The sequence below is a fragment of the Miniopterus schreibersii genome, assembly GCF_964146895.1.
Source record: "Miniopterus schreibersii genome assembly, chromosome: 14".
Classification (NCBI taxonomy): Eukaryota; Metazoa; Chordata; class Mammalia; order Chiroptera; family Miniopteridae; genus Miniopterus; species Miniopterus schreibersii.
Window position 1 is genome coordinate 31546543 of NC_138114.1, and position 144179 is coordinate 31690721.

At 40.9% G+C, this 144179-nt stretch overlaps 2 protein-coding genes and 1 pseudogene across 10 annotated transcripts; 2 read left to right on the plus strand and 1 right to left on the minus strand.

Annotated features, from left to right (window-relative positions):
- Window positions 1–26461: 26461 nt before the first annotated feature.
- On the plus strand, window positions 26462–88218 carry PAPSS2 (3'-phosphoadenosine 5'-phosphosulfate synthase 2). 4 transcript variants are annotated; one of them, XM_081157989.1, is made up of 12 exons: window positions 26462–26664; window positions 60642–60759; window positions 64798–65033; window positions 65763–65901; window positions 66497–66615; window positions 66745–66858; window positions 68131–68242; window positions 76926–77131; window positions 82822–82957; window positions 83988–84256; window positions 85307–85536; window positions 86121–88218. In XM_081157989.1, the coding sequence occupies exons 1-12, from the start codon at window positions 26638–26640 to the stop codon at window positions 86260–86262; spliced, it is 1848 nt and encodes a 615-aa protein (XP_081014115.1). In that variant the 5' UTR covers window positions 26462–26637; the 3' UTR covers window positions 86263–88218. The 4 variants fall into 4 exon arrangements, with proteins under 4 accessions (XP_081014115.1, XP_081014116.1, XP_081014113.1 ...); XM_081157990.1 differs by having other exon boundaries at window positions 26487–26664; window positions 68131–68254; XM_081157987.1 differs by lacking the exon at window positions 26462–26664 and adding an exon at window positions 55839–56018 and having other exon boundaries at window positions 68131–68254.
- Window positions 88219–95360: 7142 nt separating this feature from the next.
- Window positions 95361–133460, minus strand: ATAD1 (ATPase family AAA domain containing 1). 5 transcript variants are annotated; one of them, XM_081159036.1, is made up of 11 exons: window positions 132481–132584; window positions 129551–129741; window positions 128662–128836; window positions 122873–122971; window positions 120352–120472; window positions 118331–118531; window positions 115183–115289; window positions 108989–109078; window positions 106189–106239; window positions 98291–98424; window positions 95361–96449 (listed from the first exon to the last, which is right to left on the minus strand). In XM_081159036.1, exons 3-11 carry the CDS (start codon window positions 128821–128823, stop codon window positions 96329–96331), a joined length of 1086 nt encoding a protein of 361 aa, XP_081015162.1. In that variant the 5' UTR covers window positions 128824–128836; window positions 129551–129741; window positions 132481–132584; the 3' UTR covers window positions 95361–96328. The 5 variants fall into 5 exon arrangements, with proteins under 5 accessions (XP_081015162.1, XP_081015159.1, XP_081015158.1 ...); XM_081159033.1 differs by lacking the exon at window positions 129551–129741 and having other exon boundaries at window positions 128662–128831; window positions 132579–133460; XM_081159032.1 differs by lacking the exon at window positions 129551–129741 and having other exon boundaries at window positions 132579–133460.
- On the plus strand, window positions 105613–106089 carry LOC308567445 (small ribosomal subunit protein eS12 pseudogene; annotated as a pseudogene). Its single transcript has one exon. The product of its transcript is annotated as a small ribosomal subunit protein eS12 pseudogene (transcript).
- Window positions 133461–144179: the final 10719 nt, after the last annotated feature.

Genomic DNA, 144179 nt, shown 5'->3' on the forward strand with positions numbered 1-144179 from the left:
GCCAGCACATTGCTCATGCATTTTCATTAAACTGATAGCAACCTGGCAACTGTACAGTCCAGGCCTGGCTAGACAGATCATTCAATTCTACTTTGTCACTTCCAAGGGAGTATCCTGCTCCGTCACAGACTCGGCGCTGTGAAGGAGTGTTTATAGAGTATTCTGGATAATGAGGTCAGGCAAACATTGAAGATCACAGACTACAGGGACACCACTGTCTTTTTCCAGGGCAGGCCGGGAAAAGAAATTGGATGCTGAGCCAGACAACGTCTGTGGTACCAGCTACATTGGTCAGGCATGCCAGCGTCAGGCTAGCAGTCAAGGGCAGGACTGAAGAAAGAACTGCAATGTTGTTCATGTCAAAGAATGTATTTTTAGTGCCCTGTATATAAGGTGTGACCCTCTTCTGTGGAGCAATGCAGAATGAAAATTTTCTTTGCACCGAGTTGCCACCACACAATGAAGAATTTAAGTGGTTAAAATTAACAAATCATCTATATAACTTCACAGAATTTTCCCACAGAGGCTCTCAGATGTGTTTTTATTTTATTCATAGATCAAATTACCTCAGTATGCTTAATATAAACTAAAACTCCTTATGTCAGTACCTCTTGCTGATTTTCTTATATCAGTTTCTCTGAGTTTTTCCCTGTCATTTAATAAGACATCAAAACAGTGGTCTCTAACCTTTGATGATTGTGTCCCATCAATAAAAACCCTTGTGCATTAATTGACACTTTGTGTAGGAATTACCTGCCTCTCTCGCCCAGGGCATTTCTCTTGCTTTCCCTGTGAACATATGAAATTCTCCAATATATGTGTATTTACATATTTAGAAATCATATCCCTGAACGGCTGCCTTAATAGTTTATGTATATGCCCTGCCAGCATGGCTCAGCGGTTGAGCATCAACCTAGGATCCAGGAGATCGAGGTTGGATTCCCGGTCAGGGCACGTGCCCGGGTTGCGGACTCGATCCCCAGTGGTGGGCGTGCAGGAGGCAGCCGGTCCATGACTCTCTCATTGATGTTTCTCTCTCTTTCTCCTTTCTTCTCTCTGAAATCAATAAAGATATATATATATATATATATATATATATATATATATATTTTTTTTTTTTTTTTTTTTAAATAGTTTATGTGAATAAAAACAGGCCAGGATTATATTTTAAAGGAGAAAATAAAGATGCAGTTATTTTAAAAGTACTTTTAAATTGTGTTTGATTTAGTTATAGCACAAAAACCAATGCTTTTAATAATTAGAACAATATGATTAAATATACTTCGTTTTTAAAAAACCACATGATGTGTGATCACGTGACACTGCAATACAAAATTTAGGACTAGTTCAGTTTATTACAATACTTGTCTTCTTTTAATCTTTTTAAAATTGAGATATACCTTACATACCGTAAAATTCACCCCTTTAAAGTATACAATTAAGGATTTTTTTTAGTATACACACAAAGTTGTGCAACCATCACCTCTATCTAACTTAAGAATATTTTCATCACCTCCAAAAGAAACCCCATACTTATAAGTAGTCACTCTCCATTCCCTCCTAACCCTAACCCCTGGCAACCACTAATCTGTTTTCTGTCTTTATGGATTTGTCTATTCTGGACATTTCACATAAATAGCATTTGCGCCTGGCTTTTCCCACTTAGCAAAATGTTTTCAAGATTCATGCACGTTGTAGCATGTATCCTTACTCCTCATCAGTCGATGAACATTTGGGTTGTTTCTACTTTTTGGCTATTATGAGTAATGTTGCTATGAATATTTGTGTACAAGTTTTTATGTGGATGTCTGTTTTCATTTCTCTTGGATATGTAACTAAGAGTGGAATTGCTGGGTCTAACTTTATATTTAACCATTTGAGGAAAGGCCAGACCGCTTTCCAAAGTGGCTATTTTATTTTATTTTATTTTACTTTTTTTAAATCCTCACCTGAGGATATGTATATAAAATATCTTTATTGATTTCAGAGAGAGGAAGGGAAAGGGAGAGAGAGAGTTGAAACATCAGTGATGAGAGAGTCATCATTGATCGGCTGAGGATCGAACCCAAAACCTGGGCCTGGGCCCTGACCAGGAATGGAACCATGATCTCCTGAAACCTAGGTCGATGCTCAACTGTTGAGCCATGCCTGGCCGGGCCCGAGGATATTTCTTTCATTGCTTTTTCAGAGACAGTGTAAGAGGGAGAGAGAGAGAGAAATATCAATGTGAGAGAGACACATCGATTTATTGCCTCCATCACGCCCCAACCAGGACGAGGGATTGAGCCTGCAACCAAGGTATGTGCCCTTGGCCAAAATCGAACCCGGGACCATTCAGTCTGCAGACTGACACTCTATCCACTGAGCCAAACTGGCTAGGGCCAAAGTGGCTATACTATTTTAAAATCCCGCCAGCAGTGATATGAGGGCTCCAATTTATCCATACCTTCACCAAAGATTGTTATAAATATTGGAGTGAGTGCTATCTCACTGAGGTTTCAACTTACATTTCTCTCTTCACTAATGTTGTTGAACATATTTTCACAAGCTTATGGGTCATTGCATATCTTCTTTGGAGAAATGGCTGTTCAAATGTTTTATCTATTTTTATACTGAGTTGCTTATCTTTTTATTGTTGCGTAATGAGTTTTTATATATTCTGGACATTAGACCCTTATCAGATGTATGTGATTTACTTTTTTTTTTAATCTGTGGGTTATCATTCCACTTTCTGATAGTGGACTTTACAAGACAAAAGATTTTATTTTGTGAAAGTCAATCTATCTATGATTATTTTTTGGTCGCTTTTGTTTTTTGTCCTATCTAAAAAACCATTGCCCAATCCAAGGTCATGAGGCTTTACAAGTATGTTTTCTGTTAAGAGTTTTATAGTTTTAGCTCTTTTATTTAGGTCTTTGATTCATTTTTAGTTCATTTTTTTATATGGTATGTGGTAGGAGTCAACTCATTCTTTAAGTGTGGATAGCCACTTGTCCCACCATTTTTACTGAAAATACTATTCTTGACCCTGTTGAATTGTCATGGCACCCTTGTCAAAAATCAACTGACCATAAAAGTATGACTTATTTTTGGACTTTCAATTTTATTCCATTGATCTACATGTCTCAATACTGAAAAGATAACTCACAAAGATTCTTAGATCAAATGGGAAAAAATACATCTTTGGCTCCTTTTACAAATCATTTTCTATCACATCCACCAATTGTGCAAATGTTTGGCTGAAGATCTAGCTGGTGACTTTCCATCTTTTCTGATTTCTAACTTGTTCTAGCAAACCAATAGTAAGGTGTTACATTCCCCCCCCACCGTTTAACACATAGATACAAAACTCACTAAAATTTTTCATTTAGAAGATTAAAAAAACAAATTCCTTTTCCATGTTTTCAAAAATGCAACCATGAGAGTTTTTAGAAGGTGTCATTATACTTTTGTAAGTTTAGCAACAAAAACTGTGGGACAATGAAAACATTTTCAAGGATGCAAGGATTCAAGTTTGTTAGCTTGTGGTCTAAAGAGGGCTTACTCTCCTTCTGTGAAACATGTACTAAAAAGTGTGAGAAGTGTCAGCTCTTCAATTTTATTGTTTTTTGCTTGTGTTCACATTAGTATCCTCTTCAATCCATAGATTCTTTGCAGTAAGTAATTTTAAGCTACATGTCCACTTAGAGCATCTTAGTTAAAACTACAAAATATAATAACAAACCTACAAAATATAATGGGGTTTTTAAAAATTTCATTAGGTTTTTTTTGTCTACCTTTATTATTTCCTTATTTCTACATTCTTAGAGATAATTCTGGTATTCTTTCTTGAACTTCCTAAGTTAGGTGTTATTAATTTTTAGCTTTTTCTCCCCTAATGTGTTTAAATTTACCTCTAAGAGCTGCTTTAGTTGCATCTACAAGTTTGGATAGTATTTTCATTATCATTGACTTTCCAGAATTTTTCAAGTTCCATATAATTTCTATGTTGATCCATAAGCTATATGTGATTTAAAAATTCCCAGTACATGGGCGTGTTTATTATTTGTTTTTGTTGATTTTTAGTCATGCACTGTTGCCAGAAAAAGTAGCGTGTATACTACTGATTCCTGAACTTCGCTGAGACATGTTCTGTAGCTAATGCTTGGTGGGTTTTGTAAATGTTTGCCCAGAGTTAACCAACCTGTAGAGTTGAGGTCACAGTCTCCACACTTCACAACATGTTCTTCCATAACATGTAGCTGATCCAGGTATAAAATTGGCCCTGGTGGTGAAATGTCTATGGGGCTCACTAAGAGTCAGTCTGTCCTGGGTGAGTACCTCACTTCTGAGAGATACCAACAATAAGGAATTTTCAGCCAACTGTAATATTAAAAGGAGCAATCCCCAAGATTGCCCTCACTTCTGACACCAACTTCAGAGCTTGTCCAAAACCACTCCGAGGTTATAATTTGCTTGAAGGACTCACAGAACTCACTGAAAGCTCTTGTACTCATGGTTATGATGTATTACAAGGAAAGGACACAGATTTAAATCAGCCAAAGGAGACCCGTAGAGGGCAGTGTTTGGGGGCGCCAAATACAAAGCTTCTATCATCTGCTGTGGAGTCAGGATGGATTATCATCCTGGCATCAGTGTGTGACAGTGTGCCCGGGATATCATCAGCCAGAGATGCTCATCTGAGCCTCAGGGTTCAGAGTTCTTTTAATTAATTAATTAATTAATTAATTTTTTATGTTTAAGGCGTACTACATGTGACTTAATAAGTGTTCAGTGTTTTTATTGGGGCTCCATTGTGTAGACATGATTGAGGGCTTGATTGATGGGCCACGTGTTGGAACTCAGTCTCCAGCTTGACCTGTACTGTGTCACCGGACATTCCCATTCTACAGGTTCTGTGAAGCAATTGAAGCGAAGCTTAGGAGTTAAGTCTCAGAATTTTCTCATTTCTGGAAACCTTTCTTGAGCCAACTGAATCCAGCCCAAGTTTTTCTGGCTCAGGTTTCATTCTCCCCAGAGGGTAAAAAGTCTCTTGAATTCTTAACTACCTCTCAGTTTGAAGGCAGATCTCTCTTTTGTGGGCCTGATCAATAATGAAACCAGATCTTTGTCAGGAAAGCCAGTCCCTGTCAAATTCTTCTTAGCTTCCCAGGAAACCTAAAATGATGCCTTCTCCTGTAACCCTTTCCCTGACCCTCCATTTGAACGAGTCCCTGCTCCCTTTAAGTTTCATCAAATTTTGTTGCTGGGTTAGGACACTCATCAAAGTCTGATTATTTCCTCCTGGTTATTTACTCTTTACTAAACTGGGTGCTCCTACTTTATTCATCTTCGTATCCCTACTACAGCCTAACCGAGAGCAGTAACTACTGTAGAGAATGAACTGGAACTTTGAAACACAGACTACTGGCAGGAATAAGAAAAAACCGGTTGGTACGAATTTCATATAGGCCCAGACATTGGCATTTCTACAAAAATTTGGACTAAAATAACACAGGGGGGGACATTTTTAAAAATGTGTTATACAATGTAAAGAAATATCTTGGAAAAGGCAGAAGATTATCCAAATTCTTGAGGCTCAACTCATAAACTCGGCAATCCGTATCTTTAAAATGTGTGTGTGTGTGTGTGTGTGTATTTGTGCAGCTAGAAAAAATACATAGACTCACTTAAACTTACTTTTCATTCTACAGAAGGAGACCGTTAGTTCTGCTATGTTTGTTAAAACATACTTGCCATATACGGTGAATCACTTCTTATAGATTAAAGGGTGATTTTTTTTTTAGTTGTTTAGGCATTTAGGAGATTCTGATCAAATAGTTAGTGCCTGACCACATGTTCAGTTTAAAATGTTATTGCTAACACATTTGATTCTTAAATCTGCACAAAACCAATGACAGGCTTTCACTCTCATGCAGTGCTCTCTAAAGGGAGTTAGGTGCCCGTGCTGCATCATGGGTAGAAACACTCCCTGGGAGCTCTTCTGTAATCTAAGTGTCTGACGTTAGGCTTTCCCTTGCGAAGGCATTCATTTCAAAGATATCCATCTCGAATAAAGAAATTGCCAGTGTTATGACACAGTTACTAGTATAGCAACCAGATAAGGAACCAGGTCACCCCAACCCATGCATGAAGTTCCCCTTTTAGAAAGTTCTGGGTAACCTAGATAACAGATGGCCTGAGTGACCCCACTTCTATGGTCCCACACCCTAATTCCCACTCTTATGCTTAAAATGTGCCAATAAAAAGTATATCCAAGCCAGGCCAGCATGGCTCAGCAGTTGAGCATCAACCTATGATCTTGGAGATCACGGTTCGATTCCCGGTCAGGGCACATGCCCAGGTTGCAGGCTCGATCCCCAGTGAGGGGCACACAGGAGGCAGCCAATCAATGACAATGCTCTCATCATTGGTGTTTCTATCTCTCTCTTTCCCTCTTCCTTCCTCTCTCTGAAGTCAATAAAGATATATTTAAGAAAAAAATAAAAATATAAAAATTGAAATTAAAACAGCAAGTGGAAGCATCAAACAGCAGAGTAGCCTTATTTGGTGCTGAAACAAAGACCAGCCCAATGAAAAGAGGCCACTTCTTCAGAGTTTGCTGCAGCCAGTCACCACCGCTTGAGTTTGGCAGAGACTCAACAGCAGGCAGGGAATGGATATGCTTTATGGTGACAGAAAGGGATGGATTCAGGCACCCTCTGATTAGAGGTTACTTATTGGCACGGAGAACCTGGAGGTGGGCTAACTAGAAGTGGTTGTTTTTATATGGCTGGTTTGGGGAGCTTGTTTGGCCTTCTCTGGTTGGTCCTCAGTTGGAAGCCAAAGTGAAAAAATAGGAAAGTTGGCAGTTACCAACCAGGTCTTGACTGCTCTGGATGGGTAGCTGAGAGGTTGTCATTCAGCTTCCTGGGCTTCTCATCTGGGCTAGAGTTGTGTTTGAACCTGACTAGCTCAGGGAGCCGTGTGGCAGGCCCGACAAGCTCAGTGAACAAAAATAACCACACAGAATGGTCTGATCACAAATTCCTCACTGGGCAGGTCATAGCAGGTACATGTCGCAGGCCTATAGCTTCCTTAGCAAAGGTCAACCTTTACCTTCATCGAGCCCTGTGCATTGTTCTTAGGCATCTAGGATAACACACATTTGAAATGTCATGGTACTTTTCTTTCTTAGACCTCTCTCAAAGGGCACCAGAGCAGGAGACCAGAGAACCCCTCCTACCATCTCTATGTGTTGTATATGATCATTATTGACCACCCTGCACCCATCAATGTAAAAGAAGTATGTGTTTTTCCATTTTGTGTTTTACTCAATCCTAGAGGTTATTGTATTGTATGTCAATTCTATCTTAATAAAGCCATTAAAAATTGTTTTTGCCCTGGCTGGTGTAGCTCAGTTTGTTGAGCGTTGACCCATGCGCCAAAAGGTTGCCAGTTCGAGTCCCGGTCAGGGCAACATACCCAGGTTGCGGTTCAATCCCAGGTCAGGGCAAAATGGGAGGCAACCCATCAATGTTTCTCACATCAATGTTTCTCCCTCTCTTCCCCCCCTTCCTCTCTTCCTCTCTCTCTAACGTCAATAAAAACATTTTTTAAAATCTTCTTTTTAATCTCTTTAATCTCTAGTCTGATGGTTGTAGGTCCAGTCTGGTGTGATCCCATGAAAGAACCCACACAGGAGCAATTCAGGCCACCATCCTGGAACTGGAGCCAGGCCACAACAGGCCCCTGGGGGGATCCCATAGATACTAGTCCCACAGCTCCTAGTGACATCTGGTTGACCCTGAAGGCATGAGGCAGAAGGTGAGAGAACATTTCACTGAGGAGAAAATAGATACTGGGCCAAGCGGGTCCCAATCCAGGTTCTAGACCAAAAGAGACTTAGAAAGTTCCAAAGAAGGTGATTTAAAATGTGGGGGCCTGAGGGGCAGGGCTGAGGTACAGGTCTCTTCTCCCCCAGCATTAGATCAAGTACCACCACCAAGAAAATGTTTCTTTCAAAAACACCTTTAGTGCTGCTCGAGCACAGTCCTCCCCTTGGAATGTCTGTGCCACAGAACCCTCATCTCCTCTAAGCCTTTGAGTTGTTAACTTGCACACAGCTCTCAAGCTTGCAGTTGCATACCCTAGGGCTGGTCACATCCGCAAATCCTCTTTCTAGATTCTTTTACGCATCCAACAGATCAGATTTCCCTAGAAGGTATTCTTCCTTGCCTGTGTTATTTCTATTTTCAGGAAGTGTTTTTACATCTGCGTTGTAAAACAGCAGCCGTGCCTCCTTTTCTATCAGCCCAAGGCAAACGTTACCTTCTCGACAAGCAGTTTGGTTGCCTTCCAACCTCCAAGGCTCTGCACATCAGTCTCTGTGGAAATATTTTCCCTTCCAGACAAGATTGTCTTCTTTAGCACAAGATGGATTTTGAGCTCCTTTGCACTAACTCAAACGGCCTCCCCCCTACTCTCCAGAGGTCCAGCTCTTCTAGCAAGGAGGTTGAGCACATTCCTTTCTGACCTGCCACACTCATCTTCTCCCACGCCCATCCTGGATTAATATTTCTCCTGCCTCCCTGCTTCCACGCCTTTGATCATGTTCTTGCCTGTACCTGGAATTTCCTCTTCATCCCTCCCCTTCCCCTTGTGTCATCTCAAAGAAAGAGGGGCATCAGTTTAATCACAAGGTGGAGTTAAAATACCACCTATTTGAAAGTGTGATTGTAGCCATTTGCCTTTCAGAAGCAGCTCAGAAAAGAAGGGCAAGTTACTCCAGGTGTCAGTCAAGATTTCCAGCTTTAATCAGTGCTTGCGCCTCAGGCTGGCAGATAGAAGTTGAATGGAACACAGCTTCTGCAACAGACCACCAGCGGAACTTGGTGGCAAGCTATTTTAAAAAAGGCGAAGATTATACATGGAAGGATGTGGGGGAAAGGAAGGAAAAAATACCACCTTTTTCAAGAAATGTGTTTTGAAAATTCCTGCAGGTAGAAACGGTGGGGCCACATTTTGCCTTCATGGGCCTTCTTCCATCAAAGTGGATTTTCACTGGCCCTAAAATTGTCTCTTTTTTTTCTAGTATGAGGGAAGGCAGTGAAACATTTCTTCAATCCTACATTTATTTATTTTTCTTCTGATTTTTGAAGAAATTAAAAGTTTGGTGCACATCTAATAGTATCCTGGGGTTCTAAGAACTATGTCTAATGGGTATTCAGCTCTGACACTGTATCTGGTATAGGGTTAAGAGCAGCAATCCTGGAGCCAGGCTGTCTGGGTTTGAATCCTGGCTTTGTCTTTCTCTAGCTGTGTCACCTCAGAGGAGTTATTTAATGTCTTTGTGACTCATTTTCCTCATCTGAAAAATAGGGATAATACCATCATATAGTTACTGGATTGTCGCTAAGGTTAAATGAGCTAATATGTGCTAAGACCAACGACTGATACATAGCTCTATATGTGTTAGCTATTATCATGATTAATTACTGTCAATAATAGGTGCATAACTAATATATTGACTGAAACTATGGATATTCTTCTTATACCACAATGTTACTTTCAGCAGCATCAAACCACCTTAAAAGAAGGGTGTTAAACCTGGACATAATTATTTCTGTTTTTGAAAAGAGGAAATGAAAATTAAACCTTCTGGGAGATGAGGCTAACTCTTGATAAATATATGAATGCATCTTTGCTACATATTATCAAAATCACGAACCCTGTTCAGCTGGAAGCCCAGCCTTCCACAGTGAAAAGAATCCTTTCTATGACACAGTTCCCCGGACACTTTCAGGAACACGGAGTTGAATCTTTCAAGCTACTAATTCCACCATTAATCAGAGCAAGTCGGAGAATGCTCATGCGCATACACTGAATAAAAGGTTGCCTCCCTGCAACTTCCTTCCACTGATCCTGCTTCTGCCTCTTTGAAGCAACTTAGAACGAGGCCTTTCTCTTTGAGACAGCAAGCTCCCAAGTATTTTTAGCTGGAGGGCAAGTATTCTTTTGTCTTCTGCAATCCAAGGCAGTATCCATTTTTTCATCCATGCTCTAGGGGCTATTATTTACAAACTGTTTGCCAACCTGATCTTTCTCCATAGGGCACAATCTAATGCCACTCTGGCTACTTGGCTCCCCACTGTGAACATGGCACCCCAGCTCTGCTCTCACCTGACAGGGAACCCTAAGGCTGTTACCTTCTATGTTCTGGATGCTTTTCTATATTCATAGAAATATATCTATATTAAATTGCTTGAAATATTTTGATAGTTGCATTACACTGTTGGTTTATATTAAATTAGTGATTAAACTCTCTAGGTCCTTTTTTTTTTTTTTAAACATATCTTTATTGATTTCAGAGAGAGGAAAGGAGGGGGAGAGAGAGAAACATCAATGATGAGAGAGTCATTGATCAGCTGCCTAGCCCGCAACCTGGGCATGAGCCCTGACACGTGAATCGAACCCCGATCGCCTGAATCCTAGGTCAATGCTCAACCGCTGAGCCACGCCCGGCCGGGCTCTAGGTTCTTTTTATATAAAAAAATGATCAACTCAGGTTTTCTCCATCCTTTACTTCTACAATCCATTTTATAACTACATAAACACACAATCCTATTGGTTCTGTCTCTGATGAACCCTGAATAATACAGTACCTCACTGCTCCTCCTACCCTTTGCTTTCCCGCCAGCGCCTGCCAAATGCAAGCAAGCTGGGGGAAAGCGAGCCCACGGGTGCTCTCCGCAGAGGTCAGCCTCCTGGGCACAGAGCAGGGGGCGGAGGGTGGATCTGGAAGGTCAATTCAAAACTATCCTACAGCAACGGGCACTTTCCCAAAGAGAGGAACTTTAAAGCACAAATCTAGCCATACTACTAATGGTCTCAGACCTTCCGCTGGCTCCCCATCACTGTTGGAGCACAGCTGCAGCTTTCGGCCCACACGCTGGCCACATCTTCGTAACCTCAGCCCTCCCTCTCACCAGCCTCGCCCCCTGCGCCTCCCCTGCCATCCGCTGTGTGTTTCCGAGCTAACTCCCTGAAGCACATGTGATTCCCTACCCCAGGAAGGCTTTCCGTGCTGCTGTGCCTGTGCGCGCACCTCTCCGTCGGCCCGGGCTGCCCTCTGTGCCCCCTGCGCTTCCAAAGCCTTGCTCATCCTGTCGGACCCAGGGCACAGGGCACACGCCTTATGAAGTCTATTCTATCTGCTCAGCCCCAGAGTCCCTCCAGCTTTCTTTTCTGTTACCTCCACGCGATCCGCAGAATTCAGTGGTTACACAGGATTAAGGTATCGATTACAGAGGTTTGCGGCCTTCGCGGCGCCGTCAGCGATGGGTATGATCCTTCAGATCCCAGCAGCCGCTCTACGGGAGCCTGGGGAGGTGGCGAGCACGTGAGACCCACGAAGGACGTTCCTGGGCTTCTCACTGAGATGCAGATGGGCTCTCTATTTAGGACAGTTTCAAATGACAGCTCCTGCTTTTTTTTGCTTTTTTTTGCTTTTTTTTTTTAAACCCATGCATTCTGAATGTACTCGCTTTCCTGTACATGAAACATTTTGAGACAGGCTAGGAAATGCAGCGCAGATTTATTTATTGGCAAGCCTCTGATGTCAGCTTCGTACCGACTCCACAGTGTGTCACGAAACGCACAGAGCGACATTCTTCAGCTGCGTCGGGCAGAGCGAAGTGCATGAAAAGCAATTTAACAGTCGGACAAGGCTCTCTTGGTTCAGCTCGTCCTGCGGTCCCAGCACCAAGTCAAGCTGTTCTAAAGCCCTTTTCAAGGCTGTTTTGTCAGCAGCACACTAGAGATTCATTTCATGGAGTTCTCTGTAAGGGAAGGACCGCACTTGTGTGTGTTGGGGGAGCGTGAGGGGAAACCATAAACATGTTTATGTAGTCCGAATGTTTTAGTACAACCTTTACTCATGTTTCCTTGAAATAAAGTATAATGTTCCATTTCAAGTCAGTTTCCAGAATTTCTCTAAACGTAACATGGAATTTCGCACTGTCTGTAAATACTGAAAGGCTGTTTTTCAAACTGGAGTTCATTGCAGTCGCCATCCCATCCACCAAGAGCCTTTTTTGATGGCTTTGGAAGGCAAGATCCCCAGTGGATTTCTGAAACCTGGGCTAGTACCAGACCTTATATATACTATGTTTTATCTTATACATACATATCTATGATAAAGTGTAATTTATGAATTAAGCACAGTAAGAGATTAAAAACAATAATAAAAAAGAACAAAATAAAATAAAAAAGAACAATTATAACAATACACTGTAATAAAGGTTATGTGAAGTGGTCTCTCAAAATATTTTATTGTATGGTGCTCACCCTTCCTCCTGCGGTGACCTGAGATGATACATTGTCTATGAGATGAGATGAAGTGAGACGAATGAGGTATTATTAAGTAAAATAGAAGTTACTTGAATACAAGCACTGTGATATCATGATAATCAGTTTGATAACAGAGACAGCGACTAGGTGACTAACAGGCAGGAAGCGTATACAGCGTGGATACACTGCCCAGAGGGTGTTTCAGGTCCCAGGCGAGATGGAGCAGGATGGCTTGAGATTTCATCACACTCCTCAGGACAGTGTGTAACTTAAAACATGAATAGTTTATTTCTGAAATTTTCCATTTAATATTTTTGCACTGCAGTGGACTGTGGGTAACTGAAACCACAGAAAGTAAAATTACAGAAAAAGGGGAACTACTGTGTAATAACATAATGAATGAGACCTACTCAATTAAACATGGTCCTGCTAGATTAATAAACTTGGTGCCATTTCACTTAAGTATAATGCATGAAAAATGCTATTCCACAAATATTTCCTTGGTGGTGTGCACGTGCAAGGCACAGAGCTGGCTGATGAGAGGAAGCCCAGGGAGGCATGTTTCTAGAGCTTCAGGAATTGGCATGTCATCCTCACACAGGGGCCACGCTAATCTTCTCTGTATCCTTCCAATTTTAGTGTATGTGCTGCCAGTGCAAGCACGAGACATGTTTCTGCCTTCAAGAAGCCCACAGAGGCATCCAGCGCCTCGCAGTCAACTATAACTTAAACCAGAGAGGTTTGCTGGGATAAGCTTGAAAAGCCCTGCAGAGGGGGTGGCATTTGAGCCTTGAGCAATGGTAGGGTTTCAAAATGTAGAGATGAAGGAGAATGTCATTCTTGAAAATGGTAGCAATGTGAGCGAAGGCACAGAGTGGGCCAGTGAATGGTGGCCACGTCTACAGCATTAGATGCACTAGGGCAGGTGACTAGGGGGAAATAAGGTTCAAAATATGGCTTGGGAGCCATATCTTAAGGGATTTGAATACCTCCATAAAGAATTGTGGTCAGGAGGCAGGAGGGAGGAATGAAAAGGTTTGGGCAAGGCCATGGCATGATTTGATTTGTGCTTGAGGTCAGTGACCCTGGGGCAGGCAGTGTAATGGATGGGTTTACAGAAGGAAAGGTTGAAGAGCTCTCTTCATGCTTATAATTTAGCATGATACATATTAACATGCCTGTCTTCTCTGACAGACTTCCTGTCTCAATGAAATTATTCCCTCCCCCCCTCATTACAAAGATAATCCTTACAATTATAATATATGTAGCTTCTTGTATGCAAATGACTTGAGATTTTTGCCCTTTCTAGCAAAGGTTAAGAGTATAATGTAAAAATATTTACCTATTTGGTTTAAAATTGAAATGTGAGCTTTTATTTTAAAATATGTGAACTCTTTGATCTAGCAATTTCATGGATGGGAATTTGTCCTAAGGAAGTAATCAGGATGGCCACAAAGATTTATCTTTAAGGAATTCATCTCTATATTGCATATAATAAAAAAATTGGAGCAACCTAAGCATCCAAGAGGAGATTGGGTCAATAAGTTATGCAGCTAATTTTCTTTCTTTCTTTTTTTTTTTAAATATGGAACGCTTCACGAATTTGCTTGTCATCCTTGCGCAGGGGCCATGCTAATCTTCTCTGTATCATTCCAATTTTAGTATATGTGCTGCCGAAGCGAGCACTAAATATTCTTGAAGAATGTCTAATAATATGGATAAATGTTACAAAGTAGAGTTCATTTTAAGAAGCATATTACAAAACAGTATGATTCCATTTTTGTAAAAAATAAAAAAAGTTAAGGGATTTATGGAGAAAGATTGGAAGGGTATTGACCAAAATTGTAACAGTGGGTATCTCCGGTTGACGAGTGAGCATTATGGGTGACTCATTTTGTTTTTCGGTCTTATATTTTCTAAGTTTTCTACAATGAATATATATAATCTTTGGTTATAAGGGGAAAATGCTATTTAAAAATTGCTTTCACACTAGAGGGGTAGAGTATAGTTCAGAACCATTCTTAGCTACTTTGCATCTCTTGGATGAGTCTGGGCTTCAAAGTCTCTGTTTGAATGAGAGGATTAGTTCAGAAAAACTCTCAGATTCTTTACAACTCTAAGATGTCTTACCACATCATCTGCGCCTTTCCTGTTCCCACCACACCAGGTACATGCCTTGTCATAGCAACCACCCTCAGGTAACTAATTCTCAGTTGTGTGTCTGCCTCTCCCCAGAGGACTGGAATGCCTTGGAGGAAGGAACGGTCTTTTATCTCCTTTATTTGTCAGGAACATTCGGGTTTCAAGTGACAAATATATTACTCAAACTGACTTAAACAAAAAAGCAAAATTATTATTAGTTCCTAGCACTTAAAAAGTCTAGGGGTATATCCATTTTCGATGTAGCTGGATCCAATCCTGAAATAATGGTACCCAGAATCTTCCGTCAGCTCTGCTTTTGTTTCTGTTGGTCTTCTCGTCAGGTTACAGACAGCTTCACATTCTCACAGCATCAGCCTCCACTGGAGAGAGATCTTCATCTTCTTGATAGTTCCATGGGAGTCCCTGATTGCTTTTCTTAAGTCTCATGCACAGCACTGTCACCAGGAACTTAGGATATACCAAGTACCCCTCCAGTGCCTGTGCTTGGTGGAGGTCCTGGGGGACAGGGTGCAGGGCTAGCCTCTCTGGAAGGAACCAAATGAAGCAAGAGTAGGGAATGAGTGGTTTCCCAAAGGAAAATCAAGATGTCAATCAAGATGTCATCAAGAAAGGGGGCAATGGATTCTGGGCAAGGGAAAATGACAGCTGTACCTCCATTCATACCTCTAGCACCTTGCACTGTGCCTGCCATCAACTGAGTAAGGACTCAGTAGAGCTTGTAGAATGAATGAAGGATCAACATAAACTGCCACTTTTTTGTCTCCCACAGAGAAACTTGAATCTCACCCAATTCCAATCACCCAGGTGTACTCCTGACTCCTGTTGTCTCTGACTGCATATTCTGGATCCCACAGCTTTTCAAATAGTTGGCTTAAGCTTAGCTACTCACAGACATTTGAAACTGTTTTTATGAAGTTATTTTCCACTTCAGCCTTTATTACACATTCATTTTCTTAGAGTCAAGTGCAAATTAATATAAAATGAGCATGGCCATTGTAGCTCTAAGTTCCAATCCAGGCACTGTCATGAACTGATTGATACTTTGTCTTTGAAACACTGTTGGAACATGTCTTTCACTAGTATGTAGGAAATAGTCCAACTCAAATATGGACTACTTTACTTAATGATTATAAAACTCTTTAGCCAGAAAAGAAAAGAAAAAACAAAGAGCAGTAGGAATTCTATGACCACTCTGCTTGAATACAAGTGAGATTCTGGTTTTGTTTGTTTGTTTTCCTGTTGTTTTCAGTTTCTTGGTGATTGGACTTTCATATTATTTTTTTATAAGTATGCATGTGTAAAAAAATATTCAAACAGTACAAAGGAACATGCAATGAAAAGCAAGTCTTCCTTCTCTCCCTGATTCCCCTTCAAGAGGCAACCACTGCTACTAGTTTTTTATGTATCTTTCCAGAGACACGCAATACAAATACAAGCCTATCTATATGTACTTATCTCCATGGCTCCTTTCCTTTTTTTACAAATGGTAAGACTGACTTTCTTGTTATTACCCTTGGTTTTTTCCCCACTTAATATGTCTCAGCGGGAGTTCCATATTAGAACAGATACGTCCACCTTGTTTTTTTAATGACTGCATAGTATTCCAATATAAGGATATATTGTAACTTTCTTAACCACTCCTTTACTGATGGGCATTTAAGTTTCACAGTTTTTTGCCTTACCAGAAAGGGATTTCTGCTTCAGCGGACACAAAGTGTTTGCCTTTGATTAAGAAGCATCACTGGGGAACATCTTGAAGAGTAAACAAAAATAAACATAACAAAAAATCTAAAGCCCTAGCACTGGCAGGGTACCACTTTGAGTGCCAGGCAAAGTTCTGAATGCCTTAGTTTCCCTAGGAAATGGTACCTCTGTCTTCACACTCTATTCCTACCTGCTCCTGTTGGATAAGGGGAGGGGTATAATATTCTGCCTCAAGTCATTACCAACCTTAAGTTATGGGACCTGCTGTTCCCCAGAGCAGACCTAACACTCTACATCCAACCAGACTGAACTGAACTGTGCTCCCAGGCACCCAGCCCACCTCTGACATGCCAGTTGTGATTTGTGTACGAAACGATAGGCCGGGTGGGGCAGACCTGGGCAGATTCCCAAAACAGTGGCTGTGGGAGAGTCATCAAAATGGCATCACTTCCAGGGTTCTGAACAGGGTTCTGAACTTCCAACACACTGTTGTTCTCTTGAGATGGGAAACTTGGGAGCTGCCACCTCAACTACAAAAAAATTTAGGGGGCTTTGGACGTGTCTGAGGGTCTTTTGCCTGAGGGCTTACTCAGCCCTCTGCTAGGTGGTTTAAACACTTCACAGTGAAATCACATCATACACACATTTACCTTGCAAGGATTCTGTCTTGTGTCCTTAGAAAAAAGAGAAAGAATTCAAATAATGCAGGGAATGTCCCGCTGGTCTACCCGATGAGCACATACACCCAGAAGTGCCAGAAGGCACAGTTGTGCCTGAAACTAGCAATGCATGTCCGCTGAAAAAGATTGTGAGTGACTGTAAGGGTTTGATCCAAAAAGTGAAACCATTGTTCCTGGTGGCAGGTATAAGAGTGGTGATAGAAGAGAGTGAGCAATTCATTAAGATAAATTAATGAAGAATTAAAGAGTCTAGTAAAATTATCTTCAGCATTGATCATAGCAAACCATGTACTGGAACTATACTTGGTTTTGTAACTGAAGGATTCTCAAGGCTACTGTTCACTAGATATGAATTGCACCTTAATGTGGTTGGACTTAAACCACAATAGATATCACCCCACTGTGTCTCATCTGAACTTTCCTGAGGCTCACAGAGTTAAAGAAGCATGCTAAAATTCACAACCCAATAAATGTCAGGGCCAGAATTCAAATCTGTGCTGCCTGCAAGGCCTGAAGATGTACTATCTGCTCTTTATTGCGCCCTCATTTATAATTCTATTGCCTATATAACTGGGAGAATTAGAATGGCTCTGGGGTGACTAACCAACTGGGCTTACCTCAGACTAAAGGGTTTCCCTGGACTCCTGCTTTTAAAATTAGGACTGTCCCAGGTAAATTGTGGTGGCTGGTGTGGGATCTGGAACCCAAACCAGCCACCACAATTGATGAGTCACATGATGTGACCATCCTATTTCACTGATCTATTTGGAATGCTTCCTCTGATATTCTCTGATTGGACCTTATTTTGAGTGATAGGCTCCAGAATAATGCCCTGAAGGTTAAATGGGGCTTTTGGATAAAGTAAGACTATTAGACCAAAGAGAAGTCTATTGGCAATGGACTTTGAGCTCTCTGTGTGAGTATTGAAGTTTCATGCTCCATTAAAATCAATACTTTGATAATGCAAGTAATCACTGACTGGTGTTTTCAAGATTTGCTAGAGATTGCACATGGTAACAAGGTGAACAAAGCCTGAAATAGAGCGATACTTTTCCTTATGAAAGGGGAAACTTAAGCAAGTAAGAAAAATGTGATGGATAGGAAGTTCTCCAAAGTACACAAATGGCCAATATGCACTAAAAAGACGTTCGACATCATCAGCCTTCAGGGAAATGCAAAGCAAATGCACAATGTGATACCACTTCACGCCCACTTTTTTCTTAATAAAAAAGCTGGACAATAACAAGTGTTGGCAAGGATGTGGAGAGATTGGAACCTTCATACATTGCTGGTGGGAATGTAAAGCAAGGCAGCCACTTCATAAAATGGTCTGGCAGTTCCTCAAGTTGTTAAACATGGAGTTAGCATAAGAAACAGCCTTTCCAGTTTTATATATACCCAAGAGAAATGGACACATATGTCTACACAAAAACTTGCACATGAATGATTGTAGCAACACTATTTGCAACAGTCAAAAGGTGGAAATAACCCAAATGTCCTCCAAAACTGGGTAAAGAAAATGTGGTATTTCTGTACAATAGAATACTATTGGCAATAAAGAGAAGGAAAGTACTGATGCATGCCACAACATGGATGAGCCTTGAAATACGCTGAGAGAAGCCAGACACAAAAGGCCACTTACTGTGTGATTCCATTCACATGAAATATCCAGAACAGGCAAATCTATAGAGACAGAAAGTAGACTGGTAGTTGCCAGGGGCTGGAGGGGGGGTGGGGAATTGTGGGGTGACAGCCAAATAGCGCGGGCTTTCTTTTGGGGGTAATGAAAATATTCTAAATTTGGTTTTGATGAAGGTTGTACAGTACAACTTTGTGAATATACTAAAGCCCACTGAACTGTACACTTTGAATGGGTGAATTTTATGGTATGTGGATTCTGTTTCGATACAGCCTTTTACTTAAAAAGGAGGAGTAGGAGGAGAGAGAAAGAAGAGATTGTTCTGCGCCTTGCTTTTTGTCTCAGGGCGCAGCCTAAACCACACTGCAGACCTCCCCACCCCACAAGGTTACATCAGAGGCAAGCTCAGCAAATCCCCATCTCACCAGCCCCTCCCCCCACGTCAACTAGGGAGGTAGGAGGATTTGACGTTTCTTTTTCTGTGGAGTAAACGTCAGTGACAGGATCACCTATCCTCCTATCACGGGCAATGGCGAGGTTGAAAAGGCCCTGTGCTGCTGAGCTTTCATCATTTTTCAGGAGTTTGGTTGGATCTTTAGGAATCGACTTAAAGAATTCTATCCCACTCAGTAAGAAGGAGAGTTTATTTATGATTTAAAAATAATGCTGAATCTATTTCCTATGCCCTAGGAGCTAGCAAGGAAAGAAGTCTGGTCAGTAAGACTCTGATGCTTGTTTCTTTACAGATTTCAAGCTCCTCCCATTGGACTCAACTGATACGGAGTTTCTGATTATTCAACCTGGGCAGGGCTCAAGATATAACTGCAAAAGCGTTATCTCCAATAAAGGGATTGCTAAGCAACTTGACATTATAAATACATTTCCATAGACTCATTAACCCTACTTAAGAGAACAAGTTGTTTTTAAAGTTCACCAGATGAACAGGTATGAACAAAGCTAGCAAATACACCTGCCCCTTCCCTAGCAAGGTCTTGTCTGGAAACAGAGCTCGTTCTTGTTCTTGGAAGTATTTGGGGCAAAATTATAAAACAATTTGTTTTAAAGCATTAAAATAAAAAATTGGTATAGTCTCCAGAACCATTTACATTCCTCTTTTCACTTATGCAGAATGACTTTTCTACTAAAAACTCCAGGTTAATGAACATTATTCTGTTCAATATGGTTTTTTGTTTGTTTTTTTAAATATTGCATGCACAGGCACAAGGGGTTACATACCTAGTTGTTATAAACATGGATTGTGGAATCAGACTCTCTGGGTTTGAATCCTGACTTAACCATTTACTTAGATACTTAACCTGTTTGTGCCTCATTTCTTCTTCTAGGTAATGAGCACACAATATTCACTGCTTTAGAGGTTGTTTTAAGGTTAAGTTGACATATGTAAGGCACTTAGAATAGTGTCAAGTGCTACGTGCATTAGCTTTATTGTCACGACTTAACCAACTGGGCACTGGGCCTAAAACAACAAATTAATCTTAACAACTCGCCCTCACTTTGTTGCACTACCTTGGGAATTTGTATTTGTAAAACAACTCAATCCTTAGGCCATGGATGGGTTCAGCAAATGCTTTCTTAGCCGAATTCTAATATGAAGAAAGGTATCCATGGCCAAGTAGATTAAGGAATGGAATGGATAATCAGGACTAAGTTTGAGGATAGTTTTTTAGGCAGGGAAAAGTTTACAGAATTCCCACAGATGATTTCCCCCCAAACTTACTTGGAAAGAGCATTATGTATTAGTTTAAGAGACCCTCATATCTCCATCATTTTTTGAGGAAGTTTGTATCTTGTGTGAATCTACTACTTATGTCAACATGGCCAGGCTTAGAATGTGACAAATTAAAATAATTGCTTCCTGATAGAATAGCTTTTAAAGGTTTTTCATACTGTATAATTTCACAACTCCTATTAGACACAAGTGCTTTTGTATGATGCAGGTACATACATGTTCAACTTATTGGCATTTTATTTTAGTTCTGCTAAAAAAAAATCCCCAACTTGGCTGACTCATTTTAATGGAAGCAGAATTTTCACATACCAACATGAACAGAGAGTAAGCAGTGAGCATGGATGGAAAGCATTTATAATTGATTTAGGTAGGAGTCCCGGGATCTCATTTTGTTAAAGCCCTCTTTGCACTTCACAGTGCAGTAATATTTCAGGAGGGAAGGAGTATTGTGGATATCACAGCTCCTACAAGTACTCTGGGCTGAAATGTCACAGCCCATGTTCACCACCATTTATTTGAAGAGCACGTTGGGGAGTAAGCCTGTCCTTCAGAAGCCAGGACAACCCTCCAAATTTTCAAATCCTTGAGGAAAAATATATTTTCTCAAAACACTCTAAATGTAGTGAGGCATACTTTTTTATGCCTCTAGCTAAAATGCCTGGAGGTATTTTTGCAGAATAGAACAACTCTATAGAAGTTATCACTAGCAATCTAGTTGACAACCTAATTAAATAATTGGATGTAAATTATTGTGATGTCAGATGGAGCATGAGCAAAACAAACAGATGTCATTTGTAATAAAAGAATGTAATAAAATAAAATAAAATGAGCAAAATTGAAGCACAGTTAAAAGCAGCAGAAATATTTCACAGGAAATATCATTCTCAAAGGAAGTATAGCTCTATAATAAACTGTTGTTTAATATAAACTGCAGTAAATACTATAGGCTACTATTGGCAACTCTGTAGCTAGCTGAAAGTTACTTTCATGATAAACTGAAAATTTCACCAACTTTCCATATTTTGGAGCATCTTTAAATGTGAAGGGAATTCAAGTCATTTCTATTTTATACCTTTAAAAGTGTGAAATAAGCCTAGAGGTTATAATAAAAATTTCCATCAATCTTGAAGTCTTGAACTATCATAAATGTAAAAGTAATTCTAAATTATCATGTTTGATACAATTAAGTTCAGTAGATTTATTGAGCATTGCTCAGTAACCATGTGGAAATTTCACACATATCCCCTCATGCAGTTTTCACAGTGGTCCAAAGGCTGGTTATTAAATAAGTCAGGCCTATTTTGGTCCCAATGGAGGTCACCCAACTCAAATTATCTTAGTCAAAATAAACAGGTGTATTAGTTGGAAGGCTATTGGGGTAACTCACAGGATCACAAGAAGAGTCTTGGGAAGCAGGGCAGTCTGGGAAACTTGAGGCAGAGACTGAGAATTTGACAACACTAGATCTCCTCCCCAACTCTTTGTCACTCTCTGAATCTTTTCCACATGGGAGGAGACGTAGCTACCCACATCCTTGGTTTTATAGGCAGTGCAGACACTTCCTAACTGAGAAGGGAAAGGCCTCCTTCCACAGCTCCAACAGAAAAATCCTGGAAAAGGACTTGAGTTGGTCCTAATTGCTAATAATTGCACTTCTTTTTAAACTAATACAAAGAGTAGACCAAAACTTTTGGCTGGACTCCACCCAAGAAGTGGGAAAAGAGCATAACTTGCGCCTGGGAGTGTGGGCTTTTCCTCTAGCCGCCCAAGCTCTGTGGCAGCCGTTTGCTGACAGGGTCAGTGTTGCTGTGCAGCCTGGCAGTCAGCAGCTTTTCTCTGCTCTACCTGGGTCTTCAGCGACAGGCTGGGGCAATTTCGGAAGGTGGCACAGGGAATGGCAGGTAGGAAGTGAATGCTTCATGTAGCCAAGAACAAGAGCCCAGACAGCCTGGCCCATCAGTATGGTGACAAATCACCGTTACCTAGCTTTCTTTGATCATTGAAACAGGTTAAATTATCACCATCCACTGGGCTCTCTTCATAGTCTAGCAGTCATTGCCCCTGTGTGTGTGTGTGTCCCTGTTCAAATCTCTCTTTATTCAGGCACTTATCACATTCCCTTGGAATTATCCGTGTACATATTCATCTGCTTCATCAGACCACAAACACCTCAGGATAGTGACTTCTCATCCTTGGACATGAGAAGTGTCCCATGACTAATGAACAAATGGAAGGCCAGCCATGTGGCTAATGCTCTTTGATGAGCATGAAGAAGAGAGCATGCAAAACCCGAAGCTCTCTGATTGTAGGTGATACGTCCTCTGACAACTTCTCCCACTATTACATCTCCTAAACTCAGCTATACAGATACTTGTTATTTTCTGAACATACCAGGTTATTTCATGCAGCTCTCTGCCCTTAGATTTTCGAATTCACATACACCCCTACTTTGGGGAGGGGAGGGCTGGCAAAACCAGCCCTTCTTTCGAGTCTCAGTTCATGAATCCTCCTCTTCCCTGAGAAAGTCTGACAGCTCCGTCAATCCCCCCTCCTTCCAAAACTTGAGAGATTATATTAATTGACTGAATGCCCCTCCTCTGTGCTCCCACAATATCGTTTCTTTTAACTGACCAATTTAATTTATGTTCTCAATTTCTTCTGGAAAAGATAATGACTGATGCCCACAGTAAGCTGAATGCTCTGACATTAGGATGCACTGGAGAGACAAACAAGATGATGTGTAGGTAGCAGCTGCACGCACTGCCTCCCGCAACCACATCAAAATGACAACTAAAATACAGAACCACCATCGCTCAGAGCCCCCTGAGATAGGGCTGCACAGAAGCCCTGCAACCAGGGAACTGAAGAAGCACCGAGACGGTAGGAGGGGCGGAGATGCGGGCGGATGGGGGGGGCCTGGATCTGGGAGACGCGGCCACAGGCCCACACCCGGTGCCGCGGTTGAAACCCGCACACCCATACCACAACAGAAACCCTTAGCCTCATATCAATGGTTAGTGAAGGGCATGTGTTTTAAGTAAAAATAAAATGTCATTTTTCCCTGACTATGTCATGCATGTACTGTATTAAATTGATTGGGGCCCTAGCAGGTTTTGCTCAGTGGTTAGAGCGTTGGCCTGAGGACTGAAGGGTCCGGGGTTCAATTCCGACCAAGGGCACATACCTCGCTTGGAAGCTCGATCCCTGGCCCTCTCTCACATCATCTCACATCGATGTTTCTCTCTCTCCCCCTTCCACTCTCTCTGAAAAGCAATGGAAAAAATATCCTTGGATGAAGAGTAAAAAAATTATAATAAAAATAAATAAAATTATTGGGGTGAGGGTGGGCGGACGAAGTCTGTCTCCTTCTCTAGACTGTGAGTTTCTTGAAGACAGGGACCACATATTGCTGGTCTTGGTAGTATCTGTGCCTGGGAAGAGTGAATCCTAGCTGACTTTCTCTAAGGGCTTTTTGATCCAAGGGAACAGATGAACTTATTTTTGTTCTGGAGTTTCAACCATTAGGTCTCCAAGCATCCCAGCCAGTAGGGGGCAATGTAGATGCATTTCTTTGGAATGGTCATCCAGGGGTGGTACCTCCAAGCTAGGTCCCCTAAAATGTGATGAGCCCCCACACCCAAAATGTGTTGGAGAACCTGTGGCATAAAGGTCTCACCAACACTGGCATTCTTTGTAGATGTGTTTCCCTTGCTTATTTGGGTGAGCTGACTAATACCATCTTTTGTAAACAAAAAAAGACGAAGTTATAATCACCACCTCATTAAGTAAATTATTAAGGCCCAGTCAGCTCCTGGAAGGAAGAAAATAGAAAGAAACCTTCATGCAAATGTTGTAAGTAGTCTCGCGGATTATGAGTTGGTACAATCAGTGCAGGCTGCAGTGTTTTACAGTGGAGTCTGGGAGGGAACACTACTGAGAACGTCATGCAGAGTGTGTCCATATGAAAGAATGAGCCTCAACCCCTCCTCCTTTCTTCTGAATGGGTCCTCTCCCACTTCTGATGTGCTGGAATCATAGACTCCAAAAATTAAGCTGCTAGCTGCGCATATCGTTTCAGAAGGGATGTCCTCTCCTAAGGCAGTGAGATGAAAAAGAATTCAGGATACTCCCCTTAAGAGAAAACCCCTGGGAAAGTAAGTTAAAAAGAATGATTATTTTGCTTTTCAGTGAGTCGCCATGCGGCATTACAACTAAACTGATGATGTGTGATGTTAAAGGATCTTAAACAACCCGCAGTTTGGGTCCAAGGGAGCTCGGGCCTCCTATTTCACAAGTCTTTGGAAGCAGTAAAAGAATATCTGTTCCAAAGTACTATTTGAGAATTAATCAAATCGAAAACAGGATAAACAGTCTAGTTTACAATTATCGTGGAGTCTCGAAATAGTTGACCTAGCGGCTATGATGCTGTGCACAGAGCATTTGGGAGTCAGTTGGCCTGGGTTTGAATCTCAACTCTGCCCAACTAGCGACAGGTTCAGATTACCCCCCTTCTCTCGACACCCCTTATTACATTGGCCATCTATAAAATACAGGGGAGTAGCCCTAGGGATTTGCCTTTAACTTCCTTCTGTTTCAAGAACATGAGTTTTTTAAAGGCAATATGAAGAAATACAATTATGCAAATTGCTATTTCTCCATCCGACTTAATTTACCTTTTCTCTTAGGGCAGGATCTGGCAGGGTCCAAGATATGACTGGAACTGATACAAAAGCTTTTTTCCAATGAAATTAGAACGGGATATTGCTGTCTAAATCACATAAATCCAAAAAGTACTAGTTTGTGTCCAACACAGAAACTCAAACCCAGTATTTGCCCTCTAGCTGCTCACAGTTGAAGGGAGTCGTGGCAGCTTACTCAGAATGAGTAAGAAAATAAATACACTGACATTTTAACACTGTAAAAACACGGAGGCTGCCTTTTAAGTTTTCGACTCCTGATTTACTTTTCTTTCCCACCTTTCCGTGGAGAAGGGCAGTCAGTGAGTCCTCAGATCTCCAGGTGCCTGTCTGGAAAGCTGGCGGTCTTCCAGAAATACAATTAGGTAGGAAAGAAAAGTTCCAGCCCTCACCCCTTTAGGGTGTAACTTCTCTGGCTCTTTCACAGAAGGAAAACCAAAGTTGCAACAGGCAGTGTGGCTCTTGGGTATCTTCATGGTTCTTTCCCCCATACTGTCCTATTCTGTTTGTGGCATGAGGCAAGGAGTTAAGGCACAAAGGGGTGTGAGGCCCCGCCATTGTCCTCAAGGTGCCTGGCACTCATCACAGCTGCTCTCCTCCTTACCTCAGCTCGTCCCAGGCATTCGGGTTCTTTGAGTTTCCTTGTGCTGCCCTCTGATAAAAACCTTGGAGGCCCGGGGTCCAGCCTGAAGCCTTCACCTTGGGCCCCCTTTTACGCTTTCCCGCAGGGCCCATCCCGGCTGCAGGACGCACAGAACTCTACAGGCCTGCTTAGGGGGTGGACTGAGGCCGGCCGCTGGGCCATACCACCGGACAGCCTCAGGGGCTGGCCTCGCTGCCCTTGGCTTTGCGAGGAGCAGCGCCTCAGGGGACCCTTGGCTAACACCGGGAAACGCCGTGAGCTCCGCGGGAGCGAGGGCATCGCGCGCTCAGCTCGGTGCGCGGCCCCCGCCACGCGGGCGGCGGCGCGGGCGCGATCCTATCACCGTCTGCGCCGGGGCTCGTGCAAAGCCCGGCAGCGAGGCTGGCAGCTGGCCTCGAGGCCCCTCACCCGGAATATCACCTCGAGGAAGTCTGAAAGCCTCAAAATGAAGAGACTGGGGGGCTGTGCCCGGTGCGGGGGCGCCCGAGGCGGAGGCGGAGCTCAGGGAGTGCAGCGAGGCTCGGCCCAGGCGCACGGTCGCCCTCAGCCCCGCAGCGCCCGCGAGCTGGGCGCCCGAGCCCGCGGAGGGTGTCAGCGCCCCCGTGCTGGGCAAACGAGCTCCGCGCCCCAGAGGCAGGACGGCTTCCCCCCGGCGGCGCGGGCGGCGGGGGGCGGGGGATGCTCCGGGGCCCGCCGCGAGCGCCACAGGCGAGGCCGAGGCTGACCCCGGGCCCCGCGCCGCGGGCCCGCCTCCCGCCGCCGGGGCCGCCGCTCCCGCGAGCAGGCGGCCGGCCGGACCCCGCCCAGGCGGCGGCCGGGTCCCCTGGGCTGGGCGCCGCTGGCGGGGCCGACGGGGCGGAGAGGAGCGCGGGAGGAGGAGTAGGAGGAGGGGGCTGGTCAAGGGAAGTGCGACGTGTCTGCGGAGCCTTTTTATACCTCCTTCCCCGGCGTCCCGCAGCCGCCGCCCGCGCGTCCCAGCGTCCGCTCCGGGAGCCGGCCCCGAGTCCCAGCGCGCCGGCGCCGCCGCCAGCATGTCGGGGGTCAAGAAGCAGAAGACGGTAGGCTTCCAGTCGCCTGCCTCTCCCCCTTCCCTCCAGCCCGCGGCGCCGCGCCTCCCGGGGCGCTTGGCTCCCACCCTGCCCGGGAGGGGGCGAGCGGCCGCGGCGCGGGGCCGGGGCGGGGGAGGGACGGCCGCGGGGCGAGGCTCGGCGGGACCCCGGGCAGCCCGCGCGCGCCCGCCCCCGCGCTCGCACCCGCGCCCGCCCGCGCCCCTCCGCCGCGCCCGCCCGCGCCCGCGCCCCGCCGCCGCGCGCCTCTGGGAACCTACGCGCCTTGGAGCGGTCGCGCCCGGCCAGACCCCCGAGCTTGCAGAGTAGGTCCGAACCTAGCGAAAGGAGAGAGACGAGAAATGTCCTTTCCTCCCCGCGAGCTTGCCCCGACCCGCCTTTTCTGCTGCGTGATACCCGAGCGGGTGGAGGGCTGAGCTGACTCCGGTTCTGCCAGGTCGGGTCTCTGGGCGAACGTCAGCGACAGGCATTGGAACTTCGTCCATTGACCTTCCTTGTCGTGGACTTGATGACGGACTTTCATAGAGGAAACTGCAATTATCTAGACTTACTGGAGGAAATTGCTTTTCTACACTGGCAGGCTTTAACCCTTAGCTAAATTCCGCTCCCTACTGGCATCTGGTGGCACCTCAAGTTCAGCCAGGGCGACTCCTCGCCTTGGAGTGAGATGAGGGGATTGTTTTGAGGAGGCTCAGTTTTATCCAGAATTAATCTGGGACATCCCTTTCATGGGGAACAGAGGGCTTGCCAAAGGCAAAAGTTCCTTTCCCACTCAGCGATAGGGGCTTCTATAAATTTCACATCCTTGAATATGACAGCAGTAACCACAGACTCTTAAGAGTTGGAAGGAGCCCTGTAGACGGTGCTTGGACCACACCAGAGGTGGTCTGCGAGCCTTGCTAAGGTCCCAACCAGCAGTCTGACTGCTGAACACTCCTCTTTGACTGCCACCCTGCGAGCCTCAGGTGATTATGGGGGCCACTCAATGGGCTGACTTCTTTTAAATAAACTTGTGCTTGGCACATAGTAGGCGCTCAATAAATATTTATTACTATAAGTAATATTAATGTATTATTAATGTAATACATTAGTAATGTATAATAATTTTATTACTATTATTATATAATGCTTATTACTGAAATATCTTTAAGGTGTATGTGTGGTGGATTGAGGGAGAGATGAAAAAACAAGAATTAGGGAAGGAAAGGAAAGGGGCCACTTGGTGCAGGGGCTAGAAGTGTGGGCTTGAGCAGCAAGGGAAAGGGAGTGGGGGCTCTGTGGTTTCAGGGGACCACACTGGACCAGCAAAGGAGGGTCCTGGAGGGAGGCGGCATCAATGTGAAAGGGAAGGATCGTCAGGATCTATGTGCCTTCTATAGGAATGATTTTAAAGTGGGGAGACTCTCAGTATTGTAATATATTTTAAAATATTAAGTGAGCCCGGCCGGGTGTGGCTCAGTGGTTGAGCATCGACCTAGGATCCAGGCGATCAGGGTTCGATTCCCGATCAGGGCACATGCCCGGGTTGCGGGCTGCAGCCGATCAATGACTCTCTCATCCTTGGTGTTTCTATCTCTCTCTCTCCCTCTCCTTTCCTCTCTCTGAAATCAATAAAGATATTTTTTTAAAAAAAAAATATTAAGTGAAAAATCACTTGCATTTTAGGCCTATTTAATTTGATTAATTTCTGTAAAATTCTAAATGGTATCTTCTAAACGACAAGCAACTGTGGCATTTAGTACCTTTTTATGTCAGTGGAGTTTTAAGGCTTCCTCCCTGCTTGCATCAGGAATTCTTTCCCAGTTCTGATGGGGGTGGGGAGCTTTTTCAAGCATTAGTAGTGAAGGGGCAGATGGTGTTTCCTCTTCATGCCTCTAATTAGCAAGAACCCGTGAAGTGGAGGGTTTGAGAAGACGGCTTTACAAGCTGATTGTGGGAGCTGCACAGTCCTTTCTCAGAGAGAAATTTGAGGGCCTTGGGAGTTTGGGTTTTGTAATCGCACATTTTGAACCTTCTAGTTTTTGTTTGGGGTGTTTGGGGCGTGTTCTTTTTAGGATTAAATGAACACCTGATCTAGCTGACAGGACTTCTGAACTTTTATTTAGCCCACAGTTATAATTCAGGCACCAGCACAGGTTCCCAAAAGGGTCAGATAGATACTGTTGGGTAAAGCAAGCAAGCTGTAAATGTATATGAAACCGCTGAAGCTTTAAATGTTAATTCAAAATGTATTTTGAAACCTTGCAGGCCAAAACAAAATCTGTCCACCTGTGTGACCTCTCAACTAATCAGTTATTTGACAAGTGAATCTTGCTGATCTAGGAGGCTACCCTAGAAGTGAGGAAGCATTGCATTTTCTTCATTGTCAACAGAGGATACACCGCAGTCATTGCAGTAACTTCAAATATTTGTTGAGTCCCTGCTGTGTGCCAGGCAGTATATTGGGGTGAATGCATCTTTCCCAGGATTTTTTGCCACATTGATGAATATAGCCTTTCAATCCAGACCACTGTAAGAAGAGTAAGTATGTAGTTTTGGTTTAAATAAGAGAAGGTAGGATGATTTTCTCACAAGCTTGAGAAAAAAAGAAAAGAAACGTTCTTTTTATAAGGGACGGTGGCACATTCACTCTGTGCTGGGCATCCTAAGCCTAGGACACCTACGTGTCACATCCCTCCCTACCACCCTTGAATTACCTCCAACACTGGCCACCCCCACACCTCTTGCACACACACGTAGATTAGGAGAAGGAAGGAGGCAGACTGCCTCCAGAGGACTGGAAAGAAAAGTCCTTTCTTCTCACATCATTTCCTGGATTAGCATTTGTCAAGGCTGACAGACAGTTATTATGTCCTGAAGACAACCAATCTAAAAATGTCAACTAAGGTATTAATATAGCTTTCAAAGGATCAAACAAGCCAATGGTTGGGAAGGAAGTGAAGGGGTATTGAAAGCAGAACACTCTTCATAAATGCAAGAGGTTGTCTACCTATTTGAAGATGCTGCCTAAGTCAAGACATGGATTTCATGACAAGGAACCATTGCAAGAAAGAAGAAACAGGTGCTTCCTAGAGGCCACACTGTACTGAGCCACACTGTATTTCATTTCATCCCCACAGCGGCCTTCACCCAGGAAGCTGAGCCTCATCTTTAGGGGAGGAGAAATGACAAAAGCAGGGCAGGATTTGAATTCAGGTCTGCCCAACTTTGAGCACAAAATGGGGGTAACAATGACTTACCCCTTACAATTATCGTGAGGACTGAATAACTCCTAAAAAGTGTCTTTGCACAGTTGCAGACCCAGAATAAGTAGCTATTATTATTATTACTATACCATAGTGTTGTGGTTTGGCAGACAAGAAGAAAGCACAAGTCATACCATCCTGAAGGCTAAGTAAATAACCGCCAGAATATTTATATAATATATAATAAGAGCAAATGCAGTAGTATAGAGATTGACTATTTGAATCCTTATTGTGAAAAGCTAGGCAGAAGCCAAAGGTTGGTAATTAGTGTAAACGCACCAGAGTAACCCAGATATTAGCAAGAGTTTGCCAACCATCCGTCACCAAGAAACGCAATCTTTGTATAAGTAAATTATGGACTCAATTCTTTCCACCCTTCCTGTGCCTTCAGCTGTTTCCAGATCTACCTTAAAATTAATGTCTAATTCATGCTATTCTTTTTCATCTGTTTGGAGTTTCACAAGGATAAATGTACTTAAGTCTGAGTTTTATGTCTCTGAGATAGTTTTCCCTGTCTTTCATCACTTTTCTTTGCATGCACGTGGCTCTGTGGTTTGTTCAGGGGATAATTAGGCTTAACTCAAACATGGAACCTTTAGGGACTGAGAGTCTGGGAAAGGAATCAATGATGTGAATCTCAGTCCTTGGAGATTATTGTTTATTTCAAAACCTATCACTAAATAGTAATGGGCACTCTTCAGTCCTTGTGTCTGGAAGTCTTAGGAAAACACAGAAACTAAAGGTAAATAAACATAAATATAATGGCAGTTCAACTAACCTTTCATCCCCTGGGTGATTTGTTCATATAACAGCCAAAATGGCATATATGCCCAGCAACCTGGCATAGGTCCTGGCACAGAGTAGGTGCTCAATAAATATTTGTTGCGTAAATGGCTACAGAATTCATTAGAGAATGAATTTGCTTTTAGGATCTAGAGTTTTCTTTGAATCCCACCCCCACTTCCACCCCTCATCTGTCTGCTCCTGTGGGCTTGCTCAGTTTTGCTGGGTATTTGTTATTACCACTGAAAAATTACTTTCATGGATTCTTTGAGGCTTAGGATGAATGTCCTCCCCTCCACCCAACACCCCCCTCCCCCCCAGAGGATTTGCTTTTGTTCCTGCCAGGTGCTTGGTGGCATTACTAGTCTGGAGCCACTTTAACCTAAATTTACCACTCTCAGTTTTTTAGACCACCCAGGTGATGTAGATTTGAGTTGCAATTTTGCACACAAGGGCCAGCCTGTGTATACAACTTCTCAGGGACCTCACCTCCCTACGTATACCTTTCAATGCCAAGGCAACTGTCCTTGCAGCCTCTCAGACCGGGCAGTGGTTTTATTCTGGTTCTCTTGTTGTTGGGGTGTGACTCTTAGGAGCCTCAGCTTAACATAAGGAAGGCCTTTTTATTCGCCCCACTTGGATTATGGGCTCTGATTTGTTTCAACTCCCAGGTGAGGCTGTCAAAATCATATCGGATCCACCCCTATCAGGACAAAAGTGCCTCCCTGCTCACCTCGTAGGCTCATGCTTTCCTGCAGAATTTGGCCTGACAGCTTCTTACTGTCTTGTCAGCTCTTTCATGTTTTTAACGAGATTATTTTATATTATAACCAGCCATTTGGTGTGTATAACCTAGGCCGTCATTGCTGGAAATAAAAATCTCTGCCTCTTCTCTATTCCTATGTACCACTAATGTTTCATATCATTCCTGTATCGTGCCTTTACGAGCAAGTAAACTTAGGTCATAGACAGTTACTTTAACCCTTTCCCCCTACAAAGCTGCTGAGGCCTGGGGTGAGGGGTGCTCGCTGTGTCCTGCGGCCTCTGCCGATGCCAGCATCCTTAGAGACTTCCGTCGTCCTGTCTCATCCTGTGTCACCCTCCGATTTCAGCATGTCTTCTTGCTTTTTCCCTGCTCTCTCTGGGGACCCCGAGGCCGCTGTGCTGCTCCAGCGCAACTTGGGGAGTTCAGTGAGGCTCGGTGCTTCCTCCATGCTCCCAGGATACTGCTGTCTGCTGTAGCCGGGCTGGGACTTCCAGGGGCTCTGCAAGCTGCAGAAGTCTAATGCCTCCTCTCCTCTGGGATCTATTTAAGATCCGAAGTACGCCCAGTGCCCCCCATTTTCAGAGCTCCCAAAGCTATCCAGCCCCTCTCTACCCAAGCCCGGCACCAGGCGCAGGAGCAATCCCCTTCTCAGACTCACACTGATGTCTAAACTCCCCTTGCTTCTCTTCAGATAAAGATTAAATAAAGCTTCTCATGAAGGTTAGTTGGTTGATCATAAATATGGAATTTATTAAAAATTTGGTCTTTATTCTTTCCTACCTTTTTGATCACCAAATAATTTTTTAATTTAGGATAAATTGGTGCACAAGATGGAAATATTTTTTTCTCTCTGCAAGAGCCACTGTATTAAAATTTGAAATATAACTTGCCTCTGATAGCACATGGTGTGTAAAATGACTTCCATCAGTTGGCTGGTGTGGTTTCCTTTAACATCTTATCAGCAACTCTTTCTGCATTTCAAATTTACTCCTGAATTTGATTTTGCTATAACTGGTACTGTGGAAACACAACTATCATAAACATGACAAGCTCAATCTGGTGAGCACCAAATATTAACTTTTGGCAATAAAAGTAAGCTTTTCTAAAACACATAAATATATCAAAAGCTACATCATTAAAGTTGATCATTTCTGTTCTAGGTTAACATTTGCTTTAAATATCTAGTTAACATCTGCTTTCTGTGTGTTGTTTAAAATATTGCTTTTTATCCACTAAGCTTTTTTTTTTTTTTTTTTTTTTTTTTAATATATCTTTATTGATTTCAGAGAAAGGAAGGGAGAGGGAGAGAACAAGATAGAAGCATCCATGATGAGTCATTGATCGGCTGCCTCCTGCACACCCCCTACCAAGGAATGAGCCCACAACTCAGGCATGTGCCCTGACTGGGAATTGAACCATGATCTCCTGGTTCATAGGTCAGTGCTCAACTGCTCAGCCATGTCAGCCAGGTTATCCACTAAGGTTTTTTTAAAAAAATTAAAGTTCTAATGGGCTTTATTGAATGATTCATGAATCAGGCAGTATTCCATCTATTAAATAGAAAGGTATTCCCCCACTAAGCTTCTTTCTACATCCATTCTAATATTACTACAATTACTTTTTTCTTTTTAACTTATGCCCCATATGTACTCTAAAAATCATTGGCAGACTTTACTGAGCAAGTCAGACTGCCTACAATAAAGTCTGAGATTTCTCCCCATTACCTCATTCATCTACACCTTTCCTCAATCATTACTTATGGATAATTCATGCCTTCCCAACTTCTAGCAAAATTGGCAACTCAAGGCATTGGGGATGACTTTTATTTGCATATTTTTTTCTGCTAAAAACCTGAATTAACTTTTGGGTCCTCTGCTGGTGGTCCCATTGTATATTATTTTGTTTTCCTAAAGTCTCTAAAATCCTTTCCCTTTTTAGTTCCTGTCAGATTTCACTTATGTTTGTTCACTCCACCTACTCGGCATCTATTTGTTAAATAACCCAACCAGGAACTGTGTTTGCCATAATTAACTAGAGCTACTAAAGCCTTGCATTCTTTAATTATAGTTTTTAGTTCTTTCAAACTCTATCTTTAAGTCTGTTCTAAACACAGCATTTACTTTGTCTAATTGCACCACCCCACCCCAAACCTTGATATTCTCTCAGCCTTCTGCCCAGTCAGTCTTGCAGAGGCCTTGGGCCCAAAGCAATAAAATCCCCAACTGACTTTTTATGCATTTTTAAGCTACTAAGTTAAAATTTTAAATTATTTAATTTTTATTTAGCCTGCTCCCCCTTTAAAAATTCATTTTTAGCATTCAGTTTCTGGGAGGAAAATTAAGAACTCATCTTCAAGCCCTTTATATTACAGTTGATACACAGCATTTAAGAGCTTTGCTAAAGCTCCCCGGCTATCTTTCTGGCCGGCTAGTTGGCGATGCTGCCCCTAAACTAGAGCGCTGATCCCCTAACTGCTCTCCCAGTGCTTTTCTCTTTCTCACATTCCCTTTGAAAGAGGCCCTACCCATGTTCCATACACTAAAAACAAAACAACAGAACTCCCCCCCCGCCCCCCCACACAAACACTTCCAGATTGAGTACTGAGTACAACCTTATTTAGCTTTAGTATTTTGTTTTGACCTTCTGGAGACAGAATATACAGGCCAACGAACAGTCCCCAGGCTCACTCATTCTTCCTCACGCCTTCTCAAACAGTTTCATCATTTTATCAAAAAAAATTTAAAAAAAGATGCCAGTGATTGCAGAGCGTGCAATGCAGATAAAACTATATTAGGCGAAAGTTAAAGCAAGTTCAGTTACACACTAAAGCCTCTCCATCCCTGGTGTAGGTCTCAGAACTTCCAGTTTATCTTTAAATCCATTCATTTCCATTGTTTCCTAAGTTCATAAAGTACCATAAAATCAATTACAATAACTATATGGTCTTGCCAGGTAAATTTACCCAAATTGCTGGGTCTCAATAGAAAGTCTTTTCCTAAATTATATGAGTAATTACTGATCTTGGCCCATTGAGTCACTAACACAACGTTTTGAGTAGTTACTAAAAAATAAAAAATAAATTTCCATTCCTCCATTGTGTTTAAATTAGCCACATGAATAAGACGAGATCTAATAAAACTTATACATCAATATTCCAATTAGGGAATTTGCATATGTATCAGGAGTTTCCGTTGTTAGAGAATGTTTTGTGAGAAAATGCCTACTCTGTTGCAACTTGTTTATGACCAGCACTGAGCGCTTATTATGTGGCAGGCACTGTTCCAGGGGTTACCTGGGTATACCCTCAGCTAGTCCTCACCATCTCCTGAAGCAAGTTTGTGAACTCAGAAGGGAACTCATTTAACCAAAATGTCTTTAGAGAGTGACCCACGGGAGAAGCTAAATCTTATCAGCTCCTCTGTGGCTAATAAGTTGTGGATTTCATACAGGGAATGAGATTTAATGCCAAGTAGCAAACACAGCTGGATTAGGTAACTAGTAAAGTATTACTGCTTCATTTGTAAAATATTTTGGCAGCTGCCTACTGCTAATATATCTCAAGATAATAATAATGAATTCTATTTAGAGACATTCCCCAGCACCTTTTAGAAAAAGAGTAAAAGGCATACACTAGCAAATGCATGTTACCCTCAGCATCACACACATTTCATTCCTTATGGTGACATAAAGTATGTAATTGGAAGATAAATTTTCTTTGTTCTCAGACGCAACAAGTATGGGTAATAGTTTTTATTGCTTAGCCGTACAACCATGTCAGTATTCAGCAACATAATTAGAATGATTTGTTTCCACTAAAGCTGCTAATACTTGAGCCAAGTTTTAACTGTGATTTGTAGATGATAAAAGGAAACCAGGCCACCAAGGTACTTTTCACACAATAAAAATTTGACCCAACCGGAGGTCAACTCTTAAGGATGTCGGCAACTAGATAATGCTTCCCTTTCAGTGGGGACCAATGAGGAGTGCCTGGAAATTGTGAGATTGCAAAAGGCACCTTCCATGGAGTTTGGAAGAAGCATTTCGGGAGTTGCCTCATTCTGCCATCGTAGGTCAGGAAGTCCACGCTTTCAGCAGCCCTGGGCCGTAGGCTCTGTGTTAGACGCCTCGAAGGCCTGGATTCCGATTCTGTGAACACTGTAAGAGGCTGGAGCCCGTGCTCACGTGAAGGAGTGTGGCATTGGGTGGGTGTAACTCTAAGACATGAGATTGAAATCCTTTACCGGCGAGGGGTTATGTTATTTAAATGAAGAGAGGAATGGTGACAATATATAAATTAAAGCACAGAATCCATGTCTTCACTGTGCAAGACACCTCGGAAACAAAATAATGCCTAAAGGATAGTTGTCTTGGTGCAGTTGGCCACATTTATTGAATGGGAAAATCTGGGTCATCCTAAATACCTGGTTTCTTCCATTTTCTTTTGTGTTTAGGCTGTTACTGAATAAGCCTTTTAAACATCACACTATGATATTCATTCTCGACGACATAAGTCTGCCTTGGTGATCAAGAATGTACTTTGTTGATCCAACTGGGTTCCCCTAAACGTGGCAAAGGAACAAGCATGTATTCAGGGACTTTCCATACAGTGTCTAATCTTGTCCTATGAAGTAGCTGCTGTTCTTATCTCCATCTTACAGTTGAGAACCGTAAGGCTTATTGAGGTTAAATAACTTGCCTTGGGATGCACAACCGTTAGTGGCAGAGTTGGAAGCAGCTGCCTCCTAACTATGAAGGCCATGCTTTCGATCATTCTTCCTTTTTTTCTAGATATAACTGTTCCGAAGACTGTCAGAGTGATTATTCTGATCACTTCAACACACATTTAAATTTTATCTTTGTGGATGCAGATTAATGCAGCGAAGAATCTTAAAGAGATGATGTAGTTGCTTTGAGAGTAATTTTCCTCAGCGGCTTTTTGGAATGTTGTGTAATCTTTAGAAGATGTGGATTTTAGCAAATGCCGTGAAAAGGCCATAAATGTTAGTTTGGAGGAGGCTCTGTGGCCAGTTTTAGGAACGGTAGTGTTTGGAATTGAACCCAACATTTCACCTTAATAGTACAAAGCTTCAGTGTTCTCGTGGGTGAATGCATACACTCAAGAATAAGTGTCCTTAGAAATAATTGCAGTGACTTACATGTAACTCTAGACGTTGCCTTGTTCATTATGCGAGCTCTGCACAGTCGAGCATTCATGAGTTACAAGTTCCCAAAGCCCCACAAGCTACAGGCCTGTTCTCTGGATGGACTAGAGGTTTCACTGGCATTTCCACAGCTCAGCACAGAATCTTAATCTTTCATGGTTCAAGAAGCCTGTGTCACATACAGCCTCATTTGTAGAACCAGTTGCAAATGTGTAAGAAAATACACAGAGGTAACAAAATACAGCCTCCCTTGGACCACGTACAGGGCTACCATTCAGAAGGGTAGCTGAGACCTATGTTGAACACTAGAATTATGTGGTTTAGAGCATCTTCTGAGTGTAGTTACACATTCTAGGAGACTCAATTTGATATGTGTTGTGTTTTCTTGAGGGTAATTGCCAGCTCCCCGAATTATAGTGGGGTTCCGCTAGGTACACACAGTACCTTTGTTTCATCATGCTCATCAAAGCGTGTTCATAAATTCTTCTTAATTACCTTAGTAGCTCCCCAATATAGGTAGTTATAAGTATTACAAACCAGAGATGAGGTCACTAAAATAAAGAGATGAGCCTGGACAGCATGGCTCAGTGGTTGAGCCCTGACCTATGAACCAGGAGGTCACAGTTTGATTCCCAGTCAGGGCACATGCCCGGGTTGTGGGCTCGATCCCCAGTAGGGGGCGTGCAGGAGTCAGCCGATCAATGATGTTTCTCTCTCTCTCCCTTCTTCTATCTGAAATCAATAAAAAAAATATTTTAAAAAGAGAAGTAAATTTTCTAGGGCCTTCTTGTGAGCTAATATAATAGTAGAGGTTTGCCCAAGTTTGCTCATTTAGTGATATAATACTTCATTTTGTCTCAGAAACTCAAGGACATCTGAATGATGTTTGGAATGAAGGGTTTCTTATTGGGATTATACCAAGTTAATTGTGTGCTGCAAAACACAATATGGCTTCATTTTCATTGGGAGAGCTAGTACTGTAAATGCTGTAACATGAATTAAGTGATTCAGTTAATTATACATATTTTTATGTGCTTCTAAAAATGAACACTTGAGCTTTGAAATGGAAAAAGCTATACTTTTAAATTTTTCTCTTTTTTTGTGAGTGTACATTTATTTTAATGAGGAGACTGGAAACTAAACTATTTCTTTGCTGCTGATTCAGCCTGATTACCTTCTTATTTTCATGGGACAAAAAATTCTGAAGCCAGGTCTGTCTTCATGATCTCATCCTGGCTAGCTTTGCATATAGTGCATTTTAAAAATGTCAAAGTAGGCCCTGGCTGGTGTGGCTCAGTTGGTTAGAGCCTTGTCTCATACACCAAAAGGTTGTGGGTTCGATCACCAGTCGGGACTCGTGTGGGAGGCAACCAATAGATGTTTCACTCTCACATCAATGTTTCTCTCTCTCCCTCTCCCTTCCTCTCCCTCTAAAATCAATAAAATCATGTCCTTGGGTGGGGATTTAAAAAAAAAGTTTCTCTTTAAAAAATGTAGAAATAGTCATTACCTTAAAAAGTTGATATAGACAGAGCTCAGTATCAAAACAATATCGGTGCTCCCTATTACTACAAAATTAAGGTAGTTGTTATAGTTGTCTACCTAAGTAGCTGCTGGGTCTTGTTATTTAATATATTGATAAAGAAGTGTATTTATTACTGTGCTTTACTTTTTAAAAACTATTTTATAACTGTAATTTGACTGTTTTTCTTTACTGTCCCTTGTGCTTTATTTTATGAATTTAAAAATTTTTTCTGAGAAGGGGTCCACAATCTACCAAAGAGTTTCTTGACTCAGAAAGGGTAAGAAACCTCTATGCGTGGATGCACCCACGCATGCACACACACAGTGTTTATATGTAGTTTCAGAGGATCCACAGATCCCCCTACAAGGTCCATGTCTAATATCTGCAGTTTAAGAACTCATGTCCTGTAGGTTAAAATTCAAGATAGCAGACCATATGAGGGAGGGTCTTTGTTTTGCTTTATTTTCTTAAGGCCCCTTTAAAATCAGTCACTTATAGGAATCAACCTACAATGCCTTCTCAGTTGTACTGTTGGTTCTGGCTGTCGTGAATTAGTATTTATCTCTTTCTTCCATAAAACAAGGAGTGTATATGTCCTCATAAAATAATTCTCTTGGCTTTTCTCACATCCACTCTTGATATTTTTTAGTGAGAAATGAAAAACTTCTGCTTTTACACTCTTTGATTTGTAGTTTGTGTTAGAGATTTGCATCTTTGAATTTTCAGAGCTTGATATGTATGTATTTTATAAATTTGGAATTGGATAAAGAGTATAAATGTCACCAGAGATTAATGACACTACCCATCATGTTGTTCTGTGCTGTGCACAGTTTTGTTGTTGTTTTTCTTAATTAAGGTATTTATTATTCATGTGTAAGGATGCCAAGGTTCATTCAAGAATGTCATTCTCTGCTAATATCTATGTGTTGTGAGTCCCTAGTTAGGATTCTCTTTACACCTGTGTGGGTTTTATGCTTTGTTGTTTTCCATACATCACACGCGTTCTGAATGCTTCCCTTAATTTACTGAGATCTCAGTGGGACCTTAGAGATTATCAAGCCTAATTTTTCTCAACCTTGCTAAGTTTCACAACACATTGATGCCTAGATCCCATTCCCGGAGAATCTGATTGAGGTGGTCTGAGCTGGATTCTTGAGAAGCTGGCTGAGAGGTGCTTCAGCTCAGCGTGGATTGAGAACCATGGCCTACCCTGAGTCTTTCACTGTACAGAATGTGGAGCGGTGTGATGTGCCCCAGGCTCCAGCTAGCTAGTAACAGGAGGGTTTTCTCTACTTCAGGATGCCGTTCGCCCTTTTCATACTTTGCCCCCCCTAAAATGTTAGGCTGTTTACCAGCTGATGCAGACTTCTGTGATGGCTGCATTCCTCTTGGAATATTTAAAATTAAATATTCCAGCTGGAATGTTTTAAAGCCTGCCATTCTTGTGCTGTTTTGCCATTACCTAATGAGCAGACAGCGTTCTGGAAAAATCTGGAGATCATTCTTTCTTAGGCAGCTGTTCTTGGCTGTGGTGACTGTTTATTCCTGGGAATTTGCCCTGCTCCCAGTTACAGTCAAGAGAGTAGCCTGATTTTTTTTAAGTAGCTTGTGATTCTTGATAATGTAAGTCTCCAGACCTCCCTACTGAATCTGGTTTGTCCCGATGGGAATGAATCTAAAAGGATCCAGGAGACCATGGTTCGATTCCCGGCAGGGGCACATGCTCGGGTTGCAGGCTCGATCCCCAGTCGGGAGCTCGCAGGAGGCAGCCGATCAATGACTCTCTCGTCATTGATGTTTCTATCTCTCTCTCTCCCCCTCCTTTCCTCTCTCTGAAATCAATAAAGATATATTTTAAAAATAAAATAAAATAAAATTACTTAAAATGAATCGAATTAAATAGTTGTGCCTTTTCTACCCACTCGAATAGATTTCTTGCCTTGGTTTATCTGATTATGGGTTTTGATGAACTTTGATCTTATTAGGTTTTAAAAATAATATGTCTTGTATTCACAGGGATTATTCATTATTAATGTAGTAAAGAAAAGAAAAGGAAGACCTAAAATGCAGATGTTTAGGCTTAAAAAGATTAGATGACTCACGATAATGACAGTTCTTAAATTAGCAGCAGGTTTTCTGGTTTACCATTGGTTTCTTTAGGACAGCAGCTTTCTTTTACTTTCTTTTTCCTTCTGTCTTATTTTGGAGCGAATTTGGTTACAGCTACTTTAAAAACTATGTGGCAGCACATATTAAATCTAAAATAAATTCAATTCTTTTCTTTTCCTATAATTCTCCTATATAGCTATCAGGATGGAAAATAAATTTCACCTACAGCAAGTCAGAATACCTTGGGACAGAAAATGTCAGCGAGAGAATGGCTTCGCGTCTAGTAACCAGGGTAGATAAGAAAAGGGAATTCTTGCCAAGCCCTCTCACCAGCGCTGTGCAGAACTAGCATAGAGAGCTGTTAAGTGAATTGCCTGCCCAAGGAAACTCTGTGCGCCTCTTCTAAGCCATTTTCGTTTTCTTAAGCAACATCATTTCAAAATCTTGTGGAGTAAAGTCCCTTTATCAAGTTACTGCTGAAGAGCGATCCCCTATCTCTTTATAGGATAACATTAACTGTGTAAGGTACATAGGGTGGGTAAGCATGTGGATTGTACTATGAACCACTCCATAGCTAAAGCCATGATCTGGGTCTGTACCTGCCAAAGGATGGAGATTAAAAAAATAATATGATACGGAACTGAGAAAACCATCTTTTAAAAAAAGCTATGCTTGGCCTTAGGAATAAAGATAGGCATTTTAGTGTATATTTTAATAATTAATTTTGAAAAGAAGAGGTTTGATGGAGCAAAGAGGTAAGCTGTAAAAAACACACCATATAATACAAGAATAAAACATGGATCTTTTATAATCTCAGAATCGGGAAGACCTTTCTAAGTGTCACACGAACTCAGATACCACACACACAAGAATACAGTTGAATATAAAAACACTTTTTAAATTACATGTAGAAATAGTCATTACCTTAAAACGTTGATATAGGCAGAGGCTGATATCACAACAATATCTGTGTTCTTTATTACTACAAAATTAAGGTAGTCATTATAGCTGTCTACCTAAGTAGCTGGATCTGATTATTTAATATATTAATAAAGAAGCATATTTATTACTGTGCTATAATTTTTAAAACTATTTTGATAACTGTAATTTGGTTGTTTTCCTTTACAGCCCTTTGTGCTTTATTTTATGCTAAGTTGGTTGGAGCATGAACTCATTGGTTATTAGATGTTTAGGCCTAGGGCTGAAGTCACCTAACTCCGCCTAGATCAGAGGTCATTATGGCCACAAACTCCATTCTTGCACAGGGTCCACTATCTACAAGGGCAAGTTATTGGTCAGGAGGAGCCTCAGGTGAGTGAGAACTTGAATGAGCCAGCACAATTCATTCTCTGCTTCTATAACCAACACCAGTAGTTGCCACCTTTGGGCACTCGTAATGCTCTCAGATTTGGGAACTAGACCCATATTTTCTTTCTCACTGGAGTGAGCCTTACTTTATTTGGCTTCATTTAGCTCAGTTTCACACTGAAATCAGTTTTAGGCCTGTGCTTGGCAAGTGTGAATTGAAAATGGGCTGGGGTGGGGGTTTTCTTGGCTTTGGCACCTGGATAACGAAGTTCCTCAGGAACAAGCCTTCATTCATCGTCGGAACACACTGGATTTCTGTCTTACAGTTCAGGGTGGGCCAGCAGGAGCCACGGTGGGTCTGTGGAGGGATGAATGAGCATCCTGTTCGCAAGGTGCTGAGCTGCTCCTGAATCACCTTGAATGCCCTCTTTTTGCAGCAGCAGAAATGGCCCATGTTTTAAAACTTTTTATTAAAGTATAATATATACATATAAAAAGATATAAACCTTACATGTACTGCCCAATGAATTTTCATAAGGTGAACACACTTGTGTAACCAGCACCCCAATTAAGAAACAGAATACCACCTGACTCCTAGAAGCCTCTCCCAGTCACTAACATTCTCTCCCAAGGTAACCATCTGGTCCGTTTTGCTTGGTTTTGAACTTTATATATAAACGGCACTGTATAGTCTATACTCTGCTGTCTGGCTTCTTTTGCCCTGAGTTGTGTTTGTGAGAGTCATCCGCATTGTCCATGGTGTTTGTGTTTGGTTAGCATTTGTTCCTTCTCATTGCCACCGAGCAGTGATTGTCAACCAGCAATCATTTGGCCCCTCGGGGGACATTTGGTAATGTCTCGAGACATTTACTGGTTGTCGCAAGGAGGTGGGGGGAAGGTTGCTGCTAACTATCCTACAGTGCACAGTACAGCCTCCCCCCCCACCCCCACCCCAAACAAGGCTCAGGTGGAGAAACCCTGCTGTATAGTAGTATTCCATTGTGTGAATATACCACAGTTTATTCACATATTTCTTAGAGCCTCAACTTCAGCCATAGTTTTGAAATTCTTGAAGCCATGCTTACCACAGTCTCATCAAAATAAAGAAACTACCGAACAGGGGATGTTCTTACATGTAAGGTAAATAAATGTTAGAGTTAAAATAAATTATTATGTATAGTTTTGGTCATCGACAAAAATTGTGTATTTTAGAACCGCTATAAGAATTTGAAGAGATTCTGAATGCCAATGAAATGGGCTAGCTCAAGGTTTTCTTCAAAGAATAAATACAAGAAGGATTATTCTTAAAAACAGCTTCATTGAAGTATAATTTGCATATCGTAAAATTTACCCATTTTAACTGTACAGTTCAAAGATTCCTAGTAAATTTAGAGTTGTGCAACTATCACCAAAATCTAATTTTAGAACATTTCCATCACACCAAAAAGATTCCTCGTACAGTCACTCCTATTCCTACCCTGAGTCCCAAGAAACCAGCAGTTCACTTTCTATCTCTAAATATTTTTCCTTTCTGGATGTTTCCTACAAATGGAATCACAAAACATGTGATCTTTTGTGTCTGGCTTGTTTCAGTTAGCATAATGTTTTCCAGGCTCATCCATGTTGTAGCAGGTATCGTGACTTCATTCTTAGGAAAGAGAAAAGACGAGAGAGTGACATAAGGAATGTTAGACTTACAGGGAAAGCAGACGTCTGGTATTTACCCATCCAGGCCCTCGAGCTTCTGAAGGCATTTTAGAACCAATAAGGCCAAGCTACAGGGCAGCAAGGCCCTGCCTTAAAGGGAGGGATAGTAGACCATTGTTTGGTTGCACTAAGAGAAGTCATTAAACGTGCGGCATGTTAGTAACCTTATGGTAAAATAAATAGTAACTCAGAAGGACAGACTGTTGCAAGAACAGAGCATGTGGGTCCAATGCATCTGTTATGAAAAGATGGTATAGAGAAAGGAGCACTGGGGCGAAATCGGGCCTTTTACCTAATAGGACTGTGAAGAGCAGATGCAAGAGCAGATGCAAGACCATAAGGCCTTCCAGGCGAGTGCCAGGACTTACTGCTCCTAAAAGGAAGAGCCTGGGGCTCTCCTAGGGAAGGACACCGAGAGCCACAGGAGCTACCCAGAGGCAGAACTGCCTCCACAGGAAGGGAGTTTGTGCCAAACTCCAGTGGAACGGGCTGTCCCCAAAGCAGCGAACCCCAGCCCCGACCGCCTTCCCCTTGCAGCGAGGATGTTCGAACCTGGGAACCTGTTCTTTAGCCAGGTGGGCTCATGGGGCTTCATGGAATGACCGTTTTCACTTTATTCGATCGGAATAATTACGTCGTAGGTGCAGGTGTGAGAGGCCGGGGAAGGTGGAGAGGCTCAAAGCACGCCAGACTCCTTTCTCCTTCCCTCCCTTCTCACTCCTTCCTTCCAAGGGATAGCTTTTTCTATAACAAAAACCCCCACGCCTTAACATAGTAACTAAATCTCCTTCTTTGCAACAGAAGAAACAAGATATGGGAATTTTCACATTACAAAAAGAGATCCTTTTCAAGGATTTGTTTATATAGTATTACATGTATCACGTACTATTCCCGATAGGGCAAAACGAAGCCGAACTGTTTAAACAACTAATGCAAGCAAATCTTCTATTATAATAAGCTTTTTTTTCTTTTTTTCATTTTACTGGAAAGAAAACTAAACTACCAGAAGGTCAAGCCCATGTCTTTGGCAACCCTTTTAGTGCTTCCCAAGCTTGTCTGGCCGATGCCCACTCTTCCCTCCCTCCCCCCCCCCCCCGCCCCCAGAAAACCATGTTATATCCCAGGACGGTCTGAAGAACACAGTTTGTGAAATGGCGATAGAGCCAAGTTTCATCCTTCACGGTTAGCTCCCTATCCCCATTATAGACTGGCCTCTCATACAAGTCAAACTGGGTATTTTAGATGAGAAATTCAGTGGCTCTTTATTCCCATTCAATGGACTATCAGGCTTTTATGTGCCCCCGGTGAGGTGGATTGGCTCCATTACTTATCATATACTATTATATAACGTCTGACACTACTCACCAGGCAGCATTGCTGCACCCGAATAAATTCTCTGTCGTGAAATCTTATCTTCAACATTCGAACTGACTAATCTTAGTTGAAGGAATATTTTTTGTTTTTAGTGTGTGTGCATTCAGACTTTATCTGACACTCTGGCTGCCATGAAACATGAAGTTATGCAAATAACAGGACAAAAATGAAGTGTGATATTGGAAAATCTAAAGGACATCCACGTTTTAAAAATGGTATTTTTATTGTGTCAATTCAAAGAAATTCAAGTTTCCATTTCCATCCAAGTTTAGCAAATGTCCTATGCAAGGAAGGAAGGAAGGAAGGAAGGAAGGAGGGAGGGAGGGAGGGAGGGAGGGAGGGAGGGAGGGAGGGAGGGAGGGAGGGAGGAAAGGAGGGAGGGAGAAAGAGTTGGGAGAAGGGAGGGGAAACCCGATAGTCATGTCCATAGATGAGCCCTGTTTGCTTAAGGTTTGCTGGGTTAGCTCTTCCTGCAGGTCTACAGAAGGGCAGAGCATACCCCTCTATCCCCTCTATCCCCCTCTCTCAGTCTCACTGGCACAAGTCAACACAGGGACAGCTTGTTAGGTAGGTACACAGGGTCCAGTTGGCATGGCCTTGAGGCTTATTTTTCTAGTTGAACCAAGAAGACCCCCCTCCCTTTTTGGGGGGCAGATTTAATAACTAACATTCAAACAAGACATTTTTATAATGCACACTCTGAGAGGATTTCCTAGGCCATAAAACCGCCTTAAGTCGGTGGGAGTTGTCCTCCATTCTTGAGTTAGAGCTTCAAGATTAAGTCTTAAGATGGAAGGCACGTGTGTGATAGTCACACAGAATATTTGTGGTTGAGAAAAGTTATGAAGCATGACATTTAAAAGATGTTTGAAAAAGAAAGAAAATACTCTGTAAAAACAGGCATGAAATGATAAAGAATAGTCCCACTACCAGTGTCAAGCCATCTGCATTAAATGAAGCTATTTCCAACAGTGTAGATACCGGAAGATACGCAGAACACCAAAGTGGGGCGGCTGCATTGCTCCCCCTTTAGTCTCCTCTGCAGAGGTAAATAAGGGGAACTGGGTGCTGTCGGAAAGAGGAGCACAGAGGAAGCCTGGTCAGACTGAGAGGTTCAGAGGTAGAGCTGAGCCAGTCCACTGTGCTAACGTCTCTCTTCTCCATCCAGGAACTCGGGACAGAAGGGAGGGGTGGTTTTAAGCCCTGAGGTGCAGTTTGTACTTTCCCCATAGGTCCTGGGGTCAGTGTAGAATATTTCAAGTCATGTGGCTTCTCACATGCAAAGTAGGCCCAGAACCATGTTAGTTCCACACCGTGGGCCTTGAGGGTGGCTTAGGGGATATCCCTACATTCACTCTGTTTCCATCACCTGACAAGAACCAAACTGAGCTCGGTGGTGTAAATTTGCATGAGTGTGCCAGGTTGCTCCATGACCGTCCTGCATAATTGGTCAGAAATAGTTTGTCTTCATATGGATTCATGAAGTTGTTTAAACACATGGTCCCAGAATCAGGCTCACTAATAGCTATTTTGAGTTTCTTCCACTTAATCAGAGGAAACATCTTGCATATACTACATAGTATAAAAAAAGGTAGAGAGTTGATATGCCGCCTGCACAGCCATTTTGCATCTATTTATAGTCACTTTGTATCAATACACGTTGACCTCAAAATGCAACAAAATTAGGAGTTGCATGGTGATTTTAGTGTATGATCAATGAGGATTGAAACCAGATAGTTAGGTTAATTCTGTTAAATAAATAAATAAATAAATCCTAGTCTTTCCCAGCAGAACCTAAGGTTTTTACTTGACCACATGGATAATTATTGTAGGCGTCTCCTGCTTGTATGAAAGCAGCCATGGGGTATGTGGTTAAATGCAGACCATGTTGTCATTCCAGCTGTAGTTCAAAGGTAAGCCATGTGTCCCAGGCTCTCCTCCCGGCCTCCTAATGCTTTGTGAAGTCCTCGGGAAGCAGGTCCAGTTCATGATGGCATGTCAAACGCACAGTCTGCTAACGCAGGATGTTCGCCCTGTCTTTGAACGCTCTAGATTATCTGCTTGCCTGTTTTTGAGTTTTAGATAAATGGAATCATACAGTATGTACGCTTTTCATGTCTGGCCCCTTTCTACGTTGTGTTTATAAGACTGATTCTTGTTGTATGTTGCGGTAACGTGTTCATTCTCATTGCTGCGTCATAGTCCATTGTATAAAGACACCGTGATTTATTTACTAGACTACTGTTGAATGGTGGTTGGATGTCTTTCAGTATTTGTAACAACCCCATGAGGTAGATGGTATTATTTTGTCCATTTTGCAGATGAGCAAACTGAGGTTTTGAGCAGCTTTAGAATTCATTTACCTCAAGTCGCGCAGGTCATTGTGGCCTAGCCTTGCTGTGAGCCCAGGTAGCCTGCCTTGAGAGCCCGTGCTCTCCGCCCTTACTCTGTTGGCCTCCATGCCTGACTGGGCTCTTTGCTGAAGCAGGTCTTTGATCTCTTTCTGTCTTTCTCCTATCCCTTTCAAAGATTCACTGTGAGGCTGTGGGAGCTGGACCGGAAGACAAGCATCTGTGTCGCCAGGCCATATATATGGACCTGTCCCTCCCCCTTGCTTTGTTCCTAGGTCAAGTTTACTGTGCTCAGAGTAAGGGCTCTGCCAGGTGGCCCCATTCGTTCACCTGACATGTCCCAACCCCCTGTAAGTCCTGTGTGTAGGCTTAAGCTGGGCTCCCCTTGCAAAGCAGGTCTAAAAGCTAAACTGGCTCTTGAGAGGGGACTTTAGTGCGTTTTTTTGTTAGTCTATCTTTGGCTTTAACTGCTTAGGCGCTACTTTTGTCACGTGGAATGTGGAGAAACCTGAGGACTCTGTGGGGTATTTTATCTTTATTTTTGTTTTTCTTATACCGAGGAACCCGTTTCCCTATATTTGAGCCTTCCCTGGCTGACTATAGGAAAAGAAATACCAACTCACTTTTTTTTTTTCTTAGAAATTGTGCAAGAATGCATTTTTCTGCCTGTTGCTTCCTGAAAGCCCTTCAAAGTAGAAGCTGCAGATTAGCAGGGAAAAGAGAAGTCGGTTTCCTCGCCTGTCAGCACCAGGCCGTGAGTGGGGGCAGCTCTGGGCTGCTCCGTGGAAGTGGAGGCGCGGAGGAGGCCCCCCTCCCCGCCTCCAAGGGGGAAATTCCGGTGCCTGGGGGAGTGCGCTCTCCTGCTCCTGCATGGTCCCCGACCCACCGTCTAAGAACAGTGCAGAAGTTTGGGGGATCTTTGCTGTGATGACAAGAGAGAGTATCGAGGAGGCTGCATCTCCTCTCAGAGGCCAGAGGCTCCCTCCCCAGGAAGGCAGATCCCACACTTTGTTTCCTGCTGCGGAAAATAAGAAGTCATACTGACAGTCTTCAAATCCAAATGGAAGATTTTTATTTTTTTTTTCAAATGACTAAGTTGGTTGTGTACCTATGGGCAGAGAGGTTAAAAACTTTTTTTTCCTAAAAGCATTTTAGAAAAGTTCATTGTGCAGGCTGTCCTCTGTAGAACCCCACCCTTTTCCCCAGACACTCCTTCCCACTGCCAGCCAGGACAGGCGCCGTTTTCCTACAAAAAGGCGATTTTACTCATTGGCCAATAGAGGGGAGGGTGCAGCTAGCCAGTTAGGAATGTCTGCATTCGGTCGTCGGTCGTCTTTGATTCCGAAATTGCCTTCTCTTCCCCTCAGTGTCTTCATATCATCCTCACGCCCCACCGCACACCCCTGCCCACCCCACACCCCGATTCTGTATTCCATCTCAGCCACCCAATAAACCTGCTCACCACTAATTTCAAGGTTACATGTGAAGGCTGCATTTTAAAAATATATATATCTTTATTGATTTCAGAGAGAGGAAGGGAGAGGGAGAGAAAGAGACATAGAAACGTCAATGATGAGAGAGTCACTGATCGGCTGCCTCCTGCATGCCCCCTATTGGGGATTGGGCCTGAAACCTGGGCATGTGCCCTGACCTGGAATCGAACTGCTATCTCCAGGATCACAGGTCGATAGATGCTCAACAGCTGAGCCACGCCGGCAGGGCACTGAATGTTCTTAATGTAGGGTATTAAAGACTTGTTGGAAGAGTTACCTAAACTTTGAAAAGTTATTATGTCTGAAATTTCAGAACTGGTTGTAAAACTTGAGTCTCTTGAGATGACACCTAAAGGCATTTCTTTGAAAACAATTTCTAAAGAGAGAATTTTATAAATGGAGTATAAAAAAAGAGTGAGTTGCAGAGATAAACATCTTTAGTGCTAAAATGACTTATTACATAATCAGTGCAAAGCCAGGCCTTGTTTTCTGAGAAGTAAACCCCTACTAGGGTGCCACATAAAACAAGATATCCAGTTAACTTTGAATTTCAGATAAACAACAAATTATCTTTTAGCATAAGTATATCCTAAATATTGCACGGACATACCCTATTATTATTTGTTGAATCTGGCAGCTTTAACAAGGTTTTCAATATGGTTTCAGACAATTTCAATGAATTAAAATTTTCTGAGTGCTTTGTGCATGATCGTTAGGCCTGGACGTGGCCTCGGGAGCCCCAGAGCAGGCCTGTGTGTTCTCTTTCACCATTGTACCCATAGCTCCTAGCACAGTGTCTGCGTATAGTTGGTATTCAATGAATATTTTTTGAAAAAAATCAAAAGAAAAAAAGAAGTATAGAATATGATGAATTTATGACACTTATAACCTAGGTGGGAACATAAGCTCACATATATAAAAAGATAATGTGACTAATACTCTTATTTTGGATTTTAATTGGTTAATTTACTTACTAGACTAACCCACTTAGGGATCAAACTCTAAATATATGAGAAAGTTTCCTCCCACTTCACAAAGAAGTCATGATTGAACAGGTAATGGAAAATTAGTCTTATCTAATTTACATTTGATGTCATCTTTTTTATTATCTGATTTAAAACTGCTCTCAGTGAGCAGTTTACAAAGTTCTTTGTGACCTTGGACAAAACAGTTAACATCTTCGAACCTCAGTTTTGCCGTCTGTGAAATGGACGTGATGAGACACGCCATGCTCTGCTGTGCTTTGTGAGGCCCACGCATGGCTTTAGTTGCTGTGACAGGTAAGCAATTGACCACCCAGCTACTTTCACATATGCTTTAGTCAATAGACACAACTGCGTGTTCTGCTCGTAGTGAGAGGGGCCAAGGGCTGTTTGTTCTGCGCTGAGCTAGAAATAGCCAGGAATAAGGAGGTTTCACAGCTGGAAGATAAAAATGAATGAGTTCCGAGGGAAATCATTAATTTCTTTCTATATTGCATGTTGCATGGCAGGGGAAGACTGCACAGAGGGAAGCACTAGGGCTGTCAATAATTTTTAACATCATTCATGCAATTATTACTATAGTTATTTTATTAGTAATAATATGTATTTTAATTATCATTAATAACAACCATCTTTCTTACTCTAGCTAATGAGGGCTTAATATTGGCCAGGCCCTGTGCTGTTTTATGTGCATTTTCTTATTTAATCCTCATAAGAGTTGAGTAAGGCAACAACTGTTATAAAAACCATTTTACAAATGAAGGAGCTGAGAGGCTAAATGATTCGCTTGAGGGCATGCGGGCAGCAGGTGGGCCAGCCAGGCTGCACAGCCAGTGTGAGCGGGAGCTCTTCCCATCCACATCACTGCAGGAGCCAGGGGGGAAGATTTAGGAGCATCTGTGGGTGTGTACACCCCTCTCCTGAAATCCTGAGAAGTAACTCCACGCACATACCCCCCCACTTTCCAGCCATGTAATTTCCATGGTCCACCCTAGGACAGTATGCAATTTTAGGATTACTTGATCAAAAAGCATTTACTCTTTTACCCTGCAGTGAACTTCGTCTAGTAGCTTCTCTTCCACGCTCCTGCTTCTGAAGCACAAAACAGCCCTATGAAGGCCTTTGCCCCCCTGAAGAGTTTCAGATCTCATTCCCCCCTGTCATTCTCCTCTATCCGGACCCCTCTCTGATTCCTGGGTGACGAAGTCCCAGCTGGGCCAAGCACGCAGCTCTGACCCGGAGAGCGCCAGGGAGCCGCAGCGTGCCTGTGCCTTGGGAGCTTTGGGAGAGGCTGAGGCCCGGGTGGCGCCCACAGTCTCGGGGGTGACTGAAGCCGGAGGGAGAGTCATCCGGAGGCTGCAGTCCACGGAAAATCAGGCAGCCTCCAGGGCATACGAGCAGAAGCAAGAAGGCACAGAGCTATTTCCATTGTTCCCCCTTCATCCGCGGCTTTGCTCTCCGTGGTGTCAGTTACCACAGTCTGAAAATGCTAAATGAAAAATTCCAGAAATAAAGAATTCACACAGTTTTAAGTTGCACACGGTTCTGAGCAGCACGTTGCAATCTCCCTCCGCCCTGCCCACGGGCCCGCGTCCAACCCCAGCAGGAGGGGCTGCTTGATTTTCCTCGGCAAACATGGAAGTGCTGCGCAAAACCCTCTGAATGTGCCACCCGGGGCTTTCCAGCAATTTACATGTTACTCAGATGCTTTGAAAAAAATTAAATGCTATAAAGTATTTTAATAAGCAGAGCCCTGCGGGACTGTTTAAAGATGACTTGGCTGTGCCGCCCCTTGTATTATTTGTTGTCATTTTTTCCACAGCATTCAAATCCTCGTCCGCGGCACAGCAGTCAGCCCGTGGTTTATTTTGTAGTGGTGACTTCCAGAAGCCAAATCGACTTAAATCATTTTCTTATTTACAGCTTCAGCCTATTCAATAAGTCCTTCTGTGGTAGAAATGGGTGAAAAATGATCTTTTTGGGTCTTAAAGAAATTTTACATCCATCCTAAAACTTTTTTCATGAAACCACGCTTTTCATTTATAAATTCCGTATTTGGGCCATCTCTGTGTTGCCCAGTAAGTGTTTTGACAAATGATTTAATTTGCTCTTTTCGGGAATTTGTCAACTCGTGTCTCAGTTCTCACAACGGGTATTTTATCACTGGCTATTCGATATGGTTATTTCCCTTGTTAGCTCAAGAGCAGTTTAACACAAAGCCTATCCCCATGAAGCGGGCAATCTGTGGGGAGGGATGGCTAACATAATAAGAAATAAACACATCTTATAATGAAAACTGTATTTGTGAAATTGGATTTAGCTCTCCCAGATAATCCAGAATGTCTCCTTACACAGAACACCCGAGAACCATATTCCCTTCAATGGAAACTCTTTTTTAAAAGTTTTAACCTCAGTGACACTTCTTCAGTGAAAACTTCCCTATCTACCAGTAACCACAGAGCCGGAGTTGAACCTTCAGCGTCCAGTGGGTAGTGATTGTGTTAAAGTTGAGTAAGGTGCCCTTCCTGCTGTTGGGCTGTTCACAGATTTTCCTAAGATTGTAGGGCACCTTTCTCTACAAGGTTCCCATGAGGTGACGCCAGCGGACTCAGACTCCAGCTCCCTAAGCAGAATTTGTGGGAGCGTGAGCAGAGGTTCCCATTTGTGATCTCTGCTTCCAAAAGCCACGATGGCTTCTCCACAGGCCATTTTCCTCTGCATGAAATAACTAAGTGCCTGAAGCAACCACCACCGTGATCAGCCGATGTGGGCTGGACTGTAAAGGTTATCTGCTAGAGTTCGCTGTCCATCATGATGTATTGTAGAGGAACTGGTTGTCTCGAAGATTGATTCTCAAGATACCAGGGTTAATGGTTTTTTAATTCGTTAGTGTCCCCTGGTTTTCCTGTTGGCTGTAACGCACCTCGTGAGTCGCTTGTGTTCACACATCTGTTACACTTTGACCATCAAACCATTTGGCTTCACTATTTTTTGGTTGAGAAATACTTCATGTTTAAAAATATATTTATTTCCAAGTTTATATAGAAAAATCAGAATATAGAGACAAGAAGAAGAATTGCCTAGAATTACCTAACCCGCAAGACGATTACTATTATTAGCATTTGGTCCTTTATTTTTCAGATTCTTTTTCTTTGTAGCCTTATACATGTAAATGCATATATTTTTAAAATGGAATTAACATTAATTTACTCTGTAACCTATTTCTCATTGGGGTATATATCACGATATAGTTTTAGGTCAATAAATATAGATGGGCATATTCATCATATGGGTGTGGCATAATCTATGTAGTTGATGGACATTTTGAGTGTTTCTGATTTCATTATTTTAAATAATATTACCATAAACATTTTTGGCTAATGATTCCTTTTCCTATATTTCAATACTGAGATGCTTTGAGAATTAGCCAGACTAGTAGGGAAAATCACAGTGAAGCATTGCATGTTCTCAACAAAACTTGAATAATTTTATTTCCATGGGGAAATGAGTTTTGGAATAAACTAAAATGGAAAAAAAATTTTAAAGGGATTTTTATATTAAAAATTTTTTAACATATTACAGAACAATAACTATCAGAACCATAGGTGTGTCTACATTAAAAGTAGAAAGCTTCTGTAGAAATACATAAGAATGCAGAAATTTAAACACATAAGAATTCAAGAAATAGATTCCAACTATTAAAAGAGTTTTAAAGTAGTAAGGAAATGAATTATAATATAATAAGGATATAACATATTGATCCATATAACCACATGACACATTATAAAAATATCAGATATAAGACAAAGTTAATAAAGTTTAATCATATAAAAACAGATAGAAGTCTGAAGAGCATATTTGGCCCAGCTATATTGAATGATCAAATGTGGAAACATCAAAGACAATGGGAACATTTTTATATATTCTGGAAATAACCTTTAATATTATATATATTGTATATATTTTTATATGATATATAATAAAATACATATCAAAAGGAAAGCAAGTGAACAATTAAAGTTAATAAAAATTTTACTATGCAAAATACAGAAAAAGAACCAAAATATATTTTAAAAAGTGGATGAGGTAAATAGAAAACAGAAAGAAAGAGAAAAAAAGTGGCTGGGATCATTGTCCAGGTTGCAGTTAATTAATATCAAAAGAGACAAACACAAGTTTATAAGTAACATTACCTGGAAAAATTCATATTCTTACTAGTAATTACCGAAGTACAAAGAAATCTAAGGGAAAAACCGTAAAGTTGCAAATACAACATATCAATTGGAATATTTAGAAATAGGTATATTGTGGTAGCCTGGTAACTTGGAAAATGAACTGGTGATACGTAATGAGATCTTTTAAATAGTTTTTAACTTTTAACACTCAATTATTTTACTTTGGGCTATACACCCAAGGAAATACTCTGACAGGAAATAAATATAAATAAAGATTGGCAATTGTAAAACATTTGAAGCTACTCATGTTAATGAAAATAGAGAATGATTTTTTTGTTTGCATTTTTATGTAGTATCAAAAGCCTTAATGTACATGGTTTCATTTAATCCACAATGAGGAAGCTGCAACACAGAAGTCACACGGCTGGGACTGGAAACTAGGAGGTGTGCCTGGGCAGGAGTAGGACTGGCTCCGTGTCCTGCATCTTCCAGGTGTGGGAATTCAGCCAGTAGTTTTTGGATCTGTAAATGGGTCACAATGCCCAGCCTCCTTAGCTCCCAGGTTTTGAGCAATAAGCAAGATAATGTATATGAAAGTGGAGCTTCTAGTAAGGGCCTGAGAGAGCAATTATTGAAGTTGCTGCTTTCTGAAAATGAATCTTTAAATGAATTTTCAAACTGAGCACTGAGGCCATGGAGGTTTGGAACACTTTTAATGAGCAAGAGAGCAATAAAACCATAGTTCAACAGCAGCAAGGGCCAAGTTCAAAGGGAACAGAGTGGAGTTATAATTAAGGAAATGGATTTGTTTGCCCTGCACAGGAGCCAGGAGAGTATAAATTCAAATCTATTTGCTTATTTTTTTATTGAAGAGATTATGCATACGTCAAAAAAACTTTTGAGCATTGGGAAACTCATAACCTGACATGTGGTTTCCAGCTTCCACATTCCTCCAGCATCCTCCCTTTCATAATACTACTCACTGTGACTTATGCTCTAATTGGCTCCGGAGATGCCCCACCCCGCCATGAAATCATCCGAAGTTTTTTTGCTGTGTCGCTTCTTTTCTTCCAGTCATGCAAAATCAAGGCCCCTCCCACCCCAGTTCCAGAAGCTCCTCCAGCACTCCCCTTTCTGCATCATTAAGGGGGGAGGGGTAGACCTGGCCGAGAGACACGCTGCAGCCTTGGGCTCTGTGCTGAGGTCCCAACTCTTACAGCTCTTGAGGCTGGCCTGGGGCAGAGGCTCCCCTGGAACTGGTAACTAAGGGTTATGATTGAAACAGCAGGAGAGCAGTTAGTCTGGGGTAGAATGGGGAGGCTTCCAACTGATGCCTCTCAGATGGCAGACATGCCGGCCAGGCCTTGGGTCAAGGGTAATGGCCATTGGAGCAGCAGCGGCATGTGTGTGTGTGACTCTTCACCCCGTACCAAGTGCTGTCCTATCATTGTCTGATCTGATCATGAGCCCCACCTCCCCAGACTTGCCTTAGCGCGCACCCAAATCCTTAAAACACTTCTAAGTCTGGGTGACTTGGACCTCAAACTACCATGATTTCTCTAGAGCAGATCAAATCCCACCTGGGCCTCATCAGATTCAACATCTTACAGTGTGTCTTATTTTTCCTTTGATACTTTATATAGAAAATCATTTTATTTCATCCTTACAGCAACCCTGTGAGGCAACTATTCTTAATCCTATTGATGTAAGAAACATCCAAACCTGTAAAAAAATTTTGAGTTTATTCAAGCCAAACTGACGATAATTATCAGCAAGCAAAATCTCAACGGATTGAGAAAATGCTCCAGAGAATGGCAGTTTTACAGCTTATTTAATACATTAAAATCAAAGGAAGAGACAAAAGGGGGTTGCATGAAATTCATTGGTGGTAGGTTAGGGAGGTGGGAGAAAGCAAAGCAGGCAAATCTCTGAGCTTCGATACAGAGTAAAAGAGACACAAACTTCTTTTACATTGGTGGGTGTAGAATAGTTAACAGTGAACACTTGCAGCACATGGAGACAATATTTAGGAAACAAGATTACAGTGAGGGGTTTGCTCTGGTGCAGTGAGTGTGCCCTGAGCAGTTGGGGGTGGATTACTCTTTGGTTTTTTTCCCGGTTAATCTTCACCCAAGGATATTTTTTCCATTAATTTTTAGTGAGAGTGGAAGGGTGGGAGGGTGGGGGAGAGAGAGAAACACATCGGTTGGTTGCCCTCCTGCACTTGCCCCAGTGGGGCTAGAAATTGAACCTGCAAACCAGGTACATGCCCTTGACTGGGAATTGAACCCACGATCCTTAGGTGCATGGGCCAACACTCTAACCATGGAGCAACACCGCCCGGGCTACTCTGACATTTCAAAGGTATGTCATCTTAGATACAAAAAGACATTAGACAGGCTTACTTACGGTAAAGGCTGACCTTTGTCAAGGAGGCTGTAGGCCTAGGATGTGACTACTTGCCGTGTCTCGCTTTTAGTTAGGAATTTTTATGTTCAGACCATCCTATGTGGTTACTTTGGGTCTCTGAGTTCGTAGGGCCCAACATGCAGGCCTCCCCTGAGCTTGTCCAGTTTAGTGAGTGGCCCATTTTTTGTCCACAGCCCCATTTTATGGAGCGGGAAACAGAGGTTCAGCAATGTTCAATATTTGCCCAAAGTCACAGAGCCAGTGACCTTGGGCAAGGCTGCAAAACAGGTTTTAAACTCAGGTTTGCTTGCCTACAAAACCCATGCTCATCCTGTGCATGCTGAAGGGAGTTTTCCTGGGCCAGTGAGCTGGAAGAGGGCAGGGATTTTTGCAAAATTGTTCTTAGGGACCCAGAATGGAAGTGTACCACCAACTGTGTGGTTTCCAGGCTACTTCCTGCTAAGTGACGGTGTTAGATGAGGTGCCAGGGATGTCTGTGTGCTGTTTCTACACCCAGGGAGGCAAGGATTTTTTCTTTATCATGTGTTTTGTTTTCCATAGAGAGAATCCTTTCTCTGACAGCCACTTTCCTTCCAAAGCTTAGAACACCATGTGCTCTTTAGAAGGAACTAAAGGCTTCAACAAGGAAGAGATGAGTTTTCAGCAGCCCGGTCGGTGCCTTTGCAGTTCACATGTCATTCAAAACATCTGCTTCTATTTTATTTGTTTGCCTTTGGAAGAAAATCAAGGCTAAATTTGAGATAAATAAGAAGCAAAATATCTTCCTAAATCAAAAAAGCCCAGTACTTGGCCATCTGAAAAAACTTTGTTTAAATATTGATGTGGCCACAGAAAATCTGTACAGACACCCAGGATTAAGATTCAGCTAATAGCCCTGGCCAGGTGACTCAGTGGGTTGGAGTGTTGGCCTATATACCAAAGGTTTTGGGTTTGATTTCCAGTCAGAGCACATACCCGATCAGTTTCTCTGTCACATCGCTGTTTCTCTCTCTCCCTTCCTCTCCCTTTAAAAATCAATAAAAACATATCTTCGGGTGAAGATAAAATAAAAGATTCATTATTTTATTAAAGGCTTGTTAAAAGAGTCAGCTAATAATCCCCAAAAGTTCAGAGATTACCTGTTAAATACTTTTAGAGTAGTTCCTTCTGGTAGTTTCTGAACTGTTTTTGAACACCAAGCACTTATTGGGGAGGCAATTTAACAAGATCATAACAAATTTTCCCCAGAAGACTAAGAAAGCCTGGAGTTTATTCTGGATCTCTCCCTAGAAACAGCCAAGAGAGAAGGAAGGGAGGAGAGAAACATCTCTGTGGATAGATTGAGCTCTGGTGGGCATTCATGGGCACAGGTGGGCGGCAGCCCCTTAAGTCAGATATGCTCTGACTGGGATCAGAGCCCTTTTCCATAAAGGCAACGGCGTTGAACAATATAATTCCACCATCTGAATCTTATTATTTTCTGGTTTGCTTACTTTTTAAAATGGCTCTTTTTGTGCATGTGGCAAAATTTACATACAATAAAATGTCCACCTTGAGTGTACATTCAGTGAGTTCCAGCAGGAGTGCAAACACTTGTGTACCTCAGACCCTTCTCAAGACATACAACAGTGTCACCCCAAAGCAACTGCTGTTCTGACTTAGCACATTAGTTTTCCCTATTTGAGGACTTCATATAAATGGAATCACATGTAGGTTTTTGTGTGTAAGACTTCTTTGACTCATCATGATGATGTTTTCATCTATTATCCATGTTGCATGTATCAGTAGTCCATTCCTTTCTATTGCTGAAAGTGTTCCATTGTGTAAGTGTTCTATAGGTAAGGGTTTTTATAAGTTTGGGGGTGTTTTTGGTGTGGATTTTGCTATCTATTTTCCTATTGATGGACACTTGGTTATTTCCAGTTTTTGTCCCAATAAAGTTGCTAAGAATATTCTTGTACAAGTCCTTTTGTGGATGCATGTTTTCATTCCTCTTGAGTAAATATCTATGAATGCAATTACTGAATCACAGGGCTGGTAAATGTTTCATTTTATAAGAAACCGCCAGGCTTTTTTCTGAGACCATCGGGCCATTTTACACCCCCACTGTCAACATATGAGAATGCTTGCTGCCATTAGATGTTATCGGTCTTATCTCATTTGGGTTTTAATTTGCATGTCTTTCATGATGAATAGCACCGAGTGCTTCTTCATGTGCTTACTGTGTATCTTCCTTTGTGAAGTGATTGTTCAAATCTTTTAAGTTGAGTTGCAGGTGTTATTTATATAACTCCATATAGTATACAGATACATGTACGAGACCCTCCCCCTCCTCTAGGGAATGAGGCCCCAGTTACCTGATCTTTTTGGCTGTGATTGCCCCCCAAAATGATGCCAGGGACTCTGCTTTGTTGAGTACAGTGCTATATTCCCACTGCCTGTGATGGCCCCCGGGACATAGTAGTGGGTGTTAAACAAAAACCTTCGAGGCTGAAAGCCTTTCAGAACGAAAGGGTTTATTGAGCTGTATGCTAGCCAGAACTAGGACTCGGTCCTGGGACATACTGTCTAAACCACGAGTAGCAGGGCTAGATGGAGAAGACACTTCCCCTGTCCTGGAGCTGACAGGCCCTTTTATGCAATGGGTTTGAGTAAGAGAGATGTAAATTGTTTTGAGAATTTACATTGGCTCTGGGAGGGTGGGAAAAGGTGAAGTGGGAGCAGTTCTAGGACAGGTGCATAATCCCTAAGGAAGAAACAGTTCCTACTTCGGGATTGGCTGGGGCAATAGTCTGGAAAGTTCATACATAAACAGGATGTGGTGGCATCTGGTGGTTAGCCCTTTTTTTTTTTTTTTAAAGATAGCATCCTGGAAGTTGATTCCAAATTTCAACATATATTCGGGAATGTGAGCAATCTTTTGTTGGTTTTGGCCTGTGGCTTTTAACTGATTAATCTTTCAAGTCTTCCTCCTATCCTCTGGCCTGCTATAATTTAATTTAGGACATCTCAGAATTTTTTCTTGTTACAGCTCATTGACATAAACATCCACTGAAAGAATCAGTGCATGAACAGGTGAACTGACTTTTGGGCCTGATATCCAGGCTCAATGTTCTTGAATTTAATGGCAGTGATTAACAAGGAAATACATAGAGGAAAATACTTTAATGTTACCCTTGAGCTATAAAGTACACTTGGCACAAAAGACTCAGATACCTTCAGGGGATTTGCTCACCAGGGGAAATACTGCTGGATATCTCATGGACTAGCCTAATTTGTCCCCACTTATGAACCCACGAGTGAAAGCCACCACTGCTGTCAAACTTGCTGCATTCTGCAACTATATCCCACCTCTTCCAAGTCTTGGGTCCTCACCAGGCTTGCTGGATGAAGATCAGAGCATCTAGCTTGGGATGGTTTTAGACAACCCAGCTGATCTGAGCTTTCAACATCTTCCTCTTGGCTCCCTCTGACACAGCCCATTCCCTGCCTGTTGGGCCCCTTTGCTGGGGGCCCTGTGCCTCCCTGGCAGGCCTGCCCCCACTGGTTGCGTTGCCTCTCTGAGCGTCCAAGGGCCAGCAAGGGGGCTCCTTCCCCCTTAGTCTTGAAGTGATTTTCCTGGTCCTAATCCAGCTGGCTCCAGCCTTTCCTGTTGGGGGTATATACCAAACAATCAGCAGCAGCATCTACATGTATAGAGAATTCTGCCATTTACAGAGCATGTCCATATCCTTTATGTCATATAGCCTCCAAAGTCCTACTCATATCCCCCTTTGTTTGTTTTTTCCCAAAGGAAGTGGCATAAAGAGGTGAATAATTTGCTCCAGAATCTAAAAGTTGCCCTTAATGTGGCCTGGAGTTTTCTAAGACTCTGGGCCTTGCTCAAAGAATATTGGTGCTTTCTTAGTTCTGATGGGTTTACATGTGTGGTGTTGAAAAGACTCCATAGATTTTAATAGTTCAGCAACTTAGATTATATGTCATAAGAAATTCAGTTACCACAGCAAAAACACATGTGAATAGTTCCCAACCTTTTTATTTAACCGCCATTATGGGTTCCCTCTACCCTGCCCTCCTTGGGTCACATGTCATTAAGAGATTTTTTCCACCAAAAAATAAACTTCTTTTTTTTTAAAATCCTCACTGGAGAATATGGTTTTCATTGCTTCTAGAGAGAGAGGAAGGGAGGGAGAGAGAAACATCAATGTGAGAAAGAAACATCTCTCAGCTGCCTCACCCACCTGCCCTCACCAGGAATTGAACCTGAGACCTTTTGGTGCGCAGGACGACACTCCAACCACAGAGCCACACTGGCCAGGGCAAAAACTGCCCACTTAAAAATGTTGTGGAACCAGAACTTTTACATTGTATCAGTAATTATTCAAATTATACTTTCAAAGAGTCTGGTGTTCTAAAGGCTGTGTGTGTAGCAGAATTAATTAGTGTACTCTGTATGCCAATTATAAAAGAGGAGTTTCTGTTGGGGAAGACAATGTCATCTGTTACTTTATTATATTTATACATATTATGTTTATTATCTTATTAACTATTACACTTGACCTTGTCTTTTTTTTGTAGGAGTACCAGCAGAAATCCACTAATGTCATCTATCAGGCCCACCACGTGAGCAGGAATAAGAGAGGGCAGGTGGTTGGAACAAGGGGCGGGTTCCGAGGATGTACCGTGTGGCTAACAGGTATGCCATGTTGATATATTTTATTCAAAAATCCATGTGTGACACACTGTGTTAAGGACATCGGTGTCACCTAATTCTGTGTTTATTTTAACACTAAAAGGAAGCTAACAGATGCCTGGGTGTTAGTCCTCACTCCACCCTCAGAGAGAATTAAGACTTTGATCACGCCGTGGAATGTTGCGAGTTCTCAGTTTTCTCCTCTTTGTCAGGAAAAGACGGGACAAGTCGGTGATGACATCGCCTTTCAGCCTAAGGAATTCCATAATTCTCAATTTCGTGCCTAAACACATTGAGTGGCAGTTATGAATGTGGCTTTTCTAACTTGACATCAAGCCTTTGGCATCAAGCAGGCATTTCTGATGTTTAGAGAGGTTCTTTTTTGTTCTCTGATATTTTAGCATTCTAAGAGGCTATTTTACTTAGTGTAAAAAAGTTAAACTTTGTGCCAGAAGGAAAACTAGTGATTTCTATTTAGCTGAGGCTTGCCCTTGTATATAGAAATAACTTACTCGCACTGAGGTAATCAAAAGAACCTCCCTTTTCTTGTGTCTTTATAGCCACAAAATGTCAAAGCTAAGGGTTAGTGACAGAACTGGAGCTGGTCCTGGGCTGTTACCTTATACTCTGAGTATAGCATAGAGGAGGTTGATTCCTGGGAAAAGTCTGACATAGCCTAGACTTGAAAGGAAAACCAAGTTCATTTTACAGACATAATATTTCAAAAAGAGACAACCCCAGATAAAAAGATATGTTTACCCAGGTTCGGAAATCAACTTATGTGTTACTGTCTGTTCACAGTAGTCTTGCCTGGAGGTAACTCTAATGAATGTGGCAGACAGGTACCTGCCAGGCCTCTTTTCTTGATATCCTGAGTCTCTCCCATTGTGGTCTAAATCAGCTTCATTCTTTTTCAAGTGTCTTTTCTAGCGACTGTGGCACTTGCTTTTGGTTTCCTGGTTTTAGTCATCCGTGGTCCAACAACTTTTTCCAGTTTCCAGGGTGAGGACAAGCAGTGGGCAAGGAGCCTGCTGTATTCCAAAAGGCGGCAGTCACCCGTCTTGATTCCTGAAATGTTTCCCCCACCTGCCTCTGAGTGACATGATGGGCCGCCGTAGAGAAAACGCCGCTGTGTCCCTGTTGTTTCTTTCTTGTTACATGCTTGTCTTCACGAGGTGTTTGCCTTCGTGGATTTGCCCAGCTTTTAAATTGGGACATCCATACAGGGTCCATTTTTTTCTAATGTGGAACACCCTTGAAAAATGAAAAAGAACTGCAGGAAGAGGGGACAACATTTATTTTTTATTCTCATACTGCAGAGGTAGGATATTGACCAGGCCGACCCGAAGAAACCAAGTTCATCTAATCCAGACACTTGGCTTTGAGCCCCAGCTCCGCGTATAGTAACTATGTGACTTTGGACAAACCAGTTAACCTCTCTAAGGAATAAACATAGTACCTGCCTCATGGAGGTGTAGGTAGAACTAAATGAAATAAAGTAGGTATGCACTTAGCAGTGCCTAGTCCATGGTAAAGCTCTCAATAGTGTTACTCCAGTGTTACTCCAGTATATTAAAATAAATATGGCAACAACCTAGTTTAATGCAGTTACTGTGCTCCAACAAAACCCTTGGTGGATGCAAGAGGAAAATCAATGGAAAAAAATTAATCCTGACATAAGCATAATACATTATGCATGATAATCTTCAGAATTTGAAAGCATGCAAAGGCAATCATCTGAAAAGCAGTGACTGATTTACAGGGTGACTTCAGCTCCCTGTAGTTGTGTAAAAATGTTTAGGAAGTACAGGAGTGTAAAAACAGAACAACTTCTCTCTCTTTTTAATTTCTGAAGAAAATAAATAATTTCATGTAATGTCTCAATAACCACTCCTTGGAAAATTTCATAGTAATATAATAGTAATAAAAAAAATGATAGCCCTGGCTGGTATGGCTCAGTTAGTTGGGCGTGGTCCCATGCACTGAAAGGTTGCTGGTTTGATTCCCAGTCAGGGCACATGCCCGGGTTGCAGGCTTAGTACCGGTGGGAGGCGTGTAGGAGGCAGCAGATTGATGTTTCTCCCTCACATCAATATTTCTCTCTCTCCCTCACTCTCTCTTCCTCTCTCTCTAAAAATCAATTTTTAAAAATTTATTTAAAAAATAATGATAGCTAAAAAAAAAGTTAATGGTATTGACCTAACATGTTACCTTTTCTTGTAAAGTGTCAAATTCACATTCAAATTATTCAGTTCTTTTCCTAGGCCTGATCCATTTTTGAGCCCTGATTTGAAATGCAGAATGGTAGTTGAGCAGCCGATTCTGAAAGTCAAATACAAAGTTAATTTCACTTTAGAGTAGGAATTTAGAGTAAGTCCTATCAACTCGATAAACCTGGTGATGATATGAAAAGACTCATTTAGCAAGACCAATGCTGGTTCCACAGGAAAAAACATGGTTCTTTGAAATAGGCTACAGGAAGAAACTACTTTCTGATATAAATTGTGATATGGCTCTACAATAAGAATGGCAAAGACAAGATACTTTACTTGAATGAATGACCTAATCTTATAGAAATGAGAGTGATACCACTTACCTGATGTATAAATATCCAGATTCTATAATAAATTCAGTTGTTAAAAAAGATGCAGTTACTGTGATTTAGCTCTTAGTTTCCTGAGAACTGAAACAAAATCAAAGGAAATTTCTATTATTTCTCTCATTTTCTGATGGAAGAGAAGATCCCAGAGATTCAGGAGTTCCATTCCCCTACCCCACATCCAGACAGACATTCTCATAGACAGTGAGCTACATGATAGACAAAGTCACCTAATAGACAGTGTCGTCAGCAGTGATTTGTAGAGATTGCCAACACATTCTTCAGGGAGCCACTTCTTCTAATAATCCTGACTCAAGGCCAGGGGCATGACTTTGAAGTATAACTAAAAAATGGAAAATATTTGTTTACCTTTCATATATCACCTTTCTTTCCAAGTCTCCTTTTCTCTCTGTCCTTTGTCCCTGCTTTTCTTGGACTTTTGTCTTTACCCCCTTTCCACCCGCTGTCTTCTCTGTAGTGACCTTGTGACCTCTTTCCTTTGCCCCTAACTTTCCCTCTTCCATGCCCGGGTGGTGACAGTGGCTTGGCACGATGGGGTATTCTTCAGGTTCTGAGATCCTCAGGACGACCGAATGTTTAGAGTGCTACTTGCCAGGGCACTTTAGATTGTGAACTCTTAAATGATTTTGGAAGGTTGCATTTCTTTCCCTTTCTCCGTATGTTCTCCTTCGTATAGAAATTATAAAGTGTGTTCCTACTCATTGTGCTTTGAAATCGTGGTAAAAGGTGGTTTCTCATGTAAGACTGTTCTCATGTAAGACTCCAAACAGCTAAGAGAGTAGGACAGCTCTCAGCACAGCCACAGCCTAGCTCAGGATGCTTCTCTGCCTTCATGTGTCAAAGAGTCATTTGGGGGAAATTTTGAAAATAAAGGGCAGTCTGTGGGCTCTGTTGTCAGTTGGCTGTTTAGTGGTATCCACAAGGGAGGTGGCCTCCCAGACTCCAAGGGCTGACTGTCCCCTCCACTCCAGCTGATTATTGTCACAAGAGGATCTGAGGACTCTCTCACCAGATATTCTGGGTTGGTTTTTTTTCAAGAGAAGCCAAAATCTGGATTTTTATGTGCAACGTTCTGATGTTTAAAACACTCCGCAGGCAAAACAGAACATAGCAAGAGCCAAATGTAGCCCCACAAGGTCTCCCCATTCATGAACCTCCCTGGCTTTGAAAGGCTATAGTCCTAATATAGGACAACTAGTTATCTCAAGATTTGAAAGAAATGCAAGTACTTGACTTGTTGCAAACTATGCTTTTTCTAGATTTTAAGGATTTTGATTTGAGGTCAATCAAATGATTGTAATAAGGATGTGATTACACTTTAATTAGGTAAAAATTAAGATCAGGTCATGATTAGGATCAGGTTGCAGTTTGTCATAAACAATCAGGGACAATGCCTGTCTTGTCTTGCCTGTTCTGAACAGGTCTCTCCGGTGCTGGGAAAACCACCATCAGTTTTGCTCTGGAGGAATACCTCGTCTCCCACGCCATCCCTTGCTACTCCCTAGATGGGGACAATGTCCGTCATGGCCTTAACAAAAACCTTGGATTCTCTCCCGGAGACAGAGAAGAAAATATCCGCCGTATCGCCGAGGTGGCCAAGCTGTTTGCGGACGCCGGCCTGGTCTGCATCACCAGCTTCATTTCTCCTTTCGCGAAGGTAAACCGATTTGGCTCCGCACTGGGCTCCCTCCCCTGCCAGGACAGGTAGTGGGGGCGGTGCACAGAGGAACTGCACTTCCAGGTTCCCCCACTGTTCCTTCCTGTCCGCACTTGCTCCCTCCTTTCCTCTGTTTAAAGTGGGTCTGTAAAGAGTTCCTTCATTCCCAGGTGCCAGGGCGCCTGACCACATACGCCCTGCCATGTTCACAATCGCAAGGTACCCTTGGCCGGAGCTGAAAGGAAGAAAAAGTTAACGAAGACAAACCCTAAAGCTCTATGCTTTCATTTCTCCAAAATCGCCAAATGCTTAGCTCACTTACCGAAAATAGCAGCTCACTCCCCAAGCCTCAGGGTCTGTGTGTTTCACGCTGCAGTCACCAAGGGGGAGTGTCACTCTTCTGGTTTAAAAGAGAATTTCTGTGAGCTTCCAATAAGACGTTCTGTACTTGGAACATGTCCTTTGAGTGAAATGCTCCCGTGTCGCCAGCCTTGAACTTTAGCAGGGATTCTTTCCCAAGGTTTTCTCTGAAAGTCCTGGAGAGAGCTGTGTTTACCAGATGAAACTTCTGGACTTTCTCTGAAGCTGAAGCTCCCTCCCACCTCTGCAGAGCATAGAGCCCACTGTTTTCTTCAGGCTGGGGGACACCAGAGCACACGATGTTTTGTGATGAACAATTTCATGGGGAAACCTTTCCTTACTTTCCTAAGTGAAAAATTTCCCCCCCAGGATCGTGAGAATGCCCGCAAAATCCATGAATCGGCTGGACTGCCCTTCTTTGAAATATTTATAGATGCGCCTCTAAACATTTGCGAAAGCCGGGATGTAAAAGGCCTCTACAAACGAGCCCGAGCTGGGGAGATCAAAGGTAGGAGAACCAGCTCAGCGGCACCTTTGTTGCTTATGTCTGTCACCCATCCTTCCCGGTCAGTCCCTAGAAACCTGTTGGAAGTTTCAAAAGCTGTTTTCCAAACTTGCATGTAGCATACACAACCCATAATATCCCACCATTATATCTTCAAAATGTCCACAGGCATATTAAAATGTGGGTTCATGTTTTTCAAGAACTGTCGTCAGCGATGAGCAATGAAGTTCAGGGAACTAAAGTGGATGAGTCTGTGAGCGTGTGTGTGTGTGTGTGTGTGTGTGTGTGTGTGTGTGTGTGTGTGTGTGTGTGGGAGGAGTGTGTCTGAGTCTTCCGTCTTCTTGTCCTCTTTTTATATTCTAATCAGCTACAGGGGGCTTGGGCTTGGCTAGCCAGATTTTGTGGATGATTTGTGACTTTCTCTATTGAAAATACAGCTGTATGTTTTTTCATATACGGCTAGATGTCAAGGATGGCTGGTTGACCTCCGTTATAATCTGAGTTCTCAGTTTAACACATTATTGCAACATGCGTTATGACTTGATGAAAAAGGTGGCTCTGTTGGGGCGAATGTGATGTCCTCCCTTCTGCCTCACAGGATTCACAGGCATTGATTCTGATTATGAGAAGCCCGAAACGCCCGAGCTGGTGCTGAAAACCAACTTGTCCTCCGTGAGCGACTGTGTCCAGCAGGTGGTAGAACTTCTGCAAGAGCAGGTGGGTGGACTGGTTGTCGTTTCTTTTTATTTATTTTAATTTCATAAGATCATGAAAAATCATCTACGTATGGAAGCATTCTCTTTTTAGTTTTCATTCCAAGTTGTTCCCAATTCTGCTTCATTTCAGAACATTGTTCCCCATTCTGTAATCAAAGGCATCCATGAGCTCTTTGTGCCTGAAAACAAACTGAGCCAAGTCCGAGCTGAGGCTGAAGCTCTCCCTTCACTGTCAATCACCAAGGTAAGAGGGTGCAGACTGGCCAAGGGGAATTAGGTTTAATATCAGTCATTATAATCCATTTACAATTGCTCTTAATAATATGGGCAGAATGAATAAGGGAAATGCAATGTTCATAAAGGAAAACACTTCATTTTGTTAATTTGTAGAAAAAATTTGTATTCATTTCAGAGAGAGGAAGGGAGAAGGAGGGAGAGAGAAATATCTATGATGAGAGAGAATCATCAATCGGCTGCCTCCTGCACGCCCCCTACTGGGGATCAAGCCCACAACACAGGCATGTGCCCTGACTGGGAATCGAACCGTGACCTCCAGGTTCATGGGTCGCTGCTCAACCACCGAGCCACACCGGTGGGGCTGTCAATTTTTTTTTTTACCCTCTTCTCCAATCAAATCTGTCGCCAAGAGTTGACACAGGACAGCTGATCACTGCGAAGTAGAGAGGCAGACCAGGAAGGTAACTTCTGTATTTCCATAGGGCAGCTTCACTTGTCTTCATACCTTCGGTTATGCCAAAGTGCAGGCATTAGGCAATAATTGTTGGCAGCTGCTGGAAGATTGCTTGTTCAGAATACAAGTGCTTCTTGGGCAATCAAGAAAGAATTGGGAGAAAACAAAAAGCAACCTTGAACTAAAGTGATATGAATGCCCTGATCTTTTTCTACTCTGCAAATTCTCCTCTTTCCTCATCGGGGAGCATCCGGCCTGAGGAGAGGCGGAGAGGGAGGCTAGGCCTGAAACCACATGTGTGCTTGGACTACACATCGGCGGCGGCGTTGGTGAAATAGGCCCCCAAAGGGCAATGGGAAGAGGTGGAAGTTCCTGCATGAGCCCCTGGGCTGGAGCTTGAAGGGCTTTCAGGATCATGCTAAGAATTTTGGAATGTTATCTTAGAGTCAATGGTTTGCCCAATTCAGTCAACTAAATAGTGAGTTTGGTGAAAAAATATAGCCAAACCAGAATTTTTTTTTGGAGGGGGGGAAGAATGAACAGTGACTGTTCAACACAGTTGCATACCGTAAGGATAGATACAGCCTAAAGCGTTCAACTAAATCATCTCAATTTGAAATCTTTTCACCACACCCCGGTAGGAGGGTTCTAGACTCAAACTTATCTGGCCCCAGACCATGGGTTGGCGTAACATATGGGAACACTAAAGACATTAAAGGCTCTGCCTTCATCCTTCTGTCAACTGAATAAGAAAGGCCTGCCCTGGGCCAGATGGCTGAGCCCCAGAGCTTATGGAAGCGTTCACCTGCTTATCCTGTTTTGCAGCTGGATCTTCAGTGGGTCCAAGTTTTGAGTGAAGGCTGGGCCACTCCCCTCAAAGGTTTTATGCGCGAGAAGGAATACTTGCAGGTTTTGCACTTCGGCACCCTGCTGGATGGTATGGCTTTTTGTTTCTTACTCTTTATTATTATTATCATTACTATTAGTTGTTGTTCTTGTTGTTCTTTGGCCGATTCACTTAAATTCCCCAAATCATAATAGTTTCTGTTGTTTTTCTTCTTGATCAGTGTATTTAATACAACAGCTGAAGGACCGATATTAGGGGAAAGGGACTTGCTCTGGACTAAGAAATCCTAGCGTTCATGACCTACTGCTGCCACATACCCTTGTGACTTTGGAAAAGTAATTTAACTTGTTGAGACTTTAGGCATCCTCATTACCCTCCATTATATAAGAAAAGGTTGATTCACCAAATAGATTTCTAGATTCTGTACAATTCTGACCATTAATTTTGCTCACTTTCTCCCTTTTCTGTCAACTTTCCATCTCCAAGTGGTTCCTAGAGCTTTTTCAGAACTCGGTGCCAAGACTCTGAACTTCCCTTTCTTGCCACTCTTTATTATTAAAGAGAAAACTTTCTCAGACTCTTCACAGGAGCAAGGAAAGCTAACTCTTGGTTTGTAAATCTTTTCTGAAAATATTTAGATCACTTATGGTGCGTCTAGTCCTATGATGTATAAGCTTCCATCTTAAAGATCTTTCTGGTTATCCTCAAAGGATTATTGATTGTTCAAAACCAAGGAACTGAAGGCTTTCTTGCACACAGAGCCACGGGATGGTTACATCTATTTCACCTCCACCTGCCCTTTGTTGGCCCAGATATTCAGAAGGCAGCAGACAGTCAGAAGCATTGTTGCCAGATACTAGGACCATCTGGGCAACCAGGATGAAGTCAGCACACATTGTTGACCTACAGGGACCACTCATCCTCCAGGTTGCTCAGTCCAGCATCATTGCAGCAGTTGCTTTCCTTGATGGATGCTAAAGTGTGAATCAATATTCATGCTTATACATGAAATATACTAGGATGGCATCATTTACTAAACTCTAACAAGAGAGCACTGAGGCAGTTTTCTGGGCATAAGCTGATGGCTTGTACCGATCTGGTCAAGGTCGGAAGCATGTGTTATTCAGGAAACTTCCGGACTCTTCTATGATCATTTCCTTCCTCAAACTGCCCGAGCTAATCAAGAGGGACTTGTCTGTTTCGAGGCTCTGGAGAAAGGCTGATAAGTGGGAGGGGTGGTGGTAGAGTCACCCTGAATTTGTAATACTGAGTTTGGCTCAAATCTTTTAGGAAGAAAAATCAAATCAGATGTCATTTCTTGGGAAAGATGTTCATGTTCTAGGCTTGTGACTCTGCCTGGGGACTGGGGCGTAAAGCCAGAATCAGAGCTCAGAAAGGACTGGTCAACACGGGCCCTCTCCCCTCGTTCCTCTCATCAGCTATTCCATTATCAGTTGTGGCTGATAATGCCCCCAAACCCGAGACTTCATTTCTCAGATTAAATAACGTTCCAAAACACATGATTTACTATATCTTGCCTTAAAAATAATAATGCATATCTATACAACACTTCACTGTTTGCAAAGCATTTCTCAGGCATTATTTCATGTGGTCCTCACGAAAGCTCTGGAAGACAGGCAACTATTTTCATCCCACTTTACAGATGAGGAGACTGACCTCAGGTTAAGTAGTTGGCTGATGTTCATACCATTGGTAAGTGAGGGGCCCAAGACAAGAGACCAGAATCTCCTGGCTGCTGGCCCAGTGCTCTTTCCATACCCAGATGCTCTCCTGATGTCCTTCCCTATAGAAGTTAATAGCTCAGGATGTTTGTACAGCAAACATTTACAGGCTGACATTTACCTCAATGTCTTCATTTCAACACTTGCTGAGCACAGGCTACGTCGAGTAAATGTCACTGGACTCAGCAGCCACCCACGAACAAGAGGTTGACCGTGAGCATACAAACCTGAGCTGTGGCCAAAAGAAAAGTGAGCCACCTTGAAAGTGAGGACTTTATTACAGACTCAGCACTGTAACCTTTAACTAATATTTGTTCTTTAAAGAAAAATACCAGGGTGATGGGTGTGGTTGCAAAGGTCAGTGTTAATGGAAACCAGGGGTTCTTAACTTGGGGTCTAGGACTTCATGGTGTGGGGACAAAAGAGTCCTAAAGCAAGCAAAATTGTGTGTGTTTTAAGAAGGGGAGAAGTGGGAATTTTTTCCTGGCTTCCCAGATTTTGATGGATTCTGAAAGGAGTTTATGATCCAAAAAGATGAAGAACAGCTAATGCAGAAAGTCCATCTGGATAATTTAAGCCAAGTCTCCCTCCCTCTAACACCATTTCAGTTCCATTTATGGTGCTCTTCCCTTTGCACAGCACTCTGCCTTTCTTTTTCTCATTTGGTTCTTACTGCCATGAGGCGAGGCGGGTGAAGCACTCCTTAGTGCTCTCACTTCCCATGTAATCCAGGTGCCTATCCCTCCCCTCCCCCAAGCCCACCCATCTGGGGATACAGATGAGGTCACTTTCTCGTTAATACTTGAATCCCACTAGTTCCCAACCCTTACCTGCTCATAGAGAAATCCCAGTTCTTTCCAAAGCCTACCCTCAAGTGTTTGTGGGAATTCTCAAGGGTGTTTCCGGTGCTCCAGAGTCAGGCCTACAGCCATAAGCCACTTGCATGTGCATCTGTGCCTCTCTGCGCCCACAAAGGTGCAGATTCTGCCCAGTCACTGCAGCCAATGCTGTCCTTGTGCCCAGAGGGCTGCCACAGTTCACGTACTCTTTCCCAGGTGGGAAGGAGAATGTTCCCTTTCTCTGTGTTCACCTCAGTTGAGGATGCTCTAGTAGGTTGCTTGAGTCCCACAGGGTTAGAGAATCGAGTGAAACAACTCTGGTGATAGGTACACATTCTCCTGCGGCTGCCAGTGAGGTTCTGTTGGGGCGGGGGAGTGGGTAAGACCACAATCCTTACCCCTTCCAACCTGTAGGGCCTGTTTCTGGGACTCTCTGCAAGACTTTTTTGCCCTGTGGGAATTCTCCGCTGGCTCCACCATCTACCTCTGCAGCCCAAGTCCGCTGGGCATGCCTGTGTAACTCCGGGTGTAGTCAGGGTTCAAAATGCCTCACGCTCTTCAGGAGCTTCCTCAACGCCTATGGAAATCAATTAATAAAAATTGATACCAGGGATATAATATGCTGCCCACTTGTACTAAAGTAGAGATAGACTATTATAGTGGGTAAGAGTGTGAGCTGTGGAGCCAAACTGGGTTCATATGCCAGTGATTTGCTTTAAACCTGGGCAAGTTACTTAAACCCCCTAGGCCTCAGCTTCCTCATCTGTAAAACGGATATTAATAACAGTACCTACCTCACTGGGATGTTGAAAGGTTAAAGGAATGTCTGGTCTAATAGTGAATGTTTTTATATATTAACAAACCCCCCTAGCATGCAAGTAAAGGAACTTGAACTCTTAAAGAGACCAAGGCTTATCTCTAGGCACATCAATTTGGAAGTAGCACAAAAAAAGTTCATCAGCTATCCAGCAGACATTGACTGAGTGCTCTCACATGCCAGGGTTTGCTCTGGCTGCTGGAGACAGAGTGCTAATGAAGATAGGTGTGAGCTTGCCTGGACAGTACAATTCATTGTCTGAACCTGGTCCAGTAGGTCCTTCCCACCGCATGAGTGGTTGTCAAACATTTTTTTTAAAGCCAGAGAACTGTATTTCAGTGAAATCTGAGGCAGTCTATACAAGAGACGAAATTAGAGCTGCTCCTGTGGGAGGGGTAGACTCAGCCACCCTTCCACCTGGACGGCATCCCTGGGGGCGTCTGCGGGAAGCCAGTTGAAACCCTGCCCTGCACCATATGGTGACAGTCTCATGGCAGAGCCTGCCTTAATGGCTTCTGGACTGAGTAGGCAGAATTAAATTCCAAAAAGTGGTTATTTATATGTTAGAAGGTTGGGCAAGATATCATTCATATGGATATCGTTTAATTTTAACCAATTCAAGAAAGTTTGAATCACCACCGTCAAAAACTTGAAATAATTTCTATAGACAAAGAATTTCAAATTTCTTAATTGCCTATAGTTTATAGGCAATATTTCTTTTATTCTGACCTTATCTCTTAAAAATATTTTGTTGGTTTTAATTTTCTCAAAGGGTCACATTTTCCCCTAAATTAAAAAAAGATTAGCTCAGTCTAATATGAGTTACTCCCTATAGTACTCAGAGATCTACTTTCATGTCAATGTATTATGTCATTTTATTTTTCACTGGATATATAGTTTTGGGGTTGTCACAGAGCCTCCAATCATAAATGTCACATCCAAATTTATAAATGGCACTACAAGTTTGTGTTCTTGTCTGGTGGCCCCAGGTAGGGTCAAATCATAGCAGCCTTGTGAGACTTGATCATTTAAAAGTTAGTCTTCCGTGGCTCTGAGTTCCCAAGGCAGGGCTTGAGGGCTTTCCTTCTATACTGTCAGCATTTATTCAGCACTTAATGTGGTCTGACCGTGGCCTTTAACATAGGACATCACACTTAATCTAGATAACACCACTGTGAAGATGTGCATATGAGGAAATAAATATTGGAAAAATTAATTCAACCGAAGTCTCAATTCAAATCTGGGTTATCCTGGCCCTAGCATTTGTGCTTGTTCTACAGAGCATATTTTCACGTCCTCTAAACATCTACGATTCTAGGATGTTCTAGAGCAGTTTACTTCTGTACCTGCTTCCAAAGCCCAGTCTGGAACCGTATGTAGTAGTTATACCATCACATATTTGCAAGAGATAGCTTCTTTCTGAAGTTGGAGGAGCCATTGACATATGTTAAAATTACTTTTAAAACAGATAATCATCTGAAATAATGCTTTTGGATTGTATTGAATAATATCCAGTACAAATCTGTTTTCACCAGGTTTTTGCTATCACATATTCTCTATTTTCTAAAAGTAGGAGTAGCAAAATATATTTGTATGTTGTGTGTGTGAAGTTTTATAATAGGAATTTGTTCCTCAGTATAAAATTATTGCTTTAAGATGACTTTGGTGGAGAGCTGAAAACATTTTCTTTAATTGTGTTTGCATTTTTCTAGGCATGGCCCTTTCTGGTATGTACTTTAACTTTCCAAGTAGTTAAATTATTATTTGTAGATACATTATAATGATTAGAAATGGTTGAGAACCTAACTGAAAAAATTAAAATGAACCAGTTGGAATTGCTAACAGTTCATGATCCAACCAGTTATAATAGCATAATATGCAACATCCTTCTGTTGACTGGAGTTTAAATAACAGGAAATTTCTGGATCAGATGCAGCTGTTGTTTATAATGTTGTATTTGGCTGACAAAAGTAAACGCATTTCTAAATTGCTGCACATTTTGTTCCTGAGCTTTTAAAAGTTTGTGATCCTTTCCACTAGTTACTTTTATTGAATGTTGGTCCTCATGTAGTTTCACAAATCTGAAAATTTTTCTATTGCATTTATAAAACGTTTTTAATTGCTGAAGGATAAATCAATTTTAGATGCAATTTAAAGTGGGTGCACCTGGTTGGATTGTGAGTGATCATACCTCATTTGTTTGTGATGTGTGATTATGCATGAGTTTAATGGTGAGCTATGATGATTGGCGGTTACAGACCTGGGAATAAACACGTGCCTGTTATGACTATAAAACTCTGCACTGTACCAGAATGAAAAGGTAAAATTATGATATGGAAAAAGGCTGAAAGCCTGAGTCAATGTTTGAAGCTATGAAGAATATTTCAGCACAGAGTGTAATTGTTGAATAAATTTTTGTATTAGATAAGTGAATAGAGCCCAGCTGGTGTGACTCAGTGGTTGAGCGTCGACCTATGATCCAGGAGATCCTGATTCGATTCCTGGTCAGGGCACATGCCCCGGTTGCGGGCTCAATCCCCAGAGAGGGGTGTGCAGGAGGCAGCTCATCAATGACTCATCATTGATGTTTCTATCTCTCTCTCCCTCTCCCTCCCTCTCTCTGAAATCAATAAAAACATTAAATCTGCTTATACCTGTGTGGAGTTGTAGCTACAGGTATATGAGATCAGTTAACATTACTTGGTGCAACTTCTTTCCATGACATCCCACAGATCAGCCTCTCATCTTTACACTCTTGTCAGCAAGGGCTGATTCCTCGGTCTGGATTTTCACTCAAGGCTGAAATAAAGGTGGGTCGGAGGCTACACTGGGCAGGAACCTAGTCGATCGAAGGAGGCGATTGCAACAGGAAAGTGGAGTATTCCTTGGATTTCAACCTAGAATAATTGAGGAAAGACACCACTATAAGCACGTTGCAACCAGAGCTAGGCTTCCTCCAGCATCCTGCCCATCTTTTGCTTTGCATTTTGTTTTACATTATTTTGGTCGAGTCACTCTTTAAGCAGCGTGGTCAGTGATGCACGATCCACAGAAAGCGTATCTAACTAGATCATCACTATCCTTGAAAGTGTTATTGTTAACCTCTCTCGTTTTCTCAATTAGACTATGCAATGGTTTTAATTATCTTTCACCGTAAACCTCCGCTGATACAGTGCTTTACAACATGCCTCCTCCCAGCAACCCGGGGAAATACATAATTATTTATTGTCCCACTTTTCAAGTGAGGAAATTGAGCACAGAAGGTGAATGACACAGGTGGTAAATGGGAGAACGCCTGACTGAATTTAGTGTTTTCTGTGCAGGGCTTGGCCTACTTTTATTGCCTCTCAACTTTGAAACAGAGGAGTTATTTGAATGACAAAACCCATTACTTTCTCTGCACAGTATCTTCCTTTGGGTTTATAAGGGTTCGCAGAGCAGGTTACAGGATTTTATGATAGGGTCTCTTTTTTGCTGGCAGTTGCTGTCTATAACCTGTGACATTCTTTACATCCTAGTAACTACTGGAGAGAATTTAATAGGTGTAAATTGAGCTGCCTGGAGACTTTGGTTTCATAGCTACTAGAGAGAGTGTTTGCTCCCCTCCCCCCCCAAAAAAACCCAGAACTCAGATCTCAGATCTTTAACTCTATTGGAGGCATTCTAAATGTTGAATTTGGAAAGTTAGGTTTAAAAGGTTTCATTAATCTATGGTACATTTCCTCAAATCCATAAGTAACTGCATTTGTTTTCTCTGGAGTTCAGTGTTTATCTACCTTCCTTTCATTTCCTTCTGAGTCTTGAACTTTGGAACTCCCCACAGCTCTCCCTAATGTTCTTTCGCGCCTCCATTCTCTTACCTATAAGGTCAAAGGAGAGACTCACACGTTTGTTAGAATGTTAGGGCACCATTACAAAAGGAGCAAAACAGTTGTGTAATTTCTTTTACATTAATTATCTGACTTCATTAAAACAGATATTTCCAGGGTCCCAAATTGTATCCTTTTAAGCTCCAAACTGAAAAACAACTACACTTTTTAACTGTTTTATCTAGAAACGTTAAAAAAAAATGTTCTTCTGAAAAAACAAACAACTTCTTCACATAAAAAAAAAAAGAACGTGGCCCTCGCCGGTGAGGCTCAGTTGGTTGCGGGGCATCTGATGCACCGAGAGGTCGCTGGTTTGATTCCCAGTCGGAGCACCTGCCTGGGGTTGTGGGCTCGATCCCCAGTAGGGGCATGAAGGAGGCAGCCGTTTCTCTCTCATCGATGTTTCTGTCTCTCTCTCCCTCTCCTTCCCTCTCTAAGAAAATCAGTAAAAAATAAAAATTAAATTAAAAGAATGTATTAAACATAAGGAAACTTAAAAATGACTCCACCATCATTATGCCAGTTACTAAGCTGAGCTCTAATGTAATGGTGCCCTGGGACTTGAGAGACCAGTAGGATTGTTGGCCTCACATTAAAGGACCCCCATGACTCTGTATTTTTACTTTCTCTATTAATGCCGTTTTTCCAGAGAAACAGGAGAGAGAAAGAGAGAGAGATTTATTTTGAGGAATCAATTTAGTCAATTGTGGAGGCTTGGCAAGTCCAAAATATTCAGGGTAGGCTGGCAGGCAGTAGACCCAGTGAAGAGTTACAGTTCAAGTCTAAAGGCACTGTGATTTTATTATAGAATTATACACCTGAAACCTATATAATTTTATTAGCCTATGTCACCCCAATAAATTCAATTAAAAAAATAAAGGCAGTGTGTTGGCAGAATTTCCTCTTCTTCCTAGGAGGTCAGACTTTCTATTAAAGCCTTCAACTGATTGGACGAGGCCCACTACATTATGGAGGGTAATCTGCTCCACTCAAACTGACTTAAATGTTAATCTCATCTAAAAATACCTTTAGAGAAATGTTTGAAATGTAGAATAACAAATATCTGGGCACTGTGGCCTAGCCAAGTTGACACATAAAATTAACCACCACCATTTCTATCTCTGTTTTTGTTTTGTTTTGTTTTTTAAATATATCTTTATTGATTTTAGGGAGAGGAAAAGAGAGGGAGAGAGAGAGATAGAGATAGAAACATCAATGATGAGAGAGTCATTGATCGAGTCTGCAACCCGGGTATGTGCCCTGACCAGGAATCGAACCCCAATTCCCTTTATTTTGTGTAACTGGGGTTTTAAAGACTTTAAACTTCCTAGTGTGTTGAGGTCATATACTATAGAGAAACTGGTGCACCTAACACAACCATGTTGGATTTAGGTCTTAGTGACTATTGCAGGAAATGTTTGGAAGGGACATTGTGCCCATCTGAGCCATCCTTACAAGACGGCACCCTGTATCCCATGTTCACGCACCCTATGGCTCTTTCCTCAGATGGAGTGATCAACCTGAGCATTCCCATTGTGCTTCCTGTCTCTGCGGACGATAAGGTGCGGCTGGAAGGGTGCAGCGAGTTTGTCCTGACACACGGTGGAAGGAAAGTGGCTATCTTACAAGACCCTGAATTTTATGAACATAGAAAAGAGGAGCGTTGCTCCCGTGTGTGGGGGACAACGTGTGCAAAACATCCCCATATCAAAGTAAGTTGCCAAGCCTTTGGAAAGGTTTGCCTGATCTCTTTCAACTTAGGACAAAAATAGTTCTTTTTAAGTCCTTAGAAAAACTGTGGTTAGGTGGAAGAATGCATTTCCAAGGGAAGTTTTGCAGGCTTTGCCTTAGAGATCTTTTTAGAGAGGGTCAAAGAAATGTCTTTATTTTGAGGGCTGGTCTAAATGATCTCTTGTATCCTTGGCTCCTATGATGTCTGGGTCCCTCAGCTAAATGGGAAACAACGGGGCAGGTTAGATAATTTAGTCTAACATCCTCTAGCTCTGCACAGAACCACAGCCAGACCTTGCAGACCTGTCCATCTTGAAAATTCACAAGGAAAGTCAATTTCTTCATATAGAATGGGTCCAACCAACAGCTGGAAAGAGACTCAGAGTTCATGTTCTGTGGCCACGGCGGGGTCAGTGACATCCTTTCAGTAAACAAAAATCAGGGCAGATATTGGCAGAGTTTCTGGAGGGAGGGAACCTCATTTTCATCAGTGGATGTTTTTTAGATAGAAAAATGTATTCATCTGATTAGGATCATTTCAAGTCTCTCTTGCCTAAAAGCAAAACAGACTTAAACCTCCTCAGATTCCCTCACAACTTCTGTTTGATGGGGTGGGAGTGAAGGGTATTATGGAATTGCTGGAGGTGGTTCATTCTCCATAAAGAAAACTATGGGAAATTGAATGCAAAAACCATTCCTCATCCAAGATTAAAGCATTAGAGTTGACATTTTAAAAGACATATACTGCTAATTTGACTTGTCAAATTCCCTAGCTGGGGTAACTAATTTTCAGAAAGTTCACAGGAATAGAGAGCAATCTGAGGCCCCAGGAGACTCTTAAAAGCACATCTTCTCTCTGGGCCTCAGTTTCTCCATTTATAAAAGGAGTCCAGACTCAAAATAACCCTAAGACCTCTTTCAGTCCTGAGACCCTGCAAAATGGATGTTAAAATAAACCTGTTCTAATCTGTTAGGCAAACTTATGTTTTATTTTATTTTATTTTCCCTCAGTTGTGAAATGTTACAAGATAGGAAGGGCTTTTTCAAGGCCGCTGGCGGCAGCCTCTGATACAAAAGGTCGGTTGGCCGCAAAGCAGCTTTTCGTTTGTTGGACCCAGCTCTCCACCCTGCAGATAAACATTTGTATTCTTTTTTCTTTCTTTTTTAAGTAGTTGTATTGGCTTTTACTCTTTTTTTTAAAAAAAAATGTTTTTTATTGATTTGAGACAGAGAGGAAGGGAGCAGGAGAGAGAAACATCGATGTGAAAGAGAGACATCAATTGGTTGCCTCCTGCATGCACCCTGACCGGGAGTCCAACCCAAAACCTGAGCATGTGCCCTGACCAGGAATCCTTTCGGTGCACAGGGCAATGCTCAACCAACTGAGCCACACTGAGCCACACCAGCCGGTGCAAGCGTCTTTAATCTTAACGCACATCCAGCTCAAAGCCATCTGAACAGTTTCTCTCCCAGAGACTGGCAGACTGTCCTGAAAATTGCTAGACATCGACTGAGAGCTCTTTAAGGAATTGTGTTCTGGGCCTTAATTATGCCTGTTTTATTCCTTTCCTGATAGTAATCATATAGGTTTGTGATCTCATCTTCACTCAGTGTCCTAAGGAATAGTTGCCTGTCATCATGCCAGCTCAGATATTTCCACCCTTTGGGCCTGACACCCACATCCACATGATTAGCACTAAAAGGGGAACCCCCCCCACAAAAAACTCACAAACACACACACCAACCAACCAAACAAACAAACGAACAAAACCTAAGGAAGCTCCTAATCAATTATTTCTTTTCATCTTGTCTTGCAACACGTGTTGGCAGTTGGAGCTCAGAATTTCTTAGAAGCCAGGGAGAGTGTTGATGTGACTGTGGCCTTGACAGTACAGTCAGTGACCCTGTACCATTAGGTTATTAGAGGGACTCTGTAAACATTCCCAGTGAGCTAGCTAATGGTGAGAAATGGGCCATGGATAACCAGAGAGAGAAAGCCACTCACTCGCCCTGTATACACTATGCTTGGAGTGCTGAAGGTATATTACCATAGATTTCATTGGGAAAGAAACTCTTTGCATTGGTTTTTTTTTTTTTAGCACCTTGAAATTCATACTAATACTTAAACATGTTAAAAAAAAACACAAAAAAAAAAACCTCACACCCTCCAAAAATAATTTCTTCCAAAAGTAATCTTAGGCCTTCTTGTATTTCTGTGTGACACTGGAGTGATATATGCATGGAAAATGGTCAGCGTCACCAAGGAAATGCTCTGCCCCTATCACATTGCTCCTCATTGAAGTCATGTTGACCTTTCATTCAAGTCATTCCAACCCTCTCTCCCGAGTCACTAACATGGCACCATGTGACATGATGTCAGATGAAATCATGAGGAGGAGCAGGTGAACGTATAGAAACAATGCTTGGAGGAGCCCTGTTGCCTTTCATCCATGTCTCTGAAAGCTTTTCCAAACAGTAATTATTTCTCACAACGTTCTTGTGAAGTAGCCGAGAATCATTACTCCCATTTTACAGATGTGGAAACCAAGAGAACAGAGTAGGACTTCCCTTTAGCTCTGCAGTGAAGACCGTGTGGTCAATTCGAGCAACAGAATCCCCTGGGGAGCTTTAAAAATCACCCCTGACTGGATGCCACCCTTACGGATTTTAATTGCCTTGGGGTCAGTTCTGGGTGTTGGGACTTCAAAGTTCCCTGTGATTTTACTGCACCCTGAAGGTCGAGACCCACTGCATTAGATGTCTGGGAATTCTCTGTATGGCACACAGGGCTTCACACTGGGCCTCACCACCACCCCGCACGCCCTCTCCTCGGTCACCCCATCCTCTCCCTCGCTCTCGCACACGCTGGCCCTCGCCCTCGCCTCCTCGCCTCGCCTCTTATTCCTTTCCCCTTAGGAGGTTGGCCGTCCTCCCATGACCCCTGACCCTCACCGGGCGCCCCCTCGTTGCCCCCCCAGACTGCTTTGCCCGTGTGCTGGCCACACCTGGCCCACGGCATCGTTACCCCTTTACTCTTCTGTCGGTCCACAGGCGGCCACGCCATGACATCAAGGACCACATCTTTTTTATTTTGTTTTATTTTTGTTTAAAATATTACAGATGGCCCTTTTCCTCCCCACTGACCCGTTGCACCCCGCCGCCCGTGTCCCCGGGCTGTGCAGGGAAGGCCCGCATCCCGCGTCCTGCTCACCGTCAGGTCCCTGGAGCCAGCCCAGGGCCTGGCGCTGCCTGGCCGGGGCGTGAGCGGCGGTGCCTCTGAAGGCGACGCTGGGACAGTGGCATGGAGACCCTGGCGAGGGGCAGAGGGCACAGTGGAAGGGAGCCTGGTTTCGGGGAGTCGTAGGGTTGGGTCCCAGCTGACAGCCCTCTGCGCCTGAACTCTGCCGCGTCCCCCTGTGCCTTCTCGCCCGAAACCAGGGCGCCGAGCCCACCTGACTTACAGGCTCCGTGAGCTCCAGAACTCCGTGACTCCGGCCATGTCACAGAAGGGAATAGTATCTGCCACCTGTGTCACATGTCAGTTTCCCTTCTTCTCGATTCTACTCTCCGAGCCCCTTCATCATGATCTTATTTTCCCGAAAGCACCATTGCACCCCCCCTTCTGCCTCCTTTCTCTCCTCTCCTCGCTCCTCTTCATTCTGACCCCTGCACCTTCCTGTCCCCTGCTGCCCCCTCCTCCGGGTCCCGTTCCCCCTCCCTCTCCGGGTTGTTTCTTCCAGGTCTTCCTCTGCAGCGGATGGACCTGCACAACCTTCGCCCTAGCGTTGGGGGTCACCCTCCCCTTTCCGCGATTCCAAGCCCAATTCCCCTTTCACTGCCTCACCGGCCCCCTTAAAGCCTGTTCCTCTTTTCTCCCCGTGTGTGTGGCTCCTCGCCTGTCTTTGGTAGGAGGTGGGGGCTTCTAGGAAATGAGGCAGAGCCACAGTTTCGGATCACCTTGGGGAGAGAAATGCCCTTTGTCCCGCTCTATCCCAGCAAAACCAAAAACATAGTTCCTGCGTTCCTCTTCAGACAGGCACTTTTTAGGCTAGGTAGTGAATGAAATTGGTTCAAGGTTGCCCTACAGATAGAACCAGGATAGGGTGGACCCCTAATGTCCAGAATGAGTTACTACACTCGCAGGGATTTAGGGTCTTCAATCTTTCAAAAGTTTATCTATAGTCTAACTTAAGCAATGAGGAGAGAGAAAATGATGGGGTACAGGTATTTGAAAATATTCTTGTGATTTTTCTGAGCACGGAGTTTAGGGACCATGAAAACAGAACCAAATCCCTTGCACAATCACCCCCTCTCTACCCAGAGCTTCTCCGCCACAGCACTTGATATTCGGGCTACATATTGTGTGTTGAGGGGCTGTCCTGTGCAGTGTGGGATGTTGAGTAGCACCCTGGCCTCTACACACGAGATGCCAATAGAACACCTTCCCCACCCTAGTCGTGACAATCAAAATTGCCTTCAGATATTGTCAAATGCCACCAGGAGAGGCAAAATCACCCACTGCTGAGAACCATGGCTCTGTTCTAACCCCTGACCCTTCCCCCGTGGAATGGAAGTCATTGTAAACCCAGAATCTGGCCGTGACAGGGAGTGAGCCAGAGGTGCACCGTCCCCACCTTGGTGTCTTCTGACCAGGTATTTGTAATCAGTCAGCTCTCTCCGCCCTTCCCTTGCCCCCCTCTCCTCTGCTGGCATTTCAGATGGCCACGTTGACCTTGAGCAGTGCAAAAGGCAGTTAGGAATTTGATCAGAGGAAGGGTCGTGAGACCGTTATGTGACTGAGGAATAACATTTCTATGTCTGTCTCAGTGCTTGAGGACAGACACTCACTCTAAGTTGTCATTGGTTGTACTGCAAATACTTAAATTTATAGAAAAAACTAAGGTTGTTATGTTTTTCTTCTTTGTGAGTTTATTGAGGTATAATCGACATATGACATTGTGTAAAAACATGCTCAGGTGCCACAAAGTAGGTGGCGATGCCTCAGCCGTGCGTGTCGTCAGACTTGAGGGCTTTGTCCATCCTTGTTGAGGGGAGTGCTAACCTTCTCTCCTTTCATCCAGCACTGTCATGGTTTTCTTTTCAGTACTTTCACCATTCCTCACACCACTCTCACACCTAACGTTTGTGGGTCCCACAGTAGAAATACTAATGGAAGCCCACATACCATCTTTAAAAGTTACATATTCAACTAATAAATTTAAATAGAATATTTTCTTTCTACTTTGACAGCTATGCTCTGATAACAATGTGGAAGGCTGGGTTCAAATTCAGGCACCTTGGTTCTGCACCAGAATATGGTCATGTGGAGAGTGGGCTCCTGGCCTGCAGCCGACCCATCCATCTCTTTCTGTGCTTGCCCCTGTCCCATGTCCTAATGCCCCTCTGGGTCTATTTCATTTCTCAGTTTTAACTTCTAACATGGGAAATAATTATCAATATAACCCACATAAACAAAAGCCCTTGGGGGTTCCCAGTAATTTTTCGGAGTATAAAGGGGTTGAGAGACCAAAAGGCTTGATAAACACCATGCTAGAAATGCTGGAGCACTCAAGGCAGTTCAACAGCAACCCAAGACGGGTCCAAAAGGAAAAATTTTTTCAGATAAATAGAAATCAATACTCATTACTAATGCTAATAATTGTCTTTCTAGATGGTGATGGAAAGTGGGGACTGGCTGGTTGGCGGAGACCTCCAGGTGCTGGAGAGAGTAAAGTGGAACGATGGGCTGGACCAGTACCGCCTGACACCTCTGGAGCTCAAACAGAAATGTAAAGAGATGAATGCTGGTAGGTCGGCTGTTTCTGATGCATTTGTTACTCCTTACCACCCTCTGATTACAGAATTAAGGATGTCAGGAACAGCATGTTTATAGTTTTAAAAAGCTGGAAACATCTTCTATTGATATGTCTACTGATACAGAAAGTTTATAAAGTTGAAATACATCCATACACTGGAACACTTACTATCCAGCAGTTAAAAATATGCACTGACACAGAAAGATACCCACAGTATATTTATTAAGTGAAAAAGCAACTTGCAGAATCAGATAACATAACTTTGAAAAACAAAATAAAATATAATAATTGTTTTTAAAACCCAAAGCTATTTCGGTGTCTGGAAGCAGCAGTCTCTGGCAGCTGTGCACCCACCAGGCTGCCTGCTGGCGACAGCAGCTGCCTCTTGGCGGTGGAGTTGGACCAAGGGGAGGAGATTTTCACTTCACATATTTTGAAAAAGAGAGATAAGATGAGGGGTAATTTTTATATTCTATTTAGGACTTTTCTGTATTTCCCAGGTTTTCCACAATGGTTAAATATTATGTCATAACGAGAAAGAAAAATTAAGGCTCTCAGGTGTCCCTCACTCAGTGGAGTTAGTTTTGAAGATTTCCTTAAAGAGAAGGTGAACTATTTTATATCATTAGATTGTTGAGACCTTGCAGGGGCCCCATTATTATTCACCCCCTGGGGAAGGGAGACTGGAGCAGGGAATGAGAGGCCTGATGAATGCAGATGGGCACCTGTCTGAGCCTGGGTTTGCCGCAAAGGTCCTGGCAAGAAATGCTTTCATTTCTGCATGGGGCTCTCCCTGGGCTTCCCGCCTCTGCGTCCTGTCCCTGCAAAAGCAGCCTGACATTGGATGGTCCCTTTGGAACAACGCCCCTAGAGACCCATGTGGATTCTCCAGCTAATTATAGAAAACAAGTGGATGTAATGAATGCACTGAACAGGACCATGGCTGTGCCTTCCCTCTGTGTTCCCGCAGACAAGCCACACTGTGCTTTTCTTTGACCTTGGCCTTTGTTTTCCCGCCCAGACGCGGTGTTCGCCTTCCAGCTGCGCAACCCTGTGCACAACGGGCACGCTCTGCTGATGCAGGACACGCGCCGGCGGCTCCTGCAGAGGGGCTACAAGCACCCGGTGCTGCTGCTCCACCCCCTGGGCGGCTGGACCAAGGACGACGACGTGCCCCTGGACTGGCGGATGAAGCAGCACGCGGCGGTGCTGGAGGAGGGGGTGCTGGACCCCAAGTCAACCATCGTGGCTATCTTCCCCTCTCCCATGTTGTACGCGGGCCCCACAGAGGTGAGCGGGCCTCGGAAGCCAGGCTCACCCTTGACTTAGAACAGATGGGTCTCTGGGCTCCTTCTGCGCCACGAGCAGGTTCTGAACTCTCCTGGTCTTTCTTCTCTATCCAACTTAATGATGCTCCCATGCAGCGCTTATAAAAGTGCTAGAAACATCAGCTCAAACCGGGTATACGCCGTGGCCTTTGAGAATATGGAAGTGAGTGCATAAGCCAGGTGGGTAATGCAACGCCCCTGGGTCACAGGGCAAGTTGTGTCCCACCTGGTATTCAGTTTCCAAAGCTGCTCTTAAGTCATTGTCCCTGCCCCGAGCTACGTTAGAGGCTCATGGGAGAGCACGCCTTTAAAAGCTTAATGTCTCCCTCTCATCACACAGCGAGCCTGTGGGAGACCTTTGTCCCGCTTGCACCCCCAGTGTAGTGGATTTGAACAAGTTTGCAGGAAGTATGATGAATTGAAAGGGTCTCAACCCTTTGAAATGCCCCAAACTGAGTTTAACAAGTTAATCCTCTTCGACCAGATCAAAGTTCCAGGCTCCTAGCTCTCCTGTCCACCCTCTATATTTCTATCTGAGCTTTAAAGAGGACAATTCATTTTGAAATCCCATTGCTGTGTTGAACTAGAGTCAGTGTCTGCATACAAAAGGTAATTCGCTCATTCTTGGCAGTCAGATAAGAGATTCTGGAGTTTGTAATTTCCTTTAGACTGTGATTTATTCTGAAGAGAGAGGAACTGGGAGGTAAAATTCACACAGTTCTGTAAAACGGTGAGATCTGAGTGTTCCTGGTCTGCTCGCCTGTTTGGAGAGATTAGGAAATGCAACCTTAGGCTCTAAGGCAGGGGGTTCTTACCCTTAAAGCTCCTGTCCCACCCAAGTAACCAAGCCAATGAAGAAGAGAGCGTGGAGTCTTAGACACCTCACTGACTTTCTTGCAATTATTCGTTGGCCCACATTACTGAATTACTTAAAGCAGAATAAAGGTGTGTAAACAGGGACCACAGGATTGGCCAGTGATGACCAGCATGTCCCTCATGTGATGTTCCCTAGGTTCAGTGGCACTGCAGGTCCCGGATGATTGCGGGGGCCAATTTCTACATCGTGGGCCGGGACCCTGCAGGAATGCCCCACCCTGACACCAAGAAAGACCTGTATGAACCCACTCACGGGGGCAAGGTGCTGAGCATGGCCCCTGGCCTCACCTCTGTGGAAATCATTCCATTCCGAGTGGCTGCCTACAACAAAGCCAAAAAAGCCATGGACTTCTATGACCCAAAAAGGTAGGTGTTCAGAGGAAAATTCTTTAATCAACATCTGTACAGCTAGAATGTTGAAGCACAATTTTGGCCCTTTGGAAAACTCTCCAGGGCATCTCCACGTGCTCCTAACTGGACTGGGAGTACCTCGCAGGCCGACACCTGGTCTTATACATTCTGTGTTCCCTGAAGTTGAAGCACAGGCCCTTGAATATAGGAGGTGACCCATAAATGTTTCTTTTTGAACATACATTCCTTGAGCATGCAGAATGCCTGGCACATTGAGTGAAAGGTCAACACAGAAGAAGATTTTAATGAGCATTACTGCGCACTCACCATGCTCAGAGCTCACAGAAGCAGGCAGAGCGTCCTGAGTCACTTCCCAGGGAACAGAGTAGACACAGTAAACATTGAATGGATAGCTGGCATTATGTCCCCTTCTTCTGCCAAGTACCTTTATTGAACTAAAGATTTAGCAAATTGCCCTTTTAGAAGATGCAGCATTTTACAGAAGGAAAAAATGTCTCAGAACACATACGCTACCCCAAGAATCTTTAAGGAAGATGTTATTTACCTACGTGGAGTTCTTTGTTTCTACCCTGTGACAGGCACAACGAGTTTGATTTCATCTCAGGAACCCGCATGAGGAAGCTGGCCCGGGAAGGAGAGAACCCCCCGGATGGCTTCATGGCCCCCAAAGCATGGAAAGTCCTGACAGATTATTACAGGTCCCTGGAGAAGAGCAACTAAATGCCCTCAGCTCCAGTTTCTCTCTCACGTGCTACCTGATTCCCTTTTCTGTTTGCGTAATTAGATGCTTTGAATCCAATTGTTTCTCAATGACTGATTTTAGTGTTTTATAATGAGGTAAAAATTGTGTATAAAATTTAAAGCCAACTTCAATATATACAAAAAAAAGTCAAACTGAAGACCAAATCTTAGCAGGTAAAGGGAATACTGTCATCATTTTAGAATGAAATTAATTGCATTGTCTACTGCATCTGAGCAGGTAGGTCTTAGATTTCTTAAAGCTTTGACCACATGTCTAGTTTACTTGCCAAAAAGTAAAGCATATTTTCCAGCTTAACTTTCACCAACCTACACTCTCCCAATGTCACACACCAGAATAAAATAAATCAGAAAGGGCAGCTTCTTCTATACACCTGACAAAAAATAAATAAAATGCCTTACCCTGAATGGGGTGTGGCTCACATCAGGTTCTTCCTAATATTTCTCTTCATGCTCTATACAGCCCTACTGCCCAGTCTCCTAGATGCTGAAGTAGGACCTGGCTAGCGAATGTGTGAAAATGTGAATTTACTCTCAGAGATCTATACAACCTACTCCTGCCACTAAAATGATATTACCTAATAAGAGAAGTCTCAATGCACTTCTGTGACTAATATAACTCCAGTTAAACGATGTTGTCATTAAATAGCGTAGAGTGCTTTGATGAAAGACTTCTACCCAGGGCCGTCTGGCAATACTGTGGAAAGTTAGTTTTCCTCCTCTTGGCTGTAGTCATTGTGTCCTACAAAGAGGCTGTGCCTTTAGACTGCAGCAGCTGCAGCTACAACCGAAAACCATTCACACCATCAGACTGGTGAGCTGCTGGGACTGGAAGAGACCGCAGAAAGCATCGGCTCCAACCCTGTCGCCTGACAGGTGACCAAACTAAGATGAAGCATGAGCATATGCGTGGTGAGCTGCTGGGCATGGCAGTGAAAACACAAAATCGGCATAATTAGGAAGGACTGGTGGCACTGAACGAGCACCCAGGCCAGGTGACTCCCAGTGTGAGCTGGGTCTACGCCATGTGACACAGGAACTGGGCCTGATTCCCCTCAAATGTATATTGAAGCTCCTTGAATGGAGGGCACTTAACAAAGCAGTCTCCTTGGATGCTGAAAGGTCCAGTTTTTAAAACTCAGCTGATTGCCCAGCCGGGCATGGCTCAGCGGTTGAGCATCGACCAGGATCCAGGAGATCGTGGTTTGATTCCCCGTCAGGGCACATGCCCGGGTTGTGGGCTTGATCCCCAGTCGGGGGCGTGCAGGAGGCAGCCAGCCGATCAATGATGACTCTCTCATCATTGATGTTTCTCTCTCTCTCCCTCTCCCTTCCTCTAAAATCAATAAAGATATTTCAAAAATTTCTAAAACTCAGCTGATTTTTGCAGTTGAAAACAAACAAAAAACTTTTTCCAAAGATGTATTGCTGGTTCTGAGACACTCGACTTCTCTGATGGCTTTACTTCCTGGGAGGCAATCTTTTGGACTTTATGGGTAATTCCGTGTGCTAAGATATATATGAAGAAACAATACCTTTTGTACATTGGTCTCTCTGGAAGAGACAAACTGGAAAGAAAATACTGTGATTTTAAAATATTGTTTTTTTAAAAAAATGCTAATCTTAGCTCGTGAAAGTTCTTTTGAGAATAATGTACAATGGCCACAGCAAAGTGTAACTGTCTTTAATAATAGAGTGCCTATATTCATTAATCAGAGGTACTCACACTGCCTTTTTTAAAAACAGCGTATTTATTGAAAACATGAGACAGGATGTAGTGCCTTAACCCTGTATTTTGTGATTTTTAAATATATTTAAAACTGCTCTTCTGCTCTAGTATCACACAGTCCAAATGACTATTTGTATGTACAACTGATGCTTGTCCTGATTTTAATAAATTTCTCTAAATGAAGGCTGAACCTTGTCTGCTTGTGACACTGAGTGTGGGTTGACCACGTGACTGCTGAGGGCTGTGTGACTTCATATAATTGGAAAGAGTAGCAACTCCCTTTCAAACCATAATTACCGGGCCATTTGCCCTTATCCATATCATTTCAAGAACTGCTCTGGCTGTGAATGACAAGCCCTACAGTGGTATTTTCAGAGGGGACTGAGGTCTTTAGGGACCTCACCCCAGGATTTCATTGCCTGAAGATCTGATTTTTTGTTTTTATACCTTGTTCCCGTTTTCCAACGTGCCTGCGGGGTTGGAAGCAGCTGTGTTTCTTTTCCCAGTAACTCCCACACCTTTACTACCTTCAGCAATTGCTACTTTCAGTGGCCTTCAGGAAGGCCTGCATTTTGATTTTCTTCCTGCTTGAGTCCCCTGCCTCCTTTTTGTCCTGAAGGTTTAATGAAAATCACTGCTGCTGGTCCTCGCTCCAAATAAAACTGGTGTAGTGGCCAACTCAAAGCTCCCACGTGGTGCCCCTCCCTTTCTCCCAGGCTCCTTCCTCCCCCTCCTAGTGACTATTATTCGGACAATGAAGACATAAGTGGTGCTGAGGGAGTGTGCCAAACTGTACTGGGCGGGTGAAGAAATCTCGGAAAGGCATGTGTAAGTCATTCGGTCAGATATTGCCAGACTCATAACTATACCAACACTTGTATCAGGCCACAGGATTTCTTTCCAACCCATATTCCCTGCAAGAAACAAACCTTGGCTACTTGAGTACAGACACGTCCGTTTTTCCATCTTCCTCCTTTCTATTACCTTTTAGGTCGAGCCCCGGTAGGTAACCAGGAAATTAGATGGTCACCAGATCAATCAATTGTTCTTATGTCTAAAGGTCTGAAGGAATAATAGTGCAGCTTTTGCCTGAGGTTTTGAATGATACAGGTTCTAATATTTAAGCATATCCCCATTTCCAAAAATGGATCAATTATCAAGAATTGACTATATAACTATTGAAAGAGTAACCACTTATTTTTTCTTTCCCCTAGCATGAATTTAATTCTTTGGTCAATATTAACCATAATGTATTGGTCCACTCCTAATACACATTAACCACATAATGAAAGTGATATACAAGCCATTCACTAATAGACACTGCAAAGAACTACCTAATTTCTTTGCTTATAATTGTATTGAAAGTATTTCTAAAAATAAATGGGTCACTGGCTAGTTTGGACATTTTAGTTTGATACAGAAAAATCAAGACAAAATAAAAATAATGCTTTTCCATCTCCAGTCGGGGTGCATGCTCAGGGTGTGCGCAGGAGACAGCCAATCAATATCTCCCCCCCCCCCCCGCCCCGGTCGTCTCCCTTCCTCTCTCTCTAAAATCAATAAAAATATTTTAAAAATAATAATAGTTTTATTACCTTCAAATATATAAGCAACAAACTGGTGGACACAGCTCTTTCAATGTCATATATATATTTGCAATTGCTGGCATCAAAAATACTTCATTTGGTAAACTTAAATATGGTTGGTTGGTTTCAGAAGTTTAAACTTGCTCTGCACCTATTTTACTAAAATATGTGAAAGTTCTTGTAAACTGGTATATATTATAAGAACTTATGGGTGAAGATCTTGATTTATGCTTACTGCATAACCCTGCTTTCCATAAGTAGTTGAAAGGTCAAGTTCAGCTCAGCGAAAGTGGAAATAATAATAGACTGTTTTCGCGTAAACAAATCCAACACTGATGTGGTATTTTGAACTAGTCAAAAGAATGGCCTCCATAAGTGTGTTCACTAAGAACCTACATTCATGGAAGAAATTAATTCCATTAATCACTATGGAGGTTATTTCCCCTATCCTATCTTCAAATCATAAAAATAATTATATAAAGTACCATATCTTTGGATATTCAAGGTCAACAACCAAAGGAAAAAACTTACAGCTCCAACAGAGCCCAGGAAATGGAGTGTCTATGATTTGCCTACCCCATGGCGCGTTTTATAATTGGGCCTATTAAAACAAGTCCACTTACCAAGGCCGACACCCCTCAGTAGCTAAAAAAGCCACCCACTTTAGAAGTCCTGATGATCAGGTCAGTATTGTTAAGGGCCCTATATCTGTCTATCAATGTGGCCAGTGTGCTGTTTAGTGAAAAGCACATCTATTTCAATATTTCCATTGTATAGATAAGAAAATGGAGCTCAGAATCAGAGATGACTTGTGTAGGACATGATAACCTACAGCCAGATTCACCTCCTAGCTTCCATAACATTTTCATGGTTCTTAAAACAACCCCAGAAGGTACACATTATGATTCCTATTTACAGATAAGGGAACAGGTGCCCACAGAAGAAAAGAGATTTTGCCTAAGGCTACACTGCCATATGTAATAAAAGTTCCACAGCCGGGATCGAAACCTATAAAGCTGAAAATGAACTTTACACGACTTATAATAAATACCTGTACAATTCCTTCTGCTAGAATGTAGAAGGATGGGAAAGACCTTCACTCCCATAGTAACAAGAAAAATCCAGAAAAAATAAAATAATACTTTTTCTACGAGGCTAGCAAACAGTGGATGCAAGTAATTTTTTCCCAACTTTCTTTCAGGGAGAAATAAGCCCTTCAAAGTTGAGCAGGCAACCTTGGTACTTTTTCATATGAGGGCAGACTCCTGAGTCTGGACATAGTACTCAGAAGGGCAGGCCAGACTAGATGGAGACTTCGCAGGGGAGAATCCAGCCAACACTCAAGACAATAGTGATTGAAACCTGGAAACATTCAAAAACAACCTGCCAGGTTAGACAGTCCCCCTTCCCTGGATTTTGCAGAGAAAATGACAGAAGAGGCCTGGAAGTCTTGCGCATTCTTGTGGTGGCTGGATGCCAGAAACCCGTCAGAACTGAAACCAAAGAACCACAAACATATAAACCTGCAGCCCAAATCCCTTCCAGCTCAAACACTGCTAAGATCAAAGGCACCTGCGGGGGGTGGGGTGAGGGGGTGGAGTCAGCCCCGTCCGCGCAATCTTATTAAATAAAGCTACAGTCCAGAGCCAGCCTAACTGGACTCTAGAAGGAAGGGGGACAATCAGTCCTTCACCCTGCCTATCAGAGGGAAGAGCTTACTCGCCCTGTAAATAAAACAAAAACCAGTATTATGCTTCAGTCTCCACTGTCCTTTTTTATACCCACTACCTGGAACAATATATAGTACAAGTTAAAAAGTGATCACCTAGCTAGAGTTGGGCACACCATCAAGAGCTCATGGCACTGGATCGAGCAGACGCTGGCAGCCTGTCCACACACGGCTCATACTTCAGCACGCCCACTTGAGTTACAATACTGCCTTCATTTAGCATAAGCTAGGGCTTCATGTGACCAGCTGGCCATGTGTCATTTTTTTGTGCACCCAGCCACCTTTTCCCACAATACTGTTTCCTCTGGATGAAATACAGCTCTCCTTTTGCATTTAGTCTTGATGAGTCAGTAAATCCAGATATTTGCTCTCAAACCATTTAAGCCAAAGGAGTTCCTGGAAGATCATTCTCTCAAAAGCTCCAGGACTGCCAGGGGTGACTGCTGACCTGGGTTTGCACTCCCAGGACTTTGAATCCTGAATAATGGTTGGGAATTCATTTAATTCAATGGAGGAATAAAAGCAAGATTTTTATATAATACCTGATTTTTTAAAAAAACACCTTCTGGAACTTTCTGAGTTTCTATGCTAAGCCCAGTTCTTTAGCTTCCCTTTTATCTTATGAACTCCCTATATCCTTCAAGTAAATTCTTATTGCTTAAGTCAGCTAGAGTTGCCCTCTTGCAATAGAACCCTAAATGGTACCCAACACTATGGCCCAACAGACGATGCTTATCTCCCTCGGACATATCTGTGAAAGACTGACGCTGGATGATATATTATCATCCCGTGTCGGTATCTCGGTTATTCTTAGATTTTTGGAAGTTAGGGAGGCATATACCATTGTGTTCTATTTCAGTTCCAAGCTCTACATGCCGGCAATTATTTCAATATGTTTGGCTCGAGTTTTAAAGCTAAGCTGTCACGATTCACAAACCTGTCCTTGGTGTCCACATAGGCAATCACATCCACTGGAGTTGTATTTCAAAGCACAAAAGCTCACAACTAAAAATGTTCTCAAGCAGATTTATAACTATAAATATTAGACAATCACAAAAATATACTCCCAGTTCAGTGTTTTGGTAATGAGAACTTTACAAGCTGTTAAGTTACAATAGTGCAAATTTTACCAGTGTTACTGAGGATATTCTTTTTATACTTATTGCTAAATGGTTTCTTTTAGGTTTGATCTCATTTGCATCTGGTGTGCTATACATCCGCTCAATACAGATTCATGAACATGTCTTAGAATTTTCACCTGCAAGTGTAAGGAGAGCTTTAACTTTTGAGACAGTAAGGGAACTCTATCTTTGATGACTAAATCGACAGCAGATACAATAATGAAGTCCCTCTAGAAATTTGCGTCAGCTCTAAAGGAAATGATTCGATGGCTTTACTTGAGGCTTCTAGCTAGTGCTGAGGTTTTAGTCATGCAGGATATATGCTCAGCGTACCAGAATTCTATTCGATATCCTGATACTGACCTTAAGAGAAGCTAAAAAGAGAATTCTAAAATATACATCATTCATTTTCTTTATCCAAAAGAAAATTATAATATTTGTCCACAAACAACACAAATCCAGTAAAAAAAAAATTCTTATCAGTGGCAGAAGCTGCCATTTTTATACAGGCCCACTCAAGGCTGCAGACATCCCCATCTAACACCAAATCTAGTAGTATTTATAGCTACTAATGTTAGGCTATCATGGCCCATATAGAATACTTAGGTCATCCCAACCCAGCTCTTGATAGCATGGCAAATTCTGGGTCACCCTGCAAGTAGGGGTGAGGGTTGAATGAGATAGAAAGGAGAGAAGTCATAAAGGAGATGAATTGATTCAAATATTGCGGTACTAAACTCTCCTTTTTAAAAGGCCTGGGAAAAGTTTGAGACACACCAGACTCATCAGAAGTCCTCCGACAATGAGGCTTTTAGAGAAACATCACACAGGTGTTCCACTTCCATCCCAATCCTCTATTAGAGTATAGCTTTGGGGATAGTGGAAACGATTTAAGCATGGAGAATGCTCAAAATCTGAGCCTGGTCACCAGATACATGCACCAGTGTGTAACAGTAATACAGTAATGTGGTGGCTATCACATTACCTGTGCCAGGCACCTGTGCTGAGTGCCTTGCACGCATTATTTCACGATACAGCCCTATAAGGTGGGTGCCACTGTCACTGCAGTTTAGAAATGAGAAATGCAGGCTCAAAGAAGTTAGATAACCAGTCCAAGGACAGTTAATTAATGGGGAGCCTGGATTTAAACTTAGACACTCTAACTCTAGATCCAGTGCTCTTAACGATACCCAAAATGAAATACCTTAGAACCTGGACTCCAACTACACATGTCAAATGCATGCCTACATCAGAAAGATAGGTTATGTAACACTAAATGTTCTTTAGAAGTATAAAGTAGTTTCTTCAATTCCACTTCTGGGTATCTATCCAAATAAAACAAAAACACTAATTTGAAAAGATATCTGCACCCCTATGTTCACTGCAGCATTGTTCACAACAGCCAAGATATAGAAGCAACGTAAGCGTCTCCTGACTGATGGATAAAGATGTGGTACACACACACACGGAATTTCACTTGCCCATAAAAGAGAATGAAATCTTGGATGGGCCTAGAGCGTATTATGCAAAGTTCAAATAAGGCAGACAAAGGTTAAAAACCATACTATTTCACTTACACGCAGAATCTAAAAGACAAAACAAGTGAACAAACAAGAGAGAGATTGATGGATGTAGAGAACAAAACAATGTTTGCCAGAGGAGAGGGGGAGGAGGTGAAGGGGAATACGAGCCACAGACTTCCAGTTATAAGATAAATAAGTTAAGGAATGTAATGCACAGCACAAGGAAATGCAGACTATTGTAGTCACTTGTACGGGGACAGACGGTTACTGGATGTATCGTGATCAATTCATAAGGTTATATAAATGTTGTACACCTGAAATACTCATAATACTGCATCTCAACTATATTTTAATAAAAACAAATGAAAAGAAGGCCTTTCCCAACATTTATCACGTAGGGAAGATGCATATTCTGTCAGAAACAGTAAGAAAATAATAATGACAAAGTTTCCTCAACTGCACTCAGATGCCTCGATGAGCCATATGGGGTCGGGGTATTTCTCTAACTTCATGTGATGACTAAAACCATGATAAATTTGGTAACTTCTACTACTGGATATTCTGAATTTAAGAGAGGATAAAAAGGTAGGAGACATAAGAAAAAATGTATCAGTCCTTATTTTTTATCAATATGTCATCAGATTAAAATGATTACTAAAATTCATACTAAAACAAAAATAATGATTAGATACTGGTATGTATACTCTAAGTGTGAATGCCACACAGCAAGATAGAAACAGCCCAAGGGCAGGTTTTATAAACCAAAACCACCCCAGAAAATTTTACATAACTGAAAAAGACCAAGGCATAAGTAGAGAAAAATCAATTAAGAGGGACCTCTTTATTACACATTTATAAAATAATAGTATAATTATTAAAAATGGAGACTATATTTTTTTGGTATCTTGTGTTTTGCATTCAATGATCTTCACAATTTTTCAAAACTTGATTTTTGTTATCCAAAGTGTTCTCCCCCAACCTCTACCCCACCCACCAAAGCACAACTGAAGAACAAACTATTCAACAGGTTCTAGTGAGGGGCTTATTATCAAAGAATTAATCCAATAACTCACAAATAAAGATTGAGCATTTTCAGAGAAATACAAACAAAACAAAGACACAGAGAGCGTAATTTCATTTCCTGATGATTCAGGGGCACCTCAGTGTCATAGTGTGCCACGTTCCTCATGCTGTGTGTTTAAGTGACAATAAGAGAATTCTAGTTAGTGAAATTGCGGACAAAAGAAAGTTTCACCGACATGTAGTGCACACAGCATCAAGTGACTACAGATACAATGTAGGAATTTTGATGTGTATATTTGTACTACCTAGGGTACAATTGGTATTTTTAACACATTTAGTAACAGCTACTTGTTTTAAATTATCATTTTATTTTTGATGACCAAATTATATTTGACCGTAAATAAAGAACACATAACTTTAAAATAACATTAGAAAACCATGGTTACAACAGAACTATGTAACATTAAATGAAGAAAGGGAAAGTCACATACATGTATTGTATGGCACTGAGGTTTTTCAAAGCCACTCTTTCTAATGGCTTTCAATCACCTTTACATATATCAATTTTTAAATGTCTCTACTCAGTATGCTTGCGGAAGGGTGAAATCAGTGTTGATCACACAAGCGCATGGAAACCATTCAATGCTGATCTCTGAACAACTATTATTATTATCCTGACAACCATAATAATTGAGCCACAACGAAGTATTCAAATGAAGCTGACTTCAACTATTCAACTGCAGAGAACGCTCATCTTAAAAAAAAGCTGAAACAAGTGACAACTGGAAATGGCTGAATCACTGTACCTTTTAGACACAACCTTCAATCTTAGTTTCACTATACAGAGCATTTGGTACTTTTTGATTCAGTAGTTGGGGTAAAAAAAGTTTCTGTATTCAAACATATCTACAGAAGAATGTCAATATAAAATGTGTGAATATATACATTTAATACACACACACTCACATATCTAGACAGCAGCACTTAACCACATCCCCATTTCTCACTAATGACTCAGTGAATCACCTGTTACTTTAAGACCAGCTTAGATGCTAGAAGGCTGCAACATATGGCTAAAAAGGTCAAACACAAGCACCCACACGCAGGCTGGATTAAACTGTTCCTCCTCATGATTTCTGACAAGTGGTAATACCGTTTATATAACTATATCTCAATAACTTAGAATTCAGAGTATAAAACCAGTGTCATTCAACTCCCTCACTGTTTAAAGAACACTCTCCCTTCATTCTATTTCCCTAATGATAACAGAGCACACCAAACCAGGTTGCACTGACTGGTACACATGACCTTTACTCTTAATCTAAACAAACATGTGTTAAAACATTCTGAAATGCTGCATCCTTCGATTTCTTCATCTTTTCAATTGCCCGATGCAGGTCCTGTTGTTGCACAGGCCGAATTTCATCTTCGTCATGGCTAAAATGCAAACAAAACCAACGAATGTTCAAATAACTTTAGAATACATCTCCCTAAAATATTTTACCATGATTAAAAAATAAAATTCCTATCCAAGACCCCAAAGACAACCACAATTAACGCTTAATGTGAACTCTTCCAGGAATTATCTATACATATACAAATCTTAAGGAGATTTTTAAAAAGCACTGACTGCTAAGAGGTAGGAAGCTAAAAATGGTCGGCTATAAATATTAGAGCTGTGGTAACTAAAATCAGATACTGAAGTATCTAAGTACAGAATATCACCATATGGTGAAAATGTTACACAAAGGTGTGTCACTGTACCGAAGTGGAAATATTAATTCCAATCAAGGAGTCAAGTGTTTATTGCCATGAAACTGAAATTAAAATGTAGCTTTTCTCTATGTATACTTACGTATGTTTAGCTTTTGATGAACTGAAAATAAAATGATTTGCTATTAATAAAAACCAACTAATCTGAGTCCTCCCCACTTCAACAATAAGAAAAACGAAAGACTGTATATAATGTCTCCTTTGTAATTTATGGACACTTAGGAAAAACCACTTTGGGGAAAAGTTATGATAACCCAAGTCTATTGGTCAGATTTTTCACACTGAAATATAAAATTTTCAGGGCTTTCAGGACAGCAGAAAAACAGGATTTTCATTATTAATGTAATTTTATTTAAGCAAAATTTATTCGTAAGTTGTTTTGTTTTTCCCCTTCTTAATCTTATTTACAAGAATAAAAACCTTCAGAAGGTAGATTGGCTACAGAGGTCAAAAGTATTCCCAACTTTAGCACTAGAGTAGCTGGAGCAATCTGGCAATAAATAAATAAATGGAGATGCCCTCTGCAAGAAAGGGATCAAAGGAACACTAAAGAAAGGTCCAGAACTAGTGCATACCTAGCTAGCGGTAACAGGGCAGCTTTCGAGCAAACCTTTCTACACCAAGAGAAGCTTTTTTCCTATGGCAATGCACTATAATTAAACACAAGAGTACAACAGGTAAATCCAGGTCTCGGAGTGAAAGCTTCAGGGGGATGAGAGAGGGAGACTGAGAAACAAAGGGGCAAGAGATGGAGAACACATTCAACACAAGTCCTCAAAGTACACTAGTTTGCCAGGGTCACAGGATCCTTCGTTAAGGTTGCTAATCTGAACAGGGGTTTGGAAATACAGTGTCATACTGACTAGGGCAAGTAGGCTTTTGGAAAACTTCCCAAGGGGCATGGTTCACCAGGGAGGAGCGACTCCAGTTCAGTAGTATCTTTGTTGGAATAGTTAGTACAAAATTGATTCTCAAGTTCATCATACTCTGAAACTGGTTTCAACTGAAATTTGCTGCAGTAAAAATGGTTTATCTGTTTAGTAAATACATTATTAACAAGTTGCAATCTAGTCCACAGCAAGGCCCACCCATTTACATGTAAAATTCCTGGAAGACAAGGCACTCATTTCCATGTGAAATGAACTTGAGGAATTTAAGATGCAAAGCAACCCAGGAGTACTAGAGGACCTGGTCTTCCTAGTGGAGATGGGCAAACCCAAGTTTCTGTCTGCATTCTGTGCCAACTTCATGGATTTTCAGTATAAATTTAGTTTTTACTTCTACCTCTTCATTCTAGACCCTCCTCAAAACCCCTTCCCACTCCCAATTCATTTTCAGAACTCACCTTTAAAAAAAGACAAGAAATAAAGTTGGGGAGATTGTTAATTCCAATTTCCCTCATACTCTATAAGCAGAGTTGGTATTGTAAAGCAAACTAAAAGAAACTAACCTACAAGCTCTAAGAGGATTTGATAATATCAGAGCTCAGCTCTATACACACATACCTTTCCTCTGAGGCAGAACTGACATATTCCCTGACACAGAGGAGGGCAGCATCTCGACACATCTCTTTCAGGTCACTTCCCGAAAAACCATCAGTCTCCTGGGCAACTTCCAACAGGTCCACATGTCTATCCACCTTAGACAGAGATGTATAAAACACACTTAAAAAACAAACAAAATATACTGCAAAGGAGATATCCAAACACTCTTCTTAAAGAATGGTAAGCATATTGGAACAGCATAGAAGGAGAATCATTAGAGTATTTTCAGTTTCTAGAAGGTTTTTTTTGCCCGGCCAGGCATGGCTCAGCGGTTGAGCGTCGACCTGGGATCCAGGCAATTGGGGTTCGATTCCCGGTCAGGGCATATGCCCGGGTTGCAGGCTTGATCAATGCCTCTCTCATCATTGATGTTTCTGTCTCTCTCTCTCTCCCTCTCCTTTCCTCTCTCTGAAATCTATAAAGATATATTTTTAAAAAAGGTTTTTTTTAACCATAAAAGCTTAACATTTGAAATCTAATTTTTATTGTCATTATGACCAAAGAGTGGACTAAGTCTCAATAGATATATCATGGAGTGACAGTGAAGAAAACATTCAAACAATGTTGGATTCACTTCAGTACTCTTAGAAAGGTCCCGAGTTAACGCTTTTCTATAATATAGTCAACATACTTGGCAAACAGCCTACATTATTTAAGTCCAAGTCCATTACAAAAAGCATATTCCATTGAAACACTCTAACACCCATTTTAACTGTAATGCTTTGGTGTTCTACCTCAGCATTAATTCAGCACTTACTGTCTTGCTCTCGGCCTAAACTTATATAGTCAAGCCAAAGTGACTGTATGGGCACATAATAGACTTGGGTTAATACAACGTTACCAAACTTACCTATAGATGGAGAAAAATGGCAAGAAAAAAAATGTACCTATAATAATTACCATCGATTAAATGATTGTGTCATTCACTTTACATGTGTTATTCTCATTTAATCCTGTCAGGTAAGTATTCTCATTTTCATTTTCAGAAAACAGTGAGACCTGGAAAGGTTAAATAAATTGCCCAAGGTCACACCATTGGCAGAACCAGGATTTGAACACAATGTAGTAGATAGAGGTCTAGCTATATTTCCCCCCTAACCATCTGTCTTAACATTTACTTTCCCCCACTCATTTGAAATGCCACCCTTACTAGTTACTAAATTCACATTTGTTTTTGTGGAAGACCCAGTGTTTAAGTAAGAAGAGAAAATTTACACAAGGTCAAGAGACTTGGAGGTGAGAGGACATAGGGTCTACTGTCAGCTCTGCAACTGCGACCTCACCTGACAGTGTTCTGATTCCTAAAGGTGGGGTTAAGTAAAAAGAAATCACGTATTCTTTGATAAAAAGAAAAGTGAACTCAGAAGGTGGGTGTGAGGCAAACAGTAATGATAAGCAAAGAAAATAGTAAACGTATAGATAAATCTAAATAAGTTTTACTATATACACAGTAATAATAATAATTTGGGGTAGAGAAACCATGTAGAACTAAAATGCTAGACAATAAGAAAATGTAATCCACAGGGGGCAGCTACATTAGGCATTCTACAGTCTTAAATTATAGTACTGAAAAGAGGGCAGCCCTATTATTAACTTGGACTTTAAGTATGTATGTCAAAAATTTTTAAGGGTACCACTAAAAGAGAATGTGTAACTTCCGAAGCAGTAGAGAAAGGGGGAAAGAGGAATAAAGAATGTAAGAATACACTAAACACTAAAGAATACAGAGTGGAGAGAACGCAAAGAAAAAGCAGGATGCATGGAAAGAAGTAATGAATCTAAATTTATGAGTAATCAAATGCAAATAGCCTAAACTATGCTGGTGAAAGAAAAGATCAGACTATTAAAAAAACAAAATGTAGCTATCTGAGGTTTATAATAGCCACACCCTGTCAAAAGGGAAAACAGAACAGGCTTAGTGTTACATTTGAAGGAAAAAGGCCAAAGTTGAAAGTAAAAGACTGGAAAATGATATACGAGGCAAATATTAACCAAAAGAAAGCTAATACAGTTCTGTTTATGTCAAATTGATAACTATTTTTACTCAAAATGAATAATTTTTAATAGAAATCATTACACAGTGATGACATATAACAATTCTGCACTAGCACGCATAAATTTAGGTTAGTTTGTATAGGGGGGAAAACCCTATCTCTTTACTGTTGAGTCAAACATGATACTAGTAGCCCTAGCTGGTTTGGCTCAGTGGCTAGAGCATCCACTTGCAGACTGAAAGGTCCCGGGTTCGATTTTGACCAAGGGCACGTACCTCAGTTGCAGGCTTGATCCCCAGCCACAGTCGGAGGCAATCAGTCAATGTGTCTCTCTCACATCAGTTTCTCTCTCTCTCTCTCTCTCCCTTCCACTCTCTCTGAAAAGCAATGGAAAAGATATCCTCAGGTGAGAATTAAAAAAGCCAAAAAACATGATACTAGTATAAGGTCTATATTTTATTCATTCTAATTATTTTTATACTTAAAACTTTAAGTCAAAACCACTACACTATCTTTTTTAAATGAGCAAGTATGTTAAGGATCTATCAATACAGAATTGTGAAAGATCAGAAAACACTATCATTTCATAAGCTTCCTTCTTTTCTTCAGAGAATAAAAACTCACAAAATATAAAAAGTCTGTTAGTCTATTTGCATCAAAAATCCTAATTCTGCTCAGCAGTGTGTAAGCATAATGGTGCTCATTTTATTAAACAAATGTTTGTGCTATTGATTTGAGGCATCTTTTAACAAAATTAGATTAATTTCTTACGAATCCTATTGAAGTAACAATATGCCTCCAGCATATAAATGAGTTAGTGGGAAATCAGATGTCCCCATGTCAGCAGTTATCTAGAGAGCATTCATATTCTGCATCATAAAACTGATTAGAGACTAATCCTTTGTGTTTTCATGAATAAGAAACTGGATGCTAAAAATTCCCTGCACCCATGACAAATAAAATTCTAAAAGAATTCCCAAAGATATTACTGTTAAAAAAAAAGCAGAATACTGAAATCAAAGTTAAAATAAGACATAATGAATAGTTTCTTAAGTAAATGTGAAACTGAATGGCCTGTGTAAAGTATGATTGTCTTATGAGATAAAAGGCTTAAATCTCATCATTTATATACATCAACATGTAAATCATCTATATCTGCATTAGACCATATATACGTGGTTTGAAAAGGTTAACTTCCAGCCGTGCAATGCCATCTTTCATTTAAAAATTTTAAAATGAAATAGTATTAGGTAACTCGAAGTCTCTACAAAATTGTCAGCAAATACTTTCTAAGACCTGTTACATTTCTAGCCATATCATAGCCACCCTAATTCAAAAGAACTTGTGAAATGATTTTATCCCCTTTGTTTTCTTCTCTGCACTGTTCCTTAATACTTATCCTTGTTCAAGATTTACCAATTAAGTATGTTTTATCTGAACAACAGTACAACTACATAATGTCTTTTTTAAAGCAGTTACCAAATAGTTAATTAAAAGACAAAATGTAATTTGTTGATTTCTCATTCATCTAGGACAGGAGTTTCTTACCTAGAATACACGGAGGGTTTTAGAAATTTCCCTGAATTGTAAAAAACATTTCATGCTTTTTAAGGAAAGACTACATTAGCTTTTATCTCTTTATTTAAAGAGATATCTCTATGATTCTCAAAATAGTTAATAACAATGATCTAATCTCTGTAATTTGCTAGGTTCTTTAAACTTTTGCAAAATGGCATACAACATGCTACTCTGATATATTTTAAAGAAATAAATGAACAGGCACGGCCGGACGTGGCTCAGCGGTTGAGCGTAGACCTAGGATCCAGGAGATTGGATTCGATTCCCGGTCAGGGCACATGCCAGGGTTGTGGGCTTGATCAATGACTCTCTCACCATGGATGTTTCTATCTCTCTCTCTCCCTCTCCTTTCCTCTCTCTGAAATCAATAAAGACATATTAAAAAAAAAAAAAAAAGAAAAGAAAAAAATGAACAGACCACTACTAAAAGATACGAAAGAGGACATGAACCACCAAAAAGACATACATGCTTTTGAGTAGAATGATTCAACATCAAAAAGATCATAATTCTCTTGAATTATGATCTCCCCAAAACTTAGTGTTTGTTTTTCCTGGAATAAGACAAATTAATTCTAAAATTCACACAGAAAAATGGACAAAAATTATCAGGGAACTTTGGGCTGGGAGACAATACAGGATGTCTAACCCTACTTGCTAATAAAATTTGTAAAGCCTCAATATTTAAAAGATCATGGTGCTCGTGCATAAAGACACAAGAGATCAATGACCTGAATTCAGAATCTAGAAACACAGCCAATACATGAGAATTTAATATGTAATAAAGGTGGCACCTCTAATGAGGAAAAGATGGCCTATTCAATAAACAATGCTCAGACAACTGAGTATCCATCTAGAAAAAAAGCAAAGTTTTATTCATATCGCATATATCTAAATACCAAATATATTGCAAAGATTTAAACATAAAAATAAACCATAAAGGACATCCAGATATTGTTTCTTCTAATGAGAAAGTAAATTCTACTTAGAAGTAGTCCTGTTTCCCCTCCTGCCAACGTGAACCTGAATATCATCCAGTCTCTTGATCCTTTTTGATGAATTTTAGAGAAACAAGCAATTATTCCTTGTTAAATCAGCAAAATTCAGAATAAGGGAAAATCTGGACAAGCCCAACCTGCTTTTTTCCCCAACAAATAAATTGAAAGGGAGAGGGAAAGAAAAGAGAGATGAAGGAAGACTCCATAGCCTTCCTATAGATTAAGTCTCTATAGATAAAGAGAGATGTAAAAACTATCAAATAATAGCAAATTATGAACTTTATATGAGTCCCGAGTTAAATAAATACATAGTGTTTTTTTTTAAAAAAAACATTTAGGAGACAAGACATTTGAACAGACTGGATATTCAATGATAATAATGAAGTATTGTCATTTTTTTGTTAGGTATAATAATGGCACTGATGTTAGGTTAAAAGAAATTCTTTCTTTTAGAGATAAACTAAAATATTTAGATGAGCTATGATGGGAAAATACAGGAGGGTGGGGAGTAGGTATGTTATGTGTGGAACAAAATGAGCCATGGGCCTGACGATGATTTAAAGGAGACGAACTACAGGAATCTGACTGGAGCCCCCAATTTGGACAGCGAGTTCAAACAGTGAGTGTACGTAGGATGCTTAGGGTCGTGAAGAATATACCATGTCATTAAATGTACTTGGTTACAGAGTTTTGGGGGGAAAGGTAGCAAGAGTTGGAAAATTCCTTTATAAATATGGAGTGGAAAAGGCCTTTTTAATTTAGATTCAAAACCCAGAAGTCATAAAGGGAAAAAAGAAACCATCCCAGTAAAGTCAAAAGATAAACTAGGAAAAATATTTTCAAATCACCCTAGACAAAATCACCCTAATATAGTCAAGTTTCTACAAATCTATAAGAAAAAAAGAACTATGCAATAGAAAAATGAGCAAAGAATATGAATAGGTATTTCACACAAAAATTCAAGTGGCTCTTAAACATATAATGCTCACTTCATCCCGAAAGAACACAAACTAGCCCGAGTGGGCGTGGCTCAGTGGTTGAGCATAGACCTAGGATTCAGGAGATTGCAGTTTGATTCCCGGTCAGGGCACATGCTTGGGTTGTGGGCTTGGTCCCCAGTCGGGGGCATGCAGGAGGCGGCCAATCAATGACTCTCTCATAATTGATGTTTCTATCTCTCTCTGTCCCTCTCCTTTCCTCTCTTTGAAATCACTAAAGATATATTTTAAAAAAAAGAATACAAACTAAAACTATGATGAGGTACCATTTTCTACCTATCATGTTGCAGGAAGTTCCATAATGTTCATTTGGCAAGGCTATGGGGAAAGAGGAAATCTAATATTGCTGGTGTAAGAATAAACTGGGCATGAACAATTTGACAATAGCTACTAAAATTATAAATGTCTAGCAATTCTTCTTCTGGAAAATTCACTCTACTAATATTCCTGCACAAGTGTGAAATGCCATGTACAAGGTTATTCAAGGCAGCATGTTATATTAGTGAAAGGCTGGAATCAACCAGGCTGTCCTTCAATATGGCACTGCCTAAATAAACTATGGTATATCCATCCAATGGCATCCTATGCAGTGAAAAGAGAGAGAACAAAAGGAAAACTATGCTAATATGGAAAGATTTCAAAGGTAAGTGAAAAAAGCAATGCATAGAACAGTGTACACAAGGTTTATTAATATGGTTTATGTACAAAAGGGAAGAGAAACAACAGTATATTTTAGTTTACTTGTAGAGGCATGATGCCCTCAAAATGGATACAGAAGAAATACAGTATATGGGAGGGACTGAGACATTTTACTGTATACCATTTAATACATACATTTTAATTTTTGAAACACTGATGACATTACTATTTTTTTAAAAACCTTAAACACAAATACTATTAAAGACTGATTACCACATCTTTTAAAATCTAAATTCTAACTTCAAAAATATTGCAATTAAAAAACAAAACCCCACACTTCTGTACAAAAATAAACATATCTTATATAACTGGAAAGCAGTGAAGAGTGAGGATTTTAATCTGTAGATATGAAAACGGCTTTTAAAAAGCAGATTACCTTAATTAATTCAAGTATACCATAGTTACTGAGTTACATGATCAATCAAGTTTTATAGTAGCCCTAGCAGGTTTGGCTCAGTGGTTAGAGCACTGGGCTGCAGACTGAAAGGTCTTGGGTTCGATTCTGGTCAAGGGCATGTACATTGGTTGCAGGCTCCATCCCCGGCCCTGGTGGAGGCGAGTGTGAGAGGCAACCAGTCAATGTGTCTCTCTCACATCAATGTCTCTCTCTCCTTTTCACTCTCTCTGAAAAGCAATGGGAAAAAATATCCTCAGGTAAGGATTAAAAAAATAAATATATTAAAAGTTTTATAGTAATTTACTTCAAGTTCAAAGCCACATTATTCTCAGTTTTCTTTTTCTTTTTTTTTAAATGTTCAGTCTTTTTTTTTTTTTCCCCAAACATATCTTTATTGATTTCAGACAGAGGAAAGGAGAGGGAGAGAGAGAGATAGAAACATCAATGATGAGAGAGTCATTGATCTGCTGCAGCCCACAATCCAGGCATGTGCCCTGACTGGGAATCGAACCCTGATCGCCTGGATCCTAGGTTGATGCTCAACCGCTGAGCCACGCCCGGCCGGGCTCAGTTTTCTTTTTCATTTATCTCTAAAATAATTTCATGAGCTCTTTTTCCCTGCTGCCGCAGAGTTACGCGGAGGCGGAGGCCTGGGTGTGCTCAAGATTCAGCTCTGCACATACCCCACCACCATGGCCAAGGAAGGCATTGCTGCTGGAGGTGTAATGGACGTTAATACTGCTTTACAAGAGGTGCTAAAGACTGCTCTCATCCACGATGGCCTAGCGCGTGGAATTCACGAAGCTGCCAAGCGCCAAGCCCACCTTTGTGTGCTAGCATCCAACTGTGATGAGCCTGTGTATGTCAAGTTGGTGGAGGCCCTTTGTGCTGAACACCAAATCAACCTAATTAAGGTTGACGACAAGAAACTGGGGGAGTGGGTAGGCCTCTGTGAAATCGACAGAGAGGGAAAACCCCGTAAAGTGGTTGGCTGCAGTTGTGTGGTGGTTAAGGGCTATGGCAAAGAGTCTCAGGCAAAGGATGTCATCGAAGAGCACTTTAAGTGCAAAAAATGAATGAATGAACTTGGCTTTTTTGTTTCTCAAAATAAATAAATAAATAAATAAATATAGAAAAATAATTTCATGAACATAAACAATATTTATATGGCAGGAAAAAATAGTAATTTTCTACTTACATTTTCATTTTTCAAAATGAGTTTCAGGATTGCTTCTCTTTGTTTTAGAGCCTAAAACCAGGAAAATTTCCAGTTAGTTTAAAAAAAAAAGGATCAACTAGTTTTCCTAATATTTCTTCCTTGCCTGTAAAACACCTGACAATCCCTACAGGGAATGACAGAAACTCTGACTGACAGAGATCATGGAAACTACTGACTAAAGCAAGGCCTTGGTTGTCCTACTCAACTATGTCTTATTCTGAATCCCAATGCTTAGCAAAATGTCTGGGAGAAAACGTGCTCTTACATGTTTCTTGAGTGAGTAGATGAATACCTATGACTCCCAATGACTTGCCTCTATTGCGCTGCAACTCACCCTTTCTTCATTTAGAAAACTGAAAACACCGCTGCCATACAATTTTTACCAGTAATTGAAGAAATGGCAACAATACCCCCAGTTCCTCCATCTCAACATATGACTTGCATGCTCACTAACTTACATGAGTGAACTTCTATTTAGTGTTGGTAGTACATTTGTTCATATGCTTGTGTGCTTGTCCCAGTGACGCTTCTCACTATTACACCAGAGAACAGAGCTGGTACAAAAATGCCTTACCTATATAGTAAGTATAAATGCTTTCAAGAATCATTATGGCTGAACTCATCCCTATTCCTACAACCACTGGAAAAACGAATGTGATTACACAAATACCAAATCAAACGATCAGAAAAACAAAACCAAGCCCTGCCTTTTCTATACCTCCAGGATATTAAGTATGAAGGTTAATTTGGTATGTCAAGTGATCACCAAAAACTACTTTTTTATTTTAAAATAAACATTTAACTTGGAGAGGAGTTTTAAGGTAAGGTTAATCATACACTTCGACGTCATATAGTTAAGCAATAAAAAAATTACCCTATTCTCTAAAAACAGAATGAAAAGAGGGTTACAAAATCCCAGTTTCTACATTAACAATGTCTGAACTTACAACAAATTTGTTAAATCTATTACAGCTCATTTTGATAACTCACAAAATTAATATATTAAACAAACGATTGATGTTTCTCTCTCTTTCCCTTCCTCCCCTAGAAGATTAAAATCAAAAAAAACCTTTAAAAACAAACTTATAACTTTAGTAAAGTCTACTTTCCATGGTGTGTATCCTGTGTTCTATTCTAGTGTACTCTACTGTGTTTTCTATTGGACTACAAACACAGATTCTATCAATATAATCTTCGTCTTCAAACCACTGAGATAAATTAATTTTCCGTAAAAATGTTCTGATGTCTAGCTAACAAAATAAAATCAAAATTCTTCTGTGAAGCATACAAAGTTCACCTAAACCTGGGAGCAGTCTACCTGTCCATGATCTATTCTCCTTCATGCCCTAACTGAACTACACCAGAAGTCACAGCTAAATATGAGCTTCTACACTTTCTTGCCTTTGTTCATTTTGGCAGGAAAGCCTTTTCTTGTCTAACTTGCCTATTAATTTCCTACCTTCCTTCAATGCCCAGCTAGACTCTAATTTTTTTTTTTTAATTTTATTTATTTCTGAGAGGGAGAGGGAGAGGGACAGACAATGCTCTAAACAACTGAGCTACTAGGCCAGGGCTGGATTCTGTAAATCTCATCAAATCCTCAAATAGAATTATTATTTTCATTATCCTCTCAGGTTCTCACAGCTCTTTAAACATAACTGTGTAAAGTACACTGTCTTTGAGGACAGGGGCAATGTTCCATTCACCAGAGCCTTACGGGTGTTCTGACACATATTAATGCTCAATAAATATCAGCCATACAAAATAAATTGTATAGTCTTCTACATCAGATTAAAATATTCTCACTGATTTATCACGTACATTTTCTAATAGAGTGGGTACGTACATGAATACTCTCAGAGGAACCAGAGGTTATATCTATAGCAAAACAGGGTAATTTTATAGAGGTTACAACCAACAATCTTTAGGAAACGGGTTTAATGCCACAAACTGATCTAGTAAGTTGCAGAATATAAAGTGGGACAAAGAACTTTTAGCTAGAGATTATAAGTGAATTATTATTTACTTCAAAATTTGAATGGAATAACCTCAAAAGTTCCTCTACATAGCTATACATGTAACATGCTGAATGTATAGCACATATCTATTACTAAACCTGTTTTTCTTCCTTTCCTCTTCAATCTAAAGGAAGAGAAAATTCAAGTTCTGATAATTCTGTGCAAAAATTAGAGTATCAATAAATTACAATCATCTACTTGAGGGTACTTCTTTACTAACAAGAAAGCTAGAAAGAAGACAGTACTGGTTCAACACCATCCTCACATTCCCATTAAGTTAAAGTGTAGTATCTTAGCTGCTGGTTAATCATTAATCCCATCAAAGGACAGCATTGATTACAGCTGCCAATAATTAATCAAATAAGTCCCAGTTGTTTCTCCTGTCAGGCCTCCTGAACAGAACAATTCTTTAATCCCAAACCAAAACTGTAATTTAGATTTTCATATGTATCTTGCATAGATAACTTGCTACAGTCTAGAGAAAACCACTAAAGTGTCTAGGCAAACTTAAAGTTATTACATACTTTGAGGAGAAGCAAATAATATTGATCTCAGGAAAGAAAGAAATAAGAAAATAAGCAAGAGTAGAAAGAACAAAGAAGCAATGATGTGGATTCTTGCCCTAGTCCTTCCCTGCCCATCATAAATAAGTGCTATTTTTTTAAAAATCATTCCTTTCTTGAAATCACAGGTAAAGACCTTTAAAAGGTGAATATTTAACTTATATATACGAATATATAACATCAATCAAAACCACCTACAGGCTGGTTGATATGAAATCTTGTAGGCATTCTTCTCATTATAGCTGAGTCAAGATCCTGAGGACGATTAGTAGCTCCCATCACTATGACCTAAATATATAAAAAAAACAAAGGTATTAAAAACCACCAATAATATTCCTTTTAGGTTGTTATTTAAAAGGCTTAGACAATATAAAAAATTAAGTGGTGTTAAACTAAATCTTCTATAAGAAATCTGATATTAACCCAGTACGTACTACTTAAATATTTATAGATACAAATTGAAATTAATCTTAAATAAGTCAGGTGATAGCAAGGCTGGTAAGGTTTTTTTTTTAAAAAACTACTGTATTTTGCAAAACATTGTTACTCAATGGCTACATGTTAAATAACTGAAAGTCATTTATGTTATAGCTTGGGAGTATATACAAGGGGATAGTAATAATAATATTAAGAAGAGAATAATTTCCTCAAAGTCTGAGGATGCTGGTAAAAGTTAACAGATATGTACTTTTTCCTCTACATTTCACATCGTTATCTCATGGCATATATCAGCACTACAGGTGATACCTTTTCAATGCTAATAAAACCTCAAGCAATCCAACTTTAAACAAGGCCAACAAAATAAAAGTAAACATCAAAATTCTGGGTAGAATTTTTTTAAAATGCTGATGACCCTGCAAACCTCTGGGTCATTCTTTATAAAAGATGTAGAGATGAAAACTAACACAAATAAAGACAAAGATATACAAGTTAACTTCTGAAGGGCTTCATTATTAGTATGACTGTTGATATTTCTGTATAAGCCAATAACAGCACACATCTGCTATCCAAAATGAAATTTATTGGTATTCTAAGGGTAAGTTTTATTTCTTTAATATTATTTTATTTCAGCCTAAGAGGTTTTAGATTTCTGAAATAATCATAAGTCTAACTCCAGAACATGTTGAAAGATTCATTAAATTTTATATTCAACTTCTATTCTACATTTAATGATATTTAAGAGCCAAATTACTTTCAATTAACTGTGAGAGGTTGCCACCTAGAGGAAAAAATTTAAATACAAACTTGAGAAATGTTAGTTCTATAATGCAATTTTGCATTTCGATTAAGTGGTCTTAAAAAAAAATCAAAATATTAATGTCCTTACCTGTTTTCTTTACTATCTATAAAATTAATCAGAAATGAAATTTTCTACTAAAAAAGTCTTAAAGTGATCATAAAGTGATCAAATGAACTAACTGCATAAGATAAAGAAGGATGAATATAAGTAAGTACATTTCGAAATGCAGTATATTAAGTGTTAAAATGAGATTCAAAGTGATATGGAAGCATGTTGAAGACTAATCATATTAGGTAGCAGAGAATCACGAAAGGCCTTGTGGTTAAGGCAGTACCTGAAAAAACCTGTAAACAGATTGTATTTTGAAAAATATTCTAAGTAAATAGCCTAAAACAAAACAAAAAACCCCAGTATAGAAGATGGAATGCTCGAAATTAGGATCACGAAATCCAAATAAATCTAGCACAGCATGGTCCAAGGAATGCATAAAGGAGAACAACAATGTCCATGATGAAAAAGCAGGAGTGAATAAAACCACTTGTAGTTTCACTTCAAAGCAGCAAACTTTAAGAAGTGATTTTAAGGGGCAAAAACAGGCAGGTAACCTTTACACGCACCTTTATCTAACATAAATGAACTAAAATTCAAAATGGGAAGCAACAGTAATTTTTTAGTATTTAAGCAACAAAATTAATGCACCTTTAGGCATAAGTAAAAAATAATCAGATCTAGGAGGAAACAAGATGGTGGCGTAGGCAACAGCTGCACCCGCAGCCTCCCGCAACCACATCAAAATTACAACTAAAATACAGAACCACCATCACTCAGAGCCTCCTGAGATCTGGCTGAACAGAAGCCCTGCAACCAGGGAGCTGAAAGAGCACCGAGACCGGTAGGAGGGGCGGAGACGCAGGTGCCCGCGAGCCCGCGGCCCCAGGCCCACGCCCGGTGCTGCAGTTGAAACCAGGGAGGGAATCCCGGCAGTGGAGGTTTTCCAGAGGAGTGAGGGGTCCCAGCCCACAGCAGGCCCCCAGCCCAGGGCTCCAGGGCCAGGAAGAGACGTACCCACAACTCCGGGCTGTGAAACCAGCGGGGACTGTCTCTGAGGGTGGAGGAGGCTGCGGGAGCCCCAGCAGCTCCTCTTAAATGGCCCGCGCACGGACTCACTTGGATGCGCTCCCTCTGAGCCCAGCGCCACGCAGTGGCTTGAAAGGAACCTGGGACACTTGGGGAGGAACTAACCTGCCTGAAATCGGGGGGAGAGGTGGAGGGGCAGCTTCCTCCCAGGCAGAAGAGCTGGCAGAGGCCATGGCTCCTTTGGTGAGTCCTCCCTGCACCCAGCCGGCAGGCAGGCTCTGTATTTGAATCGCCAGCACCTGACTCACACCTTTGGCCCCACCCCTCCCCACCTGCAGCTCATCCAGGCCATTTCTACTGGCTCTATGCAAGTGGCCTCTTGAGCCTCATGCTTAGGACTTTCCTAAAATCTCTCAAACAAGCAGCAGCGGGCCCCATACGGCTTGATAAATGGCCTCAGGCCTGGCACTAGTGGCAACCTGCATTGGCTAATAGCTTGGCCTCTCGTAGACAACGCCAAGCCCAGCACAAGTAGCAGCCATCTATTGTTTGCTGTGTAGCTCATGCTGGGTGGCCCTGGGCAAGGCACTGGCACAGGCTGACTCTGCACCCCCTGGGAGGCCTCAGAGACAGTGCACCTGGTGGTCAGACTCGACCACGCTGGATTACAACCCCACCACATCCACAAGTAACACACTCAAGGGGCGCACTTGGTGAACACCAAAGCTCTACTGAAGTAAATCCTGCTCCATAGGGGTGTCTCCAGCAGCTCTCTGGCTGTAGTTGCAGCTGGTCCTCACAGCTGATTGGTCTGGGGGTCAGTTCCTCCCAACAGCAACCAAGGCTCAACTACAACAGGACAGCGCACACAGCCCACACATGGGAGCACCTAGAAGGCCCAGCTCACGTGACTGGGGAGGCTGAGCCACTGGACCCTACAGGACAGCTACTACACAAAGCCACTCTACAAATTCCAGGAGACATAGCAGCTCTACCTAATACACAGAAACAAACACTAGGAAGCAGCCAAAATGCAGAGGCAAAGAAACATGTCACAAAGGAAAGAACAGAAGAAATCTCTAGAAAAGGATCTAAATGAAATAGATCCAAGCAAGCTAACAGATACAGAGTTGAGAATAATGGTTATAAGGATGCTCAAGGATATTAGTAAGAGTATGATGAAAATAATTGAGAAAATCGATGCTACATGAACTGAAATGAAGATTAATTTACAGGGAATCAACAGTAGAGGACGCTGAGAATCAAATCAGCAATTTGGAACATGAGGAAACAAAAAACACCCAACCAGAAGAGCAAAAAGAAAAAAGAATCCAGAAATATGAAGATAGCATAAGGAGCCTCTGGGACAACTTCAAGAGGCCCAACATTCATATTATTGGGGTTCCAGAAGGAGAGGAAAGAGACCAAGAAATTGAAAACCTATTTGAAAAAACAGTAACAGAAAACTCCCCCTACCTGGGGAAAGAAACAGACTTACAAGAAGCACAGAGGGTCCCAAAGAAGAGGAACCCAAAGAGGCTCACAGCAAGACACATCATAATTAAAATGCCAAAGGTTAAAGACAAAGAGAGAATCTTAAAAGCAGCAAGAGAAAAGCAGTTAGTTACCTACAAGGGAGCCCCCATATGACTATCAGCTGATTTCTCAACAGAAACTTTGCAGGCCAGAAGGGAGTGGCAAGAAATATTCAAAGTAATGAAAAACATGGAACTACAACCAAGATTACTCTACCCAGCAAAGCTATCATTTAGAATTGAAGGTCAGATAAAGAACTTCTCAGACAAGGAAAAGCTAAAGGAGTTCATCACCACCAAACCAGCACTACAGGAAATGTTGAAGGGTCTTCTTTAACAAGAAGCTAATGAACAAAAGAATCTGATGGACTAAATAGATCCAGAGACACTGACGCATGTAACAGACGATCATATTTCAGAGGGAAGGGGGGTGGAGGGTGGGAAGAGATTAACCAAAGAAGTTATATGTATATATGCATAACCCATGGACACAGACAATGATGGGGTGAAGGCCTGGGGCGGGGGTGGGAGCGAGGTGGAGGGGGTCAATTGGGGGGGAAAATGGGACACCTGTAATACTTTCAACAATAAAGATAAATTTTTAAAAAATCAGATCTAAATTTATACCTCAAAACTTTATGTCAATGACTATCCTAAAAACACTGTTATCTTTTATGTCTCATGTCTCTCAAGATGAAGAATATGTCATCAGTTAATTTGGATTTCCAGTAGTGGTGACAGGTTTAACTGTGCCATACAACTATTTTTGTTTCCTTTGTGGCTGTATCAGACATTCCAGAAAGTTACCTGGGGTAGTGGGCTCCATCTATAGTCATAGAACAGACAATTTTAGAGAAAAGCTAACTGGTTCAGCTTAAAGAAGAATATGTCTAAAATTGCTATTCAAATTAATAATGTCAATTTTAAACCCCTCAACATAAGGGAAAAAATTGGGGCTGAAGTTTAATAAAAAAGTAACATCTTGCCCGGCTGGGAGTGGCTCCGTGGCTGAGCATTGATCTAGGATCCAGAGGATTGCGGTTCCCAGTCAGGGCACATGCCCGGGGTTGCAGGCTCCATTCCCAGTTAGGGGCATGCAGGAGGCAGCTGATCAATGATGACTCTCTCACATCACTGATGTTTCAAAACTTTCTCTCCCTCTCCCTTCCTCTCTCTGAAATAAAAAAATGATATATATATATTTTAAATCTGATTAAAAAAGTAACATCTTTATTTGCTCCCTCAAATAAAAATCTGTCATAATGAAAACAGTAAGTACTACTAGCGTCACAAGGAATCATGGTTCTGAAAACTCAGTTTTCAGTTGTGTTTCATGCTTTCAGAACCATGCTGTGGGGCTCTGAATGAAGTGGCTCTGGAGTATAAACATCAAATTGTCGCTCTTTCCTTGGCTTTTTTTTTTTAATCCTTACCCACGCATATTTTTTCCATTGCTTTTTCATAGAGAGTGGAAGGGGGCGGGGGGAGAGAGACATTGATGTGAGAGACACACATTCATTGGTTGCCTTCTGCACGCACCCCGATGGGGACAGAGCCTGCAACCGACATAATGTGCCCTTGGCTGGAATCGAACCTGGGACCCTTTAGTCAGAGGGCCAACGCTCTAAGCACCTAGACAAACTGGCGAAGGTTCCTTGGCTTTTAAAACTATCATCTGATAGGATAGGATATAATATTACGCTATTTTCTCTTACATGGCCTAAACTATTCAATTGTCTAAGTACTTTAAATTCTGTTGCTAAGGAGGATATTAGTTTTGGGAAACCTGTAAACTACCCCCATTGAAGAGAGCTATCAGAACCAATTATTAATAAAAATGGTTTCTATCGATGTCACCTAAATTTATCTGTTGTACTTTCTTCTCCAATCATCTAAGAAATAAATACTAATGGCACTTTCCCTCATAATGAAATTCTGTTTTCATAAAGGTGATGTAGAAGGAAAGCATGTGGCTTAATTTCTCTCTTGAAAATGATGTATTTCCTACTTTTGATTTATGGTAATGTGGTGGATACAGGAGATCCTTTTCTCCCTCTGGCTACAAGAAATACAAAATAATAAAATATTTTTAAAAATCAAATAAATTAATCAACAAACTGCAAAAAACTAAAGGAATTAAGCTGAGGCCAATAGTAAAGCCTGTGCATTAGGGAGGTAAGTAAGGATAGAAACATTCCCAGAGCCACTAGTCACTTCCTCTTCCATGGCATAATGGTTCTAAAAATTCCAAGGAGAGCCCGACTAGTGTTACTCAGTGGTTGAGCCATCAACCCATGAACCAAGAGGTCACTAGTTCAATTCGCAGTCAGGGCACATGCCTGAGTTCTGGGCTCAATCACCAGTAAGGGGTGTGCAAAAGGCAGGCAATTGATGTTTCTCTGTCATCGATGTTTCTATCTCTCCCTCTCCCTTCCTCTCTCTACGGTCAATAAAAACATACCTAAAAAAAATTCTAAGGAGAGGCTTCACCCTAGGTTTTTCTCTTCAACACAAGTTTAAGGTACATTTTTTTCAAATACCTGGCAGCTGTGATCAGTATCCAGTCCATCCCAGAGACTCATAAACTGAGCTTTCATCATGGCTGTAGCTTCATGGTCAGAACTTGAACGGTTTCGTAGAAAGGAGTCTAGAAAGAAAAAAGTCCTTAACATTAGAAATTAATAAATTATTTACTCTTTATAATTTAAAATCATTTAACCAAAAGCTGACAACTTCCTGAAAGATCACAAGAAAAAGGGTTACTATGCCTTTTCACACATTCTGATATAACAGTTTTGGCAAATTATTGGGCAAATTGAAAAAAAACAACAGTTCACAATCTTCCTTTTTCCCCCCTAAAAATACATTTATGCTAACATCTATAAAAGAAGTATAGAATCTGGTACTGAGAGGCTAGAAAAACATCAAGTAGTGTCTTGGAGGAAAATCTGTATAGAGGAAAATCTGTATACTTCAGGCCTAACTTTCCAGATTATCTGTATCCTTTATGCTCTTAATTAAGGGTCACATCTTTTTCCTCACACTTCCCCTGGTAATAAATAAAATTACATTAGAAAATGTCAATACACTACTAAGTGGGAAAATCTAGGACAGAAAATGGTTTAAAATACACAAGCTAGCATGCATATAATGTTATACATGGTAAAAACAAAACAAAACAAAAAAAGGCAAATAACTTTGGTTATTGCTCAGTGATAGACTTAAGAACAATTTTAATTTCCTCTTTTGAATTATTTTGTCTTCCAAATTATCTACAATGAACATGAAATCCTTCTAAGAAGCAGGGAAACATTTTTCCTTCTAGAATGAAAAAACTGAAAGGTGGTACATCTAAGAATGAAAAAGGACACTAAAAATAAATCCTGGATTTTCTAGTACAATCCCTATTTCAAATATTTTGTCTTATATCCCTTCAAATTACTGGCCATCTCTGAGTAACTTTCACATTTCAGCCTTGAAACTAGAATTTGAAGTGGTACAAAACGCTGTGTAATGTTCTAGGTCCAAGCTTTAAAAAAAATATCAAAAAAACATTACCATGTCATAACAGTCTTGTGATGGCAAACATATATTCTGGATTTCTTAGTTTCAATTTTGAACAATTTTTCCATTGTTGGACTATGTATCAAATTAACTCACACACACAAAAAAAAAGGGTAAAAGAAAATCTAATCATTTTAAATTGCTTATTTTTATAAGAGAAATTGTTTAGCTGCCTGCATACTTGTAAGCAGCATTCAGTTAACCACCACTGCATGCTGCTTACAAGAGACATACTTAAATATAAGGGCTCAGAATGGTGAAAAGGATGGCAAAAGATATACATAAACACTATTTTAAAAGTTGGACAAAATATTTTTGTAAAAACTTAATGCATATCATAAATGGTGCTAGAAGAACTGGACATCCATTCCTATGCAAAAAAAATATCTAGACACAGACCTTATACCTTTCATAAAAATTAACTCAAAATGGATGATCACAGATCTAAATGTAAAACACAAAACTATAAAGCCAGAATACAATATAAGAGAAATCTAGGTGACCTAGGGTATAATGATGAGTTTTTACATACAACACCAGAAGCACAATCCATCAGAGAAAAAATGATGCAGTTAGAGTTTATTAAAATTAAAAATCCTTCCCTGTGGAAGACACTGGTAAGAGAAAAGTCAAGGCACAGACTGGGGGAAAATATTTACAAAACATATATTTGATAAAGGGCTTGTATCCAAAATATACAAAGAACTCTTAAAATTCAACAATAGAAAAACAACCCAAAAAGATCTGAACAGACACCTCACCAAAGAAGATAAACATATGGCAAATAAACATATGAAAAGATGCTCAATGACATGTCATTAGGGAACTGCAAATTAATATAACAATAAGACACCACTACAAACTTATTAGAATAACTAAAATCCAAAAGGCTGATAAAATCCAATAAACTGCTGACAAGGAGGCAGAGCAACAGGACCTCTTATTTGTTGCTGGTGAAACTGCAAAATGGTATAGCCACTTTGGAAGATAGTTTAGTAGTTTCTTACAAAGCTAAATATAGTTTTCCCATAAGATCCAGCAATGCTAATGAACATCAACAAAGAATTATCAAGAGCCCAGCAGGGCGTGGCTCAGCAGTTGAGCATCAACCTAGGATTCAGGAGATTGAGGTTCGATTCCCAGTCAGGGCACATGCCCGGGTTGCGGGCTCCATCCCCAATGACTCTCTCATCATTGGTGTTTCTATCTCTCTCTCCCTCTGCTGCCCTCTCTCTGAAATCAATAAAGATATATATATATATATATATATATATATTAAAAAAAAAGAATTATCAAGAAAAATCACCCCAAATATCAACAACTTAAAAGCAAGGAAATGCAAATGACTAACCAACATGTTAAAAGATGCCCACACTTAATAGTAAGCAGAAAGTCCCAAATTAAAACAATAATGAGATAACTCATGCAATCTAAATTGGCAAAAAGTAATGATAATGTCTGAAAAAAACAAATTTTAGCCCAGCCAGGCGTGGCTGGGCAGTTGAGCATCAACCTAGGATCCAGGAGATACCGGTTCAATCCCCAGTCGGGGGCGTGCAGGAGGCAGCTGATCAATGACTCTCTCATCATTGATGTTTCTCTCTCTCTCACTCCCTCTCCCTTCCTCTCTCTGAAATCAATAAAGATATATTTTAAAAAAACAAAACAAAAAAAAACAAAACCATAAACTACTAATTCCTTAAAAACAAAACAAACAAAAAAACAAACAAAAAACCCCAACAAATTTTAGGGAGTATCTAGGAATACAAACTACACAATAATGAAAGTGAAAACAGGTATAACCACTTTGAAGAACCGGTAGTCCTAGTGAGGTTGAAGATGAACACAACACACAGCCTAATGGTTCAACTTCTAGGTATCTACAGTGTACATGGATGTCTATTGCACTCTGTCTGTAAGAGGGAAAACACAGAAAAAACTATCAAGTAGGATAATGAACAGACCCATTCTGCAACACAGAAATTATGGGTGATATCTTAGGATGGCGGTTATCTCTTTTGTTTTATCAATTTGGCCTACAAAATGCTAAAAGTCCATCTGGTCATCTACATACCACACTTAAAAATGGCATTTTAAAATGCTCCCCTAGAAAACATAGCATACCTATTTCATCTATAAAGATGATGGAAGGCTGTAGCTTTATGGCAAGGGAAAAAACAGCAGCCGCTAATTTCTGAGATTCTCCATACCACTTATCTGTCAGTGTTGAAGGCTGGAGGTTAATAAATCGACAGCCTGCTTCTTTGGCTGTAGCCTTGGCAATCAACGTTTTACCACAGCCTGGAGGCCCATAGAGGAGAACACCTGGAAATTAACATGTTATTTTATTATTTCCTTTAAGAAAACAAGATATTTGCTTTAGTTTATGTGATAATCAACATATTAATTCTGCCCACACTAAAATTTGTCCCAATATTCACTTGTTTTTATTAATCTTTTTAATAGAAGAAAAGGAAGGAGCCATATTCTATATTCAGTATCAGTGATGACAAGTATTTGGGATTATAGCACCTTGTACATCCTGCCTTCAATAAAAAGGTCCAGTTCAGAATATTAAAGGCAATTATCTTCACATCCAAACTGACAACCCTCAATCAATGGTTAAGAAATAAAATCATCTAACACCCTCCAGCTTCACAAGCTAACAGAGCACTATTGCATACTAACAACAGCCCAAAGAAAATAGACCAATTCAACTTATTTGACATTCAACACTTGTCATAGGGGAGCTCAAATTCCACACATTCAAAATTAAACTTATGATCTTTATGCCCAAATAAATCTGATGAGTAACTGCACTCAGAATGGAACCATCCTTAATTGGACTTCTTCTTCCTTACTTACCTTATCCTGTCAATCAGCATGTCTTATCAGCCTTATCTCCTAAATATTTATTAAAGCCACTGGTCCTTCTCCAGCTACATGTCTAATTCTCTAAACTAATTTCTATTATCTCTCATTTGGATGAAGGTAATGGCTTTCAAAACAGTCTTCCTACACCCATTGTGGATATCCTTGATTCATTCCTGAGCAATCAAAGTGTTTACTTAAATATATAAATCAGATGAAATGACTTTTTGCTCAAATTTCTGTATTATCTTTCCATTATTTAGAAAATAGTTCAAAAGACTTAATAGTTGCCTACCATTTGTTACCAATTCTGAGCTCTGCTTACCATATCCTCACTGAATTATTTACTCTTCACAGTTTAGATATTAGAGAACAACCTTTAGTCCTGGCCTTGCTGACCACTGGCCTTTATCCTCACTACATTTCCCATAACACAATGTATCTCAATTCATAGCATTTATGTTATATTTCATATTAATTCTGAAAGAATGAGTAAAATAATACATTACAATTAACTTTTAAAATACTTAAAGACAATGCTTATTTCTAGAACTTAACTTAAGCCTCTGGTATACATTCATATTTAATATGATTTAAACAAGCAACAAGAATTCAAAGATTTTAAATACACACCCAAATCCACAAAGATACAGTAAACTACTGTGACCCAAGGCAGCATAGAAAACTTATATTCTTAGCCTAAAATAATACGATAATCTATGTGGAGGAAGGGGTGGTCATTTTCAAGACTACCATTCTAACATAGTTGTGGATGAAGAAAAGAACATTACCCTGGAAAAAGTGAGAGACATGCTATACAATCTTTGCTAAACTGGAAGTTCTATTGGGTCACCAGATCTGCTTCTGCCTCTACAGATAATGTGATGGGACAGGAACCTACATAATCTTATTAATCAGTGCTACCCCAATAAATTTAATTTTTTTTTAAAGTATTATCTCAAAAACAAAAAACACATTTTGTGACTTCGGGGTTTTTTTTAAACCTTGATTTTTCCCAATTTTCATTTACTTGGAAGTAATGAGTGAGTCTGAAATAAAGGGATTATTTTGCAGTGTAACTATAGGGAGAAAAATTTATCTAAATTTGGAAAGCTGAAGAATGAGCAATTATATTAAAACTATTATTTGTAAAAGTTTACTGGATCTCAGCATTCTCTTGAAAATCTAACTTCAAACCCACCTGTTCTATAATGACAAAGTTTCAATGATTCCAAGATTTTTAATGCTGTAGCAAATATAAGCTTTTACTTTACCTTTTGGAGGCTGCAGAAGCCTGGAATTTTCAAACAAATGTTTCTTTCTGATAGGTAAGATGACGGTGTCTTTCAGATCCGTAATGACATCATCTAAACCTGCTATATCACTCCAAGTAACCTGGTAAAAGGTAAGGTCAACACAAATTTTACATCTAATGTCTACTTACTGAAGTAAGAAAAAACTTCCCCAAATGGAAAAATTTAATCTGATAATTATACATAAAAAAATAAAAGATTAAAATTATACATTAATGTGAGTGAAGACTTTTCATAGCAATAACTAAATTAAACTACTATGACACTACAAATAGGAATTTAATAATCAACTACCTACTATTTAAGAAAAAGGCACTAGGTCTGGCACTCAAAATTCTGCAGGGACTTAATATGCTGAATTTACTCCATTTAAGAGGAAATACCCCCACCAAGAAGACTGGCAACCAGCTCAGTTAATTCAGCACTGCTGGTACAGAAGAGCTCACCAGAAGTGTGCCTAATTCATATATGATGCTGTCAAACATAATAGGGATGAATTTTAGAAAAAAGGTCTATACCACCAAAATAGACTTCTGAATTTTATTAGTCAAAAGTAAAACTGTGTTAAGACTTGTCTTTATAAATAGTAAATAGAGGATATTTTCAAAATAGACAGCTTGTATATTTTAAAGCCTTCTGACTCAAGTTTATTTTTATTTTTTAAATATATCTTTATTGATTTCAGAGAGAGGAAAGGAAAGAGAGAGAGAGACACAGAAACATCAACGATGAGAGAGTCACTGATCGAGGCTGCAACCTGGGCATGTGCCCCGACCGGGAACCGAACCCCGATCGCCTGGATCCTAGGTCGACGCTCAACCACTGAGCCACGCCCCGCCGGGTCTGACTCAAGTTTAAAAAAAATGTTTTGGAAAATAAACTAACTGAAAAAAAAAACCTTAAAAAAGAAGTATAAATAAATTTTGTAACAAGAGGTATAAATAAAATGAAATACGATATTCTATTCCCATATCTAGAAGATAAAAATGTACGTCTGTCATTATCTGTGTGCACAAAGATATACAGACCCCCAGAACTGATCGTCCATTTGAATGATTTATAAATTTACAATGGTACTTTTTTGAGGCCTTACCTATATTCACTTCTGAGTAAAGCTGTACTGACATACTCAGTTTTCTGTTATAGCTACAGTGAAAGTAGGTGATTACTTTTTCACTTTTTTAAAGTCGTAAAGAAAGTAAGTCTGTTGTAACTATTGCTTCTGACTGGCCCCACATTCAGCCCCTCAGCCATATTAGAGTTCGGTTGATTTTTTTTTTTTTTTAAGGTGTTTTTCAGTTAGTTTATTTTCCAAAAAAAATTTTTTAAACTTGAGTCAGAAGGCTTTAAAATATACAAGCTGTGTCTATTTTGAAAGTATCCACATGACTTAAAGCAATATATTTTATATACCACAAAGGTAAATATAAAAAAGCACAAGTTTAACTAAACAAATGCGCGCAAAAATAAACTAACATATCAGGACTAAGATTATTATCCTTAGGCCTTGCTGGTGTGGCTCAGTGGTTGAGTGTCAATCCAAGAACTAGGAAGCTGGTCTGATTCCCAGTCAGGGCACATGCCTGGGTTGTGGGCTCGATCCCCAGTAGGGGGTGTGCAGGAGGCAGCCAATGTTTCCCTCTCATCTATGCTTCTATTTTTCTATCCCTCTCTCTTCCTCTCTCTCTAAAATCAATAAAAACATATTTTTTTTAAAAAGATTATTGCCCTGCCGGGCGTGGCTCAGCGGTTGAGCATCGACCTAGGATCCAGGTGATCGGGGTTCGATTCCCGGTCAGGGCACATGCCTAGGTTGCGGGCTCAATCCCCAGTTGGGAGCGTGCAGGAGGCAGCTGATCAATGACTCTTTCATCACTGATGTTTCTATCTCTCTCTCCCCCTCCCTTTCCTCTCTCTGAAATCAATAAAGATATACTTAAAAAAAAAAAGATTATTATCCTTAGAAAGGCCTGCATGCAAGGCAGGCCCTTGACTGGAGTATGGGAACTTAGGTTTTAGGAGCGTTCCCCTCATTCCCTGATAAGAACAGTTCACTGTGCCTAAACTGTTTGTGCAAACATGCTTTGTGGCGAATACCTATTTTCTTTCAGAATTTTGGTTGATGTTAGAAAAACAAAGTCTACGCGACCAGTACCAATTAAAACCCTGGGCATGAAGTCTCTAATGATCTCATAACTTGTTGCTGGAGGAATCATATGAATCCTTTGTGGCTTCAATGGGAGAAGATTCTTGGAAGTTTGTGCCTGATTACCTTCAGACTTTATCACTTCATCCCATGACCTTCTTTCCTTGCTGATTTTGCCTTGTATCCTTTTGCTGTAATAAGTCATATCTGTGAGTAACACTATGCTGAATCCTGATTCCTCTTAGAGAATCATCAAACCTGGCTGTGGCCTTTGGGACCACTGACACAAAATTCTAGACCAAAACAAAAATCTTAAATAAGATTAAAGGTACATACATGCATGTTAAGAGGGTCTACAAGATGAGCAGCAATGCTCATTTCATATTCTGAAAGCTTCACATTTTTCACACCAATTTGCTTCATTAACTTCTCTGCCTAGGGAAAAAGAAAAAAAGCAACCTCCTTTAGTTTGATATTTAGATATTGGCAGTTTAAAACAGGTACCTGTGAAATCTAAAAAGCAATGGACACACAGGAATTTTCCAGGAATATTCTAGGCCCCTTGATCTCATCCTTTCCCATTGCAAGTCCTTAGGTAAAGAAAAATTTGAGGGTCTACTCCACAGAAACGAGGGCAATTTAAACCAGCTCCTGAGAAATGAGGGGAAATGAGAAAATAGGGTACATGATTGAAGAGATATACACAGGGCCTCACACTGCTCCAACTTGGTTTCTCTTTCCTAGTAGGATGATCATGACAGTTAGAGATGAAACCTCAAGATGAAAGACTGAAGAATTAATGCTAAACAAGAAATGCACAACTGAAGTTTCTCTACTTATATAAACAGTGTGTCTGAAAACAGGTGCCTAACTTCCTCCAAATTACCCAGGTATTTCCAACAGGTGTTCATACCTATCTAATTTCAAATTGTTCTGAGATGCTGTCCCTTTCAGTTAGTCAATTCCTGGTGCTAGGCAACCAAATATGATAAAAATGATTCTGAATTAGAAGTATACTTACATATATTTTTAGAGGTGGGCAAAACTAACCTTAAACCTATGAGCTCTAACAATGCAACAAAGCTTTCAATTAAAATAAAAATCATGATAATGATAAATATTTAGTTGAGTGTGCCAAATATTATGTCAAAATACTATAAATAAACTAACTCACTGAATCCTCAGAGCCCATGGGATAGGCACAATTTCCCCCATCCTGGAAAAAGAAACTGAAGTTTAGCTCAGATTAAGTAACTACTTTAGATTAGAAGTGAGTGAATGAAAGAGGTAATATACAAATCCAGGCAGTCTAACACTAGAGCCCATACTCTAGTCATCACACATATTACCTTGGTTTCCCCAACTATATGATGGAAGTTTGTGACCACTAAAGAGTCTTCAATAATCTAAAAATAACATTCAAATTTCAAATAAGTGAACATTTTTAGAAATAAAGGTGCTCTGCTATATCATGTACTTACCTAAATTTTTGTTACCTTTTCCTAACATATTTGTGATTATATAAGATCTTGCTGCTCTACAAGGAAATTCAAATCACTCAGCATTATAGGATAATGCTTAAAGGATGTGGATAAATGTGTGTTGATCATATTCTAGTAATAATAGAATTTTTTAAAAGTGCTATATACCACATCATTATTCCTATTTAGCCACCCCCCTGTAAAATTACTCAATGGATAAAGTTGCCTTCCCCAGATCCTTTTATCTTTTTCTTATAAATATCTTCTCTTTCACGGCCTTTAAATCTTTTATGTGTCAGCTATGAAAGGTATTCTATTTTAGTATCTGTAACAACATTAACTTAACTCTTCTTTTTCATTATGATTCTATAAATGTAAAGCCATCCCACGTGTTCTTTTTTAGGCCATGCTCTAAAATAGTGGTTGGTTCTCAACTGGGGGTGAATTTGCACCCAAGGGGACATTTGGCAAAGTCTGAGAATACTTTTGGTTGTGAAAACTTGGGTGAAGAGGAGGGAACTACTGGCATCCAGTCAGCAGAGACAGGGATGCTGCTAAACATTCTAGAAGGCACAGGATAGCCTGTCCCCCTATGTTCCCCAATTATCTGGCCCCAAATGTTATTAGTGCCAAGTTGAGAAACCCTGCCTTTTTCCCCATTAGGTAGTTGCCCTTAAAATTTCACTCCGGGCCAAAATTACCTCTTGCTTTAAATAACAACAATCTTTATTTATATCTGGAGTTTCTTTAAAAAAAAAAAAAATCAACTATTTTTCTTTACCCTGAGACAGAAATTGTTATAGTCGAGTTTACCTAGAATCTTTTCCCCATAACAGCAGTCTCATTTAACAATGTCTTCAGGTTGCATTAACACTGAGAGAAAAAATAAATTAATGTCTATGGAGCATCTACAACATTACCTGGCACTGTGGTGGGTACTTTATAATCCATCCTGAGAACAGCTATTATTATTCTCATTTCTCAGATGAGGAACTCAAGGATCAAAGAAATTAGAAGAACTGCTAAGACTACACAGCTAGAAACTGGCACTACCAGAGCTCAAACCCTAATTTGTCTAATTTCAAAGCTTATATTCAGATGAAACACTAATAGTCCTCATTTGGGAGAGCAGATCACGGTTTAAAAAATTATCAATGAAAAGAAAACATCCCAAAACACCATACCACCACCAAACTGTTCCAGTAATAAGTTACCTAATTGTCCAGCTTCGACACATTTAACTGAGCCTCTATTTCTAAAATGTTTTAACTAGAAAAACAAAATCATGATTGGATTACTCTAAAATGGCTTATGTCCATGTGTTGGTTTATCATTTGCAGCTTAATGACAATTATATTTTCTAGTCACCAACATTTGCTTGGTTTTTAATTGGGTCTCTCCAAGTAGTTGTTTCTATGGAGGAAAAATGGTGAACTGGGTTGTGAAGGAAGTCAGAGGTGGGAGGGAAGCTTACATTTTACTGTATACCCATCTTTTTAACTGTTTCATTGTATTTTTAATCCTTTCATGCTATTTCATTTTTTCTCCATGTGAAATATGATTTTAAAAATTAAGAAGTGGGGTAGGAAATAGTGAACTAATATTTTTGCCTAAACTGGGGAAAGAGGAAATGGAGAAAAGCAGCAAAAGAAACACTCATTTCATTTAGGTTCTAAAAGTTTACTAAAATTGGTTGTTCTTTTGGAAGAATAATTTTAGAGATAGCACTAACAAGAATTACCCTTTGTGGTCGTATTAAATTTGGACATGGGTGTCGTACTGGTCGGAATTAATTTCCATTGAAAGAGCAGTGATACATAACATGCAAGATTATGAAGGATAAACAAGAGAAATTATGAACTGATACATGAATGAATAGAGTTAAGATTCGTAGGGTTCCTTGCTGTGGTGGCTGAGAGCAGACATACGACCGGAACAGTAAAAAAGCTTTGGTGGCTGAGAGTAGACAAACAACCACAAAGGGTTAAAAAAGAGATAAATGAACTAATTAAACATAAGTTAAAAACCTTTTACTGAAGTCACAGCTAAAGTACTCCAATTTAAGTGTAGACAGAGGAAATCACTAATACAAAGCTTTTAAAAATGCACTTAAATAGAAAATAGCAAAGAATCTGAGTAATTATCTTTATATATTAGGTATAAGCTCTTATCACAAACATGCATTAAAATTGTAGAAAATATACCTTTTTGGACATGTGAAGACCATCATCATAGGGTTAGTTCACTTACATTTCTTCCTTCTGATTTTATTGTATTTATTCTGAAAGTTGTTGGATAAGATGCCCAAATCAAATGTCATCTTCCCATAAACTTGCCCTATCTACCAGTTCCTAAGTAGCCCTGGCTGGGTAGCTCAGTTGGTTAGAGCATCGTCTTGATACGCCAAGGTTGCAGGTTCGATCCCAGGTCAGGGCACATACAAGAAGCAACCAATGAGTGCCTAAATAAGTGGAACAACAAATCCATGTTTCTCTCTCTCTCTAAAATCAGTAAGTAAAAACTTTTTTAAAAACATATTATGAGTCTTTGAGGACTCCAGACAAATCTTGGATCCATTTGTAAAGCGTCTTTTTTCTTTTCCCATATCATCACAAAGCCCTTCCAACATTCATTATTATTATTCTTTTCACCCATTCCATTCCTTTTTTCACCCCCTTACTCTACCTAAGTCTTTGCCAGAACTATTTCTACACATCATCCACCAACTCAAAACTGTTTAATGGTTTATCACTGCCTATACAAAAGACTTCAACTGGTCAACAGCATATTTCAATAGTTAGCCAGGGAAGTAAGGCAGGAAAAAGGAAGGATAATAGAGAAGCTATAGCCGCTGGACAAACAGAAAGCATGCCTCCTCCTTAGCTGATGAACTTCTCAATGCTGTGACATTTAACAGCCTCTGTTCACCCACCAAAACACTGAGAAGACTGAGTAAGAAAAAAGTAGAGCTGTGTTCTCTAACTTTGTACTCAAAGTCCTTTATCATTTAGTCCCTTACTTCTCCCTCCAAGTTCTACTAGTTAGTTGCATAAACACTCTATTCCAACCTGACTAGTCTATTTACTGTTCCTTTAACAGGTCTTGTTATTCCTATCCCCATCATGACTCTGTTCATGATTTTTTCTACTTAAAATTGTCCTTGCCTATTCTGGAGGCCAAGGTCTTTCATGAAGTCATCCTCAACTGCCTCAATCATCAGTGAATGCTTTCTCTAAATGCCATAGTTTGTCTTCACTACTCATTAGGCAATGAAGATAATCTATTTATGATTATAATTTATACGATCATAAACAAGTCTTTTCTCCCTACCATGGACACTATCAGGTTAGATGTGGTATTAGCTACTTCACATATGTGACATTTTGAACAATACTATACACATAGTTTTCAATAAAGGTTTAATGTATTCATGTATTACTTAAGTATCTATATTTGGTTTTCTACATGTCTTCCACATGTGTATTCCAGGGCTCTTAGAAGCCAAGAAAACAAATAACAAAATTCTGTTTCAAGTCACATTCTGCTTTTAAAATTTCTTTAAATAACATACTTATCAATAATTTAACCTCAGACTTAAATTGACTTCACGATTCAGATGAGGGGCAGAGGATGTACACTTAGGCTGACACGTGGATATACTCAAACTCATTTTTTTAAAAATCTACACTGGTCAGACGTCCTAGGGAGTTATGAATTGACTGATATGATGACATAATCTAGACCTTGAGTCAATTATTTTATAATCAAACTCAAGAAACAAACTCACAACTGTCCAAATTGCTTTTCAGACATATACAGTAAGCAGTAATTATGAAACTAGTTTTCACTGATTTGAGAACTATGAATAGCACTGTAAAACCGTCATTTCTTTACATCCCTATTTCTCACATCAGCCTACAGCATCTCAAAGAACACAATTTATTCATCTTTTATCCTCGGCACCAAGCACTTGCTAGGAGCTCAATAAAGGTTTACTGAATGCATCAGAGTCACAACTCACAGAAGAAATCTAAAAAATCCATGAATAAAACATCTTGCCCTCGAACAGCAAGAAAAATTTGAAAGACTTCTTGAAGGCTTTTGTTTTTTAGAAAAAAGTAGGAACCAAAACAAATATATCATCCTAAGAGGAAAAGACAACAAGAGGCAGTAGCTGAAAAATAAAATTACAACTTATATTAACAATAAGTTTTTTTAGCAATTCCTTAATTAGAAATTTGTGTAGTTTGTAAGTCTAAAACTGACAATTTGTATTACCCACATTTCAAATGTCATACAAAGCAAAATGTATGCCTTACTAAAGATAAATTTTGTTTAATCTGTTCAAAAGTTTTACCTAGATTTCTTCAGATAACAAATAACTGACAGAAATAATCTAATAAGAATGTTCGCAACCAAATACTATTTTTATTCTTCATCATTTTCTCTTCTAAGTTGCTTATATATCAAAAAGGATTTGAGAAACAATTATTTTTAGGAATAATGAAATTAAATATGACATAAACATTTTAATGTGAATCTTACAGGACTTCTCATTAACTTATAATTCTACTATATCCTTAGTTTTACGGAAAAATATCTGCTAGCTACAAGAGAAATGACCCTCAAAGATTTTAATCATACCTGTTTCTGAGCTTCAACTTTTTGCTTTCTGGTTGGATCAATTGCATCTACCATCCATTTGATTGTAAAGTACGTTACTGCACCAAATATTGTCAAACGGAAAATTAACCCAACAACTTCATTCCGACTCAAGGGACGAGAAAAGGCTTCAGCATGTACCATCTTGACAGCTACCCTTAAAAAACAAACAGAAATGTCACTAGGTAACAACTAGTCATTAAAATTAGGAGGCTGGTAAGAACTTTAAATTAAGCAACAAAAACTACTAGTCAAATTCAACATTACCTACCTTCAAAAAGTGTTTTATTTTGAGGAGAAATGGATTTTTAAATGTTAGGTAAACAAACACATTTTAAACTCCCCTTGGAAACTGAAGGGACAGATTAGAAACTGAGGTTAATTTTATAGAATTTGTAATGAACTTGCCTAAAAGCTCATATAATTTAAGTAGAGAATAACTCTACTAGCAAAATACAATAAACATCTTAAGGTATTTACTCTTCAAACAGCTTTAAAATAACTATTTCAGAGACTAGAAAAATAATGACTATAACACTAATCTAACTGAAGAAAGGCAGCCCAACAATGAAATACTTTACTAATGTGATGGTATGAATTTCTTCTATTAAGTGTAATTTAAGCCAGGTAATTTTTTGAATAAAACTCAAATTGTGAATTCACTATTTCCTCATACTTACTTTTAAAGGTCTTCAAAGCCTTCTTAAATTTATACATGTCATTTCCTTAATAAGTGATATTAATTTTTTTGAGCCATACTATTGTTTCCTATAACCCAACTCTATCTGAACCAACAGAATCTCAAATATTTTTGAACCGCAAAAATACAGCATGCACCCAAGATAGAGAGGAAAAAAGGCAATGTACCTACTTTTACTATATCTCTGAGCAGCTACATCAGTCACAGCTAGGCTTACAGGAGGCATGCACACCCCCATCAAAGGCAATGCCTACCCAAAAAAATAAGTTTGCTGGGGACAATGTGACTATCACATTTTGGGAGATGGAATCTCAGCTTCAAATAATGCTTTATACTCTCATAGAACAGAAATGTGCTGAGTGCTAAATGACAAGGGAAAAAAAGAGAATATATTTTGCACTCATGTGAAAGGGAATCAGAATTTGTACAGATGGCTCAGCAACAGGAAAAATTAAATACTGCACAGATTAGTATCTATGGTCATTCCAGCTCTAAAAATTATCATTTATTTCCCTTCTCACTACCACTACTCAATTAAAGATCCTCTTCACACCCTCCCTCTAAAATAGTGCCAACGCCCGGCTGGGTGTGGCTCAGCGGTTGAGCGTCGACCTAGGATCCAGGCGATTGGGGTTCGATTCCCGGTCAGGGCACATGCCTGGGTCGCCGGCTCGATCGGTGACTCTCTCATCATTGATGTTTCTATCTCTGTCTCTCTCTCCCTCTCTCCCTTTCCTTTCCTCTCTCTGAAATCAATAAAGATATATTTTTAAAATAAATAAAAAAATAAAAAATAAAATAGTGCCAACGATTTTGAAATACCCTTTGGATACCTTTCCTCCATTCAAGTATATATTCCTCCCTAATAAAAAGACCCAAATCTTTCCCTTTATTTATAGGAACCCTAACCATTAAAGACTATTCTAATCTAGCCCCAAAGAGTAACTTAAGCATCTTACTTTTCACCACTTCTCAATAAAGATCCTTAATAGTTGGTGTCACTAGGATCTGAAAATGCCCCATGTTATTATCCCTCCAGCCTATCTGCCTGGTACCCTGGACGGGTCATTTTTCCCCCTTCACCTAGGATTAGTCAAATTCTATCCAAACTTCAAAAACCTCCTGATCCTCTATGTTATTAATTTGGTTGTACTATTGAACTTATGTGATACTGAGTCTACTCAATGAGAGTTTAAATCCTTATAAACAAGATTTATATTTTACCCATTTTTATAAATGTTACATACAAAAAAGAGACTATTCAATAATTATTTGTTTAACAGATAAATTGCAACTGCAGAAAAACTTCCCATTCAATCATTCTAACACAATTACTGCCAGATTTTTGAATGACTTCCAAAGAAAAGTCAAGGGTTCCATTCACTTTACTTCTCCATTATGAGAAGCCATTCACTTTACCATAGGACATTATTTAATTTAAACTTAACTAAATAATTGAAAGCCTTCATTTTGGGGGAAGAAACTTTGGCCTAGGAACGTTAAATGATTTCACTCATACAATAAAGCACTTATTATACAGGTATATATAATGCCTACTATATACTGGATACACAATAATGGCTAAGATACAATTACTCAAGGAATGCACAGTCTGGTTATTATATTAATTGCATTTTTTTAAAATGGAGCTAAGGAAAAGAAGCCACCTAATTAAAATGTCTCATGTAACAAATCAAAGTACAGCTTTTTCCATCAGCATGAATTCCTAAAAATAGGTTAACAATATTCCACTTCTTATAGGATGTGAAGATTTTACTTCTCTAGCCTTTATTCCAACAGAGTAAATTTGAAAATGCAGTTGGATGGAATATGTGGTACCATTATTTGAGGGCATTATTCATTAATGAAAGTAAACCAATAGGCAAAATAAGGGTTTTAACAACAATCTGTGAAAACTAGAGATATCTGAATAAAAGGTTTTCATTTATTTCAAGTTTGATTTAGTAGTGATAAAACTGCCATCTACTGGATGTTCACTGAACTACATGAAAAACTAAGGTTATCAGTACATCCCAGTCATCAAGATAGTAACAATTTTAATCCTATAAAAATATCAAGATACAAAACCTCTGTTAACTATGTATTTCCCATAACTAAATTATTGACTGTAATACAGTAGTCTAGAACTATGGCCACTTCTAAAATAGTAGTCCATCTTTTAAAATGACCTCATAATCTTGAAATGAAACTGAAACTTCTACTTGTAGGTTGTAACTGTATATACCTTATTGCACACTCATCTATCATTCATGTGATATTGATATGTCTGCAATGTAAGGCCGTGACAGTAACAATGTCATTACAGCAGAATTTACAATAAAAGCTGCATGTGCATAAAGCAGTAGAGAATGTATTTTAACCTCGTATAAACATTAGGGTCAACAAAATAACACACACTTATGTACATAAACATAGATGGTGCTATGTACAGCTAAGAAACATCACAAAACACTGTAATTCTGTTATTTGCTCGGGAAACATGACACCGGATAGTTTCATTTTAGAGAGTTCTCCATTTCAGGGTAGAAAACTTTGAAATCGTACTACCTCGTCAAGGAGCAATTTACTGACAGGTTAAGGACCAAGACTACAGTGTTCACACTACAGTATTTCTCTCCTGATTCAAGGCAGTGTTTTACAAAGTTTTTATCAACCTCAAAGACCCAGTTTCGCACACATCAAGGTCCTATCAACACAGCCTATGTCAATGAAAGACTGCCAACCTTCACATAAAGGACAGGTTATAATTAACATCACCCTGTGCGAAAGTGTGCCCAGGCCTTGGGAACCACCTCCGCTTTTGCACCAGGTGGTAGCAGTGTCGGTGCAACAACCAGCCCCCGGTTCTGAGGTCGCCCGGGACCACCCCAAGCCCAGGCAGGGACCCTGCTGCTAACAGAGATTCCCTGTAGGAAGTGGCCTAACTCTTGGGAACAGCGCTGACACCCAAGGGCCTAGGCCGGGCGGAAAGCCAAGGTGAGGCCCGGGACGCCCTTGGAGGTTAATGCGCTGGATACCAAGGGATAGGGGGGGAGCTGGGGGGCCGTACTGACACGGGACATGGGAGGAAGGGGAGTGACCTTTCCTGCTAGGCTTCCCAGTTCCGAGCCGGCCCCCGAAGGAGCTCCGTGGGGTCCCGCGCCCATACCACGAGGCCCCGCCGGAACCCGCTACTCACCCCGGTGCAAAACCCGCGGCAGCAGGAGCCCAGCGCTAGGCTCACACAGGAAGGAAACGCCGCCTGGCGGAGAACGCTTCCGCCCGAGCGGCCCGCCCCCTCGCCCCGAGCATGCGCAGCCCGCGGCTGTCGGCGACCGGGGCGCGCTTCCGGGTTTCAGGACTGGCCCCGGGGCTGGGCGGGCACGAGGTCGCGCGCCCGCTGCTTAGGCTGCGCCCCGCTGGGCCGAGGCTTCCCGCGAAGCCGGTGTGTCCGCCTGCGGCGCTCGCCGTGGCTCTGCGTTTAGCAGCTGAGCCTCGGATAGGGAACCCGGGAAGGCACTTGTCACGTAAGGCCCCTTCCCTGCTCGCGGGCTCCCGGCGCAGCCCCGGCAAATAGGGGCGCCTTCTTGAGAATGCGAAGAAACGCTCTGTGTCCTCCGTCAAGTTCCGCCCCGACTCCAGCTGGGTCCTCGCCCCCGCCCCTCTGGCCCGTAGCGCCCGGTGCGAACCTGCGCGCTCCTTCTCTGCGCTTTAGCCAGAGCGCTGACGCGCGCGGCCAGCCTCCCCGCCCGCCTTTCCGCTTGTGGGCGAGCGCCCCCCCTGCGCCTGGCCCGCGCCGACGGGCACCTGGGGGTGGCTTCTGGAAATCTCAGAGCGAAACGGCTGTGCGGCCCACCCGGGCAGGCTCCCGGGGGCCGGGGCAGAATCGGGCCTCTGGTGGCAGGTTTTGCATTTCGGTGACTTCCCGTTTTCTTCACCCCTTCCGCTTTCCAGACTGAGAGACGTGACACGAGAGGTCCCGAGGGAGCAAACCTGAAAGCCAGCGCCTCCAGAGCACACTGCGGGGGGGGGGGGGGGGGCATTAGACGCTGGCCTCAGACGCGAGAAGCACCGCTGCTTCAGGCGAGGCGGTGAGACTGCGGCGACGGCACGGCTCCTCGCGCGACGCTCTCGGGAGGCGGCTCGGGCCTTTCTGCTTTGGGCGCCGTCCCCGAGGCTAGAACCTGCAGCCCGAGGGCTGAGCTCAGCGAGTGCTGCCGTTGCCGCAAGCTTGTGGCGCTGCCGCAAGGATGATAGCTAGTTTATTGAATGCCAGTACCAGGTGTCAGGCAATATTCACATCCGTAATCTGCATTCTTCAGTAAAACCAGTCTTCTAAAAGAGCCATTATTTTCTTCCTAGATGAGCAAATTTTAAAACTTTGGTAAACTTTCCTAAGTGTTATGCACCTTAATAAGGGGCAACATTTCCTTGGAACCTAGATCTGTTTCTAATTCAAACCCTACACTTGACATACTCTTTTTGAGGTGGTATTTAATAGCAGTTAAATTTAAAAACCTAGGTGAAAGGCAAGAAGGTGAAATGACAAAATCGTAAGGCTTTAAAGGGCAATGAAAGGGATGCATGAATGTTTAAAAACGAGTCACTCACAAGGATCAGAATGGAATTTACTGTAAGTGGTTCATGTCTTACATCCAAGCCTCTCTGTCTATATGTGTATCATAGTATCATTCTGATAGGAAACTAGGTTTAGGAGTACCACTAGACTGATTACGGAGAGAGGAAGATAGAACTTGAGAAAAACGGGATGATTATGAGACCCGTGTGCAGCATTTACAAAAAAAACACAAGCCACCTGCAGTCTTAGAAGCTTTGGAAGATACTCTCACCTGGATCCCTGGGATTATCCTCAACCTGAGTCATTGCTTGGGATGCTCATGGGAACATGCCTTGACAGAGCTAAAAGGTAGAGATTAGCCTGGCCGGGTGTGGCTCAGTGGTTGAGCATGGACCTAGGGCCAGGAGATCTTGGTTCCATTCATAGTCAGGGCACATGCCCAGGTTGTGGGCTCAATTCCCAGTCCAGGGCCTGTAGGAGGCAGCTGATCAATGACTCTCTCACCATTGATGTTTTCTCTCTCTCTCTCTCTCTCTCTCCCCCCCATCTCCCTTCCTCTCTCTGAAATCAATAAGATATATTTAAATAAATAAATGAATAATAATAAATAAATAAAAGGTAGAGATTCCTGAAGGAAAGAACATTCTGTTTTGTGGCCTGCTAGAGTAATCATACCTATTGGTAAGGAAAATAAGCTAAGAAATTCAAGATGGTGATGGATTTTCATCATTCACTGAGTGAAACTAAGTCAACTAAGAACTTCTGCCTTGCTCTGAGGACCACAGTGACCAATCTACCCAGTTTGTCAGACATTAAGAGGGTTTCTGGGACATAGGAGACTTTCAATGCTAGAACAGAAAAAGTCTCAGGCAAACCATGAGGAGGAGTAGGTCACCCTACTAGGGACGTCTTAAATGAGTTCTAGAATGAGATGGAACTTTTAATATGGTTGCAGCAGTCTCAATTGAGCTGCCTAACATTGGGGTATGATTGCATAGGAAAGGAAATTGTTGGATACAGTAATCAAGACTGACCATAAAGACATGTCTCCAAATGAATGCTGCTGCTCATTCCTTTTCCAGGGCTTGGCTATAAACCAAGAGCCTATGCCTATACCTTTTGAACCTAATTTTCTTTTAGCAAATCTTTAGGAAGCTTCCTATGTCTAGGCCCTAAGACATCAAATTACTGCCTTTCCATACACCATACATGTTCATTTCCAGCAATCACTAAATCAAGTAGCTTCTTTTAGAATAGAGCAGAGTGAACATATGCTTTTCATCCCGGGATAGCTTTATATAATCCCTGGCAGCACAAAACACCATATTTGGCCCTCAGTAGGGGCTCAATAAATAATTCATTAGGTGTAATATTAATCAGAAAATTATAACAACAGAGTTTTTTGTAGACTTTCTGGGCCTTCCCTGTGTGATTGTTACAATTGAGATATGAAAAATAATTATTATATTTATTGTAGAATGATTTTTTTCTTAACCAATGTCAAAACAAGTTTATGACAGTTTCTCTGCCCCACCCCACTACCTCCATAGAATTAAACTCTCCTTTGCTTTTGTTAGTTGGATGAGGGTGTGGTTAGTTTGCTCTGCAGCCACGGTTATTCAGTGCACTGGACCCTGAATGGGAAAGGATTCCTTAGATTTAGAGGGTTCTCAAATTTCACAGTGGATCTATACAGACTTGGACAACTTGATGAAATGCAGATCCCTAGGTCCCTACCTTAGAAGTTCCCCTTTAACTGCTCAAGGTTTTGGCCCAGGGGTTTGCATTTTGAATAAGCAGCTGAGATGATTTAGATAAAAATAGTTTTGGACCACACTTTGAAAAATCCTACCCTAGTCAATGATCATTTCAGATGTATTTTTACAAAAATCCCTATTGCCCTAGGCCCCAAAGCCTATCTGGTCAGCTGAACCATCCAGCCAGCTGGGAAACATCTAGAAATCAAAGCAAGGAAGTCTCATGAGGAGATTCGGAATAAAATCTCTTTGGAAGGAAAAACATCTGAAATTTTTTGGACCCTTTTCCTTACTCATTAGAAATGATTCACTTGACTATGATTTAGAAAGAGTAGAACTTCAACAAATAGGTAAAATTATATAGCAGTAATTACGCCAGTATAATAGTCACTTGGTAACCTTGGTTCTTTTTAAAATATTTCATCAGAAAAGAATAATCTTAATTAGTATTGTGACAACTCAAATAGAATGGGAGGAGAAAGAAAGTAAAGCAAGAATATGAAGCTGTACCTGAAGCCATGAGAGCACTGAGAAAGACCAAGATTAAATGCTTGAGGCTTCCATTGAAATAAGATGAAATCAAGGCAAAAATAATGGAAAATTAAAGTTTCAACAGCAAGGAGTGAAAAGATAAATTATAGCTCCCTTCTATAAAAAGCACAGAGAGCTAAAAGATGCAACAGCAAAGTTCAAAGAACATATTGTAAATCTACTCTATGCTTTTATGTTTTAAACATTACACATAATTTAAAACGTATATATAAAAATGAGCATGTATGCAGTTTCTCATGTTATCAGGATAGCACTAATTCTCACTCTTACATTGTCACATAATTCTTTTCTCTAGCACTACTGCCCATTGTATACCTTTTACAGTTTATGCTACCAATAAACATTTTCTAGAACTTAGATATTTATTTTAAACCTGCAACATTTTGTTGTTTAGCTTTAATACAGTGCTGAAAATACACGGTTCAAATGATACCATCTGTGGAAAGTCAGGATTGGTCAAAACAGGGAATTGCTTTGGAAGATGTCTAACCTTACAATAGTATAGCCTTACTAGCAAAAGTTTTAAGGAGTAGATGAAAGAGAAATCTCCCTAGGATTTGTTTGGTACCTTTACAAGTGCTTTTTTGTTTTGTTTTGTTTTTTAATGGGAGAGAAGATGAGAGAGATTGGGTAAGAATAACAAAGATATAAATTCATCAGCAAAATAGAAGAAACAGTACCGTAGTTGAAACATTAATTCTCAATTCCTGTAACAGCAGATTGATAAATGAAGCGTAAAACAAGACCAGATGCTGTGGTTTCCAGGATGCACTTGGCTTCCCATCCTTTATAACCTGGAGCATTTTTTGCTGTAAGTAGGTCACTTGCTTGCTCTCATTTACCTGATTCTAGAAAAATGCCCTTGAAAGTATTTGGAAAATGATGTGTGCTGGTGCTTAACATTTTAAAAAATAAGATTGCATAAAACCTTGTTTCTCCCCATTTCTGCATTAGCCAGAATAACTTGTAACCTTGAAGCATAAGGAAAACTAAAACGGACAAGAAAAATTTGTGACCTTTTGTTTTCTAAGCACATTAAAGTACACTAACACCTGTGTTCATTCTGTTTGCCTCCATAATTCACTCTGCTTAGCACTGGCAGAGCACTCATCTCACAGAATTATAACTGAGGCCTAATTTTCTCTATTCTTCTATCAGATGTGAACTTCTTGAGAAAACAGGATGCCTAGGACATAGAAAGGGCTTAGCAAATGCTTTCATTTATTGCCCCCCCCCCCAAAAAAAATCTGACGTATCTAATGGGGACTTTCAGGACCCATTCCTATTGATTTCATGTGATGGTGGGGGGAACACAACTATCATAACATCAGAGCTGCAGTTCCTCATATAAAGTTTAATTCTTTTGAGCACAACACGTTTTTGAAAATATTTACTATGTGCAACTCATAGAAATGTTCCTAAAGCTGAGGGAGTTTCACTGAGCAAGGGAAATGATATATCCTATTCAAAGACTGAGCACATGGCTTCCAAAGGCAAAGGCAAGGGCAAAACTTGCTGTATTTAGATGCTTAAGAATGAAATATCTACTAGACTTTCTTCTTGCACCTTAGAGAGTGGCCCAGCAGTCGTGCACTAGCAAGCTAACATGAAAATCACTCTCGCTACCATTTTATTGTTAGTGTTTCTGGAAACTGAAAAACAAAACAAAGGGATTTGAAAAAGAAGAAAGAGGAAGGAAGGAAGGAAGGAAGGAAGGAAGGAAGGAAGGAAGGAAGGAAGGAAGGAAGGAAGGAAGGAAGGAAGGAGAAAGAGAGAAAGAGAGAGAAAGAGAAAGAAAGAGAGAAAAAAAGAGAGAAAGAAAGAAAGAGAAAAGCCTGTAACCTGAGTTACAGAAGTGCAGGAAACAAATCAAGTACACTAAATTGGCAGTGCTCAAAGTCCCATTCAACTTCACAATAGTATGGAAGATAGAGTTTCACAAACCTTTCCATTTTCTAGTTTGCTGCTTATTAACTTTAAATAGCAGAACCATTCTGAGAGCTTTCAATGCCAAATAAGGCCCAGTGCCAGGGGCATGCCCCACACCCATTTCTTTCTGTCTTCTGAGTTCTTAGGTGAAGGAGGGATCAGAAAAGGGGATGGTAAAGGACAGGAGACAAAGAGGTTGACTCCTCAACGGTGTTTTCTTTCCCTATGGTGTTTTGCAAAAAGCTGGAGAGATGCTAATAATCCTTAACCAGGTAAAAGCAGCGTTAGAATTCTGTCTAGACACTCTTGAACCTCTGGCTGGACAGTGTTACACCTTCCACATTCCAATCTATCATTCAATCTACTTATGCTAGACAAACTGGCTCTCTACAGTTGTATAATCATGTTATTCTGACACGTTAGTATTCAAGAGCCTTCCCCTACCCTTTCCTTGGGAATTTTGGAAGTAAAAGGGAACAGTTTAAGTGAATGGTGTCTAAAGTCATGAAATATAGTTGATTGATTGGTTTTATTTTTTGTGGTTTGTTTTTTGGGTGTTTTTTTTTTTTTTGGCTTTTTTTTTTTGAGAGAGGTAGGGGAAGAGAGTGAATAAACATATTTCTTCAGCTGAGTAAATCATAAGGATTTCCAGCAGATGAACTCACACTCATAGACCAACGACAGAAGACAACTAAAAACCTCTGCAGGGGGACATCGTTTCCTCCTCATTACACAGGAAGGTGGAGTCCATGACACTCCATTTTATTTTATTTTTTAAAATTTTTTATTGATTTCAGAGAGAGGAAGGAGAGGGAGAGATAGAAACGTCAAGATGAGAGAGAATTATTGATTGGCTGCCTCCTGCATGCCCCTCACTGGGGATTGAGCCCACAACTCGGCCATGTGCCCTCTCCAGGAATCTAACTGAATCTCCTGGTTCCTATGTCAACATTCAACCACTGAACCACTCTGGCTAGGCCATGACACTCCATTTTAATGATCATCCTTAAATTCTGTTGCCAAGTATAGCATGTCAGGTAGGTGAAGAACAAACACAGCTTCTGTCACAATAGTTTGAAGCATGCGATTCAGATTATTGAGGACAGTATTTGAGAAATTCTAAATTATGACACTATTAAATGCGAGGGCCAACTCTGGACCTGTCACATGTTAGGCAGCCTTTCTGGGTTTCCTCCTTTGAGATTGGGATAGTTCTACCAACTTCATAATTCCATGATTCTATAATTTGTTCCTTCTGACCTGAGCATGGGAGAACTTGATTTTTTACCTCTTTTGGAATCCAATAAATGAATGCTAAATTTGAACTCTAGATTTGGGAGTAAGTACACTTTACAATATTAAAAAGTTATGAAGATTTCTAAGAAGATATATGTAATAATCCCTTGTCAACTACCATTTGCCAATCATAGTTTTGTCACAATGTGGTTCCATATTTGTAGGCCTAAATTTAAAAATGTGTGGTCTCAAAGAACTTAACTACAGTTACTCCTACCCTCATCTTCACTCCTACCCAAATCTTATGTTCAGATGGTAAGGAGAGAGGTCTGCTATTTTCTACAGGAGTAGAGAGTAACAGTAGGAGACAAGGCCTAGAAAAACCATGCCCTTCTTTTCTGGAAAAGCCAGATGGCTACTAAAAATGTTGCCAAAACTTGCAAAAATGATACCAATGAGAGAACAAATGCAAGAAAGAATTATATACTAATACAGAAAGGGCTGCATCAAGAACTTGACAAAAAGAAGTGCGGTTAATATATAAAATGAACCCCACCTTCCACAGCAGAGTCTCGCTTTCAGGAAAAAAAACAACAACCATGAACAACTGAGAGAAGTGATTATTTTCTGCTTAGTTGGCACTTTTATTGTCTTATTCTCTTATAAATTTCCTATTTTCTGTGAAACCTTGAACTTGCCAAAGAAGGTTTTATCTAACATAGCACTTTTCAGGAATGTAACCACAGATACTCCCAGTTGGTGAGAGAGTACTGTAACAAATTCTGAAAACACTCACATAGATTCTCATTCCTGATGCTCTTTTTTTAAAATATATTTTTATTGACTTCAGAGAGAGGAAAGGAGAGGGAGAGAGAGAGATAGAAACATCAATGACGAGAGAGAGTCATTGATTACTGCCTCCTGCACACCCCTCCCTGAGGATTGAGCCTGCAACCCAGGCATGTGTCCTGACTGGTAACTGAAACTCGATCTCCTGGATCCTAGGTTGATGCTCACTGGGCCACTCCGATCAGGCCTGATGTTCTTTATTCCTGGTGTTCCAAGTTTCCTTATGGTATAAGTTCTTTTCTGTCTAAAGAACTTCCTTTAGTAATCTTTTAGAGTAGTTCTGTTGGCAATAATTCTTTTTGTTTTTCTTCCCTAAGAATATGTTTATTTCAACTTCATTCATGGAGGACATTTTTGCTGGATTTAGACCTCTGGGTTGACAGGGTTTTTTGGTTTTTTTTCCCAGCACTTTAAGTTGTTCCACTTCATTCTACCTACCGTCTATGGATTCTGATAAGAAATTTTCAATCATTTGAATTGTTGCTCTCTTGTAAGGAGTTTATACTTAACTTATCTGTTACTTTCCTGAGTTCCTCTCTCTCCATGATATCTGATACTTTCTGCTTCCCTGGACTTCCTCTTTTAGACCTATAGCCAGAAAACTATGCTTAGCTCGCTTCCTCTGTTATATAATTTCTGGGACTGTGCCAATTCCAGGGCCAACCAGTGGAAGTACAGAGAGAAATAATGCAACTGATGGTCTGTCCAGCCTCTTGGGATCACAGCTTCTTCATAGAGGAAGGTTCCCCTCCCTCAGAGATTTTGGTGCCTATGAGCCTCCCTTACCATTGCTGTTACTGCCACTGCTTAGCTACCCAGATTTCTTGGGGCCTGGGGCACTAGAGAATAGAAAAAAGAACACAAACTATCAGATTTCCATGATATTCTCTGAGCATTAGGAAGTGCTTTTCCTGCTCTTTGAGCCAGAGCTGAAAGGCTTCTCTTGGAGCTTTCTTGGCTATGAGCTCCTCAACCTCTTGCACACCAGGTTCTCCCACATCGACCTATTTGATCTGGCTATTGATGTCAGCAACCTCAATAGGCAGTTTTTGTTTCAAAAGAAACATGTTGAACTATCAAAGGCCCAGGTTGCCAAGAAAGTGTACTGTAGTTTTACCCAAAAGCAAATATCATAGCCTACCATGACAGCATCATGACGTATGGTCTAATTATTATGTTGCAAAATTGTTTGTTGTGAATTTTTAAAGTATTAAAGTATAAAGTATTTTTATTAGCCAAATATATGAGCTTGAAGTCATTCCGCTTTTTTAAAATGATTTTTCTAGAATAATTAGAATGTGATAGTTTGTACCCACATAAATTGAGTGGCATTCTTGTGATAGTTTAAATATATGATTTGAATGATTTAGATAAGAGGTGACATATTTTAATACTTTCAATAAATAAGTTACAGGGAAACTTAAAAAAAAAAGCAAGTTCTCATAATTGTGATGGAATCAGGCTAGAACTAGGCTATTGTCTCAAGTGGGCTGAAGACTCTAGATCAGATCAGTGAGTTTTGGTACTTAAGGCAATTTCACATTATGCTCTCTTGCTCTCCACCAAATGAACGTCTTTTTCTCCCTCACCCCCATCCCACTAATCTTTCCATCTCATCCATTCCTTTTTCTTTTTTCCTTCATTACATTTTTTTTTTAACATCTATGAACTTAGGTTAATCAGTAGAGCAGCATTTAAAGAAGCTGCTGATCCTTGAGGGGAGTGCCTTCCCTTTACCGCTGCAGTCTCCCATCCTTTCCTAGTGTGCTCGCTCCATTCCCCTTCTATGCCACCTCTCCCTTTCCATATTGGCCTCCGCAGGGCCAAGGCCATGCTTTAGCTCTTCCCACTGTTGGCCAGAAGATATGGCTTAATGCTGCTTGGCTCACTTAGGAATAAAAAGGTTGTCACTTATTCTAGAACAAGTAATTTCCCCTCCCATACTACAGTTTTATTAAAGCATCACATTGTTCCCGAGTTCATAGGGATAATTTGCGAAATTAAAACTCAGTTGTGATTTGGCTACTTTCATCTTAGAGAAAATTAAAAGAGAAATATTAGAAAATGATAATGCCATCAAAACTTGTTTGAAAGAGAAAAAAGTTCACCTCAACTAAAATTAAGAGTCCACATTCTGGGGAATTTTGGTTATTTATGCTGCTACTGAGGAAAAACTACATTACTGTATTTGCTTTGTAATTTAAAAAGCCTCATAGACACAACCCCCACCCCCTACTTCAGGGCACAGAATATTAACTAAGCCTGACATTTCCTCTGTTGTTTTCTTTGGGAAACAAAAGATGGAAATTGCGATTAAAGTCTTTCCAGATAATATCCCATAACAAAGTGTAGAAAGAAAAGGATTATATAACATGACATGTTAATGTAATATAATATATGTATGATATTATCTAAGGATCATACTATATCCAGCTGGTAAGTTATGTTTGTATATTTAAGAATGTATTTGAAAGAGTGTAGCCTTTTAGTCACTGAGTTTATAAATACTTAACTGAATGTCTATCTGATATGTAAAAAAACTGTTAGGCATTGTGAGAAGGGCAAAGGTTTTTTTTTTTAGATTTTTGTTGTTGTTGTTAACCTCCAAGAAACTTCAGTGAGAAGTGGCGGTAGCTTCACTGAAGCGAAGACTGAGATATAGTTAAGAGTTGTCCAGGGCCTCAACGAGAGTCTAGATGAAGTTTTGATTCCAAGTGTTACCATACCTTCTGACAAAGGTGAATGAGTCTGGTTCTTGGGAAGCCCACACTGGTTTGTTCTTTGCAGAGTTCAGCTGGGACTGGCATCCTTCTAGTTTGTAGGGGACATTATCCAGGAAGCTAGCTAGTCCATGGGGGAGGTGACATCTGAACCTGGCCCCCACAGAGAACTTTGAATACGTGGAAAAAGAAGGTTGTGTGCATTCTTGCTCATGTCATAATGTTGGAATGTGACTTAAGAGAATCATGTGGCAGATCAATGTGATTGGATGGTTTCATTACCAAGCCTTGACTCTAGAGGGACTCAGAGGCTACTGCAGCTTATTTAAACTCTTAAATGAAACACTGGTATGACATAAGATTATATCCATAAAAGGCATAAAATTATTCAAAAAGTACTCTTTATTGGGGATATCTTGAAGGACTGGGAGAATCTTTATTGTTCTATCATCTCCTATCTTGCACTTATTGGTAATTCTTCAGCATTCATTCAGCATTTACTAAAAGTTTACCATATGTCAAACAATATGCAAGGTATCAGATATGGCAACAAGGAAAGATTTAGTACCTGCACTCAAAAACAGCTAACAGCTAGCACTTATATAGTGTTTACTATGTGCCAGGCTTGTTCTAAGTGATATAATTCTCAATCCCCATAATAACTCATGAGGTAGGTACTATTATTATCCCCATTTTGGGGTACAGAAAAATAATTTGCTGAAGATCTCACAAGCGGTAAGTGGCAGAGCAAAATTTGAAAGCAGACAATCGGGCTCCAGATATGGTGCTTTCAGCCTCCATGCTAAATAGCCTCTGTAGGAATTTATGAGCTGAATATACATAGTTAAGTACCTTTCTTTCAGGGTAAAGCAGTGGGGTAATAGCGTTCAGAGAAGCCAAAAGTGACTCAGAGTAAGTGTTTCTTATAAACTAACTCAAAAAATGCTTTAGTCTGTGCTCCAAAGAGAAGAATGGAGTAACAAGAAAGTATTAAATGAAGCAAAAAGTTGGAAATATTTATCAACAGATAGCAATCCAGTTTAATTTTATGTCCAGGGCTACCACTCTGCATCTTCCTTTGACATATACATTTTGAGGGTCAATGAGACAGTCTATCCAACAACATTTCCTTTCTCCCTTTGGTAGAGGTTCCTGTATGAAGGCTGCTTCACTAGGGA

Excerpts from the sequence above, each read along its gene's own strand:
- PAPSS2 (XM_081157987.1), top strand. The coding sequence starts at position 55,980 with ATGGAGCAACACCGCCCGGGCTACTCTGACATTTCAAAG. Across the intron at positions 56,019-60,641 it reads GCTACTCTGACATTTCAAAG|GAGTACCAGCAGAAATCCAC; the intron begins GTATGTCATCTT and ends TTTTTTTTGTAG. Across the intron at positions 68,255-76,925 it reads GCTGGATGGTATGGCTTTTT|ATGGAGTGATCAACCTGAGC; the intron begins GTTTCTTACTCT and ends CTCTTTCCTCAG.
- ATAD1 (XM_081159033.1), bottom strand. The coding sequence starts at position 128,823 with ATGGTACATGCTGAAGCCTTTTCTCGTCCCTTGAGTCGGAATGAAGTT. Across the intron at positions 115,290-118,330 it reads CATCTTTATAGATGAAATAG|ACTCCTTTCTACGAAACCGT; the intron begins GTATGCTATGTT and ends TTTTCTTTCTAG. Across the intron at positions 106,240-108,988 it reads GATTTCATATCAACCAGCCT|GCTCTAAAACAAAGAGAAGC; the intron begins GTAGGTGGTTTT and ends TCCTGGTTTTAG.